Source organism: Lutjanus erythropterus, chromosome 3 (genome assembly GCF_056507025.1).
Source record: "Lutjanus erythropterus isolate fLutEry1 chromosome 3, fLutEry1.hap2, whole genome shotgun sequence".
Classification (NCBI taxonomy): Eukaryota; Metazoa; Chordata; class Actinopteri; order Lutjaniformes; family Lutjanidae; genus Lutjanus; species Lutjanus erythropterus.
This window is the reverse complement of record NC_139319.1, coordinates 1,432,374-1,576,552: the sequence shown is the minus strand read 5'-3', so window position 1 is coordinate 1,576,552 and position 144,179 is coordinate 1,432,374. Positions and strand designations below refer to the sequence as shown.

The following is a 144,179-nucleotide window of genomic DNA, read 5'->3' as shown; positions in this document are numbered from 1 at the left end:
TTTGAACCCGTGTATAAAATTAGGCAGAAGTTATCCATGTTGAGTGACTGAACTTTTGCCACCTGTTTGTTTTCTCTTTATTTTCTACCTTTTGTACTGAAGTGCCTGTCAGATGTTTGAAAAGCTTCGGTCTGCAGCTCCTCAGGCACCTTTCAGATGTTAGATTGAAGTCAGATCTGACTGTAACTTTCTGAACCGACGACCCGACATCGACACCCTCTGTACTCTGTGGTTTGTGATTTATTATTTTTTTTCAGCTGTGGTGAGAATTTCTCTCTCAGACTCTCTTTTCTTTATTCATCATGATTTCTGTCACCTTTCATGTGAACAACTGAGGTCAAACCTATGAATGTTCCAGGAGAGACGGTCTGAAATATTAAAACAATCTCCTCTGTGTCCCTCTCCAACTTTAAACAGATTAAGAGGATAACCCAGCACTTACAGTCTTACATTTTACTGTCATGTCCCTTTCTCTTGTCTCCTGTCTCATGTTGATATCCCTCACGTACATCCCTGTTTCTCTCCTCCTCCTCCTCCTCCTCGTCTCTGCACTGTCCTCCAGGGTTGACCAGGGGAGCCTTTAATACAATCAGTGCCAGTGAGGAGCCATAATTTCATTCTCTGTCTCTCTGTTGGTGGGTAGATGAGAATAAAAGGGGGCGTTGCACCTGGAGAATACATAATGGATCAGAGAGCGTAGGTTAAAAATAGCTGAGGACAAGACGGGAGGGAGGAAGGGAGGGAGGACACATGACTCTGTCCTCCTCCAGCAGAGAGGCCTGTGGTTTACATTTGAACTTCGTGTTGCTCTGGGAGCCAAGCGGAGCGGATGATGGGGTTTCTTTTTTTTTCCTCTTTGGAAGACACCACTTTGAACCCAGCGCTGGCTTCTTCGATAAGACGCTGCGGCGCTGCAGATTGAAGTCAGATGTGCGGCGCAGTTGGCGGTTCTTCCTCTGTCATTCAGTTCAACCCCGATGAATAAGAGGCTTCAGTGTTTTATAACGAGCAGAGGATGTGGACTGAAGTGTTCTTCGAAAGCTGAGATCTTCACAAACCCAGAATTGAACTCTGTCTCCAAGTGTGTGAGGACAGAAGAAGACAACTAAGACTAAAAGACATTCATATACATCACATTTATTCTTGGAACAAATTGGAACAAATCATGTTCTACCAAAAATGAGAAAAAAAATATTATTACTACTGTGCTATTATAAATATATTTTTAAATATATTTTTATGAAAATGTTGGCCCTTTAAAGTTGTCAGTTCAATTTTTGGAGGAGGAGCTGCATGTCAGCTTCAGCTACTTGTGTAGGTTCGTAGCAAAAGTCACAGTTCAGATTGTATCATGTTTTTGAGTCACAGATCGGATCATTTTTTGGATCAGCAAGAAAAGAAATGCAATCAAAGTTAAATTATTTTAAAAATGTACTTGGCTTTGATCTCTCTGTTTCTGTAGTTATCACCATAGTAATATAATATAATAATAATAATAATAATAATATTAAAATACATATGTAAATAATACTATACCATATTCTTAGAATCACAGTCGCAGTCAGACAGTTACAGAGCTGCTCCGGTGAGCTGAGAGGAGCTGTGTGTGTGTGTGTGTGTGTGTGTGTGTGTGTGTGTGTGTGTGTGTGTGTGTGTGTGTGTGTGTGTGTGTGTGTGTAAGTATCACAATCTTATGATCAGTTTCTATGACGACAGCATAGTTACAGCAGTGAAAATGTCAGAAGTCATGGTCGGGGTTAACATCAGGTGATGTAAGAGATTTTAAATCAGTGTCTCTTCACAGAAGTGAGCTGCAGAGTAAAACACAGCAGCATCTGTCCTGTCTTTAAATATAACTCTGTATTGAGTTTTCGGGTATTATTACTTATATAAAAGCTGAGTTGAAATACTGGCTTCTCTGACAACAGTTTCCACTCCAGTGCGGAGCATCTGTTTTTGCCCGTTACATGTTTAATTTAAGTTAAAGTTAATCACCAGATGAGTCATTAGAAATCATTAATAATCTTTTAGAGGGAGCAGATGTTTATAACAGATAAACTGAGCAAAGTGTTAATATCCCAGACAATAGAAGTGAACAGTGACCAGTTTTCAAACAAACCCCACACTGCTTCCATACTGCTTGTCTGGTGTAATCCTAGTCTGCTAAAGCCCCGATATGCCAAGTTGACTTGAAAGATGTCATTTACACCATGTTTTTATCCTGAATCTTCACTGTAGGTCTTTAGCTCGGAGCCACGTTCACATTTATATTCACTTCCATTGTTTGGGAGATTCTGCAACACTGTTTTCCTGTGAAACTCCAGCAGTGTTTTGTGGATTAAAGACTAAACTTGACCTCCAACCAGCATGAGGAGGAGCAGAAAATGACTGAATGTTTGGGTGAAGTATCCCTTGACGACGTGTCCCACCACAGCAGGATGTCTTTTGTCTTACCTCTCTACCTGTAGGACAGTCAGTCTTTACACCGATGGTTCATGTCACGACTGCATGATTCCAAAAACTTTGAGAAGTCTGCAGTCCTGACTAACCTGCAGTCTGTGTTGTCCTCATTAGCCTGCTCTGGGATCAGCATACATTCACATTTAGATGAGTTTCAACCATCGCCAAAGGCTGGAGATTGGAGAGCGTCCCAGCGATGAAGGAAAAATCCCACGTCCTGCCTGCCAGCAACCAGAACTAACAGTCGATGCAGAAATCAGATTCTTCTTTTTTGCCTTTTTTCTTTAATAAATCTCCGCAGACCAAACTGAGTCCAAGAATTACACTTGGCACATTCAAGATGGGCTGGAAAGGTTTCAGCCGTAAACCGTAAGCTTTCAGTCAATCTGACAGACCTCCCAAATCATCCAAATCTCAGACCACCACCCCCCTGCCTCTCCCCGCTCTTAAGGAACGGTTAACTCCTGGGTTTTGAGTTTTTTTTTTCTCTGTGTGAGAGCTCAAAGCATTCATCTTTCTGGCTCGTAACAAAAACAGGACGGAGCTGTGTAACTGGAGAAAAGAGAGCCGCGGTCATTGAAGCTTCTCCGCGAGGCCAAAATGAGAAACAAATGGCTGCTTCTCTGTTAGCCATCGCTGCTGGCTCACGTCCCGGACTCCTCGTCCTCTGGAGGCTGGCGTCTGTTCTCTTCAGCAGCACGAAAAAAAAGACACCAGCATCAGCATAAAGAAAAGAAAAGACGGATGCTCTACCGTTCACAAGGTATCACATCACGAGTTTGCTCTGCCTTATCAGGTAGGAGTCATCTCATCTGCTTCAGGTCCTGCCAAGATGAAGAAGGGAGTGATTTTTAGTTTTGGACAAATTAAAATGTCATGATGATGATGGTGGTAGTCGAAAAGTCGCTTAAGTTTTTAAAATTCATCCTGATGTAAACATGGCTGCCTGCACAAAACTTTACACCGCGCCATCAAACAGTTGTATCTCAATAAAAAACAAAAGTGTCAACCTCACAGTGGCGCTAGACGAAACAAGGTCACCAAATTCAGTATGATTAATATATAAATCCTCTGAAGGACGTTTTACTGTTTCTGTGCAGAGACAACTGAACCTCCTCTTTTCTGTCTGTTACATCCTGTGACGTCTTTTACATCATATTTGTCTTATTGTTATTGTTGTTAAGTTGTTTTTGTCTTGCAGTGTCTGTTGTCGTCTTTCATCTCGTTGCATCTTTTATGTTATTTTGTCTCATTAATTATTGTATGTTTTTGTTGTGAATTCGTTTTCATCTTATGTCTTTTAGGCAATTTTTGTCTCATGTACTGTTACATTTTGTTTTGTTACACCTTTTACATGGTTTGATCTTGTTACATCTTTTCTGACTTGGGACATCACTTTTTGTCTTGTTACATATTTTTTGTTTTATTGCATTATTTTTCATCTTACGTCTTTTTTGTCATATTACATAATTTTCTTCTTGTTACTTCTTTTGCATAATGGTGATAAAATATTTTGTTACATCTCTGTTGTCTTGTTACACATGTAATGTGGTTTGGTCTTGTTACATCTTTTAGTCATTTTCATCTTGTTTTATTGTGTTGGCAAAACAATAATGGTTGATAATTCCTCTCAAATCCCTTAAAACTGATAATAGCAATGAGCCTGTTTTGAAAATGTAAGGAGTAGAAAGTAAAGTTAAATGTGTTCAACTGTAGGGAGTAAAAGAATTAAGTTGTCAGGAAAAGCAAAGTACAGATACCTGACTTGATTATATCTACTTAAGTACAGTAAGAAAGTATTTGTACTTAGTTACCACCCATCTCTAGGTGCTGGTTGTGGATTCGGAGGCCAAGCGGTGGAATCCGGTTCAGATCGATTCCCTGACTGACACGAGAGGTGATCGGGTCTGACGATCAGAGGGCTTATTACGGAGTCGCTGTTGGCAGACTGAGGAGTAAAGCTGATTTGTGGGGCTGCAGGTACCGTCTGGTGGATCTCTAAGGGTCAGAGGTCAGTGTGTCACGCTGTCATGAAAGGTGTGTGACTCAGACAGATTACAACATGCTCTTAAGCTTTCCCATTGTCATCCAGATAAAATAAGTCATTCCAAAGAAGGAAGGTTGATTTGTGAAGTATTAAAAGGTCGTGTAGAACAGGAAACCTGAACAACAAACCTTTGAGGGAAAAGGAAGCGGACTGAGAGTCATGAAGAGGCGACAGTTCGTGCTTCCAGCTTTTCCTGGCCACATTTCCTCCCTGGACGGCTGAATGAAACGGTTCCAGCTCCGGCAGATAAGAGACTTCGGCGGAGAGGGTGTGTTCGCTTCGTGCCCGCTTCGTGCCCGCTGTGTGTCTCTGGCAGCAACATCACAGCCAAATGTCCTCATTTCATTGGAACCCAGCAGAGGGGAGGAGTCGAGGGGTGATGCACGCTGCCTCAGGGTTTATCAATCAGGTGGTGCCGCGGGTGTTTCCATCACCCGAGATTACCCGACCTACTTCAGCTGCGTGTTTTAAGACCATAGCTGGATGAGAGCAAGGCGGGGGGGGGCTTCTGTACTCTCGCTAAGAGCGTCCCCTCGCCTTGAACTTTGACCTTTAAAGACGAGAATCTCTCGACAGCCGGCCGGTAAACAAACACGTAAAGGTGCTTACGCTCCTCTGGGTTCTATTTGTAGTTCTAACAGTCATTCAGTCATTGAGCTCAGCTGCTCCTGACGGTCAGTGACGGCAGCTGTTGGTCAGGGGACGTCTTCCACCGTGATGGATGTTTCCGTCCATAAATGTATCACAAATTTTACCCAAATTTTGCGTAATTTGGCAAAAGAAAATGTGAATAAATGCTTATTTCTCACTTTCTCACACCTGACTTGTCACATACAGAAGGTTGATCAGTGATCCTACACTAAAGCACATGACACTGTAGTTGCCCCTCCAGCGTACCTGTTTTTAAAGGAATAGTTCACCCACATTTATTAGCTAATTCATTAGCTACTCACCCACATGCCATTGAAGGTCGGGTTTATTTTTTTAGTCCACAAAACACTGCTTACTGAGAGTGAGATCTCCAGTGCAGTCACACGATGGTGTGACACTGTATAATGTGTGTATAGACACACACACACACACACACACGCTGCGCCCACGCTCACGTCGTGTCACCGCCTGAAGCAGCAGAGGGATTCAGCTCACATGCAACATGAGATGATTCTCGCCGCCGAGGGTTTCATTTTAATAATGCAGAACAGACGCAATCGTCTCATCAGACATGCAGAGCGACTCGCAGGCTTCCTGCGGGGACTCCTCTGTGTTGGGTCTGGATTTGTGTTTGCTTTTGTTCTTGAGAGGGGGAGCTGGGAACAAGGTGTGGTCAATACACACTGAGTGAACTGTACAAGGACAAGATGATGTGTGAGACCAAAATTATCAGTTTTTCTAGAAACTCCCCAAATATAGTAAAGATCAGGACACGTCCACACAAGGGTGGATATCTATTTCACTACTGGGGGCACAATAAACAGACAAATTTCTCAAGAGCAATTCCCGAAGGAGACACCAAAAGTGCTGCACAAATCACCGTTTTATGCATATAGAGGAAACAAGTATTACTACTATAAACTGGATGATTGATAAGGGTTATAACAGCACCTGAAATTTTTTAAAGTAATTATATCATTTCATGTATCAGAGTCTCATACAACACAAGCAAGGATCCAGTCCAGAGAGAACAAGACCAGTAAGTGTCATGAGGCAAAGACAAACTCTGAGAGGACGTAGGGTCCTACAGGCAGTGCAAGAAACAACACACAGAGTGCATAAGATGCCCTGGACTTTTTTTTATAACGGTTATCTTGTGTAGTCAATCAAGTGCAAAGGTGTTCATGAAAAGAGCTGGGTCTTCACTTTTCTCTTAAATACTGAGAGGGACTCCACCAATCGAACATGGTTTGGTAGCTCATTCCACCATTGGGGAGCCACAAACTAGATAGTCCAGCTAGCGACGTTGGGTCCTGTTGTTGTGGTTGAATGAGGCGTCTTTCTTTGACAGAGCGCAGCGAGCGGGAGGGAGCGTAGACCTGGATGAGGGAGTTCAGGTTGGCGGGAAGAGTTTTAGTTGCTGTTTTGTAGGCGAGTGTCAGGGTTTTGAACTTGATGTGGGCAGCGACTGGGAGCCAGTGGAGCGAACAGCAGGGTGACACGTTGCCACGTTCTGGATCATCTGTAGGGGTTTGGATGTGAATGTGGCGAGGCCTGCTGGTAAGGAGCTGCAGTAGTCATGGTGATTTGTTGTGCTGCATGCTCAGATAGGTAGGGTCGGATCTTCCTGATGCTGTACAGGGCAAATCGACACGAGGCCACGTGAACCCTGAAGGTTAGTTGGTTGACAATCATGACACTCAAGTTTCGGGCAGACCTTGTAGGTGTGAGCTGCGTGGAATCGAGCTGGATACTGACTTCTTGTTGCACAGAGGGACAGACTGGGATGACAAGGAGCTCAGTCTTGGAGAGGTTGAGTTGAAGGTGGCGTTCTCTCATCCATGTCGAGATATCAGTGAGGCGTGACGAGATGCGAGCAGATGGTCCTCTGGAGGGAATGACAGGAAGAGCCGGGTGTCATCGGCATAGCAATTTTAAAACCATGGGGGTGGACTATTGTGCCGAGTGAGGTGGTTGACACTGAGAAAAGAAGAGGGCCGAGCACTGACCCCTGAGAAGTGTTTCAGATCAGTGTCTCTCAAGCTTTTTTTTCTGGTGACCCACTTTTTAAAAATGACAAAACAACCGAATCCACAATAGACCTTGTAGGTAAGTCTTAAGACTTCATTTAAATCTTAAGACTTAATTTGTGCATAAATTAATATTCCTGTTATCTTGACTAGAGCTGCAAAGACTCACTGATTTTAAAATTAATCACCAACTATTTTGATAATCAATTCATCTGAGTCATTTTTTTTAACAAAAAAAGTCACAATTGTCTGATTTCAGCATCTTAAATTAAACACTGATCAATATTTTTCACTATTTTATAGACCAGACAACTGATTGATTAATCGACAGATCAATCAGAAATGAAAATGATCCTTCTTCACAGCCGTAATCTTGATGCATGTTATTTTAAACATATACACAGTAAATACTTAATAAGAAATAAATGCATTTATGTTGAATTAACAGGACATCTCATTGTTTTTATTTTCTCATAATGAAAACAGTATAGAATACTTTAGAAGACTGAATTATAAGAATATAATTATAATACTACTAGATTTCTTCCATAGTCTTTTGTTTATTTGGCGACCCAAATAAAATCTCCTGTGACCCACCTGTCGGTCCCAACCCAGTGTTTGGGAATGACTTATTAGACTACGTAGGTTATTGTATGATCAAACAGCAATACCAAGAATTGCCAGTAGGTGGCAGTCTAAAAGAAGAAGATTTCAGTATGAATTTGCCTTTAAATTAGACTTTTCTGTTACGTTTATGTGTCATAAACTTACTATTTTAACATAGTGTTTGTCTTTTTATGAATTAAGTCTTCATTTATTTGCAAAATTATACACAAAATTACATAATGGCTGCAATTTTACTTGCAATAAGAAAAAAGCATAGATTAATTATGATTAATTAATTAATTATTGATACATTAATTATGTATCAAAGTTAATCTTAAATATTATATTGCATAAATATTACTGTTACCATTGACAGAATAATGTATTTCAGAATTTAAAAACTCATCTAATATCTTCGTCTTCAGCTGCAGCGTCGCAACACAACTGAACCAGGAGAATTTGATGATACACCTGAAAACTTCTGGTTTTATCAGACAGAAACAAGACAAACACTAAATCAGCTCCTCTCCCGCCGCTCCTGTAATCACTGCCATGTGCTGCACAGAGGTCAGAGGTCGCAGCGAACTTAACACGCTACGCTCACGGCTTCTCATTATCCAGAGAGGTCAGCGCAGCCGTGTGGGAGAGAAAGGTCTGTTTTATCCCAGAGGATTGTGGGTAAAGACGGAGAAACAGAGTCAGATCGTGGCGGAGTGGAAACTGGAAAGAAGTAATCTTTTTGTAAAAGTTGTTGGTAAAAAGGTCAAAGGTCAACCTGCAGAGTGAGTCTGTCCTGTCACACACACACACACACACACACACAGCTTTTTCACGAGGTTAGGAGGTCAAACTCTGCATTCCTCAGCAGCAGTTTTAAACACACACACACACACACACACACACACACACACACACACACACACACACACACAGTTTGACATGAACTCACTAGATCAGAGGAGACTGACTGCTAGAAATGATTTTTAATTACATACTATTTTAACAGTCTGATAAATATTTGCAAAATAAAAATGCAGTTTGTATTTTCATAATCGTAGTCATTTTTTTCAGCTTCTGCAAAGGTTGCTTTTTATTTTTGTTTTATTTTACTTTATGCCCGTGTGTCTTTTGCTGTTGTCACTCCGTCCTGCCATCCTTTATTTTTTCTGCAACAGATGTTGTTTTCAGGGCCGCTCCCTGATAGTCGACAATTCAAATCGTCAGTCAGAGCTCATGTAGTCGACTGAGGTTCTTATAGTTGAGCAGACGTTTTTTTTTTCTCTTTGTCAGTCAGTGTGCATCACAGCTACAGGATAAAACAGATAGAAGCTTGTCAAAATACACAGGAAGAAAATTTCAATGAGGAATTAAAGGGAATCATAAATATATTTTTATATTTGCTGGTGCACTTTTAAAAAATATCCCATGCGCTGTTGACTGATGAGAGAAGATAAAGCAGTGGTTGTTTTATATCTGCATCATTGTACACAGATCAATGCAACAGTATGGTAGAGTGTGTGTCGCCTGTACTGAGACAATCAGTCCTCTGCAGCAGCCACCGGTTTGAGTCCCACCTGTAGCCCTTTGCTTTGTGTCATCACCTCTTTCCTGTCTGCTCTTCAGCTGTCCTGTCAAAATAAAGGCAAAAAGCCTGAAAAATACCCTTAAAAATACAATTTTAACTAGTAAAACACTCATAAACATAACAGTTCTTAGTGTCATGTTTTACTGTTCTTATTTCTTTTACTGTGTCTTATTGCTTTTTCTATGTTTTAGTGTCTTTGCTTGTGTCTTGTTTTACTTCAGCCTTAGTTAACTCCTGTTTGGCCCTCTGTTGTTATTTTTCCATGGTATCCATACTTTGTCTGTCAAAGCACCTTGTAAACTCTGTTTTTAAAGGTGCTATATAAATAAAGTTATTATTATTATTATTATTATTATTATTATTATTATTATTATTATTATTATTATTATTATTATTATTATTATTATACAGGCTCATATAGGAATTTTGTCTGGTGCACTGCAAAAAAAAAATCATCAAATATTCCTATAGGACAGCCAGATCTGATTCAACTAAAGAAAATCATAGTTTTCTTTACTTATTTACAATTTTATTGTTTGCTGCTGGGTGTGAGGTGATTGGGCTGAAAGTCAAACTCAAGGGAAAATAATAATAATAATGGTCACGTCATGTCACAGAGACTAATGCAGAATTTAACATGAAGTAAAAAAAAAAATGTAGCTTTAACTAAAAACAGTGATAGCATCTTATCAAATACACAAGGTATCATATTCTATAAAAATGTAGAAATCCATTAAACATTGTGTGCATTTTAGCATATATTTAATATAAAGTATAAACAGTCCAGTGTTCATGGAGGAGTGTGTGATCTCCTTCAGGTTCTTCTTGAGTCAAAACAAAAAGTCTTCATCTGATCAGAAGAACATGAGATAACATGTTGAGCTCTGCAGCTCCACATGGTTCTGTTTAAACACACACACACACACACACACACACACACACACACATACACACACACAGGAGGATGGAGGATCACACAAACATGGCTGGAAATCCAAACAACAGCTTGTTTGGAGGAGCTCCATCACTTCCTGTTAACAACTCTGTCTCTTTGAAATCCCCTCAGACCCCCTGATCCTCCTCTGCATCCCCCCCAACACACACACATACATACACACACACACCGAGACCCCCAACACCCCACTCTGCTGGAAACTAAAGCTGAGGGACGTGTGTATGTGTGTGTGAGTGTGTGTGTGTGTGTGTGGGAAAGTCCACCAAAGCTCCGCCAACTCCTCACTAATCCTCCAGAGTCTCCCACAGCTCAGGAGTGTGTGTTCTCGTGTGTTTCTCTTTGTGTGTGTGTGTGTGTGTGTGTGTGTGTGTGTGTGTGTGTGTGTGTGTGTGTGTGTGTGTGTGTGTGTGTGTGTGTGTGTGTGAAGTTGAAGCGAGGGTCCCACACTGTGATCGAGCCCACCCATATCTCATGTTTTCTTGTTTCTGCCCGGCTGCTCACTCGCTCCTCAGAAGGAAATCCCACCTCTCGCCCTCCTCCTGACCGACCAATCACATGACTCAGTTTGCTGGAACTTGGTGCTTGAACAGATGATATAAGGTCCTAATAATGGACAAATCTCTCTGAATTGTGGTCTAATATTTTGTTGACAGTGTCCAAAGCTTGATGATCGTAGCAGCAAAAGTAGAAGAAGAACATAAACAGCATGGATGTGCAGCACTGAGTAAAGTTGCACTTTAATATAAAAGATACAGTTCATTATCATCACTAATGAACACAGCACTGACCCCTTTCAAAATAAAGGTCTGATAATGGTTTAATGGTAAGCAAAATGCAAATGACTGGAAGGCCACATGAAACCTCTCAGTGGGCTCCATTGGGCCCCAGTTCTGGTCCAAACAGTCCCTTCAGGAAGTTGCACACACACAAATTCAAAACAATCTCCATAAATTCTACACAATCCTGCATTTTTGTCCAAGTTTCTGCAACTTTTCCATAACTTTGACCAGTCATCGTAGTTTCCTGTGAGTTACACCAATCACAGCGCAAATGCCATGTAATGTACCTCTCAATGAACTGACTCTGTTTTGGTTTTTTTTGTTTTTTTTTTCTTATTGCACTTTTATATGTTAGAATTTTGTGCTTTTGTTTTGACTTTTTGGTAAGGTTACTCTGAACAAAGTGTGGCTTTATTCTCAACAAGTTGCCTTTAATTTTTAATGAATCCTGCACAAAAAGCAACTTTTTTTTGCAATTTTTTAATTGGAAAAATGCTAATAAAACATTGCAACATGCATCACAAGTTTTTAGAAAAGCTGCCATCAAATCAGGCACTTTAGGCTGCAACAATCCCCAAAAACGCCTGCAAGATCCTGGAGGGACTGAGTAAAGATCCTTCTAAAGAACTTACAGAGTATTCAGCTCTGTGAGCATGTTAACATGGAGTATATAAAAAAAAAAAAGTGTGAAGAACATTAGCTGTGTGTGTCCCCTGACCCCCGCCTGAAACACTCTGTCTGAGAGACCCAGGGGCTCCGGCTGCAGCGTGACTCTGAGGGGCTGCGGCTTGACTCTGAGGGGCTGTGGCGTGCGAGCAGCCTTGCTGTGTCCCGGCTGCTGTGGATTTCAGGGACTGCACCGTGAGCAGCCTGGCTCTGTGTTCAGGCTGTGGCCGGACTGCGGTGCCGTCTGACCTGCAGATCTGCAGCTGAACACCAATGTTTTCATGTTACAGAACATCATCTTCTTCTTCTGCTGTTCAATTCCAGTGGCTCTCTGCTTCTTCTTCGAGCGACAGATTTTTGTCAGATGATCCGTCACAGAGTCCTCTACCGTCTGGCAGATGATGGAATATCTCTTCAGTGGCGGGGAAAGAGTTAAGGGCAAAAATCCCTGCAGATTCAGCACCATGGACAGAGCCTGCAGTCACTGAACTAACAACTGCAGGGAGAGTGTGAACGTTTGGAGCAGTGGGCCTCGGAGCAACAGGACATATATCAGACTATTTGGGATTTTAGAATAATGCATCGATGCGACAGTAGAGCACCACAGAATTATGATTTATTTCTTCAAAAATAGGTTGTTTTATGACAAAAACTGCAGACAGTCACAACAACAAAGCAGATGTGGGAGCACAGTAATGTCTAAAGGTAAGAATGAGTTCACATCTCAGTGTGTGAGTGTGTGCAGGTCTGACCACACACACACACACACACACACACACACACACACACACACCTCTGGCCTGCTGGTGTCAGTATTCTCACTGACACGTTCCATTCTGTGGGATCATACAGCTCTGGTCGTCTTTGTCTCAGCAGCTTCAGCCGTGATAACGGTCCTCAGAGGAGGCTTCACACAGAGAGCTGCCATCTGTGGAGAGCAGGACGCTGCCAAAGCAAACACACACACACACACACACACACACACACACACACACACACACCAGAACAGGCTGAAAAATACCTTCAACACACACACACACACACACACCGGTTATACAAGTACAATCATGTAAAAAAAACTTTTTCTGGGAGGCCCCATCACAGAGTTGGTTAAAAAAAAAGTGGATAAATTACTGATAAAAGACAGAACAATATGATGAATATAAGTAATAGTATAAAACAAAGTAAAAAAAAAAGTATTTACAAATGATATACAATAATGACGTGAACAAGCTCATAACAAGGACCAAAAAATATAGAAGCAGCAAAGTTTGCTAATTGGACATTAATGCACAGATTGAATTGTACTTGTATGTCAGGTGTGTGTCTGTGTGTGTGTATTGAATGTTGTACACAGTTTTTGATTAAACATTGTTCGTGGATTTATTGCACTTGTATGAGATTTATTTACTTAATAGTTTTATATCCTGGAGGAAAAAATTGTTGGTCAGTGGTGAGAGTTCTGTATCTCCTACCAGAGGACAGGAAGGACAACAGGCTGCTGTGAACTGTCCTTTATGACTTATAATACTTTGATAAGACAAGATCTGATCAGATCAGATAGATAAGATAAAAAACATATGGCTGTATGGACAGATGGATGCATTGCAGTGGATTAAGAGAAAAAATTGAAATGATATTTCCTTGTGAATGGATAATCTGCTGGACAAACCCCGAGATTTTAAAGTTCTGGACAGAATCCTGCTGAGTCAGGATGATCACCTTTAAGACAGAGAGTTACACTCAATAATTCATAAGAACTGACTGATTACAGCTACTCTAATTACTGTAATTAAGTCGTGTTTTGAGTGCTTGTACTTTTATAAGCATTTTTACGAGTCTATAATTTTACTTGCACTTAAATATGCATTCAATTGATTCAGTTAAATTCAATTAATATAGAAACCTTTCATCTGCATTTTTATGGCTGCAGCTAATGATTATTTTCATTATCAAGTAATCTGCTGATTATTTTAAAGATTAATCAATTGCTGTATAAAATGTTATAGATGTACATCACTTTGGATCAAAGCATCTGCTAAATGAAATGGTAAATAAAATGTTGAAATATTGTTCAAAATGCTCTTCACACTTTCCAACTCGTTCTTCTGTCCAACTAACAACTAAAAACTTCTTCATTTACTGTCAGAAATGACAAAGAAAAGCAGCAAATCCTCACATTTAAGAAGCTGCAACTAACAAATGTTAGCAAATTATTTCAAAAGGGAAACTAATTTTCTTTTCTTTCTATTAATCACTGCAGCCTGAATTTAGACTTGACGAGGCAACTCGTTATCCCAAACACAAAAAGCCAAAGTTATTCTGAAAATACACACTGACAAGACAAAAAGTGACGTAACAAGACAAACAAAACATGACAAGATGAAAACTGCTTGAAAGAGATTAAAAAGATGTAACATGACAAAAATGAAATAACAAAGTAAAGACGTAACAGGAAAACTGTGTTAAAGACACATCAAGATGAAAAAGATGTCAGAACAAAGAAAGATCAAAAAATATGACAAATTAAAACAACAAGACAAAAACAGACAGAAAGTGACTCTTTGCATAGAAACAGTCAGTTCAGAGGACAACTTTTTACTTTTATACTTTGAGGACATTTCAGACCTTTTTCACTTTTACACTGTAAAAAAAAGTGTAAGTTGAGAGAACTTAAAATTTCAATGTCAATGTACTGCAACAGAGTTTTGAGTTTCGAGCCCAAATCAAATTCTTATGTTTTGAAATAAACTTTAAAAAGTTTTGCTGACCTGTAATATTTAGTTGAGATAATTTACTTTTCTTCTTTAGATAAACTTGAATAAATAAATAAATGGTTACATGAGCTTTGAACCTGATTTGTCTTTGATTTTTTTAAGTGCCTGAAAAATTAAATAGTTTTAATTGAAAATATTAAAATTTTAACATTTACTTTCACTTCAAAGACTTTACTCAATATTTTTCTTAAATACAATGTTTTGAGTTTCTAAAATTCAAAGCTTTAAGTTTATCTAAAGAAGAAAAATTATCAGTAGTCGGTAAAACCTTTTCAAAACTCAAGAATTTGGGTCAGGTTCAGAACTCAAAAATCTATTGCAGCATGTTGCGTTAAAATTTTGACCTTTTCATTTTTACAGTAAAATAGATGCAGTAGAGATTTTGAATCAGTCTTTTGTTTTACACATTTATCTGTTCTTCTACTTGAGAACAGTATGCACAGACTTTTACTGCGTCTGTAAACAAATGGATTTAAGTACAATCTTTACACTGACTCATAGTAACCTTCGTTACAAACCGCAGTGAAGCAGCATCATAGTCGTGTTAAAGCGGGTCAGATGACCCGGGTCGCTCTGTTCACACTGACTGTCAACTCAGGTTTCTTCTGTCTTGTTGCATCAGTCTGACAGAGTACAGAGCGTCCTGCTCTCCCATGATGCTGCAGGACAGTTTAGATCAAACCATCTAGGCAAGTGTGTGTGTGTCTGCACTGTTGCACACACACACACACACACACACACACACACACACACACACACACACACATTCCAGTGTTGTGTGTTGTTCATTCATGCTGCAGTACGAGCTGCTGACTGTCTGTTCAAGTCCTTCACACCATCAGGCCTCCAAATATCAAGATATCACAGCCTGACAGGAGTGTGTGTGTGTGTGTGTGTGTGTGTGTGTGTGTGTGTGTGTGTGTGTGTGTGTGTGTGTGTGTGTGGACGCTGTTATGGACCAACAGCTACCCCTGCTGACAGACACGAGTCACTGCTGTTGGTGTCTTCAGCCTGCTGTACCCATAATGCCACAGGGTGTGATGCTTGTGTCAGTGTGTGTGTGTCTGTGTGAGTCAGCATCAGTCAGACAGGAACATATTTCACACTTTGACTTGAATCTGTGATGATGGCTGAGAGGAAACAACAGCTGCTGCAGCAAAACACAAACACATTTAAATTTCACTGAAAGACCCAAAACACGTGAATCATAAATCTATTTTATTACTCTGTTTTATTAATTTAAAGAGTCAGTTCACCCAAATTAAAAACATTTTCTCACTTATTTGTTTATGTGTCGAGGTTTCAAGGCTTAGTATGAATTTATGATTTTGGTGAAATGAGCCTTTATTTTATCAGGATCGTCAGTGTGTGTCCAAACAATAAAAACAAAACAACAGTTTTACAGAAGCGAGATTAATGGGTTAGTGAGGTATATTGGGTCTGAAGTCACAGTTTTCATGAAGGTGTCTCTCTTTTAACCTGGCTAGATCACCATGGTAACTGATGCTAGATCACCATGGTAACTGATGCTGAACTCATCACCTGGTCAGGAGCAGGCTATGTTCTGAGTTTCAGGTTTTTCTAACAAACTTCTTTATGAGTAATATAGATTATAAACTGAGGGAAGACATGAAAAATGAAAAATTGCTGAGCTGTATGTTCGTAATAACAAAGCTGAATAATGTAGAAATGTAACATAATGTAATGTAACAGCAATAAGTAATATATAAAATGTGAAAAATTTTACACGCTATTTTGGATGTTAGTAAAGCTAGTAGGGATGGGCTGCATGGGGAAGTTAGTCTTTAAATCTTGTCTTATAAGAAGGAGAAATGGGAAAACGAGAAATTTATTAGGAAATCAATAATACATGAATAAAAACTAGTTTATTAAAATATTTTGTTGCATTTTCTATTGTATCAAATATATAATATATTTTATATAAAATTATATTTGTATAATATATGATATTATTGTGGAGTCTCTCAGTATCTTTATTACTTTTCCTGAACAGATGAACGACACTTTCAGAGACGCTTCTTCAGTGTCACATATAAAAACAAACGGGCACGTAAAGAATTTACAGGGGGAAAAAAGTGCGGTTACACGAAATAAACCCGAAACATAATATAAGCCTGACATAATTTTAATTATAGACAATCTTTTAAAATACTTTTAACTGTGAAAATAATTTTAATTTCCACATTTCAGTCAGGCACCTACAGGCGGCTCCGAGCTGTCAAACAGCGGGGGCCTTACGGGTCCTTCTTGCCCTGAGCCGCTGCGCCAGCCTCCTGACATAACCCGACCACCGGAGAAAAAACCGATAAATTCACCCGAAATCTTCGTCGAACCAAGCGGACTCCGGAGTGATGATGGGCGGGAAGAGCAGCGCGATCGCCGCGGGGGTGTGCGGCGCTCTGTTCGTCGGTTACTGCATCTACTTCGACAGGAAAAGACGGAGTGACCCCAACTTCAAGAACAGGCTGCGGGAACGTGAGTGTTGACCTCTTCTTCCTCGTCTTCCTCACCTTCATCAGGCCCAGTTTCTCGGACACGGTCCGGTGTGGTTAGATTCGGTTTAACCTGCCGGTTCAGTCAGGCTGTCGCAGTGTTCGCTTGTCTGAAAGGCTCTGTAGTCCCGGTACAATCCGTTTTGACTTGTTTGATGAGGCTCTCACGCCGAATTCCGTTCAGTTATCATACTTTTTAATGTCATCTCTTTAAATTACAAATTAACACATGTTACGGAGCATATTTAAGAGCTGGCACGAGTCCTCCAGGTCTTTGGCTTAATTCGGCTTATAGTCGACCAACCAGGCAGCACCAGTTAAAGGACAGTGCCACATTTTTTAAGCCATTCCCATACTCAAAACGAGTTCAGCTCATCTCATTCCTTTCCCAGTATATACTTAAAAACTATAGTCCTGGGTGTTGAATGAATGTGTGTTCAGACTATTTAAAGAAATATTAATACACCTGAGTGTTGCAGTATTGTGTCTTGTGATACTGTTTCAAATTGCAATAAGTCACCTTGCTCACAATATCTTGTAATTTATGAATCATAACCACTGTATTGCAAAATGATAATTCACATGGCCCTTGTTGAAAGCAAACTGTGCAGTTACACACTGTCACAGTTAGCCTTGCTTAAGAGAACCTCAGCAGACCAGCGACAGAGACTCATTCATGAAGCTGTTACACAACGACACAGTCAGCTGGGCTGCAGCCAGAAGGAGATGAAGGTGTTTAGAGTGAATGGTGACACATCAGTCTTCTGTAGTCCGTTAACTTTACTCACAGCCTCCAGTTCCTGAACTAGTTTCTACTTCTGTTGTTCTGACCGTAAAAAACAAAAAGTAGACCAATAATAAATGAATGAATGAATGATTTTTTATTACTGTGTCATGCACAAGAGGGTTTACAAGACACCATTATTCAGAAGAACAGACCAGAAACCAGAGAAGAGACATAAATTACAATTAATGTTGAACAAATAAATCATCCTCATGTTTTTTTCCTCCAAACTTCAGAAAAAAGTTAGCCAACTTAGAAACTGTCATCATCAGTGTACCAGAACATATCAATATTCTTAACTCATTGTAATGAAGGACAGTACAGAAGAAAATGTGATTCTTTCTCAGCTTCTTCTAAATCACCCAATTCACACAACCTGTCGTCCTCCTGGGTGTTTTTAAATCTGCCAGCTTCAAGGTTCAGAGGAAGGATTCCTGTTCTCAGTTGTGCAACTAAAGACCTCTGACTCCTTGTTCATTTTGCAGTAACATCAGATTCAGGACATAATTGTGTTTGACTTGAATATATGTTTGTAATTTTGGTTTTAACAAAGTGTCATTTAACCATTTTGCCTGAAATCAAGCAAGTATCTTTCTTCTAATTGCATAGATGCTGCATGTTAAATTATTACTGTACATATATTGTAAGTCAGCTTCTTCAAAGATGTAATGAATCTCTTTAACCTGTAGAGAATTGTGCAATTTACTCCAAAGAAAAATCTTCTTATTAACCCTGTTCTGTTTTAAGATTCCACAGTCTGATCATTTAACATTTTCACCTTATTAAACCAGGAATCTAACCCAGGTGTGTGTTGGTGCGTTGACCTGACGGAGGTGTGTGTTGGTGTGTTTACCTGACGGAGGCGTGTGTTGGTGCGTTGACCTGACGGAGGTGTGTGTTGGTGCGTTGACCTGACAGAGGTGTGTGTTGGTGTGTTGACCTGACGGAGGTGTGTGTTGGTGTGTTTACCTGACGGAGGCGTGTGTTGGTGCGTTGACCTGACGGAGGTGTGTGTTGGTGCGTTTACCTGACGGAGGCGTGTGTTGGTGCGTTTACCTGACGGAGGCGTGTGTTGGTGCGTTTACCTGACGGAGGCGTGTGTTGGTGCGTTGACCTGACGGAGGCGTGTGTTGGTGCGTTGACCTGACGGAGGTGTGTGTTGGTGCGTTTACCTGACGGAGGCGTGTGTTGGTGCGTTGACCTGACGGAGGCGTGTGTTGGTGCGTTGACCTGACGGAGGCGTGTGTTGGTGTGTTTACCTGACAGAGGTGTGTGTTGGTGCGTTGACCTGACGGAGGTGTGTGTTGGTGTGTGTGTTGGTGCGTTGACCTGACGGAGGCGTGTGTTGGTGTGTGTGTTGGTGCGTTGACCTGACGGAGGCGTGTGTTGGTGTGTTTACCTGACGGAGGCGTGTGTTGGTGTGTTTACCTGACGGAGGCGTGTGTTGGTGTGTGTGTTGGTGCGTTGACCTGACGGAGGCGTGTGTTGGTGTGTGTGTTGGTGTGTTTCATGTAGTGACAGTGATGCTGGTAATGTGACTCTGACTGACTGTGTGTGATGTTTTGTGTTTTTGTTGCAGGGAGGAGAAAGCAGAAAGCAGCCAAGGAGAGGGCAGGCCTGGCAAAGGTGAGCACAGTCTGTCTCTGGTATCTGTGGTGCTAAAGGGACAGTTCACCCCACAATCAAAAATACATACAGTTTCTCCTGGCTTGTGCTGTTTATTCATCTGGATGTTTTGGTGTGAGTTGCAGAGTTTTTGAGGTTTCTGCCTCCTCTCTAATAAAAAAATAATAATTAAATCACTCAGCTTGTGGCTGACACATGACAAAATAAGTGAAAAAACAACAGCTAGAACCTTTCATGTCACAATACGACAGAATATTGATTTTTGTTCTGACTCCACAGATTTACATGAACAGTTTTAAAATGTGTGACTGAGGTTGTGACATTGTGTTATTAGTTCTGACTGAGTCACAGAGTAAAAAAGAAAACATAAAAACCAGAGAGAAGAGTTGTCATGTCCGCTCGGTGTCGTTTGTGGTGCAGCTCCCAGACCTGAAGGATGCTGAAGCCGTGCAGAAGTTCTTCCTGGAGGAGATCCAGCTGGGGGAGGAGCTGCTGGCTCAGGGTAACGCCTCCACACACCAACACAGTCTCATCTTCATTCATGAGGTTCTATTGGTTCTCGGTGTGATTCCAGTTCCATCAAAGTTCTTTCTGTGGAGTGTCTAAGTGTCTTTGTGTCTCTGTTTGGCTCCACAGGAGACTACGAGAAAGGTGTGGACCACCTGACCAACGCCATCGCCGTGTGTGGTCAGCCTCAGCAGCTGCTGCAGGTGCTGCAGCAGACGCTGCCGCCTCCCGTCTTCCAGATGCTGCTCACCAAACTGCCCAGCATCAGCCAGGTAAACAACAAAAACACTAACACTGAAAATGAAAACAAAACAGAAGACAAGATTTCATTCAGCTAACACCTCCCAAACTGGTCCAGAATCAGCTGGATGTCCCAGAGTTTCCCTGAACCGGGCTCTGTACTGTGAAGCAGGTTGAATATATTCATAACGTCTCCATGATGTTTTCTTTTTAAACACAGTTAAGTTACAGACGTGGATGCAGAGACGAAGACCAAGCAATGATATGATCGTCACAGTGTTTCACTGTGGATGTTTGCCAGTTCGGTAGACGAGACGTCACCCGACCTTATCTGGAGCATCACCTGCTCTGGAGCAGGTTGGGCGTTCAGAATAAGTTACCACGGTGATCACAGTTGTTCTGATTTTGATACCAGTATTGGAAAAAAGCTCAGATATTTCCCAAAATGCAGCATCAGGCATCATCAAGTACGAGTCTGGGCAACAATCTGATCTGATCCAAACCACGTAAAGCATTGGCCCAGAAACTCTGCTGCCACCCAGCAGCGTCCCGTACACCGGATCTTATGGTCAGAGAAACGCCAGCTTTACCTCATCATCCAGCTGCGTTGCACCGTCTGCATTACTGTGGTAAAAAGAAGGTCTTTGGAGTCTGTGTCACAAAGAGGAATAATCAGGTTGACTGTGTATTTCCCAGCGGTAGTTTCTTCAGGAGTGACGGCAGCAGAATTAAGGCTGACAGTACTAACCTGACTGACTGACCATCATTATCATGAGTCCCTGGTTTGTACGTATATTTTACATAATCTCTGTGATTGAACTGAAATAACAGGCGCTGTTATTCTAATCTTGGTTTGATTGAACTCTTGTTACTAAGATTTTTTAAATACACTGGGATTATTTAGGTACTTGGTATCAATATGAAAACATCAGGTATTGGAATTGTCGAGAAAACCCCGGTGGAATACTGACACACACACACACACACACACACACACAGTCCACAATCTGCTCACTTCCACTTTATTCCTTCCTGTGTTGTTTTGTGCTGCAGCGGATCGTGAGTGCACAGAGTCTGAGCGAGGACGATATAGAATGAGAGGATAGAGAGGAAACGACCCCCCCCCCCCCCCCCCTCTTCTTCCTCCTCTTCCTCACGCGGACTTCCTCCATCGCGACCTGACAACGCCTCGGCCTCCATCACTCCGGCCGACGTCCATCACTTCCCTTCAAGGCGTCCTAAAGGGAATTAGTTTTTTTATTCCTGGTGTATCCATGACAGTAGTGTTTGTTTGTTTTTTTTACTTAAATTACCCGTTTTGGGGTATTCAGAGTATCTCGATCATGACGGCCAGAGAACCACCAGAGCCCGCCCCCCCTCCACCATCAGTAGATATGTATTAACTGGACTGGGTGAAGCTTTCAGGGTGGTGAAGCAGGTTTACACTGTCTGTTATTATGATATCAGTAGTAGAAAGTTACAGGAATCTTCTCCGCTCGGATGCTTCATGAAGTATTTATTGTTTTGTTATCAGTTGTCTTTCTGTTCGGTCTAGACTCAGAAACACTTTTTAAAAAGTGATGAAATGTTTTGTTCATTTTAAAGAGGACAACCCTCTTTAGGAAAAAAATAAAAAATGTGAACAAACTATGAAGATGTGTTGAGTTTCTTTTTAAAAGCAGATCAACAGGTGAAGATCCAACATGGCCGCCTCTTCACTGAGACCATTTAGTGTTTTATCTGGTGTCATTGATAATTCCTGAGGCAGCAACATCAACAATATAATGATGATAGTTGATTTGGAATATCTAAGTCAGGGGTGCTCAAACGTTTTCCCTTGGAAAAACTGAAACTTTACTGAAACACACACCTGTTGTATTGTTAAGATGTAAAATAGCAACTTTTAGTCGATGTGTCGGTGAGTAGATAATAAAAGAATTTTCATTTCTGGGTGAACTATCCCTTTAATCAGGTTTACTGTAAGTGATATGATGTGAGCGCAGCATCAGTGAAACAGCTCGACGAAGGAAGTAGATCATTAACTCTCATCTGTGGTAAACATGAAGCTAAAGTCAGGAAAGGTTAGCGTAGCTTAGCATAAAGACCTGAGGCAGGGGGGACAGTTAGCCTGCGTCTGTCTAAAGTTTAAACACGAACCAACTGAAGCTCAGTGAGACGTCTGGTTTGTTTCATCTGTACACAAACAGAACAGCTGTGGTAGATCTGAACATGATGGTTGATTATTTTCTTGATTAATCGATTCATAGTTGTTTTCAAATGTCAGAAAATGTTGATCGGTGTCTCCAAAAGTCCAAGACGACGTCCTCAAGTGTTTTACTCACAACACAAATTCAGTTTACTGTCAATGAAAAGAAACCAGAAAATATTCACATTTAAGAAGCTGAAATCTGAGAATTTAGACTTTTTAAAAATAATAATAATAAAATTACTCTAATTGATTATTAAAATAATTGCAGATTAATCTAATAATAAATAGCTGCAGCTCTAATCTGTTGTGTTTAAATAAATGTTTGATGCAGATGAAACTCAAACACAACTTGGTTTATGATGTTTGTGTTCAGAAACTACACATAAACACATGGACACCAAAATAAAGAGAACATAAGACATTTTATTTAAGGTCACAATTTATTTTACAGTGCAATAAGATGTAAGAAGCCATATTCAGTATCAAATAAAACAAAAACTAGGAATAATATAGAACCTTATTAACTGTTATTAGAGGGTAATTAAGGACATGTTATAACAAGATGTGAACCAAATCTACCAAGTAAAACCCCAAATCATAGATTCTAATACTGTAGAACTGCAAACTTTACGTCTTATTAGTTTACTGCAAAATAAAGTGTGATCTAATTTAATAACAAGAATATAATCTGAGACAACAGAGTGATACAAAGTTATTCACTGTGTGATTCACCTCTTTTAGTTTTTTAACATGTTTTTATTTAACTTCGTCTTGTTCTTTTGTTGTAGTAGAGGAGTTAAGCTCCTCTTGGACCTGATGGTTTTACAGACAGGACGTTCAGACCGTCTGACAGCAGCAGCTTTGTTGCTCAGATCAGTAGAATCCAGTTTCTGAAAGTGAACAGTTCAGAAAAAGTCCTCAAACACATTTATTTACAGCTGATCAGATATGGACAGTCTTCTTTGTCTTCGGTTTCTTCTTCAGTCCTTTCTTTTTAGTCTTTTTCATCGGATCCACCATCTCTCCTTTGAACGATGTGGAGCTTTTGGTCGTTGACCTCTGCTGGTTTCCGGAGAACTTCTTCGGAGACTTGAAACCTCCCCGGCCGCCTCCTCTCTCTGGCCCCGGACCCTTCGTAGGGCCCTTTGCAGGGCCCCTGCCGGCCCTCCCTACGGCTCCTTTGCCGTCTGTCTTTTTCTTCTGTTTCTCCTTCGTCATCGACCTCTTCACCCGGATGGACCTGCCCTCCAGTTTGGTGCCGTCCAGTTCCAACGCCAGCTGCACCGAGTCGGCGCTCTGTGACAGGAAGACAAACAGGTACAAAAACATCAACTCTCACATTTATATGTAATAACTTTCAACTAATTATATCCACACACAACACAAAGAAATAAAATCCAGCTAGAAAACTTTGTGTGTAGATCTCTGTAACCTCTGAACCCATCGACTGTTAAGTGACGACAATTTAGTCTCTGAGGACGACGACCATTATTCTGTGGCTTGTTTATAGTCCAACTGGCAATTTTCGAGGAGACAAATTAAACCTGCATGCAACCAAAGCCTGTTCAAATAATAACTGACCAAAGCTACTCTGACATAAACACAAACCAGAACTCTTCAGAGACCAAAATCTCCTCCATTTGTTCACAGATTCTGCTCTGGTATGTAAATAACAGTTTATGGAAATGAATCTCTGTTACTGTACAACACGATAAACTAGAATGACCTCTAGTCAAGCTGCAGTTTCAATCCGTGTCTTTCCTGTCATCTATGTAGTGATCTGTTCTCTTATGACTCTGGTCTGTGGAACAGCCTGAAGGCAGCAGAGAATCTTTAGTCTGGCTTTTAATTAAACTTAACTCATTTATTGACTGTTTGTTTTACTCTGTTTCATGTTGATATATCATTCAGTGTTCTGTTTTTACTGACTGTTCTTCTTATTTCAGTGCTTTCAGAATAAGATGACTCATTTTCAAGATTTCCATCCTGTGATTCTGAGAAAACAAAGAGTGCCTTTAAATTAGTCTAAGTTGAACAATTCAGGTCCAGTGTCTGTGCTGCTACATGTGGGCCTGATACAGCTGAGGTTAAAGGTCACCGATCACTGAGGCAGCAGGATTTGAGTCATCGTACTTCAAACAGGACGTAGCCGAATCCTTTCCCCAGTCCAGTGTTCTGGTCTCGGACCAGTCGCACGGCCTCGACTGCGCCGCACTCCTCAAAGTGTCGCCGAAAAGCCAGTTCGTTTATCTCTAAACACAGAAAACACACACACACACACACACACACACACACACACACACACACACACACACACACACACACACACACACACACACACACACACACAAGTTTAACTTCAACACAACATGACAAACACTGACTCTCAACATGAACTCTGCAGACTCAGACTCACCGAACGAAAGATTCCCCACAAATATGGAGCGTTTGTGATCGTGCTGCAAGACAACATCATCAAATGTGTTAAAATCTTCCAAAAACTCATCTCAGCAGATTTTAAATTGATCAGCAGATGATTGGAGACTCACTGACGAGCTGTCGGTCACTCTGTCCACTCGGATGTGGAAGTCTTTCTCTATCTCCATGCCGTTCCTGTCAGCAGACACAAACAGAAGAACAGTTTGGTGATGATTAAATTCACTGAGTGACTGAGTGTTTGTGTAAATCACTTAACGATGTCCGACCTCTCCAACGCCTTCACGACTCCCTCCTCGTCTTTAAACACCACGTAGGCGTTGATGTTCTGCTTTTTGGGATGAACTTTGCGTCTGTGGAGTAAAAAGAAGCTCATTTATACAAAGAGAAGATGACGATTCCACGCAGATTTTAATATTTGAGACAACTGGTTTCATCGATTTTACAGAAACTTACTGAATAACTGCGACTTTACGGGACATGGAGGGATCCTCTCTGACCTGCGGGACACAAACACATCATGTGACCGATGGAGGAGATCAGCAGGAGACGTTACAGCCACTGAAAACTTGGCTTGAAATAGTAAAAATGCATATTTAGTTTCACATTAAGCAATATCCTGAATTATTCAAAAACTGCTCATTTCTGAAGAGTGTGTGGGCGTCTCAGCTCATGTTTGATTGACAGCTGCCTCAGGAGAAAATAAGTAACATCCTGCTGTAGACACCGGCTGCTGCAAAACATTTTCTAGCACCTAAACAAAGGACCACCTAAAAAAAAATCATCATCAGTTTAAACGTACACTATATTTAGAACACCTTCACTGCTTTACTTTGCTGTCTGGCGACGTTTTCCAACGACAAACTGCGCTCTCTTTACAACCACCATGGACTCCACGGACAAAAAAATGTCTTTTTATCTCGCAGGACATTAAGAGAGTTGTAGGAGTTTGTGTTTGTTAGTTTGTGTTTTAACATGTTTGTTTGGGTCTGAACTCATGTTACTTGCTGCAGATCGAGGCAGCGGTCGACCCCGCGGGGGACAATGACATTTTTTTTCTATGGAGCAGAGGCTCTAATGACCACTAGATGGCGCTGCTACAGAACCAAGGACGTGCAACAGAATCAAGCAGTGTATTTTTACCACAGAGCGAAACCGGATGGACTCGATGGATCCTTTATCCTTGAAGAGTTTCTGAAGAGTCTGAAAAACAAAGAAAGAAAGAATTTTCTCTCCAATAAATAACTGAACAATCCTGGAATAAACAGAGTGATGAAGCTGGTATTAAATCACATGAACACTCAGAGGAACATGTTCTCTGTTCTGTCTGTACCTTCTTGGTGCAGCCGATGGGCAGGTTGCCCACAAACACCGTCCTTTTCCTCTTTATGGCCTCTTCCTCCTTTCTGGCTCTCAGCTTCTGCCTCTTCATCACCCACTGCTCCACATCGTTCTCTCCACCAGGCTCCGGCGCTTTCCTCTTCTTTGCCTTCGTCACGTGTGTCTCCTGCTCGTCCTCGTCGGCGTTCTGTAAACTGAGCTCCCTGAAAGCAGCGGACAGAGAAGAAGAGAAAAATGAGAGGTAAAAGGAGGAAAAAGGACAGAACGAGGAGGTTAGAGAGACAGAAGAAGAAGTGAAAGCTGACTCCTGTATGTCTCTGTGGATACATTTATTAACTGTTACAGATCGTAAGATTTGAATGTCATCTATTTTAAATTTTATAAGTTAACTCAAAATCTTACAAAGTGACCAAAAGTACATTTCTAATCTTTTTTTATTTGAGTATTTTCTAGTAAATTTACCACTTTAATCTCTGAGAATATCCTTTTTTCTCATAAAAATAAATATTTTTTGGAAATTTACCATTTTTATCCCAGACAATATCCAAGTTTTATTCTCATACGTTTAAAACTTTAATATCAGAATATTCTTCCAGCTCCATTTTTTTTTTTACTTATTGACTATAATACAGCATTGTAATGATGCTTTGTGTATAAATGGCCACAGACCACTGGAGGTCCCTGGACCCTTGTTTGAGAACCACCTAAACACAGTAACATCTGATTTAATGTTTAATTAAGAAGTGATTTTGAGTACATGTGCAATATGTATATAAATACATAATTTATCACTCTTGTAATGGTCTGGAAAAGCTTGAAAATGCTTGAAAAGTTTTTTTTTAAACTCCACCTGTTTTCCAGATTCTGTTCGGCTTTTGATTTCTCTTTAGGTGGCTTCTTCTTCTTCTTCTGACCTTTGACCTCTGCAGTTTCCTTCTGCTGCTCCTTGACTTCTGTGCTTTTCTGAACAGGCTGCACAATGACAAAGAAACAATCACACAGGACGTGTCGAAGGATGAGTTGGGTGATATTCAATATTTTTCTAAAAATAGTATCAAACACACACACTTTGTTTCCTCCTGTTTGTTTCATAAAAACTATATTGAGCAGCTGTTTTACGAAACTACTGGGGTCGGGGAAATTCAACGACGTAATGGATGTCATCGCAGTGAACTGCTGCGCTGAGGAAAACATGGATTCATGGATATTTTCTGACTATTTTATCAGATGTGTATGAGAGAGCAAATGGCTTAAATCAGGGGTGTCAAACATACGGCCTGCAGACCAGATCCAGCCCGTCAAAGGGTCTAATCTGCCCCACTGGATGACTTTGCAAAGTGTGAAAGTTGCAGAAAAGTCATTAGTTCTAATTTTTCAATAAAACCTGATTTTTTTGCTGAAACTGCACCCTGTCAATGTTAGACTGGTTGTTTTGAAAACAGCTGTTTGGCGCCGCCCTACAAATTAGTGAACCTTTATTAAAAGTATGTATCTGTGTGTGGTTTACCTTGGGTGCAGGCTGAAACAGAAGAGGTGCAGCTGGTGCAGCGGTGCTGAATAAAGCCGACAGTGACGATCCAGAGGCTGCAGAATTCTTCTGGAACAAACTTCCTGACACCTGACCAACCATGTAGTCAGCTGACTGTTGTCCCTGCGACGCCTCTCCACTGAGGACAGAGACAGGGAAGTGAGGAAGGTGCAGAAGAGCAGCTCTAAGGTGTGACGAGCACTTCTGTCCCACTGTTATAGATGCTAAACTGAAGAGGGCGACATCATTACTTTTTCATTACAGCTCTTTTTAAAATAAATATTTTTTGTGATTTTTTTCAGTAGTAAAGCTGAAAATAAAGTAAGAAGTAAAGGACTGCTGACTGGAATCAAACCCACGGTGGCTGCAGGGGACTCGCAGCCTCAGTACATGGGATGAACACTCCACCAGCTGAACCACAGGAGTGCCCTAAATGAATGTGTGTTTAACCAGACGCCTAAATCAGTTGAACTGGAGGCAAGAATCACCTCCATCACATAACTTGTGGCAGCCATTTTTATCTCATGTAGACAGATTAAATCTGAGCTCCCTCTTTTAAAGCATTTATTTTATTGTATTTTTGTCCAAAATCTTTATTTAACTATAGTTATCTTGTTTGCGTTTATTATAACCATTAAGATTAATATGGTTGTAGTACAAATAATACATTTAATAATTTTGTGCAAAAATTCCACTGTGCAAAAATACTGTGTGCAATAATAACACAGCTGTGTAATATTCTGCTGTACACCGGCATCAATACTGCATTTAAACAGTACACTTCCTCGAATATTGTTATTTAGACGAATCTAATATATCTAATAAAATACATAGTATTTCTGATTATCTCTGTTTATGTATATTTTTCTTGTTCTGCCTGTTGTCTGAAATAACGCTGTTGATGCACTGTTACTGTTTTAAAAACGGCGTTTAACCAAATCATCACAGAGTACGTTTGAAACTGATGTCCAAAAAGGAAAGAAAATACGAATTATATACAAACAGGACACACAGCTTCTCAACTGCAAGCTGTCCTAAATTAATATTTGGTCACATAAATGAAGCAGTTTATCTTCATTCACTTTAAGTTAAAGAATAAAAATGTGTAAACAAACCTCTGCTCACGCTTCTTCTTCATTGTTTCTTCCAGATGTTCCCAGGCGTCACTCGCAGGCTGACTTCCGGTTTGTTCTATATGTTAGAGTGAGTAATCTAACAGATTTACTGCACCATTTATACGAATTTATACGAATTACACTCCAATAACAAGATAGTTACAGCACGTTCACACGTTTTCCTCTCAGCACACAGACGTCCTGTCGTGAATTATTTCCCACAGCAACACGATCACAGCGAAACAAAGGTTCCGCTTAGTTTTCCTCGATAAACGTTGATTTGACCACCGAGCTGAACACTTCCGGTCTGTGATGGTGAGAATTACACAGACTCAAATAAAGAGCGAGTAAAAACGAATAACATGATGTATATTTATCATCAGTTTTAAATTGAAATGTTTAGTGAGAAATTAGTGCAACGTTGAAATGTGTCCCCTCCGGTGAACCTCAGACGTGAGATGTTTTGGTTTGGAAGCTAACGTTAGCTTAGCTAAGAGGCTAAAATACTCAAGAAGCTACATCTTAAACCTCAGAGGTAATTATTTATTTCACTTAATTATATATCTTAGTTATTCTTTTTCATCTCAGTTATTATTTTAAACGTTTTTCTCTGTTGGGAGATTTGTTAATTATAGAATACGTTTAGCTAACGTCATGTTGTAATGATATTAGCTTGAATATCTTCTCATATTAACCCAGCAAATGTTATATGACGTTAGTCTATCGTAGCTAAATAAGCATATGTAGCTTAATTTATATTTTAATAAATGTTTATTTTATTTAGAAGGTATAATCGTAGGTGGTTTAGTGCAGACTGAATACAGCATGACTCCACACAAATTGCAGCAGAAACTCTGTCAACTGTTACAATCTCTTAAATATGACTTTTATAACACATCAAAACTCTTACGAAATCCAAGTGGGGGAAATTATGTAAAGATTCCACAGTTTCCTGTTGCCGCCCATGTTACAGAAATGTTTTATCTATTGTCTTCTTCTCTGATGTTCTTACAAAGGCTTCAGTGTCCACAGTGAACCAGAAACTGTGGTTTAAGTGACTATTAAAGTAATCAATGTAAGGAAAATGTTTCACCTTTTTTCATCATCGTCAACATGTATGTTGATTACCAATATGTATGCTGACAAAATGTCTCTTTCCAAATATCATGACCCAGTTACTCATGATGTTTCATGTAGGAACTACTTTCATTCAGTGGTAGAGTCTACTATAGTAGTAGGAAAAAACTGACTGCCCAAAGGAATTTCTTTTTTTTCTTCTTCTTCTTCTTTTTTTTTTTAACAAATTCCTGTCTGCTAGTACCTCTGGTATAAGGCTGAATAATTAATCTTAATATTATAGAAATCACAATATCCAAAGTCTTTGAAGGTAAAAATGTGTCACAGCATACGATTATAATGAAGCATTGTCGTGCTACAAAGATGCTTCGGCCAACAGATCATATTCTACACATGTACTAGAAACACGTCATCATTTTTTAAAATGTATTAATTTATTTATACATTAAATTTATCCTTTATTTAACCAAGAAGGTGACACAGATAAAATGTCTCTTAACAAATTCTATGTACAAGTAAAACGTCTGCAAATTTGATATGAAATCATATTTTGTTAAAATTTCACATGATGACAATATGAATTTGACTTTTTATTCAATGTATTCAAAGCCTGCTCATAAAGTTTTTGTACAGACTGTGGACCTATTTTTGAGGTCTGTCCTGTAACATCTTTCATCATGTATTTATCTGTCAATCATTTTCTCCACTAATGGATTAGTTGTTTGGTCCATAAAATGTCAGAAAATGTTGATCAGTGTTTCCTAAAGTCTAAGATGACATCCACTGATGTCTTGTTTTGTCCATAACTCAAAGATACTTTAAACTCATGCAATACTGTTAACAGTTAATGGTTTCTAGAGAACTGAATGCTGGTTTCCACGTTGTCTGCGGTTCTCCCTGATCTCGGGTTTTCTTTCCTCAGCAGGAGGCTTCGATGGGAGTTGACCAGATGGAGCCAGAGGTGCCGGAGGACGCGGTGGGCAGGCGAGTGTCCTGTGGCGAGGAGCGGGCCACGGTGCGGTACGTCGGTCTGGTGCCACCGACAGAAGGTAAGACCCATAGTGTCAGATTTCACTCTTTCCCTAACAAGTTGCTGGATCAGTTTTTTCCACTAAGTCAGAAAAATATCTTCAGACACGTTGTGTTTCTTTGCCAATTAATGAAGAAATAATAAAATTCTATATTTGTAAAAAAAGTTTTCCCCCAACAAGAGAAAATACATCTCGTCAAATTACTTTAATTATAAGCACATTTTAAAAATAACACAAGTTGACCAAGTTCAAAGTTCACCCCCAGTAAGAAGGGAAAAGAGGGAGAGAAAAACCGACGGACTCAATATCTGAGCAGGAATCAGCTCTGCATTGTTATAATAAAAATATCTTTATTTATATAGCACCTTCAAAAACAGAGTTTACAAAGAAGAGCAGGAAACCCCAGAGGCAACAACAACAGAAGGTCAAACAGGAGCAAGATAAAGTTCACCTAAAATTAAAGTAAAACTAAGACACTAAAACACAGTGAAACAATACAAACAACAGTAAAATAGATAAGAAGAGGAAAACAGGAATAACATGACAATAAGAATAAATGAAAGTAGAGGAAGGAAATTTCACTTCACATTTCAGTTTTACTGTTCTTAAACCGCTGTCACATCTTCAATCATTCTCTTAAAACAACATCATTATTTACAAAATCTAGACCAAGTTATTACCATGTTTTTCCAAAATTCATGAAAAAATTGTGCACAACAGTTTAGTTACATACCTAAATAACAAGTTACTTTATAAGTACCGCTATGGATTTCATGAAAAGTCTCTCTACCTCTTGACAGTTACAGCCTCACACAACAAAGATTTCACAGTTGGAGTATTTACTGATTTGTCAAAAGCTCTCGATCCTGTTTTGTTCGTTGTGTTCAGGGCTGTGGCTCGGAGTCGAGTGGGATGATCCAGAGAGAGGGAAACATGACGGCAGCCATGACGGTGTCCGGTATTTTACATGCAGGTAATTCTCAGCAGTTACTGTCAGTTTTGAAAGTTATTCTGCCCTCACTTAAGTTCCAGTCTTTCTGTGTGGTTCATTATTAAAGCTCAGAGGAGCCTCAGTGAATAAAGAGGGAGTTCAGAGTTCGAGTAGTTTTGGATTTTACTGTTTTTTCCCAGAGTCAGAAATTAAGAGTCATTTGGATGGACTTTTTTATGTATTTGTTGTAGTCTGAAATTATGTAAAACACAATAATTCAACTAAATTCCAGGAACTCAGAGAAACTAAGCAAAGTAAACTAATGGGGGGGGGGGGGGGGGCTTTATCTGAGGGAACCACAGTGTCAGACTCTGAATAATCTCTGCTCTGTGTGATTCCGGTGAGGATGTCAAGCCCAAAACACTTTTGGAACACATGGGCATTTTCTGAATCAAAATGAGCAGTTTTTCTGTCGTGTGTGACCAGTCTGAAACAAATAACAGAAACAGTGTCCCTGATGGTTTTGTCTCCACCCTCAGACACCCTAAAGGAGGCTCCTTCATCCGTCCGGCGAAGGCGAATTTCGGGGTGGACTACCTGACCGCGGTGCAACAGGTGTACCTGATCGACTCAGAGGAGGTGCTGAGTGACGAGATCTCCATCTCCTGCAAGAAGCTCAAATGGGCTGGAATCAAGGAGCGCAGGTACGACGCTCGTCATCCTCAGATGGTTTGATTTTAAATCCTGTTCACCCTTTTTCTGTATGTGTTACTGGAGAGGAGATATTTCTGATTAAACAATCCTTCTTATTTGACATCCTGTCAGTTTTGAGACTCTTCCATCGGTGCTGCTGAGTAAATCTGAAGTGAATGGGCCCGGAGCTGACGGAGAAATCAGGAAAACAACACCAAGTATCTTTTTTACAGACCTCTGACACGTTACTACATCGGAGGACCTTCCTTGTTCCGTTTATTCTGTCTTGAATTTGTGATACTGGTTCACTGTCAGTGAACATATGAACCACATGTGATGAAGATCAGGATGTTGTAGACAGTTGGCCTCATGCAAGGGCAGGTTTGTTCTTTTCACCCAAAAATGATGTCTGACTTCTCTCCAGTATAATGGAACTAATGGCTCAAGTCCTGTGGTGCTCAAAGCACCAAATAAATACATTAAAAAAATTCATAACCACCGTCTCTTTACAGAAATCATGTAGTGGTTACTCAAGATAACCCACACACCTTGATGTGAGCAGTTTCATGTAGGAACTACTTTCTTTCTAGCAGAAAGGAAGTAGTTTTTGTTGTTGTTGTCAGTGTGATTGTGAGCTCAGTGACTCCTCAACAGCAGTGATCAGACGTGCAGTGGTTGGATCTGAGTGGGACTCTGCTGTCCTGCTGGGAGGACGTGGCTGCTGTCACCCAACAGCTGGACCAGCTGGAGGGACTGGAGCTCAGGTAAAGAGCCGTGTGTGTGTGTGTGTGCGCGTGTGTCTGTGTGTGTGTGTGTGTGTGTCTGTGTGTGTGCGTGTGTCTGTGTGTCTGTGTGTGTCTGTGTGTGTGTGTGTGTGTGTCTGTGTGTGCGCGTGTGTCTGTGTGTGTGTGTGTGTGTGTCTGTGTGTGTGCGTGTGTCTGTGTGTGTCTGTGTGTGTGTGCATGTGTCTTTCTTTCCTTCCTCTGAACACTTCATCCTGTTTTATTTTTTCAGTGACAACAGACTGCGTTTGCCCTCTGACGTCTCTGCTCACTGTCAGGCGTTCTGCCGACTCAGAGTCCTCACACTCAACAGGTGTGAGCTCACCTGGTCGCAGGTACACACGTCTGTACAGAAACTCACACAACGTAACACACAGTCTGTCTCACCATCAGGATCTTCACTGTCAGAGGAAACATTTATTTAGAAGAGTTTTGAACTGGTTATGAAACGGTCTCAGTTTATTACTGATGCTTCTACGTGAGCTAACGAGACCATCAGCCAGACGAGTGGATATTTCTATAAAGTTATTCTTAATGTCGGTCAACGGGGTGAATTTACATTTTACCAAACAAAGTTACAGTGAGTGATACATTAGCCAGTGAAAAAGATTTTTATTTAGATCATTTTACTTTTGATGTTTTATTTTATGATTATTATGGTGGAAACATGACCACTTTTGTCCACAGGAGGCTCCAAAATCAACAAAATATAAAAGGTCCTTGTAGAAGCTTTAAAGCATATTTATTTCTGTATTTTTGTTGGTGCTCTATATAAAGCATTTTTTTTATATAAATAAAAAAGAGTAAGAAAGCATTTATACAGAAGCATAAATATTCATATTACCAGTATTTATACATATTTTATATTAATTATACTGAGTTTTTATATTGAATATATCAATATGTATTATAAAGTATTAAAATCAAAAATCAAGATAGAATCTGTATATAGAAAGAAATATTAATATTCCAAATATTTCTAAATATTTAGCATTTAATTATATCTGTTTCATTTGACATAATGAAATGCAGTGTAATATTTATTAGTAGTATTTTGGAATATTTTGTATTTAAACATTTGTATGTATTTTGATATTAATATATATATATATATATATATATATATATATATATATATATATATTTCTGTATTTTTTAAACAAAATTAAAAAGATAAATGATATCACATCTATAATGATATATATCATAAATGATCAATTTAAAAAATAAACCTTTACAGATTGTCTAAATGTAAAACAAAATTTACTTTTTATGTAGCTCATATTTGATTGTAATTGGTTGTGAAATGTAAAGTTTATAGTTTTTTTCCAGAGAAAAGCAGATCTCCTGGTTGAATATATTTGTTCACACATACATGTTTCTGTTTTCTTCCGTGTGTTCGTGTGTTTTGTTGTGTCTGTGTTTCTGAACGGTTTCTCTCTGCTGCTCTGTGCTCAGATCCTGGACTGCGCCCCCATGTGGCCACAGCTGGAGGATCTTTATGTGGAAGAAAACAACATCACAGAGCTGCAGAGGTGACGCTGCTTCCTGTCTCCTTCAGTCTAAAGTGACGTTCAGACCGTGGACACTTTGTGTGACTTGTCTCTTTGGTGTGTTTGATGCTCTAAAGGCCTGACGGAGTCCTGCAGTCCCTGAAGAGTCTCAATCTGTCCTGTAATCCTTTAGTGCAGGACAGTGTCCTCAGCATAGCTGCTCTGCCCAGGTACAGTCCACAGCAACACAGTGACACAAGACTGAAAATTAATCAGTTTAATATTTTAAAAGGTCCACATCTGATTTTTATTCACAGGCAGACGTCTGGGTCTGTAACAAAACTACAACAATAACAGAACATTTCTCATCAATACACTTTCAATGTCAAGATAGTCAACACAACTTAGACTTAGTGGGAGAAAAGGGGATTCAGGAGCTGACAGCAAATTCTCATATGAAGCAACAAAGTCACCATGACAACAATGTCAGCAATAGAGCAATGAACCACATTAAAACCATCTTTACCTGAGGACATGATGGCTGGGAATGATCTTAAGCTGTGCTGCATATTCAGTGCCACTAACAATTTATTGACCAGCAGAAAATTGATTTAAAAATTTATAACCTCACATCACTTCTTCACAACAGATTGTATTCATAACATCAGCTGTGGGCAGGGTCTGGACTGGTCTGTTCAGTCCAGTTTCACTACGAAGACACACTGTTGGAACACGTCCACAATGTGTCTCTGCATCGTCTCGCTGAAATGAGCAGGGACGTCTCTAAAAAAGACGTCGTCTCGATGGCAGCATATGTCGCTTCAAAACCTGTATGAACCTTTCAGCATTAATGAGGCCTTCTCAGACGTGACAGTTACCCATGATGCCATGGGCACAGAGACACCTCCACTAAGACTGAAATAAACTGTTTGTTGTTTGATTGCAGACTGGAGCAGCTGAACTTGTCCAAGACCGGACTGTCTGACCTGCGATTTGATGACGCTGCTCCTGGTAAAACGAACTCTTACCGTGTTTAACATTCAAACATGTGACTCTGCTGCTTGACATTCAGTCCTCAGTTAATGTTTACACTGACCGTGTTAATAAACCAAAACCTCATAATTTTTGGTGTGAAAGTGCAGCTGTTGATGATCCAGCTGTGAATGCTGAATCTTTTCTCTGTAGGACGTCAGACAGCCATGTTCCCCGCACTGAAGAATCTCCACCTGGACCACAACAACATCACTGAGGTCAGTGTCTGTTTCTGCTCACATACAAACACAATCAGCAGGTCAAAAAGATGACTGATTTTATTTTTCTTGAAGTCTGTTCATTTTAATTAATTTTTTCAAAGTCCATTAACTTATGTTTTAGTGTCAAAATGCAGTTTTCTTGAGCCCCTCTAAAAACAATTTCCCATGTGACCTGATGCAGGTTTCTGCATGATGACGCTGCTACATATATTAGCTTTATTAGAGAACCTATGACACGTCTGAGTGGGCGTTTCCATCTGAAAAACACAGATAAGAAAACAGATGGAGTCGCCCTTTAAGTTAAATCAGAGTCTGTATCAGTTTAATCCTGCTCCTCTGTGTATCGTCCTCCCGTCTGTCTCTCTGTCTCAGTGGTCCGTGGTGGACGAGTTGGCCAAGTTGCCCAGTTTGGTTCGGCTGTCATGTCGCAGTAACCGACTGGTGAGCAGTGATGGAAACCCCAGAACAGCCAATCAGCTGCTCATCGCCAAACTGGGACGACTGGCCTTCCTCAACGGCTGTGAGGTGAGTGAACCTTTGTGTTTTCCTTTTTCCTAACTTCAGGGACACATTAAAGGGACAGTCCGCTCCAAAATCAGAATCAAAATTGTGGCGTTGGGGAGCATGAACCTTATTTTTAGCTTTTAAAAGAGGTTGTGCCAGAAAAAGTTTAGGAACCACTGACCTAAGTGTTTGAGTGTGGCGTGCTGAACCTGACCCGTTGCCACGGTTTCCATCAGATACACCCTGAGGACAGGAGGGGGGCGGAGCTCGACTACATCAAGATGTTCGGAGAGGAGTGGCTAAAGGCAGGTGGGAGGAGTCAGCCCAGCAGCCAGTTCGCCTGTCAGCACCCTCGATACCTGAGCCTCATCGACAGTAAGCCACGCCCACAACACTGTCAGCCCACAGAGAAGCTGATTGGCCAACAATTTAAAGCCGCAACAAGGAACTTAATTTATTGATTTGAGTTGAGTTTTTGACAACCTGTAGCACCATTTGCACTGATTAATTGATTACCAAATTAAACACCAACGATTTTGCTAATTGATTAATTGATTTTTAGAAAATCTACTTTCTACTCCTGTATGACACTAAACAGTGATGAACATTTTTCACCATTTTCTGACATTTTATAGACCAAAGGACTAATCAATTAACATGCTAACACCAAATTCAACAAAAAAAATCTACAAAATAAACATTAAAACAATATAAAGAAAAACATGACAAACTTCACAGCTTTCCAGTTTGATGTCGGGTCACAGACAGCTGGTATTTATCCATCACTGAGTCTGAACCCTTACCAGCAGGCGCTCGTTAAGAAAATTAAGGATTTGAAATCCACATGTTGTCATCAAAAATAAACTTTTTATCCTGTCAGCTCTTCTGTCCTCGGAGGCTGGGGGCCGATGTAGAGATTTGTGCTGCTTCTCTGACAAGGTCTCTGTCAGTTTGGGGCCAGAAGTCGCAGAACCAGAATCAAATAGCAATTTTTGTAAAAGGAAAATGTGTGGTAACATCATTCTGATGAGGTACTGTAGTGCTGCCGGGATGACCTGGACTGAAAATCTTGTTCTTCAGATGAAAGAAAACATGTTTGTTTGAGTCAGACCTCAACAAATGTTGCATCATTGTGATTTTATTTACGTTTTTCATTAAAGATGAAAATTGTAATACAAAAATGATCATTCCCACTTATCATATCATGTATCACAGTCACAGTTTCAGTCAAAATAGCCACAATATGACTTTTAGTAAATACATTCAACGCTTAAAAATAAAACACATCAGGTTTACAAATGTCCCGCCCCTGAGAACAAGAACAGATTATGAAGCTTCTTTCATTAAAGAAATATCAGCAACTGCCTGACCAATGAGAATTTGGTTGGACAAGAGCATAACGTCCAGCTGTGAATGTTTTCTGAGAGAGGAAATACAGAGACGGTGTGTTTAGGTGAGAAACACTGAATGTAAAACAAGCTCCACCGGACACCTTTAATTATTAATATGTTGTCAATATGTTTTTCATGCAGAAGATAATTTCATTCTTTGGAGATGTGACCTGCTCTGGCTAAAATAGACCCCCAATGCTTAAAGATAAAAAAAAGAGCACTCAGTGGGTAGTTCAGGGAGCGTGGGAGAGTGGAGTATCTCCAAGCAAATACAGTTTCTTTATTTTATGTATTCATCTGCTGGAGGTTCTTGTTTGTTTTTGTCTATAAATAACAAAAAATATGAAAACTTGTTTCTCTTCTGCCTGAACACAAACTTTTAAAGTCACTGCCCGTTACATTAATCAAGTTTATTATTATTATTATTATTATTATTATTATTATTATTGTTATTATTATTACTATTGTTATTTAGATGTCTCGTCTCCTTGAAGTGATGATGATGATGTTGATGTTGATGGTGAAGATGAAGTTATCCTGTGTTTCAGAGTACGGAGCTCCAGAGGAGGGCGAGCTGAAGAAGCCGGAGCCGTTTGCCCTGAAAAATCAGCTGTTAAGTTAGTCCCACCTCTCTCTGCTCTCTGATTGGCTGATATATACAGTCCATGAATAAACACACTGTGGTTCCAGCAGATGTCCCGTCACTGATCTTGTCCTCGTCTCTCCTCCCCAGAGATCACGTTTGTGTTTCCCGATGACCCTAGGAGGAAGCCGATCGAGAAGAAACTTCCAGGTAAAGCAGCAGAAAAATCAGCTGAGGAGCTTCAGTGTTCTTCGTCTCTCTGAGCTTTTCAAACTCAGTCGAGTTGAGCCTCATGCGTTCTGTTCTGCAGCCTCCATGGTGGTTCAGAAGGTGAAGGGGCTCCTGTACAGACTGCTGAAGGTTCCTGCTGCAGAACTGAAGCTCACCTACACCAGCCTCAAGGTGAGACGTGTTCCTGCTGTGAACCGTGAGGAGAGTGTTTCCACTGCAGCCTCACAGCAGCAGCGCCGAGCCGTTCTGCTGTGGTTCTGCCTGGTATCAGAGCTGAGCGATGGCGGCCTCCTCCTCTCAGCTGAATCCAAGTTCTTGCCAATTCAAGTCAGTATTATGAGCTCCTCTCTTTGCAGATGGTGGGGACGGAGTTTGAGATCGACAGCGACCTGAAAACTCTTCAGTTTTACTCCATAGAGGACGGAGACCAGGTGTTGGTCCGCTGGTCCTGACCCGGACCAGGAGGTGAAGAACCGGTCCCCAGCAGAGACGGAACAGAACAGAAGTTGTGTGATTGACTGAGCTGGAGCTGCAGACTCACACTGAGAGGTGGATCAATTCAACATGACTCAGACTGGATTCTGACAGAAATGAAACCACACACACACACACACACACACACACACACACACACACACACAGAACATCACTGATACATGTGTTCGCTCTGCTGCAGCAGTGAAATCTGCAGCTGCAACAACAAATACACACATTTAATAAACAACAACAAACTGAGGCTTCACACTTCCTGAATTCTGCTGTTTAATCTGTGGAAACAGGAAGTGCCTCGTTAGCATTTCAGTTTAAATTAACAGGTACAACCTTTAACGGGATACACTCTGAGACATAAGGGTTCCAAAAGGGTTCTTCCTGAAGGGCTGAGGTCCTACCCGGAAAAATTTGCTTCTGAAGAACCCTTTTTGGAAGAAAAGGTTCGTTGTGAGTTCTTTGTAACACTAAGGGTTCCACTTAGAACCCTTTTCATCCAAAGAACCCTTTTGGTGGAAGAAAGAGCTCTTCTTTTTTTATTTAAGACCACAGAGAACTCTTACATAAAGGATCTCAGTAGAACCCCCTGGGTAGGTTCCACATAAAACCCCTGGAATATCAAAAAGTTCTTGTTAGAACCCTCTGATTGCATTCTAGATAGATCCTTTGAATATAAAAAGGTTCTCAGTTGAACTTCATTAGTGTGTTCTAGATAAATCCCTTGGAATATAAAAGGTTCTTGTTAGAACCCCCTGGGCAGGTTTTTGTTTGCACCCTTAAAAGGTGGAACGGTTCTGGAAAGATGTCTCAGAGAGGAACCATCACACCTCAGAAGGGTTCTCTGTAGAACCTCTCGTAGGGGGTTCTGGGTGAAACTTTTCACAGATGGTTTTAGATATAACCATTTATGTTGGATTCTGGAAGGAACTCTTTGAAATGGGTTCTAAGTGGAACCTGTAGCAGGAGCCAAAATGGGTTCTCCAGTGGGGACAAGCCAAATAACCCTGTATGGTTCTAGTCGGCACTTTTATTCCTAAGAGTTTAGTTTGTTTGTTTTTTTAGTCTGTTTGTTTGAGGTTCTTCTCCACAGTCAGTGTGTCAGCTACAGTAGATGGAGGCAGTTTGGAGAACCAGCAGGAGAACCAGTGTAGGAACGTAATCAGTGTTCTGCTGTGAACAGGGTCTGCAGAAACACGTATTTTAGACACCTACAAAAATCAATATCAGTTTAAGTGTTCACCATATTTAGAATATTTTCACCACTTTCTGTCAGACAGACTTTTCCTGTCACATATCAGTCTGTCCTTCCAGACATGCGGATACAGACAGAGGACGTCACCTGTTTTATTAAAAGACTGATGAAAATCTGATTAAAAAACAATAAAATAAATCTTAAATGTTCGAGGCACATGTTCAGGAGCTTGTTTGTGTTTTTTCTTCAGTTTCTGTCGTCAGAAGATGAGCCGTGTCTCTCTGTGAATAACGCTGTTAATCAATCTTTCTTTTTGATAAAAGTACCGATTAATAAAACTGAACTGATAATTGTTTTATAATTCTTCAGATGGAGGAAGACAGTTTGTCTCTGAGGTGCGATCTGTCCTCAGTCAGCGTTGTTTGAATAATCATCAAATCAAATCTGTAGATTTGACCTCAGTTATTCATCTATCGAGTGTTTGAACACTTTGACCACTAGAGGGCAGCAGGACATTATTTTTCAGTCTGTGTTTGATCACACTGTCCGTGAAGGACTCATTAACTGCACCGTAAACATATTATAAATGTATATACATCATACATCGTTCCTCCAAAAATCTTAAAAATACCAAACTGAGCAGTAGCTGCTCTGAAAAGAAGTAAATGTAGAGTGTGTTCATGCAAGACCGGTAGTTCTGGTGGGAACCAAAACCTGGTCCTGGTCCTTTTTACAGTTTGGGTTCAGCTTCCACAGTGAAAATGTCTTAATGAGGACGGTGCAAAGTGTCAGTTCTATAGGCACTTCTATAATTTAATTTAAAATGAATTTTCAGGTGATTATACAAGAATTTATATAAGAACTGTTGTGTTTGATTCGTCTCTTTTTAGGTCTGTTTTGTCTCACTTCGTCTTTTACGTCATTTTCTTCTTGTAAGGTCTTGATACGGTACATCTTTTCAATGTGGTTACGTCTTTTACATCGCTTTTGTCTTGTTTTGTCTTAAAACAATTTGTAACGTCATTTTCGTCTTGAAAACTCTTTTGCATTGCTTTTGTCTTGTTAAATAGTTTGATACATCTTTTGCATGATTTTCCTGTTATTAAGTCTTGTTACGTCATATTCATCTTGTTATGTCTTGTTAGGAAACAGGAAACGTCTCTGTTCATTCAGGATCCTTCAAGAACTCATTTAGGAAATTTAAAACAGAATTTATCAATCAGTAGATCACAGTACATATGGAGAATTCTTTATTCTATTTAGATTTTTGTCCATATCGTTTTATCATGACAAATATACATTTTATTAACAAGTCAATAAATATAACTAGCTAGCTTAGCAGAGTTACTAGCTGGGAATAAAAAGACAAAAATATCAACTTCCAGGTTTTCTGTTACAGAATATGACATTTTTTCTGAAAATGAACAAGATAGTGAAATATTTCATGAAATTAATGTTTGATTTAAAAGCCCAAAACTTTCCACAGACACTGAAACTGAATCAGATTCTTACAGGATACATCTGGTGTTAATCTGGACATTATTTATCAGAGGTGGGACCAAGTCACTGTTTTGCAGGTCACAAGTAAATCATCCTCAAGTCAAGTTAGTTCTTCATGGTTCTCTGCTGTCTGATTGGTTCAAACAAACTGGATCCGTTAGTTGATTCAGGAAATGAATTAATTTGTTGATTCACTTTTTAAATAACAGACTTTTTAATCTTTGTTCTTGAGGGAAGGTATCAAATATTTTTAAGTGAAAAGGCTCAAGTTCAAGTCAAGTCACAAGTTGTTCAAGTCAGTAGGAACCAATGGGCTTGGAGCTGAGACCTACAGACAGGAAGTCCGACAGTACTGAGAGACAGACGCACGTGTGTCCAAATACTTGTTGAACATTATAATGTTGTTTGAATCCACTGACCTGTGAATCCAAGATGGCTGCAGCTACAGTCTGCCATGATGGAGCCAAAAAAGAGGGTGAGTGTTTGATATTCGAGTATTCCTTTATTCCTTTACAAGTTAGGGGGATTTAATGGTAGAAGTTAAATATATGTATAATTATGTTTTCATACGTGTACAATCACCTGATAATAAGAATTGTGTTTTCATTACGTCAGAAAGAGCCGTGTGTGTGTGTGTGTGTGTGTGTGTGTGTGTGTGTGTGTGTGTGTGTGTGTGTGTGTGAGAGAGAGAGAGAGAGAGAGAGAGCCACAGTAGGTTCTCCTACACACCTGTAAGGAGAGAGTGAGGGGAGGTGTTCGCAGTCTGCGACCTCGCCACCAGATGCCGCTAAATCCTACACACTGGTCCTTCGAGAAGATGATGTAGAAACAAGAACCCACGGTGTGTCAAAGTACACAGCTTTGAGGAACTTTGCGTCTTTTAGGTCATTTTCATCATATTACATCATATTCATATAATGTCCCTTACATCGTTTTCATCTTCTTGCATTTTTTATGTAATTTTCGTTTTGTTACATCTTGTTGTGTCGTATTCACGCTACATCTCGTCGTATTTGTTACATCTTTTTAGATTGTTTTTGTCTTATCTCTTTTACATAATTTTCGTCTGAGTGTTGGTATGTCGTTTTCGTCTTGTTACGTCTTTTTACGTTGTTTTTGTGTTGCATTAAAACTAAAGTAAAAGTCTGTTTTGAAAAAGTAAGGAGTTGAAAGTACATGTAAATGTGGTGAGTAACAGTGAAATCTACTTAAGTACAGTAACAAAGTATTTGTACTTGTACTTATTTGTACTTGATTACACTGTTACTGATTTTTACTGTCTCTTTATTCTCAGGATGTTTTCATGTTTGTTGTTGAGTCCACTGAACCTGTGAATCCAAGATGGCTGCAGCTGCCGTCCTCCATGATGGAGCCGACTGAGACGGTGAGTGTTTGATACTCGAGACACAGTTTCAACTCACAGCTGAGATCCACTGTACTCAGAACTCCAGTGGAAAAGAAAAACACACAACCTCTGACAAGGAAGAATGGAATGGAAGGGTCACAAACACACATGATGTCACAGCAAAATGGCGGCACATACCCACATTTACATATTAGCACTACTGCATAGATCATAACTGTCACTCCACAATGAGCTGAATAGTTTTAAAATGTGTTTTTACGATGTTTTCAAACTACTTGTCTAGATGAAACTAACATTTAAACGTCTGCACACTAGATAACACGAGTGTTCGTCACGTTTGAAGGCGCCTGCATTTGTAAAGTTTTTGCAAATCCTGAATTTGACTCATTTACTGTCAGGAGAATATCAGAATTAAATCTGCAAACTATTTTTCTCTCAGTCAGTCGGTCTTTCTAAAAACATCTGCACTTCAACCAGAAATCTGACCAGTTTCAGATACCAACAGCTGATCTGCTGTAAGCACTAAAATAAAATTTAAGGAATAAAATGAAGACATTAAAACTCAGCTGGAGGAAAACACAGATGCTTTTAGTCGTATTTAGAAAAATTAGACTGATTAAAGAGGTAAACATCAGTGATGGTAAAACTATTTGTAATATCTGTGAATGAAGTTTCAACCAAATGAAACAAAAACTTCTCCATAAACAGACGAACCGTGATTTTATCGCAGATTAATCTTTTCGTCTGCAGTATTATTGATTAAATAATTTAATCAAATGTGAGATTTAATTTCTTATTTGTGCATAAAAAATGCACCATTGCTGATAAAATGAAAACTAAAACTTTCAGGATACTACAATTAGCCTCATAAACTTCAAAATAAAATTGCACTTTAGCTTTTGATTTTTATCAGAAACAATTCCACTAAATCATTTCACATAATTTCATTTAACTTCGTCGTTACAGACGTCCTTATTAGAGGATCAGAAACATGAAAAAAAAAAGACAATTTCTGTGAAAACGGTTGTTTGTTTCTTTACTTTTATTTTTGATGAGAACAGACTTCCATCAGTGAACAAACAACAAATCGTCACTGCACAAGTCTTCAATGTAAAAATGATGTTTACATACAGGAGCTGCAACCCAACACACATGAACTGCACACACCTTCACAGTAATCATCATCATCATCATCATCATCATCATCATCATCATCATCATCATCATCATCAGGTAGATCTCAGGCACAATCAGAGAATATCGTCTGCATATCAGTAATTATTTACAAGTTCATATAAAAAATACACTGTGAGTCTGAGCACAAACAACAGAATACAACTTTTCTTTTTTTCTTTCTTTTTCTTTTTTTTTTTTTTTAAAGCCCTTATTAACCTGTGAACACCAGCCAGGATCAGTCGCTGGATGGAAGCGGTTAGTGATCCAACTGTTCAAAACACTGAGGACACGTCAGCTCATGGAGGGAGAAAAAAAAACATCTAATCATATCAGATAGGATATATAGAATAATATCAGCTTTATTTTACCAGTGAAGAACTTCATTTATTACACATAAAATATGTCATTTAATCAGATTATACTTTTTTTCAGCCCTTATTTAGCTTCATTAATATCTCATTTGACTTTTATTCACCTCGTCATGAATTAAACCAGATAAAAAGACCTCTGACTGTTTAAAAAAACTGGACTGTCAGATAAAGTTTCTGTCAGTTAAAGACAGAATCTCCTGTATTTCACTGAGAACTTATTGCAGTAAGTTAGCATCAGTTAGCATCTTTCTGTAGCCTGGGAATTGGACCAATCAGTGAGCTCCTGTTTCTTTCTTTTTGCTCAGGCAGATACGTCTGGCCCCGCCCTCCCTTCCAGACAGATTTCTAGACGCCGTGTTGGCCGCTTTGGCTCGTTGCTGTGTTACATCACGTCGCCGCCGTATCGGACAAGTCGAGACTGACCTGTGAGTAAATGCATGTAAACACTGCAGCTGCGTTTTTTCTGGATAAAAAGCACTAGAATGTTTTAGTGAGCAGTGAATTATATTCAAGGATTAATGATCTACATGGAGAAAGTTTTCCTTTTTTTTTCCTGATTTGCTCCACATAGATCATACACTGGTAAAATCTGATGGACAGTAAAATGTGACCAAAGCTCTTCACCTTTTGGCTCAAAAAGTCGCCTGCTGCTCAGTGAACCAACGACTAATAATCACATAACAATCGTGGATGGAAACAGGCGTTTACACAAAAAAATTTTCTGTTGCTGATTTACTCAAAATTCTGTTAAAATTTATGATTTATTTGGATGGAAATGCAGCTTGTGTGTCTACAGTTGTAAATCAAAAGTTTCATTATGATACAATATTATATCAATTCTTTGGACAACAACATGATAGAGTCTTTTTTAAAATATCATTTTGATTCATGTGTCCATGTCAACTCAGAAAAAGCAACTAAATTATAAGTTAGTAATTTTATGACTGAACTCTTCCAGACATTTGTGACACAGACATGGAATGGGAATTTCAAAATAAAGGCGTATCTTAAAGATGACGATATAGATCGGTATTTTCATTTTGCATCAATCATATTGGATTGTTGAATCCATATGTTGATCCGGATCAAAGTATCGTTACACTCCTACTACTGCGATTGTCTGTCACTGTCTGATTTCTGACGGATCACAGACGCTCACGAGGAATAAGTGAAACATCTCGTCAAGTCAAGAAATCATTTTAAACTGCAGCATAATGATGAATTAAAACAAAAACTAATTTTCAGAAACCTTTAAAGCGTATTTTTTATATATCAAACATTTTTGAGGGTTTTCAAATCCCTCTTCCCTCAAGTATCTGATTGTTTTCGCAGTTATCTTTCAGACCACATCTATAAGAAATCAATAAGGAACAACTACAGAGTTTCACTTTTAAAATACAATAAAAACACAACGTGGAGTTCATTGATCAGTACCTTTTCAAACGATTATCATCTGGTCAGTCAAAGTGTTTTTAGTTTACCTGCCGTCTTTATAAAAATCCCTGTACGTCAGAGTTAGTGTCGCCGTTTTCTCACTTTGGAATGAAACTCTTCAGCCAGGAGTCAGATTACAAACACATGAGAAAGTTCAACAGCTCGAGGAGGACAGTTAATGATCTCACTGGTGGACCTGAAGTGTGACATCATAAATACAGTGAGGTCTGAACTGTTTTCAAAGGCCAAAAACACAGAAAATGATCTTAGAAATGTTCAATTCAAGTAAGAAAAATTAAAAAAACACCAAAATTCAGTTAAGTGTGTTTTGTTTGTTTTTTTTTTCTTCTCCCAGCAGCAGCAGCAGCGTCACCGTCGCTCTGCAGACCTCACAGGCTCCTCTCCTCACATTGGCCGTCGGCGGCGTCCGGGCAGCGGCAGGTGAACCCGCCGAGCCGCGGCAGACACAGGTGAGAGCAACCGCCGTTGTTGGCGCAGTAGTTATAGGCTGACAGGAGAGAGAGAAAGGGAACAGTGTCAGTACGTTTTTAATAATTTTAATTTAGTGAATCAAATCATCTGTCAGGAAGCTGCAGAACTTCATGAGCCTGAAGAGAAGGTTGAATGAAGCTTGACGTAACGAGACAGAGAAAGACGTATGAAGATGGAACAAGACAACAAGACAAAAAAGACATAACAAAACATAAAAGATGTAACATGACATAATGAGACCAAAAAGATCTAACAGGTGTGAATCTTAAGGCCCTGGGTTTAGTTTAACCCTCGGCTAACAAAGTGTGTGTGAAAAGAGGCTACGTTATCTCAGGTTTAACTGAGAATATGCAGTGTGAAAAGCTCTTCAGAGGCTGAACCATTTCATTAAATGTCACCAAAAAGCTGCAGCTTTCACATGAAGCTTCACAAATACAGGCTGAAGCTGGATTTACATTTGATGCAGAGTGTTAACAGCTGTAGGTTCCTCTTTCATACATGATCAGAACATATTGTTCTTTAACTGTAACACAGAAACTTCTCTCATTCACTTTGTCATTCAGAGTTAAGGTGGCCTGCGCACACACACACACACACGCGCACACACACACACACACACACACACGCGCACACGCGCACACACACACACACACACACACACACACACACGGGGACGACTGCTGTGTTATCGCTGTCTTCATGCATGTTGAGTTTCATGTCTTGTGTAAATTCAGGGAAACTTGCTGGAGGTAAAACCAGAACCAGAGTTTTCTTCAGCTGAAGTTTAACAGCAGCTTCTAGACTGATTTATCTGAAAGTAACGCCTCTCGTCTCGTCTCGTCTCGTCTCGTGTCTGTCGTCTACATTCATGTGTTCGTTAACAGATGTGACGACAGAGTGAAGTGATACCTGAACACGATGCCAAGTGCAACAGAAAGGTTTAGTGAGTCTGCAGCTTCAGGAAGTGGACTGGAACCCGTTACTGTCACTTACAAACCAGCAGGTGGACGCAGACAGCTGTATAGTTCAGGGCTCGGAGCCAGATGTGAGTCTCCATATCCACAGCTGGCTCCCCCGAGGTCCCTTCACCACACAGTTCCCACGCTTTTATCCGTCCTCGTACTATACGAGTCTGGAATCAATTACTACGGTCACGGAGTACATCTGTTCTCCCACTACAGTAAAACGCTCTGAGTCCTGTTCTCTGTACGAGGACGACTCCGTTAGCTTCATTCAATACCTGATGACGTTACAGTCTGGACTGTTCACTTCCTCTCCACGGTCAGCGTGTTACCTACGGTACATGGAGGTGGACAGTTTGGAGAACCGGTGTAGGAAGCAAAGCAATGTTCTGCTGTGGACAGGGTCAGCAGCAACACCACAGTATCAGTTTAATATTTAGAATATTTTCACCACTTTAACTTGCTGTCAGACTTTTCTGACAGGAAATATGAACTAAATATCGCTCTCTTCAAAGCCACCAAACTCCTTTGAGAAAGTCAGTGATTCTACCTTCTACTGCTGCCTCGATCTGTTAGTTTGTTTTACGGTAGTCTCACATAGCCAGACGTCTCTCCACAGCGCTGGAGAAAGGTCTGGCTCCACGCTAAGCCCAGGATGGTGAAGGAATAGTGTTAAGAGGGAACTTGTTTTGGTGGAACATTTGCACGTTGGGAGGCCTGCTGTGGCATTAAAATGACTACAAAGAAAAGCTGACAGCTGTTAGCTTGTTTACGTTTGAACCGTTAGCATCTCAGGCGCTAATTTGCCATTTTCAGCGTGTAGGTTGCAGCTCGAAGGTTTCTCTTGTTCGTTCCCAGAGACTTTGAAGTCGCAGATCGCGGACGGCGTGATGCTGCTTGAAACAAGAACCAATGGCAGACTTATATCTGCAGTGTGCATGTGGTGAGACTAGTTTTAGGACTGTCCCTGACTAAGCTCTTTTGCAATTCAGATTTGGAGATTCAGTACACAGCTTCATTTTTTTCAGTTCTGTATCAGCCTATATGAAAATGTTTTACCAGTAAGACTTGTGTCTTAATGTCTTTCTTTGTCACCTGTGATGTGAAAATAACAGATTTTCGCAGTCAGAGAAAGTAAAAGTGTGTCTCCTCCTGTGTTTCAGGTATAAAATCAGCGCCTCTCTCTCCAGCCGCCATCACCTGACCTGCACACTCTGCGCTCCCTCATGTCGTGAATTAAGGGTTCATTTCAACCAAACCAGAGCTGGTGATTGTTGGAATGGTGGAAAGATGAACCGAGGAGTTTTTGGTGAGTTTGATTTTGTTTCTGTCGAGTTTGAATGAAGCTGATGATGATGATGTTAAAATTACAGTTTAACATTAGAGCCTTGCGAGAGCAATAAATCAGCTGTTTCTGGTTAAAACAAATGTCTCTTCCTCTTTAAAAATCTCTCTGACTGTAGTGATCCTTTCTATAATGTTGTCAGACACTAACAAGAACAATCTGAGCCTGTCAGAGACTAAAACAGTCGTCAGCTGCGCTCCGTTTCTATCACTCTTCTCTGCTTCCATCACAGTTAGTTTGGTGGTTTGTGGTGATTTAGAGACTTGGTTTGTAAAGTTTACAGCCTGTCATGCTGTTTGCATTGATCTGTGTACAATGATGCAGATGTGTTTACCAGCCACTCGTTTATCTTCTCTCTTTAGTTAACAGACACAACATGTTGTCACTGGTATTTTTTACTAAGTGGACCAGTTAACATAAAAATATACTTATGTATAATTCTTCATTTAAATCTACCTGTGCATTTTTTTTAGCTTCTGTCTGTTTTATCCTGTTACTTTAATGCGCACTGACTGCTCGACTGAAGACTCTCAGCTGACTGAGGCGTCTCCGACTGATGACTTTCAGGAGGCAGTCCTGGTTTGTTTGTGTTACTGTGTGAGATCACAAAAGTCACATAATAACACAAACTAACTAACTAACAGATCTAGGCAGTGATAGACCAGCGACTCCCGTGTTCTGTCAGGTAAAATTACTGATTTTTCCTATGGAGTTTGGTTGGTTTGAAAAGTGATATCTGTCTTTTATAACAGTAATTTTCTAACACTTCAACCGATATTGATTTCCTTAAGTGTGTGAAATACATTTTGCAGCTGACCCCGTCTGAACGGGTGTAGTGTTGACCTCCATCTACTGTAGGTAATACACTGATTATTGATAAGTACCTCATACGATCACACTTCAAATAACCGAACTATCCCTTTAAACCCAAACCTGCAAAAAGCATTGACCATATGCTTCCAGTCTTTATGCTAAGCTATGCTAACCATATCCTGACTCCAGCTCTGCACTCGTTCTGATCTTCTCTCTCTAAAACTATATTTTTAAACTTCACAAAGTTCTTAAAACGTCTTATGCTTCCTTGTGTCCTTTTTTGATTTCCTTGCCTCCTTCACTGTCCTCTGACTGAGCTGATGTTAATTATTGCAGTTGTACCTTGTGGACACTTTGTGGGCGTCGGGGTGATGCCGTACAGCCGCGAGCGTTTCTGTGGCAGAAACTCTTGGGTCTCTTTCTCTGAGTGACGGTCCACGGCGACCACCGCCTCCCTGAAAAATAAACACATGACGCAAATGTTTTAGCAGAGACCACACAGGGACGTCTCACCGTCAGATTAACGCTGTGGATAAAACACACTTAAAGACTTTCATGTGACAGCTTCAGTCAAACAACGGAGCCAAAGATAGCAGCGTTTACAAGACTGTTTATTTCACATCCACTCAGACTCTCGGCCGTTAATGGACTGACGTCTGTGCAGAGTTTTGGTTTAGTTGTGACTTGAATAGTTTTTAATCAGTCAGTTCAGGTTCGTTGTGTAACAAACCTGTACATTTTCTACAGTTCAAACAACTCCAACAGAGTGAGACGTCCTTCTAGAAACTCATTCTAGTCTCGTAAATATGTCATTTATAACATCAAAGATCTTATTAAGAAATCCGACTCTGTCCGAGTCTTAAAAAATTCTGAAAACGCTGATGTTGCCACACTTATTGCTAGCATGTTCATCTATAACTCCATATGAAAGAAGAAAAACATGAACTTTAAACCCTAAAAATATACAAAATGAAATGTGTATGTTACCTCCTCCAGTCGGTGTAGTAAAGGTTCCGTCCATAGGAGATGAGAGCGAACGGATACTGGATCCCTGCAGCGATCTGCCTCCTCAGCCGGCGGTGGGGATCCATGCACTCCACCTTACGAGTACCTGCAGAACATTAACCAATCAGTGACTGAGGAAACACCTGACCAGTGATGGACTAACATCAGGATCAGGTCTGAAGGACGATGGTTGATCAGACTGGTGGTTCTGGTTCCTGTCAGGTGTGTCTCACCTGCGTCGGCCCAACACAGCTGCTGGTTGTCGGAGTCAAAGGTCAGACCGTTGGGAAGTCCCAGGTCGTCTTTCACCAGGACGGTTCGATCCGTCCCATCCATGTTGGACATCTCGATTTTAGGCCCGTCTCTGTTCCAGTCTGCCCAGTACAGCCGTCTGCACAAACAGGACAAAACCAGTTTCACCAAACTTCTACTGCCAGCGCTCGTATCATCATTACTGCTGTTTGAGTTCAGTGAGACTACTTAAAGAGATCGTGTTGCGTTGAAACGTCTAAACGTTGCCTCAGACCGTTTGGTACTGACCCGTACGCCGAGTTGGTGACGATGGGACGGGGGTTGACCAGGTCGGTGTCAAACAGGACTCGGCGGTGGCTGCCGTCCAGCTTGGAGACCTCCACCGTGTCTCGCATGGAGTCAGTCCAGAAGAGGAGACGGGACACGTGGTCGACGGCGATGCCTTCAGGACTCTGGAGATCTGAGGACAGACGGTACAGACACAGTTCAGACGTCACCCGTTGCTTTATTGATAACCGTGCTGAAGTCTCCATTTTGGTATTATGGGGTTGCTCTTATGATGAGAGCGTGGAGCTGGTGGGTGACGTTTCTGAAAACATTTTAGAACAAAAACCTTGATCCATATTTGATCAGCACGGACTAGTTTTACAGCTTGATGTGCGTTTGGTGAGCACTGTGTGGACTCACTGAGACTGACCGCTCAACCACAAAGTAGCCCCGCCCTAAATCACACCCTGCTTTATGGTGTATTTTACTCTTAAAGGGACCGAGTGCGGACAGGTCAGGTGTTTTCTGGTGTGGTGGAGTCTGTTGTACCTGTGGTGATGACCGGGCTGATGTCTCCTCCACTCAGAGCTGCCCTGCTGATCGCCGGTCCGGTGATGTCGGTCCAGTAAACCATCTTGTCCACACAGTCGTAGGCCACACCGATCACCACGCGGTCCTGAGAGGAGGACGACAAAAGGAGACAGACTGTTTCATTCATCCGCAGACGCTTTCAAAGACTCTTTTGTCTCAGCGACCCGCCGGGCTCGAAGACGCCGACACTGACGCAGTGCTGCAGAACATTAACGCTGCTGTATGACTGATGGCCTCTGAAGAAAAGAGTTCTGATGCTGAGATCTGCTACAGAACAATCAGAGGACTGTTTGAGCCAGAAACACTCAGAAGTGGTTTAACTACATTCATGAAGAACACTGACTGTGTGTGTACGTTCTGCAGATCTACACATATGTGAACCAAATGTCGTCAACGGAAAAAACTCTCCAGAGTCGACATATTTCAGCTGGTCGTCACTGCATTTGGATTTGTGGTTCTGCTTAAAGGATCATTTATGTCACAATGTCTTTTGTATTTTCTCTTAATTCTCTGTTCAGAGAAAAAATAAAAGAAGTTGACTCCAGATGTACCAGATGTTCATATTAGTCTGCTCTGACCCACTGATCATAAACTGGAGGGGGTGTGGCCAATTATTTGTTATTAGCATAAGTAACGCAAAACACCATATGAGGGCAGGCGCTGTTTTTATCAAATGGTTGATGGTAAAGTAAAATTAATTAAAAGCATTTTGTCAGTTTGTTTTTTTTACCATCTGATCTTTTATTTAAAATATTCAGTAAACAAATTTATTTATTAAATTATAAACTGATTTATTTTTGACTTGTCTGAATGAATGATGTTAGTTTATGGGCTCCATCGACGTCTTTAAATTTGTTTTGCCTGACCAACTATCTAAAACCTCTAAAGTACAGAGGATAAGATGGTAGAATAATTACAACATAGATAAAAGCAGCAAATAGATGTGGGAAGATTTGTATAACATGAACTTCAACTGTGAAACACTGAATATTTTTGGATTATTGCAGAGCTACAGATGGACAGATTTTAATTAGGGATGAGAACAATAAATGGATGATTTCCATCACAGGCTCTGTAATGCTGTCAGAATATTATGTATCATGATGCTGTGGAAATAAAGCTTTGAGGGGAAAAAACAAATAATTTGGTATTGTTTAATAAAAGCAAAATGTTCATGTCTTCTTTTAATAGCGATTCATTGATTAGTTGCTTGTTAACGTTACCAATGACTGATTAAGGAAATCCTAATTTTAATTGCAATTATATCTAATGCTTAGTAAGTAATTAGCAAAGTAACAGTAATAGTTTAATTACTCTTGTTATAAATATTTAAATAGTCTTTAAACTTGTTTCTTTGTGTTGGACAAACAATTAGTGGCCTGTGAAAACTCTCTTATCTTGGTAAGAGTGCTCCTCTCGTAAAATTTTAAGAAAATATTAGTGAGTCCCAGAAATAAAAAAAAAATGAAGAAAAATGTGGATACAAACAAAAATAAGACAGATTTTGTTTGTAAATGGTTTCCTGCAAGAGGCCCAGTGAGTTCCCAAAATCTCAGTCGGACAGAAATATTGGCAAAAACTAAAAACCAGACCCAGTTTCTTGTAGGATTATCCTTCAACATGACGATCAGATTCCAGTAGAGCTTCACAGTTAAAGGAACAGTCCAACATTTAGTAAGAACATAGTGCAGAGGTTTTCAAAGTGAGAGTGAGTCACTCAGTGAACCTAAGTGAAAAATATTAAGTTATGAAAAAGGAGATCACATACAAGAGCCTAAATGTGTGTGATCTGGTTACAAAGACAGTTTGATTCTGGAAAATCAATAAAATTCCTCAGACACTAACAAATGTCCATCGACGTCTTGTTTGTCCAACAGTAATATTATGTTATCTCGGCTCAGTTGTCATGTTTATGGGATCAAGTAAAATCATTATGATCCCAAAGATATCAGGAATGAACCTAAGCGGGTAAACTTCAGGGGAGGGAGGGCCGTGGTTTTCCAAGCTTTGTCTGACAGGAGGCCAACAGTGTCCGACTTTAAAGACTCCCTGATAAAGATGAAAAGATGGATATCAGTTTCATCTCTGTGTCTTCAGTATATAGACAGGTCCACGACACGTTTATCCTGGCTTTGAACAATGACAGGAAGCAGGAGCAGACTGCTAGATTAGCTCCATCAAAGGCTGGTTGGTCTAACTGCAGGTACACAGTACTACAGGACACGCCCCCCTGAAACGCTCGCAGTTAGCTTACGTTTAGCCAACAAAGCAAAAACATAGCAAGGAGATCATGGTGGAGACTGGGCTCTGTGTCCCGTCTGATACTGTTACTGTTAACGTGTCTTCTTTAGATTTGGTTCAGACTTGATGAAGTGCTTAGGGGTGGGAATCTCCGAGTACATCATCTCGATCAAAATGCATCAATCCTAAGCTTTTAGCCAGGGGATGCTGACTGGACTGCATTTATCTGCCGCTGTTTATGTTCAGCCATCCTCAACAAAACTCAACAAGTAGTATCATTTAGGAGTAAACATGATGTACATGTTACATTTAAGGGTGGGAATCTTGTTGTCAGCCTTTTTATTTCAAAAAGTTAACTGCATTAATTCTCTGCCACACTGTGAGCTCTGAGGAAAGACCAGCATGCAGAGCTGGTGCAGAGTTTTAGAGGATGTCATGTCTTACGGGGATGTGCAGCAGAGGTGTGGCCTCCTCCTTTTTCATGTTGTATCCGTCCAGAGGGACGCGTTCGATCTTCCCGCTCTGAGCGAACAGCAGCTGTGCTCCCGGAGCGGCGGGGTGAACGTCGGGCCGCGGTGTGGGACCCACCGGAGGACGAGTCACCGTCTGGTCGATACCTGCACGAGAGAGATGTGGACGATGATCCTGTGTCCCTGCAGGACAAACGGTAAAAGAAGAGTGTCATCGGTCAAGAATCAAGCTGACTCACACAGAGGGGTGCTGCCGGGTCCGGTGCGGGTGTTGGGGATCTCCTGGCCGTTGGCGTCCACACACCAGCACTGTCCGATGCTGGTGTGGCACTGCGTGGGCTGGTAGGCGCCATGTTCATCGCACTGAGGGACGTACTGACCGACGGCCGGCCGAGGACGGAAGAAAGCGAATATACCGGAGCCGGAGGAAGCAGACTGGGCGCTCTCTCTGTGACGCTCACACGCAGTCTTCTCTCGCTCTGAGAACACAAAAAACAGTCAGAGTGAGACTTCGTTAACAACACGGAGAGTTCTTCACTACAGACATTATATGAGTGGACAGACATGGATGTAAACTGGTTGGTGGAGACAAACAGCTGTGAGGCAGTGATTCTTTATACGACCACTGTCAGCTGACTTCTCACTCTTCTTTACCGTCCACTAGGGACCACAACAGATCAACAACCGCTTCAGTTTGACATCTTGTTTCAGCCCAGAACAACAGAACTTTACAAATCTCCGCAGGTTGCATCTGACAGCTGTGGTGGCATTGCAGCAGGTGCTTCACTATGTGTTGCTTGGTGGGATCTGCACTCTGACCTCTGCTAGTTTTATTTGTTTCCTCTCTGTTCACAATGTACTAAAATCAAAGAATATTTTATACATAATAAAGAAATAATGTGTATTATCATAAATAAAAGTTAACAGAAATATAAATCTATCAAACTAAAATCATTCTGCTTCTGTCAGGTCTGATGTTGTTTGACTTCATTTTTCTTGTGAGCAGACAGATTTTTGTACGTGGCAGATAAACGTGTGTGTGTGTGTGTGTGTGTGTGTGTGTGTGTGTGTGTGTGTGTGTGTGTGTGTGTGTGTGTGTGAGAGAGAGAGAGAGAGAGAGAGAGAGAGAGAGCGAGCTGTGGAAAGAACCACAGATTAAAGACGAGCAGGAGGCTCTTCATCTCTGCGGTCACATCTAGGGGCCACAGTGACATCTGGAAGAGCCTCTTCACACTCTTATCCTCAAGGCTATCAGCGAGACGCGCCGCAGAGCAGCCATAACAGTCTGACAGACGGCAGCGTGTCCTCGCAGCACCAAACAATCAGAAAAACCACAAAACAACAAGAAGACCCCTGAGAGACGGAGACAGAGGGGTGAAGATCAAAGACGGAGCGTCCAGACAAAAAAAGGAAACAGACAGTAGGAGACGACGCTGTGACACGTTTTGGCAGGGGACAAAAAGATTACGGCTTTCAGAGGCCAGGCGGGTCATAAAAAGGACGAAAATATGACAAAACTTTGGTGCGGAGGAGTGAACTGTAATTAGCTCTGAGCTCCTGACACCTGGAATCACTGAAGGAGGCTGCAGATCTGGGACGACGCCAAACCACAAACACACACACACACAAGAACACACAACAACAAACCAGGAAGAGAAAAACAAACACAAAGAAGAAGACACCACTGTGAGCTACGCCTGCTATCAGCCAATCAGGTGTCTGCGTGATAAATATGACACATCAGGTCAGAAGGAAGACGAACTGAGGCGAACAGTAGAAACTGTTCAAGGTTTAAACTCAGTGGTTCTTGTATTGAAGGAAAGCTGCTTGGAATTGTAATCAGATTACTTTCATGATAAATTGCTAATTGACTTAATTACTTTTTATATAAAGAAATAAAATAAGTCAGATATTTACTGAGCCCGATTGTACAGGAGGTTAATGATTATAATCACTAATTGATTAACTGCGAAATAAGAGTTTAAATGATTAAGTTTGTATTAAGTGATGATTGATCAATAGTCTAGCACTGGCACTGATCCTCATTTAACTTTTTTTGTCTGGCAAAGCCATTTATTGGATAAAGAAACTTAAAATTAAACTTAAAAAAAAAAAGATGAATAATGATTTTTTCAGTGATTAATCGATTAATTCATTGTTAGCAACTATCAGTTAAGGGAAACTTGCCACCCTTCTCTAGAATTCTATCAGAAGTTTGGTTGATAAAAGCACAATAACCTCTGATTTAATGTGGTGAAGAGGTGAAACAGTCATTTTGTGTATAAATTTGTTCTTTATTACAGCTTTATGGTGCTGGAAAATATTGAAAACAGCTTGAATTTGACTTTGGAAAAGGTGTACGAACCCTGAGACTGTGATTTTAGTTAATATGTAAATCTGATTTTGAGGACTTCAGACCCCCCATGCTCTTTCTGGCGCCCCCTTAAGAGGGGCCCGGACCCCGAGTTGGGAACCAAGGGTCTAATACATGTGTATTTGGAAGAAACCTTGTGTTCTTCCAACATCAGAGCTGATTAACATGTTTATTCATTTGGTAGATTTTGGTTCTTGTGTCGTGTGACAGTGATTCTTCTTCAGCTCCATGTTCCACCTCAGGACATGAAGACATCCACACACTGACACGCTCGACTGTGATTGGAAGCTCAGCTGTGTGTCCTCGTGTGTGTGTGTGTGTGTGTGTGTGTGTGTGTGTGTTGAGTCTGACATGACATCTGTTTACTGTCTGACCACCAACATCCTCCGCTGCTCTGCTGTCACCTCGTCTCTCCCTGCAGAGTGTAAACACACGTTTACACTCTGCTTCCATTTGTCTGTGAAATGTCACACCGTCACACCACAGTAACACTCTGAACCTGCTCTTACAGAGACGACAATTAGATCTTTGGTCACACTTTACAGTAGACAAATAAAATGGAACAAGCTGTAGTTTGTAAGGAATTAGATAAAAACTACAGATATGTTCAATACTAAACAGAATTTATCTCCTAATTAGACACTAAACAAAATTTCATGATAAAATGTTCTTTATAAGACAGTATTAGACCATTATTACACTTTATTACAGGGTAATTTGGGACGCAAAATTAAAAGTTTACAAAATAAAACATTTAAAAACATCTGTGGCATAATGAGTCGGCACTGGGCCCCAGCGCAGGATTATCAAACCGGGCCGTATCGATCACAGTCAGATGTAAAGTAACGTAACTGAACATGAAATTGTCCATTAATCCTTATTTAAACTTAATTTTGAAATGTGACATAGATGTATGAGTCAATAAACTATACTCTTGTATATGTATGTTATTGTAATGTTGTTTATTTGCTGAATGACATCAAGTATGTGACATCATGACCTAAACACGTGGCAGCGACGGCTTCAGTACAATATGAAATGATAATGGACAGTCATGTAAAGCTCCCTGTACAGTGAATTATTGGAGGCTGGTGCACACGGGCCCTGATGAAGCCTCTAATTAAAGGTACCATGTTATTTCTGTTTTTTCTAAGTTGATATAAATTACAGCTTGTTATATTTTATTGGTGTGCTGTAAAATAAAAAGCAACCAGATCTTTAGAAACAGGGCCTTTACATGTTTCCACACATTCATGTTAAATCCCGTTTCATTTTTAAGAAAATCTGATTTATATGTTGTTGATGTTATTTCAGATCGGTGTCAGAGAGCGTTCAGGTTACCTACCTGAGGATGTTGGGCTGCAGTGGAAGCCGTCGCCGTGGAAACCAGGGCGGCACTGGCAGGTGTAGGAGCCCTGCGTGTTGGAGCAGACGGCGTCGCGGTGGCATCGCTCGTGCTGACACTCGTCCACGTCTGAACGGGAAGAAAAGAGACAAAAGATGAAGACGAACACGCCGACGCACCTGCAGGAACAAGTTCACCACCTCCACCCCCGCTACCCTCAGGTGAGGTCGTAACGCATCGACCGCCATCTTTGAGGTGCTTTGAGATGCAGTACCACTCATGGACACTAGGTGCCGACTCTAAAAGAATCTCAGAATCCAGAGAAATCCACTTGAGATGCCCCTTTAAGAGCGCGTACAAAGTCTCAACCACCCATTGCATTTACACCATGGAGCTGCAGTACAGTACGCCACAACAGCAGGGGGCAGTACAACAAACTGATTTCACCACCTCGAGCAGAAGCAGCTGCTGCTACTTTTGTCATAAGTTTCTTTTTTTTAATTAAAATATGTCTAGGAATTCACTTGAACATCAACATGGCTCTGCTCCTCAGAAGATGAACCAAATTCACATGTGAATGATCTTCCCTGCAGCGCCACCTGCAGGACAAACTCAGCTCCACTACAGGTTGAACTGTAAGAGCAGCTAAACCTGTCAGCTGGTGTTGAAGACAGTTTGTTCTCTGAGCTGGACAAACATTCTTCAGTTCAGACTCTCCTCAGACGATGAAAAGCAGAAAAAAAGGAGTGGGAGTTTGGGGGATGTATATATATATACATAAGAGATGAGCTGCACAGCTGTAAGGCAGGACTCGACATTTCCTGTCCAGGTGGAGACATTTCCTGTCCCCCAGGGGCCACAGTCCTCTCCTACAGTATGTTACACTGAAGACAGTCTGACAGTTCACATGGAAAACTGTGGTTCTGTAATGCTGCTGGTTCATGAGCAGGGATGGACGTTATTAGGATTTATTTATCGATACCACTTATCAGTGCTCTTATTGATACTACTGCCCTTAATTTGGTGCAAAAAGTAAGAAAATGACATGACAAGAAGTGAAGATATTGAACAGTTATTTTTCATTACTTTTTGGCACAAATTAGTTAAATTGTTTCCTGAGTTACTGCATTAAGCTGCATTGTTATTAAAGGGACAGTTCAGCTCAAAATCAAAATACATGGCCTGTAGTTCTGTTTATCCATCTTGATCATTTAAAAGTCAGCTGCAGAGTTTTGGAGATACAGCTGTAGAGATGTCTGACTTCTCTCCTACATAATAAGACTAGATGGAACATTTGAAAATTTTAGTATTTAGTTTAGTTTATTGTGCTCATGTTTTTTCACTCTGATTCAAATTTATACAAGTCATGGACAAAGTGAAAGTTTCCAGACGTCCTTGAAGAAAAACTAATCAGATGTTGCATTTGTTCTTCTGCACAAACACGTGAAAACAGACGTCCTTCAACATCGACTGCATCACCAGAGATTCTTATGTATCAGAGGACGAGTTGATACAGACACGAATCATAACAGTCCCCTCGACTCCAACTCACCCCGACACACACGGCCGTTACCCACAAACCCCGGCAGGCAGGAGCAGATGTAGGCGGAGCCTCCGGTGTAGCTGCACAGAGCTCGTTCAGGATCGTCGCAGTCATGAGTTCCTCTCTGACAGTGATCCACGGGACGGTTCTCCTCTGCAGGACGAGACATGGCACATATTAGACACACACCCTGTCCACAGGTTTACAGGGACAGACACACACCCTGTCCACAGGTTTACAGGGACAGACACACACCCTGTCCACATACTTCAGGTCTGTGTTATTTACTAATTTAGTTGTGACAGTTTTTTCAATTTTGACTTCTTTTTTTTTTTTTGCACTTTCAGGCCACCGTACAGATTTATCCTGCTTCACAGAGGCGGTTCAGGTTCAGCTCTGTGTTTTCACATTAATCACATCGTCTCACTGACTTCCAGCAGAGAACAGCTTCAGTTCATCTCTGCTGGAATGAGTCTCATTTACAGTCGGACAAAACCTTTTATTGTTTATGTCCTTTGGCGACTTTTAGAACATCTGTATGTACAAGGGACTCTTCAAACACAGTCTCAGACACACACAGGAACCACACACCCCGCCCACCCACACAGCTGTCAACACACACACACACACACACACACACACACACACACACACACACACACTGTAACGTACCGATGCAGGTCTTTCCATCACTGGCGAAGACGAAGCCGCTCAAACACTCGCAGCGGAACGTTCCGGGCTGATTAGTGCAGACGGCGTTGGACCCACAGACCTGAGGAGTCTCCCTGCACTCGTCAATATCTGCCAATAACACACCAACACAGAGATGAATGATTGATAGAGGCGACACGACCATAAAACTCAGTCATGAGTGTTCATGAACACATCATATAAATATGCAAACAGTCAGTAAAGTCAACAATAAGAGACAACAAAGATAAATCCTTGTCTGAAAATAAAAGATAATTTTGCTGAGATCTGGTTGTTCCTTTTACCCTCCATCACAGAAAATCTGACTGAAAGAACTTTATTAAATCAATGACCTCAAAAAGTAAACTGACCTGTTAAAAGTCTCCTACAGACTGTGAGCTTTAAGCAACCTTAGAAATGTGCTGCAAGCCACACTGTAGGACATGGACCTGATAAACTTGGGTACAACATCAGGTTTGAGGTATGCAGACTATACAATAGTAACACCCACTGAATCACAGGCTACAATGCAATCAATAAAACCATCAGCGTGCGTCGTGACACATCAGTCTACGCCGCGGGAAGAGATACAACAAAATGACGCTAAGCAGAAATCAATTCTTTGCGATAGTTGCATTTATGTGTCGGGGAAAAAAGAAGACGAGGAGTTTGTTCTAAGCGCTAGCAAAGACCGTCTCTCTCGCCAGTGTTGCGTCATTTCATGCTGCATTTCTATTGGTTGGTTAGTAAGACTGGGTTAAAAAAAAAAAAATCGATTAATCGATTTGAATCTAGTGTCTTTCTAGTGCGCTTTCAATTTTTAAAATTCCCAAAAAACAATCTTTTAATATGTCGTTTACCAGGTTTGGGGATTTTTCCTTGGAGAAATCAGAGGTTGTGTTACCTTGGCAGTAGCGTCCGTCTCCAGCGAAACCATTGGTGCATTCACAGGTGAACTGAAGGCCTTCACCTGGTCTGCACATGGCGTTGATGTCGCAGCCGTGTCTGCCGGTGAAACATGGGTTCTGCTCTGGAACGCCACCTGTGAGAAAAACATTCAAACGCCTGCAGGTTAAAAACTTCTCATCTGACACTCAAACATAACCAAATAAATAAAAAGCTCTCCAACATCTACTAAAAAGGTACCGTTGGGTACCGACACTGGTATCAGTTTAAATGTGAACGGTACCCGACTCTACCCAACAGTCCAAAACGCAAAAATACTCAGTTTACAGTGATGTGAAGCTGAACCCAGAGAATATTTGAAACGTCAGCTTCATAAATAACTTAAAGTTCCCATGAAACGGCCAGCAGATGTTTATTGATTACATGTTTCCTGTAAAACAGGCAGCTAGGGAGGGACTTATCAGATACTGACTGCCGTTTACAGTAGCTAGTAGCACTGTGTGTTACTCCCCCAACACCACCACACAGCTTAAGAGTATCACAGACGTAACACTCGGAGGACGAACGGTCCTGTTAACTGACTCTCTCTGGACTGAGAGTTCCCAACAAAACTTCCCCCGAAACCAATGGACAGTTTGATAACCAGAAATAGGAGGTGATTAGGTGGTTTTCTTGTTGGGTTTTGCTAACTGAGCAAATGAGAGTTAACTGTTAGCTTATTGTAGCAACAAGCAAGCTATCTGTCCATAAGGAAACTCTGAAAACCACCTTGGTAATGTACCCAGTCAGTCTCTGGGGCTGTTTGTGTTCCAGTGTCCAGTTTTGTTCAATGGAAGGCTAATAAGTCCATTTATGTTGTCCGCTTATGGCACCTAACAGCTAACAGTTACCATTTGCTACTTAAGGAACAAGTAAAGCTATCTGTTCATCAGGGAACTCTGTAAATTATCTAGTTCTGTATTCCCTGTTGGTCTCAGAAGGCTGTGTTTGGCCTTGGTACAGCCATGGTCACTAGGAGGCTGCTGAGCCCAGTTCTGAGTCACAGTCCCCTACTTAAACAACAAGTAAGCTGCTAAAGCTATCTATCCATAAAGAAACTGTCGGTCTCTGAGGCTGTGTTTGGTTCCGGTGACTAGTCATGTTCATTGAGAGGCTGCTAAGCCATGTTCTGTGGCCAGCTAATGGCAGTTAACACCTAACAGTTACCGTTAGCTATTTAAGCAACAAGTAGAGCTATCTATCCATCAGGAAACTCACACTTAAATATTTATTTTGACTTCATGAGAACTTTAACAGGTTTATTGATTATTTAAAGGAGAGTAGAATGACTCCACGGTAGAGACACCATGGAGTCAGTGGCCTCCTGTTCCCATCATGCAGCTGGTGTGTTGGGGCTCCATGTTTGAAGTTTCCTCCGGACCTCCGCCTCCTCACAGGAAACACGACCCAGATGTTCAACTTTCTGCAACAAACTGCAGCTGAATCGTGTTTGCTTGTGTAACTCTGAAGCCCCGAGCATCCAATCAACAGCCCCCACCTGCACTTTTACCTTTAACCCCGCCCCACTTTTTATTTTAAAAAAAAGAAAAGATTCTCCTGATGCCCTTCCCCCCTGTCTCCCTCCCTCCCTCCCTGCTGTGGACTGGAGGTTGGTATCTGAGTGGCCTCGGCCGCTGACCTTCATCCCCCGCCTGCCAACACTCTCACAGCCTCTCTGATTGCAGCTGAGGAAACAGAGCCGCGCTCAGATTACTGTTTATCTTCCTCTGATGTTCCACTGCAAACACCAGCGAGGCACTAAACTGTCGGAGGCGTGTTTCTGTGCATTCCTCTGGGTAATAACACATGTCTTTGTACTGCGACTGTCCCTGACAGACGACCAGGAGACGTGGACATGTCTTCTACAAGGACCCGAACAATCTGTCACGTTACCAAACCTGCACCGAGCAAATGATCTGTCTCATAATGTTGTCAATATATCAACACTTTTTCAATAACGTGCTTAAAATAACGTGGTACTAACATTTGATCGTATCAGAATGACCACATCTATTAAAAAAAAAAGACCTTACTGCTCATTTAAGACCTCTGTTCAGTTCAGTCTTTATTGCTCGATAAAATGCAACAAAGGACCGCAGACAGAAAACAAACCCCAAGGACTGATGGCCTCTGTACATTGGCCTCATGCTCTACATATAACAACATTTATAGTTTAATAAATAATACTGTGTGCTAAATATTTTAAATAAAAATCTAAAAAGAAATCTGAAGCTTTTCCTTTAAGCACTGATCAGTTAATCTCAGAACTCACTGTGGACCGAGCCGATCTTGTTGCTCATGGCGTAGCGGATCAGGTGGTTGTCAGGATCGAACATCACAAAGATCTGGTCCACGCTGAGCTGCTGGGTGGACGGCACCGCCCCAAGGGCCTCGTCGTGCGGGCAGCTCTGGAAGGTGATGGTCTGACGCCACTGGTAGCTTCTGGGATGGACGGCGCCGTCAGGGGTGGAGACAGTGTAGTCACGGCTGGAGGAGGAAGTGATCACTGGGAGGGGAAACAGAAGACAAACTTTAACATCCAGTGGGACAATGAATTTTTCTTTATTCATGTTTGTCTCAGCCATACGATACGAACACTCTGAGGTCACCTGAGAGTCATTTCCATCTTGTTTATGAACGGAACATTTCCATAGTGTTACCATGCTAGCATGCTAACTAACATTTACCAGGATTTAGCAAATCAAATCACAGCTGAAGGCTTCAGATGCTTTGGGTCACATCTCCAAAATCTTTTGCTCCATTTGTAGTAAATGTTAGTTCATTTAATTGTCCTTACGATTTCTGTCATAATGGTAGATCTCCTTGTACGGGTTGATCTGGACGGAGGATCCCCGCGCCACAGCAGGCAGATGTCCCTCCAGCTCGGTGCTCACCACCAGGTGGTCGTGTTCATCGATTCCTTTGAACTGCTGCTTGATGCTCAGACGCTCGTTTCCAGGCTGGAAGATCACCTCGGCCTGCCGGGAAAACACGCCGCCTGTGAGGATGTAGGAGAAAGACATGAGTCTCTGCACAGAGGTCTGCAAAATGTAACAAAATGCAGCAACAAGCAAGAAAGGCCCTGTGCTTCTATATTGATTACTGTGAAAACAGCTGTTACATTTAAATCAACACATTAACTTCTCTGTTTATTACTTCATGTGTGTTGAACCAATGAAAAATGCTGATGGTTAAAAATCAACCATCTAGCGCTAAGAGGTACTTTACACAACAATCAACACAAACACGTCCACTCACCAATGAGACTGAAGCCGTTCTCGTAGCCGGGCTGCTCCAGGGCGAAGGCCCAGCCGATGACTCCACCCAGGGAGGACAGCGGCTGCAGGGCGGGGCCCAGGCTGTCAGGGATGTTGCTGATGGCCACATAGGCCCGTCCGTCATTGGCTACCACATACGAGTGCAGGTCGAGGTTACTGAGCTCCACGGGAGAAGGTGAGCTCCCAACGAACACGCGACCATTCACCTTCCCGTTCATTCGCTGAGGTTTTCCTGGAGAACATAAAAAATATTGGTTTAGAAGTTCAGTCGTTCCACTAAAGCCGTGTTTCCACCATCCAGAATCCAGAAACTTTCCGTTCCCCAGGGACGGGGAAGCTTTGACGGAACTGATTGCATTTCCACCACAGACACCAGAGTCTAAATTAAGTTCCAAGGACATAATTTATTATTGGAAAGCACTTTCAAAGAGCACGGGAACTTTGGGGGTGGGGCTTGAGGCACTGAACAATTCTGATTGTCTGAGTACTTGCAACATTTTATTTTGGCCACCAGTTTTAAAAATCCACAGCCACAAACCAGTTTGTTGTTCACTGGGCATCAACATGGAGTTACAGAAGAAAACAGACAACAGATGGACCAATGACAAATGACTGACGTAGTTGTTGTATAGTCATGAGCAAAAAAGAGTACTTTTTTAAATTATTTTTGCAGGTCTTTAGACCACAGTGGAAAGGCAGACAACAACAGGCTGAAGGAGCCCTTTAGTTCCTTGAAAATAGTTCCCTGGGCTAAAAAGTTCCGGTTCTTTGAGTGGAAACGCAGCTTTACGGATCACCTGGTTAAAGTTACTGTTGTGATGTCAACAGACCTGTTTTGAGGCGGTAATAATGTCCTGCACGCTGACAAAAAACTAATGGTTTCTGATTTTTGAAGTTAAAGTCCGTCATTCATGGTTTAGCTCCTGTTGTTATAAAGTTGGCCAATTTTTCGTAGAGAGTATCAGTTTTTCCACACTACTAAAACATGAATTCTGTGTATTATGTTCGTATTCTAGGACAGGTACAAGGGTAATCTACTATTGTTGTTAACTGATAAATTAATATCACAATACTAAAATCGTGATCAATTCAAAACTAACAAGTACAGTTAGGAGATCCTGGTTCTGCCTTTGTGAAGAGCAGTTCTAAAGCTCACAATGTTGCATCCACCATCTTTAAATTCACATAAATTCAAGAAATCTTGCAACATTAAACTAAACACTTTGACAACAGAATAGCTTCTCACCTTCTGCGACACAGTCCTTCCCGTTTCCATAGAAACCAGGTCTACAGTGGCAGCAGTACCCGTTGCTGTAATCCCGACAGTCGGCGAAAGCTGAGCATTTGTGTCTGTTGTGGGCACACGTCTCCAAATTGTATGCAAATACTGTGAGAAGAACCAAAGAATGAACCAATCAGCTCAAAATTTTGATAAGATTACCCAAAAAACTTGCTCTTAATCTTCGAACACAAAAGTTTTGATCTTTTTGTGATTTACCATTTACATCAAGGTCTTCGTCTTCGTCCACCACGACGATCTGGGGTTGATGGGGCCGGGAATGGGGCGGCACCGGTTGGACTGGTTCACGGTTGGTGTACCGTGGATCAACTGGATCTCGGTCAGGGTACCTCGGCTCGACCGGGGAGTATCTGGGCTCACTGGTGTCAGGCTGCCTTGGTTGCAAAGGTTCAGAGACAGGGTATCTGGTCTCGGTTCGTTCAGGGTATCTCGGCTCAGACGGGGTCGGGTGCCCTGGTTGAGCCCTCTCAGGGTCAGTGTACGACTGTGTGACAGTGTCAGATTCGGGGTGTTCTGGTTCCAGCTGGCTTGGCTCTCCATAAACAGGCTTGACAGTTTGAGGTTCGCCGTATCCTGGTGTGACGGTGTCAGATTCGGGGTACCTGGGTTGGTACTCAGCGGGAGCCTCCGTTGGGACCTCCCGGTTTTCTTCCAGCACTACCTGAGGTTCAGAGGTTGAGAAGTCTACCTCCTGTTGCTCACCAGGTTGCCTTGGCAACACAGTCACGGGAGGTTGAGTGGCATCCTGCTCCTCAGGTTCGCTAAAGACCAATCCTGGTGTGATGGCAGCAAAGAATGGCGAGGAGCCGATCTCGTAAACCCACACTCCTTTTTGTCCTGAGGTTGTTTTTCTAATGGGACAGAGGAAGGAAGGAATGTCTGTCTTAATGAAAGGACACTGGCTAATCTTTAAAAGTGGATCGTCCCTCCCCATCACATCTATGTTCTTTACACTGATAACATTACACTCGCCGGAGACGTCCTGCCCGCTGTTTTTTGATATCTCCCCCTTGTGGTGATTTATTTTTTATCCCCAGTTTGGACACATGTTATCCCTGCTCCTGTTCAGACGGAGGCGCCTGAGTAGAACGAGTCATAAGTGAAACTAAATCTGACATGTTAGAGTGGTGATGACGACTTCACCTCACACTCTGAATGAAACAACCGATCACTGCAACTTTTACACAAATGTGTAAAAGTTTCTGTTCCTGCAATTTCCTGCATAAAAGACACCTAAAAACATTGTGAAATCCTGGAGGGGCTGACGAGGGCTGCACGATTTGGTAAAATAAATAAAATCCTGTTGTGATTATTCTGACTTAAATTGCGATTGCATCACAATTTTCATGTTCATGGAAAAAAAGACTATTAAAATTGTGATGATGTGATATTTATTAAGGTCTGATACCAAACAAACGTTTTCTTTCATCTGAAGAAGATTTTAAGTTCAGCTGATCTCTGCAGCATTTACAGAACCTCATTATGATGCTGTTTTCTCACATTTTTCTTTTTCAAACAATTGCGATTTTGTTCTGGTTCTACGATTTGGATATTGCCCATGGCCATATTGCGATTTTATTGGGATTGAATTGAACTGTGCAGCCCTACAGGACACAACAAAGAAGTTCACGTCGTGATGTGTTTAATGTCCACACAGGCCGCCTCTGTCTTGAGTCAAATCATTGTAAAAGTCGTAACATGTAAACAACTTTTTGCGTATCTTATATTTTCAAACACAAAACAAACATCAGCAGGTGTAAAACAAAGATATCAGATTCATACTCAGTCAGTTCCCTGATGGAGGGCTCTTCATCGGTGGTGGCCCGGAAGTACGTCCCTGATTTGGTGCCCCAGAACCAGCCCGACACCTCGCCTTCGTTGAAGCCAGCCTCCAGGAGCTTAGTCTCGCCCCCTACTGACGTGGAGACAAACTGCAGGCCGTCTCTGGGGTACAGGAGGATGGCGCAGGAGGACGACGCCATGAAGGCCACAACCAACTGGAAAGTGTTTCTCTGGAAGAACAAAAGGAGACGTCAAGCGTTAGTCTAGAACAAACTAGATCGAACTGTTAGGACATTTGTTGGGACAACAGCAGACCGACTCGTACCACCTGTACCTGAGCAGGCTGGCTGAGAGGACAGTCGAGGTCTGCATGGACACATCCCACCTACTCTCAGTGGAGTTTTAGACACTCCGTTCTGATCGGAGGTGAAGACACCCCAAGATTAAAACCAACAGGGCAAAAAACTCATTTATTCACATTTCTTATAACTGAATTAAAGGCGGTGCTGTAGTGATTCTGGAGAAATAAAAAGGACTAGATCAGCTGTCAGCAACCTTTACTATCAAAAGACTAAAAGAGAAAACGAAAAGTCTGTCTGGAGCAGCAACTGTTAAAGGGATAGTTCACACAAAAATGAAGTTTCAGTCATTACCTCCTCACCCTCATGCTGATTGAAGGCCAGGTTTAGTTTTTTAGTCCACAAAAAAAACTGCTGGAGTTTGACAGAAAAAAAGTGCTACAGAATCTCCCAAACAATGAAAGTGAATGGTGACTAGTTAAAAATCAACGGGGGGAAATAATGCCTCCATACTGCTCTTCTGGTGTAATCCAAGTCTCCTAAAGCCCCAACAGGCCAAGATGACTTGAAATATATTTGCACCATGATTTTAGTCTGAATCTTCACTGTAGATCTTTAGCTTGGAGCCACGATTATGTAAACGTGACGCCATACTGGGGCTGTTTTTATCATCCAGAGCTAGCCTACAGAGACTCGAGACTAGCAACCCGCAAAATTTAAAAGACAAGGTATCAATCTTCATTGAAGATTTTTTTTTTTTTTGATTTGATGTATACACTACATGTAAGAATCACTGTTGGCCTGCAATAATGATAAAAGGTTTTTAAAGTAGAAAAGTTATTTATTTCTATATTTTTTTGTTAAAGCCGCAGGGAGCCACTGGAGAGAGACAAAAGAACTGCATGTGGCCCCGGAGCCACAGGTTTCAGACCCCTGGACTGGAGGTACGTTCTGTTACTTTTATGATATCAGTTGGTTTGTATAGTTATTGATCTTCTCTTTAATCCTGGACTGGACTGTGATGATATTAGATTGTTGTTGTTCATGTCTGATGTGCTTTTAATGATTCTGTATGTTTCTGTGCTGAACCACAAATCACAATAAGAGCAGCATCCAAATCCAAATCCACAGAACCACACTGTAAAAATGAAAGTTCAGAAGTTCAGAAAACTCAAAACAAAAAGTTTTGATCCTGACACAGATTCTTAAGTTTTACCAACTACTGATATTTTGTTGTGAAAATTTCCTTTTTTACTTTAGATGAACTTAAAGCTTTGAATTGTAGAAACTCAAAATTTTAACATTGAATGAAGTTACTCAATATTTGGTTTAAATACAACGTTTTTCATATTTTAAATTAAAACCATTCAATTTTTCAGGCACTACAAAAAAATCGACTAATCGGCTTCACAGCTCACTGTGGACAATTTTTCATTTTATTTATTTATTTATTTAGTTTCTAAAACTTAAAGATTCATTTCTATTTACAGTGGGAAAGTAAATGATCTGAACTAAACATGTTAGCAAAACTTTTTAAAGTTTATTTCAAAAACTCAAAAATCTGTTGCCTTAAATTTTTTAAAAGTTTTCTCAACTTTTTTTTCAGTGCAGAACAAAATTTCAGTTTTTTGCAAAAGGGAAAATGAGGTACTGTAGAGCTGCAGAGACGTCCAGAACCAAAAACTTTGTTCTCCAGATGAAAGGAAACATGTTTGTTTAATTCAGACATCATTTTTCCACTGAACATTAAAACTGTGACGTAAAACTGATCATTTCCACTAATTGTATCAGAATTTCAGTCAAAATAATCGCAATATGTTTTTGTTTTTTTTACCAGATCAGAAGAAAACTGGAGGATTACAGAATTCTGACAAGAAGCAGAAAGTAAATGAATGTAGACGTTCTGACGTTCTGACGTTCTGACGTTCTGACACGTGTTTTAGCGGAGCAGCTGGAGAACTGTGTGTGTGGACGACAGTGAACAGGTCGTGACTCCGAGGCTGGAGGACGTGATGGCGCGACCACATGTTGGATCTGTGACTTATGATGAAAAATGAGGTGAAGTGAGACAGAAAAGAAATGAACGAGGGTCTCTGCAAACTCCATCATATCCAACTTTCACCAAAGAAAACATGAGGTCATTTATCTTCAAGTGGACTTTTACTTTTAGAGCAAACAGCATCTGGAGCGCAAAGAAATCATCCTGCAAATATGAAACACTTTATTCTGATGCTGATAAAAGTCCATTTTTATTTTATTTGATCTTTTTTTGAGCTGCTGGACAAACTTGTACCATCAAAAGTAAAAGTAGGAAACAATATGAATGCAGGACCATAATTCTTCAACCTTGCCTCTTTGTTTCTTTGTTTCTTTGTTTCTTTGTTTTACCTTCAGGTCTGTGCCGACTCTGCCTCTCTGGGACTCTTCTGGTGAACACCAGTGATAATTACAGGTTGATCCTCTGACATTAAACTGCAGCATGTGGCGACACATTTAGAGAACCAAACATTTCTGGGATATAAATCATGAATTGTCCTTCACATTTTTGAACTCAAGTTGCTCTCTTAATTAATACTGTGGACTTGCACACCCTTTGTCTTATAATTTACACATTCCCACAAAAGTTTGAGCAGCTCACTTCACTTGTTTAACTCATATTTGGACATATTGTTTCTACTTTTTTATTTTTCTGTATATTTTTTTTATGTTATTTCCATTTTTAAAATTTTCAATTTTTGACTCCCACCCAAAAAAAAACTAAAAAAAAAAACAAAAACTGAAGAGTTTCCCATCAGCTGACTTTGTTGCAGCATGTTAGCATCGTCAGGATGAGCAGCAGGAAGGAAACAAAGGCTACATCCACACTACTACGTTTCCATGCAGACGGACGTTTCAGGAAGAATTTCCATTCACAGACACCGGTCGTCCACCTGACTGTGTAAACAGGAAGCAGTCAACAGGACAAAAGTCATGTGACAGGGAAATGTGACTGATCCAGAATCCTCCCAGAGACATGAGCTGGTGTGGTGAAGACAGGAGCAGCAGGCTAACCAAAGCTAACAGCTAACAAACAGTAGTAAACTTTCAAACACTGGTGCATCACTTACACACACACACACACACACACACACACACACATTTATGACTTAAGAAATTTAATCCAGATGCATTAGTGGTTTTCTAGTTTGTCTCATTCAGGTAATAAATACAACGTCCATGCTAACTTCATAAATAGCCATTAGCTTCATTAGCCATGTTGTTGCAGCTCTCAGTGGCTCAAAACTGAATCAGTCTCAGTTTCTGCCAGTCCAGACTAAAACACAAACCCCAGAGTGTTAAAACTAAAACGGGGACTAGCAGCGTTTCCAGACATCTCTGTTTTATGTCGCAAAGTGTTAGTGTTTTAAAACAAAAACGTTGTAGCGTCGATGTAGCCAAAGTCTAGTTTTACCAAAAAAAAAAAAACAGAACACATAAAGACTTGAAATGTCTACAGTCTGAGTGGGACTGATCTCTAGTGGACAAACTATATCAAATATAAAAACTCGGGATGGAAACGATGAATTGATGATAGATCAATTGGCCGTTAAGCAGTCAAATAAAATTTAATCGACCCAATATCAAAGATCTATAAGTGTTTAATGTGTAGACTTTCATGTCTTTAAATGTTTCAGAAACTCTATATGTTGCTTTGATTGACAGAAAAAAAACAAAGCAATTTTAGCAATGAATCATTTCATTGATTACTGTTACCACTGATCGATTACAATTTGCAACCCAAATAAAAACACAGTCCCTCACCTTAGCGTCCAGTCCGTCTCCTCGTCCATTCGTCCCCTGGGCGGCCATGTTCTCCCAGGTGACCACGAGGGCGCTGGTTGGGTCCACCCCGTCGTCTCTGGGGAAGGCTCGCCTGACGTGCTCTGCGGCTCGGCTCAGGACGTCCGGGCTGCTGTCCTCTCTGAAGAAGACCTTCCCCTGTCCGTCGCTGTTGTCCAGGTCTCCCAGCAGGGCGGCGATCATTTTGAAACTGGCGGGCATCTTCCCCAGGTACTCGACCTCAGACGGAGGCTCGGCGACAGACACAAATCCATTCGTGTTGATCTGGAACAGAAGGCAGATATGATTTGTTTATTAATGAGGGACCTACAGTTTGTTCTTTGTCCTCTAGATTCAGAACCAAGACAAACCAAAATAAGCAGAAAGTTGTTTACCTGCATGGTTTGTGTCACTTTTGAAAGAATCAGAATCGCTGCACATTAAAGCTGCAACTAATGATTATTGTCATAGTCGATTATTTTCTCGATTAATGTTGATCATTGTTTCCCAAAGTCCAAGATGACGTCCTCACATGTCTTGAATTTTTGAGAATTTTTACTTTTTTGCTCAAAAATTACTCAAATCGATTAATGGATTTTCAAAATAGTTGGCAATTAATTTAATCGTCGATTAATAATCGATTAATGGTTGCAGCTGTGATTTTAAGTGCTGTAGGCACTGAGTAATAGAAGTTTGAACAGTGAGACAGAAGGTTTGCAAACAGATTCCTGCAGATGATTAGATGGAAAACACAAAGGAACCGCAGCATTTAGGCTGAACAAGCTTGAAAAAATATCTGATCAGAATTATTTTGACTGATATTACGTCTGCGATATGATTTGCGACGTTAGCAGGAATGCTAATTTTGACATCATTATTCTCATTTTCATTTAAAACAGATCATTATGGTGATTTTTGCAGGGATCTGTGCCAAACGAAGATGTTTTATTATTGACTGCTGGAGGCCGTCATCCGGTCGCCTCTGCTCCACGTCCTGTTTTTGGATTGGCTGAGAGTTAGCAGAGTCAGGCGCTGCCAAGACGGTGACAGCCGCCATTTTGATAACAAGATATCACCAATTTCTACATGCTAACTTGAGTTATGACAGATTGTGACATTTGTTTACCGACGTGATAGGAGTAAATATTTTACTGGGTTGGGTTGGTCGCCAATATTTAGGTGGTGGACTTTCCTACACAGTTTGACTGATTATTGATCTGCTGGGAGTGTGGACCAGCCTTGACCATGAAGAAAGGGACATAATCCACATGTGATTTGTTCTTTTCTTTTAAAAATCTGAATGTTTGAGAGAGGACAGGACAGAGGACGGTTCGTCAGCTGGGTTTGTTCCTGATCCTGCAGCTCTGCTCGCTTTGTCGCCCACAGGAATTCCTCACAACAACCTCCCGTTCACTCTGAAAGAAAAGGATCTTTTTAACCTCATTAACTCAAATCCGCCTCACAGTGAACTGCAGCAGAGACGCCTCGGTTCCTGTTTGAGCCCAGAACACCGTGAACTGTGGCCATGAAGTGTGGAGACTAAACAGCTTCAGTTGACGTCTCAATGAGAACTCAGCTGCTTCAGTTTCTCCAGAATCTCACAAAGTTCACACGAGAAATTTCTTTTTCTAAAACAATTTTCTGTCATTTCTCTCAAACAATATGAGAACAGCGCCTGTAATCTCAAGACTGGAGACACATCTCAGTCCTCACTTTCATTCAAAAGCATGAACTTGTGGAATGTGTACGCTATATTTAGAATATTTTCCCTGCTTTACCTGACCATCAGACAGCTTCTTCTGACGGGAAACTGCTGTTTTACGAGCCAAATATCCTTCTCTCCAAAGCCACAAGACTCCTTGGACAAAAACAGTCATTTAACCCTGCAGAACACAGGACACTGTTCTACCGCCTCATACAACCCCGCTTCAAAAAATATGAACTGTCCCTTTAAGAATTAAAAGATAATTAAGAATAATAAAAGAAGATTAAGTAAAAACACAAAGGGTCAACCCAACAATAATCAAAATACAGCTACAGTATCATTAACAAAGTAGGCATATATAAAATATTAAATCTTTAATTTATCTGCTGATTTCTTTCTTTATTAACTGTTTAGTTTTGTCAAAATTCTCATCACACTTTCCAAGAAGAGAAGAAGACGTCTTTAATTGTTTTTCTTTAAACGGGCTTAAAAACAACAGTTTCAGTTTTTTTCAGTGATATGAAAGAGAAAAAAGCAGCAAATCTTCACATCTGAGACGCTGCAACTGCATGAAAAGAATGAAGCGATTATCAAACAGTTCCAGGTTCATTTTCATGTTGATTGAACACAATATCAATCTGTGAACAGAAAACAGAGAAAAAGAGAAATAAGCCAAACAAACGTTGACACACGGCGTCGTAGTTCAGAGGATGATTGTCGACGTGACACAAAGGAGCTGATGATAATGTGACTGTGAGTTCATGAATGTGATGAAGAGTCTTTGTTCAGCCGACGCCCACAGACACACACAATGAAAGACATAACACACACACACACACACACACACACACACACACACACACACACTAAGAGGCATTAAAGGTTGTGTGTTCTGAGTTTGTCACACCACAGAAACACGTCACTTCATATTGTGTGATATTTCACTCCAGTGAAGTTTAATTTCAATCTGCAATATTAATCTGTTTTTACGTTTCCTCTTCTTTAAACTGTTTCCTGTTCGAGTTTTGGAGGTACTGCATAGAAAGTCCGAGGAACAAGGGGTCAGCAGGGGCCCGCGGTCTGAGGCCCCCCTGCTGCCGGGCTTGATAAAGGAGCAATTCGTTCAAACGAGACACCAAAGGCTGCAGTTTAACCCTGAGGGCTGCTCTCAGGTCAGTTCTGCTGACTGTGAAAATGACATCGTTAGCAACATGCTAATAGAGTTAAAACAGGTCCGTAATGACGTCCTGCGAGGTGGACACGTCTGTCTCCAGCTGGATTTATGCTTGTCATAAAACATTAGAACTCTTTTTGAATCAAAGGACAACAGCTGATGCACGATCAGTAATCAGTTCTGTAGTGATGGATGAAGTTGGACGGTTTGGTCACGTCACTGATCTTACTACCATCATCGACAACATTATCCTGAATCCAGATTTCATCATTTTTGGACCAACTCGCTCTACGATCTGCCTCCTGCGTTGACCTTTGCTGGTCTGCAGCAGGTTGCCAGGTTTGTGTGCAGTGCACCAGAAAAATTAAAACAAAACAAAAACGCTTCCAAGTCAAGTCCTTTCAGGTCCTCTGTCTCAAGTCTCAAGTCATGACCACCAAGTCAAAGTCCAGTCCAGTCTTTTTTCAGTGTTAGTCCTTAAATTTGCAGCATAATGCTGACTGGTGTCACATGACCTCTGTTAATATCCCATCAGCCAGTGCACTCATCCACACTGAGCAACATACAGGCTCATGTTATACATTATTTACTGAAGGATTGTGGGACTGTGTTTCCCAGAATTCCACACATATCCAGCTGGTTAATGTGTAGCTGCGGACCAGGAGGCCTTTCAGTTCAGACAACCAGCCATCAGACTGAGGACAGACCGGACAGGAGACGCCGGAGACGGATCACCAAACGACTGAAAATACCACGAGAACCAAGAGGACTGAAATCAGAACAGATGTGTCACGAAGCTCCACAGACACATCATGTCTGACTGCGTCGAAGCTAAATAAGAGAAAACATTTAACAAATTTATGAGCTTCTTCTGCTTCGGCTCCATAATACAGAAATACAATATTTCATATCAATCATATGCAGATGACACACAGTTATACATTTCTGTTTCCACCAGTAAACAATCAAGTGCATCACAGACATCAGATTGTCAAAAAAAACGTCTGTTAGTGGGACCAAAAGCTTTGAGGCGTCTTCATCTTCGGTGCAAAACTTCAGTGTGATTTTAGACGCTGTTCTGAACTTCCAGAAGCACATCTCTAATACTTCTAAGACACAAACGTCTCAGGATGTCTCTTGTCTCAGTCAGACTCTGAAAAGCTGGTTCACGCTTTTATTTCCAGCAGACTGGATCAGATTGCTGCCAGAATCAGAACTCACTGAAAACAGACCAGAGATCCCTGAGATCATCAAACCAACTTCTCCTCACTGCACCTAAAATCAGCTCGCAGGCTTTTCAGTCATTCTTCTTCTCCTCAACATGAACTACAGTCTGTTACAACAGCGTGACAAGTTATACCTGATAATATTATTGATCAGTTCAGATATTTCTGAAATCATCTTTAAAAACTAAAACTAAAACTAAAACTTAAACTCTGTGAATGTACTGTACAGCTTCTTATCACATTAATGTTAGCTAATGTTAGCTAGCAGGTTAGCTGTTCATGTTTATCCATATTTACATGACTGGGAGGAGTCTTGCTCTACTGTTGATGTCCAGCGTGATGACAGAGACGCTGGAAATGCAGATTTGTTTATTTGTTGTGTTGCATGTAGTTTAAAAACAGAACAGACCGAAATGTCTGTGGTATAATTCCTGCTCTGAAAACACTCGTCTAATCTTCATCAGGAAACATCTTTATCATTTAAACATGAAGTCAGGAGAGGAGAGTCATCCTCCATCCACTGTGAGCTGGTGTTTGTCTCCAGACATAAACTGTGTATCTTACAGTCATCCATCTCATCATGTCCCCATGTCCATTCAACCAGGCAGAGACACAACAGCTGTTCTGAGCAGAGACGCCTTCATGCAGCTAAAACCTCCTCATCTTTAACAGGTGAGAACATCATGTAGGAGGTAAGAAGAAATGTACAATGCCAGTTAACTCTAAGATGTTATGCAGCTGCCCCCTAGTCTGGGCTGCAGGCCCATCAGACAGCAGCCTCTCTCACCCAGAACAAATACCATAAAACTAACACAGTCTGTCCGTGTTTTGATATAGAAAACAAAAAGAAGGTTGAATGTAGGCTGTGACAGAATAAACTGGTTAAAGTTAGCCACGGTGTGTGGCAGCTGACGTCAGACGTGAACGACGCCGATTGCCTGCAGGTACAGTGATCCCTTTCAGTCTGAAAAGTTCAAGCATTTAGTCAGTAGTTGTCATGTTTTGTAGGACAACGTGTAGTGTTCATGTTGCAGAGTGCAAAGTGCGTTCAACTCCTACTGTTTGTTACATAGAGGGAAGCTTGACAAGAAAAATGTGGGGCTGTGATCGACAGGTTTAGATATGTTAACGAGAGACGGGTTTGGGTCTGTTTCTGACAGAATTTTGGCCTTTTTGGGTTCAACTTTTCAGGCCAGATAAAAGTTCTACTTCAGATGACTCTTAATACACACAGTATGTTTTCAGACAGTGTTTTTATAAAACTATATATTGTGCTCAATTTTAACTGCTTTCTGAGTGTTTTCTTAATGTTAGAGTTAGTTGACTAGTCTAAATTAAAGTTTGCATTTAATCGACATTAGTAACCAGGAACGTCTCTACTGTCTACTCACAAAAAGTAGTCGACTAGTCAACTAGTTGACATGTCGTGGGAGATATGTCATATTTTTTTTCACCCAATAACAATCATAAATTCTCATCTAAATGGTCTCAAACAGAGCAGGAGTCCTTCCTTCTCTAAGTAACTTAAATTCTGCTAAAACCACAGATGTACAGCCAGTCGACTATTCTGCGAAATCCCTTGTTCACTTTCTTATTCTGGATCAGTTCAGTGCTCTGAACTGATCTGATTCAAACAGCTGAGGCTGATGGGTATTGCAGTGTTTAGAGTCGTCCTGCTGCCTGTTGAGAAGCAGCAGATTTATCCCTAACCAGGAGGAAATGACTCTACCTGAGCAGAGGAGATGCAGGTACATCATAAATCTCTCCAGAGGTCAGAGGTCAGAGCCTCGGCACTCGGAGTCTGAGAGCAGATGAAATCGGAGCCGAGGAGGAAAGCCGTCCTGCTCCACTGCCTCTGTAAAGCCCCGGAGGGTCTCGGCAGAGACGTCTCTTCGAGGGGAGCTTTTGACCGCAGAGACTTCCTCCAGAGTAAACGCATGAATGGCAGCAGCATGTGGGTGAAAGGCCGGAGTCTGTGTTCTCCCAGCAGGTATCTGACTTCAGAGAAGACGCCTGCAGAGCTGAAGACACTCGAGCTCCATCACGCAGCAGACAGGAAATCTTTTGTCTCAGAAGAACAAGCTGACAACACTCATAAGTTAACAGGTTGAGCGAGACAGGACTGAATTTTCATTTTTGGGTGAACTGGTCCTTTAAGAAATACATGCTTCCCTTGACATAAACGCTATAGATGTGGTGTCCCCTTTTAAATTTCTATTCCAGCCCAGAATAACTGTTCTGTATGTCTGGTTCACATTAATCTAGTGGTGAAACTAATGATTATTTTCCTAGTATTTTCTCAATTAACTGATTAACAGTTGTTTGTTTTAAAATGTCAGAAAATGGTGAAAAATGCCAATCAGTGTTTCCCAAAGTTCAAGATGACGTCCTCAATGTCTTTAAATGAATTTTTTACATTTCTTTACTATTTATGTGATTGCTTTTGTCATTTTGTTTCGTTGGTCTTTTAAAGGGAATTCTGATGTTTTCTTCATGTGTTTCTCTGCTCCTGTAAAACTCTTTTTAACCGTCTCATGTCTGAATGCTAATATCTAAATAAACTTCCTTTCCTCGCCTGAAGTCTCTGCTGCATATTTGTGATAGTTTGAGCAGTAAATGGCCTGTTGTCAGTACATGTAATAATACATGTACTGTGTGAGGACCTGCAGCAGTGAGATCACATGTCCTCCTCTGTGGAAACTGACATCACACATGTCCGACCCCTGAGATCATCATTATCAGCGTGAGAACAGCGGAGGGAGGAAACACGCTGAGCGCTGCCATCTGGTTTTGGAGGACAGATGCATTGCATCTATACGTTCCAGATGTGTCGACCCTGCGAGGACGCTCCGCTTCCTGTCGAGGACGGGGCGTAGGACTGGAAAGCCCTTGGAGCGGCAGGCGGCGGCTGGAGACGAGCCAGCAGATCTGATATTACCGTCCAGTCTGCCTCGTTTTAGAACATGACGTCACTTTGAATGCAAAAGAAAGGCTGAAAAGTGCCACTGATAATTACTGAGGAACCACACAGTGACAGGATGTCACTCATTCTGAGGGGGGTGGGACTTAAAAGAGGGGGCGGGTTCTTTATGGACTGCAGACTCACAGCAACCAATTAGAGCCTCACACTGTGGGAAAATACAGCAGAGAAGACAAACAATAGTCCTCACTGAACCAAACACCAGAGTCTAATTTTAGACACCATGCCGCTGTTTTGATCGATGTGCTGCGGTCAAATCGTCGAGTCATGACCTGAGTGCTCACACCGCACACGTAAAAACACCCATCAGCCCCCAGCCAACATTCTGGCTATCGACAACGCAGCCGGGTACCGAAATCCGACTCCAACATGGCACCAGTTCTCATACGAGCGGCACCTGCCGGACTGAATCACTGCACAGATTAAAGTGTCTCATGTCAGTCCCACACCCCTGCTGCCATGCTATTGGTTGAAACAGTTTCCCTGTGATGTGGACGTTACAGACGAATCACCAAACTAACATTACAGTAACTTCCTCTACACGGTTCTGTCAGCAGGTAGCCTTCTGTTAGCTCCTAACTGCCTTAAACATGCCGAGAACGTCGAGCTCAACTGTCCAAAACGTCACAGACATGTTTGTGTGGTCACAGTGACCTTTGACCTCCAAATTCTAAATCAGTTCATCCCAGAGTCCAAGTGGAGGTTTGTACCAAGTTTGAAGAAATCCCATCAAAGCGTTCTTAAGATATTGTTAATGAGAACTCGACGGACAGAGAACCCAAGAACATGAGGCTCTTTATGCTACGATCATCCAGAACTTTGAAAGTCATGTTTAATGTCAAGAAAATAAATGGAAAGTTTGTGTCCATGTACACAAATCTGTTGATTAATTTGTGACCGTTTCTGCGTCTTGTTCACTTGTGTTTTGAGCTGATTCAGATCAAACCTGTAGAGGTGCAGGAGGAGGAGCAAAAACACTCCTGTACGCCGTCTTCTGCACTTTCAGTCAAAGGTTGAATAACAACGTTTCACTGCAACGATGTTCATCAAAAACTGATGAAGGTTGTTGTCTGGAAAAGTGCAGAAGACAGTGTGCAGGAAACTTTTGATAACTTTGGCCTCCCTTATCAGAAAATTATTCTCATCAGATTACAGTATCTTGTTCGCTACAGAAACTTGAATCGGTTTTCTCAGATCACTCTGTGGACCGCAGTGTTGGACGGAGGGATTCAGACCAAATAATATGGCAGCTCGTGGGGTAAAACCAACAGGAGCCGTATATTTCCTGTCCCGTCTGTGAACCGAACCCCAATGTTTAACTGATTTATCCTCCAGCAACAGACTGGTCAGAATGAAATGACCTGCACGATGTCCCGTCAACTTCCCGTAGAGACTCTGAGTGATCTGTGTGGTCTGAAGCTTGTTTTAACAGGGGGGATGGAAAACAAATGGTGAAGTGACTGAAACAGAGAAGAAAAAAAAAAACTGTCGGCGTGGATTCATCAGGGTGCTGACGAGGTTCAGCAGCTTGTACAAGCTCCGGACAAATCAGTCAAAAAGACAAAAATATTCTGTCGGTGATGTTTCTATGTTGAATGGCATCAGGTTCATTCTCTCTCAGAGCTTCTGGACCAAAAATTAACACCTCAGTTTTGTCCTGGTTGAGCTGTAGAACGTTCTCTGCCGTCCATGACTTTATGTCTAAGATACGGTTAAAAAGATCATCAATCGACCCCGAGTCATCAGGAGACACGGCGATGTACAGCTGTGTATCATCAGCGTAACTACGGAAACTGACGCCGTGCCTCATGATGACGTCTCCGAGATTAAAAAGTGTCAGACCTAAAATTGAGTTTTGGGAGACGCCACAGTTCATTTGATCGCTTTCTGAGGAACATTCATTCATGCTGACATAAAATTCTCTGTCAGAAAAATAAGATTCAAACCAGTTCAAGACAACCAGACTGTGACGTTTATCCAAAAGAACTGAGTGGACGCAGTGGTTGCTCGTATTTTTCAAAACTATGTGGAACATCATAAAACCACTAAACTGATTCAAACCAGAATTTGTCTGTAGATGTTAATCACTAAATTATTTCACTTAAAAGGAGGTGTAACCATGGCAAATAGTTTACAATAATAAGAACATCTTCATCTGAAAAGCTGTAAACTGTTTTGTAGAAGGATGTGGTGACGGACTCTAAGAGGCAGGAGGCGGGTTTTAATTAATAAATAACTTTACAGAGAATCTCAGCATCAATCAGGACAAACTGCTCCACTGTTTCCTCACAGGAAAACAGGGAAGTTTTTAGAGCTGGTTGTTGAACTGCTGGATCATTTCAGATACCTAAACTTTACATATCAGTGAGTGACTGGATACCCGACGGGATTGGTTCCTTAGGTTTATGATGTCATAAATCCAGCCTGAATGAATCTGTGGTTTTGAGATTTGTCTTCTAACACATGAAAAACACCACATGGACACATTAACAAGGTTGAAAACAGGATTCTCACAGGAGGCGTCTTTCAGACAGTATTACTGTGATCACAAAGCTCATTATCATTACGTGTTAGCATCACGTGTTAGCATCAGGATAACAGACTGAGCACTGATCAGTTCCTCCAGGAAGTTGTGATGCCGCAACAGTTAACACAAATTCAACCAATCCCTGTGATTTCTGCACGACTTCGCAATTTTTTCCAGTCAACACAACTTTTTTTTGCAAATGTAACCAATAATCATAACTTCCTGCAGTTCCACCAATCATAGCAGTCCCTCATGCAAACATCATACATGTATGTTTCAATGAACTGACTCAACTTTTTTTTGTTTGTTTGTTTTGTTTTTTAAATTTTGTGACAGATACAGAAAAGAACGCAAAGTTTGTTCATTTATCAAGCTTCTTTACACTTATATAGATTATATATTCTATAATTTTATGCTTTTTTTTTAGTTTGAGCCACAAAAAGATTTTCCTTTCTTGTGAAATTCCACTCAAGTGCACTCCTTCATTTACAAATAAAGCAGATTTTGTTGGAATTTTTGTCATTTCAAGTCTTTTAGGTGAGGTTACTCTTAAGACTCAGAACAAACTGCTGTTTTATTCTCACCGGAACAAAATTTTAACCGACCTTTTACATTTTTTTGCAATTATTATGAACACCAACAACATCATTGCAAAAAAAACACCTTAAAACATCATAATGTGTGTTTAGAAAAGCTGCTGTGAAATCGCAAGGACGCAACAATCCTCGAAAAAGCTGACAAATTCATTATATATATTAATTTTAAAAAAAACTGATGCAGGAATTGTTAAAAAACAAACAAACAAACAAAAATGCGTCACAATTCAAGAGCATACATTTTTTTTCTCCCACCCCTCACTGGTAGAGAAGAGTATGAAGCAGCTACACACTGTGATAGATTAATGCACTTTTTAAGTTTCTATCTTCTGTTATTTTTATGGCTTTTTACAAAATTCAAGCCTGTTCACGTTTTCAAGCACAAATTCTAAATGTGTAAAACACTGAGATGGAAACTCAAAGAGCAGATTAACCTATAAGGGGCCCGCTGGGTTAAATCACTGTTGTTGGGCCCCTATTGTCCACCTACACCCCCCCCACACACACACACAGGAACCAGCCTGCTTCTACCTCTGCAGCCTACTGTGCAGCTCTCTGTGTGTCAGTTACATAAGTTTATGTAAAGGTAGGGTCCCTGAACGCACCACAACGTTCCAGGACGTCGACATTTTGTGCTGGAAAACATCCAGAGCAGCAAAATAATGAGAAAATAAGGAAATCCAGCTGCAGGACACACAGCAGCACACGCTGACAGTGATGACTGAAGGGGATTCACACAGTTTTTAGGAAACTGTTGCATATTATGACTTGAAGAAAGTCTCCATGTGAGCTGTTGACACAGAGACCTTCTACAGATCATCAGGTCAAACTGCAGGACGCGCGTCAGGAGACGTTCTTCTGTAGTCGGACAAATTTGCATTCAATCAAAGTAAAAACTGATAAGAATGACTCCGGAGCTTTTGGGGGCCTCCGGGGTGTCGGGGGCCCCTGAGGGCGTCGTGCCCGTTTGGTAAACCGATGAGTTTTCACTTCATTATTTTCTTCTTTCACGCCTCAACACGATGAAACAGAGTCGGACTGAACCGGATGAAACAACAACAGAAGTTCAGCGAGATGGAAACAGGAGCAGACGTGTTTCACACCAAGTGTAAATGCTCTGATCTGGATTAGCTGTCACATGACCTGAGGAATGCATTCACAGCGTGTGTGTGTGTGTGTGCGTGTGTGTGTGTGTGTCTGTGTGTGTGTGTGTGTGTGTGTGTCTGTGTGTGTGTGTGTGCGTGTGTGTGTCTGTGTGTGTGTGTGTGCGTGTGTGTGTCTGTGTGTGTGTTTGTGTGTGTGTGTGTCTGTGTGTGTGTTTGTGTGTGTGTCGGCTTGATGAAAGGCTTATCTGTGTTGGCTTTTAATTGACTCACATTCCAGTCTCTGTTCTGTTCACACATTCACAGACAATCCAGCAGTTCACCATGTAACTGGGTACATTTACTCAACTACTGCACCTAAGTACTCATCTGAAGTACTTGTACTGTATGTACTTGAATCTTTTCTCTTCATAAAACTTCCTGCTTCTATCCCAGAAGAAAATATCGCACTTTCTCTTTCACTACATTTACCTGACAGTTGTAGTTACTTTAAAAAAAGTTTTTTTCTTTCAGACAAAACAAATGAAAAGTTTATAAAATATGATCTTTACTTATAAATTTAAATACCCAGCAGTTCATAAAAGTACAGCTGAAATGATCAGTCCATTAATCAAATTAATTAGCCACTATTTTGATAATTGTTTGTCATTTTTCTTGTAAAAACATTTCATGATTCCTGCTTCATAAATGTGAAGATGTGCTGCTTTTCCTTTGAGTGACACTAATCATTTTAATGTATCTGTCACTGTAGATTAATAATTAATCAACTGGTTGTTTGGTCTAGAAAATATCAGTAAATGGTGAAAATGTCCTCAAAATGTCAGATAGATATTCAGTTTAGAGCAACAATTAATCAATTACTAAATGAATCGGTATTTTGATGATCAATTCATTATTTCAAGTTGTTTTTTAAGAAAAAAGTCTAAATTCTCTGATTTCAGCCTCTAAAATGTGACAATCTTCTGGTTTCTCTCACAGTAAACTGAATGTGTTTGAGTTTTGGACAAAACAAGACATCTGGGGACGTCATCTTGGACACTGGGAAACATTGATCGACATTTTCTATCATTTTATGGAGAAAACAACTCGATTGATTAGTGGAGAAAATGATCGATGGATTGATCAGTGATGAAAAACAGTTACATTTACAATTGTTACAGGAAAGACTTGAAAAATAGGTCCAAACATGTGGAGTCCACAGCGTACGTATGACAAGATTGAGACAGGATTAATCAATCAATTAATCGAGAAAATAATCAAAAGTTTGATCAACAATGAAAATAATCATTAGTTGCAGTCTGATACAAAATAGTTCAAAAAATTCTTCAACTTAAACAACTAAAACAGTAAAATCCTGCTTTCATGAGTCGTAATCATCTAATCATATCATGTATACTGCTGTAACGGTCATATTTTTCTGCTTTGAGTACTTTTACTCTTGTACTTTTTACAGTTTTAGTACTTTTACAGTTTACAGTCTGAATACTTCATCCTCCTCCTCCTCCTCCTCCTCCTCCTCCTCCTCCTCCGCTCACACACCAACACTTCAACGTGTCACCATGAGACCACAAATCAAACAATCAGAGTCAGAGAGCAGCAGGACACACACACACACACACACACACACACACACACACACACACGACTCTTATTTTGTAAACAGTTAGAAAATGCTTGGAGGTGATTAAGAACCAATAGAAAAGCTTATCAGGTGTCAACAAACAGAACAGAGACAAAGCGCTCAGAGGCTGCAGTGACGAGACGATTCACTTATCAAACAAACCAATCAGGCGTGAGACAAATTTACATCTGAAATAACTGAAATAGTTGAAATAGTCGAGGTGGCAGCACAAATACAATTAATAAGTTGCTGAAAGAAGCTGATGTTTGGTTGAAGTTTGAGTCAAATGAAACGTTCAGGGCTCCCAGTTCTTCTCCAAAGTCAAATTCAAGAACTTTTCAAGGATTTTCAAGGTTTTCCAGAACCTTACAGCCGTGATTGATGACAGATTTATATACATACACTCAAAGTGACTGTTTCACCTCTTCATCACATTAAAATCAGACATTATTGAACTTTAAAAAACACCAATTTATCTTGCATGACAGAATTCAGTCACGTTTCTGTAAGTGAACTTGGCATCTGAAACAATTAGTCGATTGATTGATATTACATCAGTCATTCAGCATTTAGATTATTGATTAATCATTTTCAGTCAGTGCTTATGTAAAAAGTTAAAAAGTCACGTATTGATGTAATTTTATGTGAATCAATGCCATTAATGTTCATTCCAGTAACATGTTGTGTATTGTATGTTAGCTGGGGACCCCTGGAGGACGAGCTGACCGCATCAGTAGAGACCCTTTAAATAAACATCAAATCATCGCCACAAATCTCAGTCGAGTTTGATTTGATATTGGTTGATATTGATTTCTGGGACAGCGATTTATTTTTGTCACATTTCATTTGGTTGAAAACTCTGAAAAAACTTTGAACAAACAGTCAAACTTTGTCGAAAGTTTTGCTGAAGAACGGAGAGGCGTTCAGGGACTTTTTTTTTCCCTCTGAAAAATGAACTCAGATCGATCAAGAAATGATCAGAATTGTCAGTGATTCATTAATAATTGATTAACATGCAATGAATCATTGCAGGTCTAATTTCTTTGAACATTTTATGATATTAATAAATTATCTGAGAAAAAAATAGTACTCGATAGTTGTAGCCCTGCAGAAATTAAGGCATAAATTCACTTTATTTAAGTATGATTTAATATAGTTTGATTTCTGAAATGTTGTTTTATTTTTTGTTGAAAACTGAACAAACAGTCACAAAGTCATTTAAACTTTAAACTGAAGAATTGAGTTTGGATTTTTTGTTTGATGTTATTTAACTTTGATGAATGAACCTCATGATTAAATCTGTCACAGTAAGAAAAAAAACAGCTGTTAAACTCACTTTAATTATTTCGAAAGTTTCGCTGAAGAACAGAGATGCGTTCAGGGACTTTTTCTTAAAAACTTACTCAAACCGATCAAGCGACTATCAGAATAGTTGGCGATTTAATTCGTTGGTAATAAGTTTGCAATTTAGTAACTGTTTAATCCATGATAAGTGATCGATTATTTTGCACATGTGACGGTATGAATGATTAACTGAAAAATGAATAATTGATAGCTGGAGCCCTGCAGACATGAATTCATGCAACACATTTTAATTTCGGTCATTTTACTTCCATTTGATTCTCTTTGATTTCTGAGATGTTGATTTATTTTTGTCCTATTTATTTTTTGTTAAAAACGTGTTGAAACTGAACAAACTTGTTTAAACTTTAAAAAAATTGGGGTTTTGCTCTGTTACACTGATTTTTAAGCTCTTATTTAACTTTGATGAATGAACCTCCAAATTAAATCTTTCACAGTTAAAAAGAAAGAAAGAAAGAAAGAAAGAAAGAAAGAAAGAAAGAAAGAAAGAAACATCTGGATGCTGAACTCACATAAACTTTGTCGAAAGTTTGGCTGTAGAAGAACAGAGATGCGTTCAGGGGCAGCTCTGCGGTGGAGTCGGAGCCGGGCTGCAGCTGCTGGTCTCCGGCTTCTTCTCCGAACTCGAACAGCTCCTGCAGCTCCAGAGCCCGGCTCCAAACAGCCAGGCTCAGCAGGCAGCAGCAGACCCACCAGCAGCTCCGGGACCCGGGACTCATGTTCTCTGTGCGGCGCTACAGACTCGGTCAGACCGGCGGTGTTCTCCAGTGAGGACGGCCGGGGAGGAGGCGAGGGCAGCGGGGCAGCGGGGCAGCGCACAGCGGCGGACTGAGGGAGACCGAGAGCCAGAGGGAGGGATGAATGGATGGAGGAACAGCGGGAGTCACAACGTGGGGGGTATTTAACTAACAACCACAAGACTTCCGGTAAAGTTTTTCAAAACAAAGGTCTCTTCAGGCGTCCCCTGTAGTTAGTATGGAAGACCAGGGTCAACTGCAACTCTTTAAACTCTCCTTCAAAACTCACAGATGACTTCAAATACACTGATCATCTTTTGATTATAAGAACATGTGCATTAAACCATACAATTAATATATTTTAACTAAAAAGGACAAAAATATAACATTACATTTAATGCAAGAAGTCAGAGTGTTACAGTTGCCCCATTGGAGGGGCAAAAAGATAACTTTAACCCACCGTATCTCAAAGAAAAGCCCACCTGAGAGTAATCACATTACTGCTGTAGTCTTTCATGATAAATATGTACTTCTTCAGACTCCTTTTCAAGCATGTAAACTTTTATTTTATGTTATTTTTTTTTAGAATTTCTTCAGTGAACGTTTTTGTTCTCTCTGTTTTCATCTCATTATTCTTAACATAATTTTGATGTTTTTATTGTTTGCTTTCTTTTTTACGTGTTAGAAATGAAAATCTATATATGTATATATTTATAATGTTACTTAAGATTTTTTTTTGTATGTGGCTCAAATTCTTTTAGATGTCAGGCATTGACTGCATTAAAAGCAAAAGTCCATTTCTATTTTTATTTATTTATTCACAGGTTTATTTGACAAGAACCACATATAAACATAAACTTCAATACTTGAATCACATTGTACAGAGATATAGCTACAAGCTCATTTTAATTTTTTAGTTTTAAAGGAAAAAGACGACTGTAAACTTGGTGGATCTTGAAGGGGTCACACAGCCGTTCCAAGTGAAGGGTCTGTTCTATTAGACTTGGCAAACTATTGTAATGGTAACTAATTTTTTAAAGTTATTTTAACTGAGTTAAAAGTAAATTTTAATTTATTTTCCAACAGAAAGTGCATCAACACAAAGAACCAAGGAGCTTACAACAGGCCGTGTGACTTGATAAAATCTTGCATGTTAGGTAGCAACATCTAAACTAGCATTAGTTGTTCATGTTCAGTTTTATACAGTAACAGAGACAAAACAAATTCTGTGACTGTAAATTTTCAATCATCTAAACTGTAGACAGAGAAGAAAAATACTGAACGTCCAAAAAGTAACTTTCTTGACTCAAAATCAGTTTTTTGTTGAAAACTTCTGCAGGGTGTGTTAGCCCCCTGTTACAATTGTTCCCAGTCTTCCCTCCCAAAAACTGGTGTTGATAGTTTCACAGACAGGTTTTTTCTATTTTCATCACAATGATTTATATCAAAAGTAATTTGTATGATGTAGCCCATATTTGTATTTGCTTTATGTTTTGGTTTTTAAGTTTCAGAGTTTAGTAGCTGTGTAGAAAAAGTGAAAGAAGCTTTTATTTTGGTACAAAAGTCTGACAGGAAGTCTTATTTTCAAAGGTGTTGAACTTTAAAAAATAACACTGCTGCAGATATTTTATGGTGCATCTTAAAACAAGAACTTGGCCCATATATTACAATACATCAGAATAAAAATATAATCCAATACAAGCCTTTACTGAAGAAATGATGAGTCTTCAGTGTCTTTGGTTTAGTTGGTGATCAACAGTTGATTCAGGACACTGTCACCATCTGGTGGACACAAAGTCTAACTGCACAATTTTCCTCACCTTTCTTTGTTTTTCATTTACATTTTCCTTCAATCCTTTTTCCTTTTCCTTCTCTTTCTTTTCTACCTTCCTGACCACTGGTGGGATGAATCTAACGAGGCCACCGGGGCTGGAGGTACATTTACTCTTGTTACAGTAACAAAGTCGTTCTTTGTGTGAACTTGTACTTTTTAAGTATGTTTAAAAACCAGTAGTATTACATAAGATATATTCTACATTGTTATATTTAATTTGCATCTGTGAGTGAGTGAAAGAAACAGGGACTTAAAACCTTTTTTCCTTGATTAATTATATAAACATACAGAGCAAAAGGCACTTTCCATCCAGTATCATCATAACAACAATTCTCTGGTTGAGCACGGAAAAAGAAAATAAAACTGTATATGTGGGATGATGTGTCTCAGACATGTTTGGTCCAGCTTATGAAAAAGACTGGAAGCTGGGGGAAATAGTTAGCATACTCAGGTAGGCTGTGGTGTTTAAACGATGCTCAGTTGGTACCAAGAGGCCCAAAGCGTGCCAAGAAAATATCCCCCACACCAAAACCAGCAGCAGCCTGAACCGTTGATACAAGGCAGGATGGATCCATGCTCTCATGTTGTTTACACCAAATTCTGACCAGACCATATGAATGTCACAGCACAAATCCAGACTCATCAGACCAGGCAACATTTTTCCAATCTTCTGTTGTCCAGTGTTGGTGATCCTGTATGAATTGTAGCCTCAGTTTCCTGTTCTTAGCTGACAGGAGGTCTACTGCTGCTGTAGCCCATCTGCTTCAAGATTCGACGTGTTGTGTGTTCAGAGATGGTCTTCTTCATACCTTGGCTTTAATGAGTGGTTATTTGAGTTACTGTTGCCTATTATCTCAAACCAGTCTGTCCATTGTCCTCAGGCCTCTGACATCAATGAAGTATTTTCACCCAGAGAACTGTCGCTCACTGGGTGTTTTCTCTTTTTCAGACCGTTCTCTGAGAACTCTAAAGATGGCTATGAGTGAAAATCCCAGTAGATCAGCAGTTTGTGAAATAATCAGACCAGCCTGTCTGACACCAACAACCATGACACGTTCAAAGTCACTTAAATCACCTTTCTTCCTCATTCTGATGCTTTGAATTTCAGTAAGCCATCTTGACCGTGTCTGCATGGCTAAATGCACTGAGTTGCTGCCATGTGATTGGTTGATTAGATATTTGCCTTAACAAGCTGTTGAACAGGTGTACCTAATGAAGTGGCCCATGAGTGTATGTTGAGGGGCTGTTTAGCCTAGCTTAGCACAAAGAGTGGAATCAAGGGGAGACTGCTAGCATGGTTCCTCATAAATGACGGGAAATGAGAGCTTCTGATTTCTACTGTGAAATATAATATATATTTATATACACTTATATATCTCATATGTTTATACTGTGACTTTGAGGTTTTCTTCGACAAACTTGAGAAGCTTATTGTGGCTAGCTGGTCAAGGAGTATGATTCCCACTTTGGGTGTGAGCAGTCCTGGGTTCAAGTCAACCCTCAACAAAAAGTGTTTGTGTAACACAACACTTTAAAAGAATCTGAAAAAAAAACCTACAAATTTCAGTCCTTCCACATAAAGCACAGGGCTAACTGACCCTTTGTTAAGCCCTGCCTCCAAATATAAACTGTCCATGCCTTGACGGGTCAGGACTGTTTTGGCAGCAAAAGGGGGACCGACACAATATTAGACAGGTGGTCATGATGTTATGCATGATCGGTGTATAGTCCTACGTGATGGAAAAATGTAGTGTATGTGATCTATATTATGTGTTATAAGTCTTTTTTTTTTTTTTTAAAGAGGAGGGGGGCTTTTTGTGTCTGTTTTGCCACGCCCTCAAGAAGGACAATTCATTGTGGGAGCATTTGATGTTTCTCTATAACTCTAGCTGTTTAGCCTAGCTTAGTACAAAGACTGGAGTCAGAGGAAAACTGCTAACATAGTTCTACCAGAGTGATGGACAAGGAGTGCTTCTGAGTTCTACTGTGAAATCTGACTCTTTGTTCAAATTCTCTGTGGCTCATTGGTCTAGGGGTATGATTCTCGCTTTGGGTATGAGAGGTTTTGGATTAAATCCTGGACAAGCTCTCAAACTAAATCATTTGTGCATCTCATCCCTCTGAATTTGGTAACAACGTGAAAAGTTTAAAAACCGGCTCTTCCTCCATTAAAAAGACTAGAGGGGATCCATCAGGCAGCTCATGGAGAAGACTGGAAGCTGCAGCAAATAGTTAACCAAGATTCACTGTAAATCTCAAAGACGTAAGTTTAAAGTGAGGGACTGCTGCAATGTATGCAGGACCATAAAACATCTGTATAGTATCTCAAGAAGCCGGTTAGCCTAGTTTAGCACAAAGGTTGGAAGCAGATGGAAACCATAGTTCCATCAAACTGATGGAAAAAAGAGCCCGACTTATACTGTGAATCAACAGTGATTAAATGTGTCTTTCTATCAATTCTTTCTGACAGAGCTGAACATCCTGTGAACCGTGACAGAAGCTGATTTTATACTTGCTAGAATGAAGTGAGGGACTGTGGCGATGCTTGCAAGACCCTGACACGACCCGAAAAATTAAGCTAAAATGTTTGCAAGGCACGTATATCTCCGGGAGCTGTTTAGCCTAGCTTAGCACAAAGACTGAAAGCAGAGGGAAACTGCTAGCATAGCTCCACAAAAATAATGGGAAACGAGAGAGAAATATATTAGATATATTTATATAATTTATATAATATAAAAGTGTAAGGAAAAATTAGCACTTCTAACATCTACAGTGAGTCAACAGTGCTTTAATCAGAGTGTTTGTTGGTTTGTTTGTTTGTTTGTTTGTTTGTTTGTTTGTTTGTTTTGAATTGGGGATCAGGACTTTGAGGTTCGCTGGTTTCGGGGTATGATTCTTACTTTGGGTATGAGAAGGCCATGGTTCAAATCCTGGATGAGCCTTTAAACAGAAGTGCTTCTTTGTATCAAGCCTAAAAATGACGGTGATTGTTATTAATAATTTTCAACATTTTCATTTTTTGGTAGAACATGATTTGTCCCAGTTCTCAGGAATGGAATAATTATATCTGTCAGATAAATGAAGAAGAGCAGAAAGTACAATATTTCCCCCTGAGGTGGAGCAGAGTGGGAACAGAAAGGAAATAAATAAAATCAAATAAAGTACAAGTACCTCAACATTGTACTTGAGTAAATGTTACTTTCCACCATGTACGCTTACATAACAGATTATGTAGGCTACATATGTACTATAACCTGCATCAACCATATAAATATACATATTCATAAACATACATGATGAATTAAAAGCTTAAGCAGGAAGTACAAGGTGTTTGTTTAACCTGACGATGGTCACAGACAGATATCTACGGCTTTCAAATGATTTCAGTATTTGGTTCAAATTGACGTCATCTGACAGCATGAGAGGAAAAATTAGAAGCGGAGTGGAGAATCAAAGTGGAGCTGCAGGAGTGTGTCTTTGTCGTCAGCGTGTGGAGATGAGCTGCACAGCATCCTCTATTATCTAACAAGCTGCTGCCTGTTATATAACGACGGGGAAGAAAAACTGCAGCGAGAGAAGAAGAAGAGGAGGAGGAGGAGGAGGAGGAGGAGGAGGAGGGGGCTATATTAAGGTTTGACTGATATCAGGGTCGATACTGGCCCTTCATTCATACTCCAGTCTGACAGGATCATATGGTGAGAAATCTCAGTTCTGCTCAGTATTGTTCTGTTAATGTGCAGAATCAGAACCAGGTTTGTAGCCAAGAAGGTTTTTACACACAAAGAACAAAAACAAACTGCAGCAGTTTGACTCCGTCCTTCATCATTTCTCTCTGTCCTCTCTCCTGTCTGCTCTTCAGCTGAATCCATCCAAGAAAAGGCAAAAAGCCCAAACAATAATCTTAAAAAAAAAAGAAAGCTCTGATAAATTATAATCTTCATTTTCACTACAATAACTCCTTACACTCCAGGATAAAGTGTTAAATTTATCAGATAAGGTTCTGTACATTTTACAATTCTTTTAGTGTGAAGTGACCAGCAATTCAGCATTTTTGATGGTGATTTGGACATTTCAGCTTTATAACTGGGAACTAATCATCAGTTTTGACAGGGGCATTTATACATTTTACATCAGGACATTTCAGCATTATAAAACACTGATATTCTGCACTGAAGTGAGTCTATTTCAATGTCATTGTTGCAATTAGAAGATTAATTTATGGCAAATAAGTTTATCATTGGTTGAACTTCAACATGTGGAGCAAATGTGTTCTTGCTGGCTACTGAAGGTGTTAATCTTAACAGTTTATGGTTTCAGTGGATTATAAATACAGGAAATTTAAGCAAGATTTTGATGCAAATCAGTTATTATTCATGAGACTTTACAGATGCTGACAATGAAAAATAGAGGAAAAAAATAAAATATGACTGATTATACTTTATGGATTATTACACTTATTAAAAAATAATCCTTTCATATTGAAATATCATTTGTATGGGATTTCTTTTTGCCCTCAGGATGAAGTTTTGTGGTGATTTAAGACATGTACTGTGTGTTGATCATTAGAACATTAATTCCTTTAATTTATCAATTCAGTCATTTGTTTTTTGAGTCATTCATTTATTTAAACAGAGGAAATATAAAAATAGGAACAGTGCAACAAGCTGCAACTGGTACAGCCCCATTTTTAACTCTTATTAATTATTTACTTATTAATTTGGTTCATTCACTCATTTATCTCCATTTATTTATTATTTCGTTAATTTGTTTTACGTCCTAAAAATACTCAAGGCAAAAAATAATCACATGTATCAGTTCAGCTGCCGTGAAACATGTTCATCTGTATCCACCAGTATCTGTCTGATACTGGCCAATAAGAACCAGTCGAAGCCGCCTGTATGATGCTGCTGTGACACTGTGTGTGTGTGTGTGTGTGTGTGTGTGTGTGTGTGTGGTGGGTGGGACCACAGATCCCAGTTTACCTCTCTCTCCTTCCAGATCCATCTTTCCACCTTCCTCTCCTCTCTGCAGCATCCCTCCTCCTGCTCAGCCAATCACCTGCTGGGGAGTCAGACCATGTGACCAACAGCCACCAATAGCTCCCCACCAGGCACCGGCAAAAAGAGGGGAGGTGCCTCTCCTCCTCCTCCTCTCTGTGAGTCAGACGGTGTGTCTGGAGGAGAGCTGATGGATGTGAAGGATCCGTCTAACGAGCTCCGACACGTTTCTTCCTCTTCTTCTTCTTCTCCACCCGCAGATCAGCGGCCGCTGCTCCATCTCTAACCCCCTGTCCCTCCCTCCCTCTCTCCCTCCTTCCTCTGCTGGGGACCACAGGGGGGATGAATGGGGAGGCGATGGAGGGAAACCCGGCACAGGAGCAGCAGCAGCAGCAGCAGCATGCCGGTAACGGCTCCCACCTCCCTCCCCCTCCCACCATCACGCCGGCCATCCCACCCTACGTGAAGCTGGGCCTGACCATCGCCTACACCATCTTCTACTCGCTGCTCTTTGCCTTCGTCTACGCCCAGCTCTGGCTGGTGCTGCGGTACCGACATAAACGCTTCAGCTACCAGACGGCCTTCCTGTTCCTGTGTCTGCTGTGGGCCGCCCTGCGTGCCCTCCTCTTCTCCTTCTACTTCAGAGACTGTGTGACCGCCAATGCACTCGGACCCTTTGCCTTCTGGCTGCTCTACTGCTTCCCCGTCTGCCTGCAGTTCTTCACGCTCAGCCTCATGAACCTCTACTGCGCACAGGTGAGGGGGGCGCTGCTACTGGTCAGGCTGGTGCTGCTGGAGGAGCTGCTGGTGGCATCGGTGTTCTTTAAAGAACAACATATCAGCTTCCCTCCCTGCTGCAGTGATGTAGGAGTGTACTCCAGGGTGTGTCGGTACACTGTGACATCACAGCTGGGCGTGGTTACAGGTGCAGCAGGGTTTACTTCTGACCACACCCATCGGTGATGCAACAGTCTTGAAACTTTGCGAAGCACCGTGTGTCAGCCTGGTGCTAACCAGAGGTGGTGTTAACCGAATATCGTAATTTTCACAGATTAAAACACCGAGGGCGATCTCGCATTATGAGTTATAGAGAAGTCAGGCCTGTTCAGGAGGATCATCACGGGAACTAACTTCAGGAAAAATATGGAAAGTAGTCTATGACGATAGAGGAGTTATTTTCTGATCCTGTTTGAACTGGGTTATGAATTTTGCTTACGATGCTGATCACGTTAAACAACAACTTTTCAAGTCAAGAAAGTCGTAGTTTGTCATAAAATTGTTTCAGCCAGAAGTCACGCAAGTGACGTCATGGTTTTCTTACTCCACAAGCTAACTGTAGCCGCTGAAGCTACCATGCCTGTGTGTTTTTGTACTGAGCCGTAGTCACGTGACCAACGGCTTCACAGCTGATAAAACACTTCAGGTGAGATAATGTTACAGAAGGTAGTGAGATTGGTGTTGAGGATGTATGTCGTGTGAGATGAGAGGTTTAGTTCACTGAGCAGTTTCACACAAAACTAAACTAAATTACAACAAACTCAGACTTTCTTTACTTTCTTCAAAATTATGTTTTAAATTGACAAACATCATATTTGTAGCTGGAGGCACAGTTCAAATGGAATAAAAAAAATAATTATTCTCTCACTACGTTCATATTTTTTCTGAATTTAGGTCCCATGGGGAGTTTGTCTGCCTGAAGCAGTAAAATCTTAAAATCAGCTCTAAAACTGACAGGTAACCAGTGAAGGATTTGTGTGTGTGAAGTCTGGCAGCAGCATTTTGTACCAGCTGCAGTCTCTGGATGTATTTGCCACAGGGGGTAATAATTATTGAAATCAAATTTTATATCTGCCAGACAGGACATGATATGTGATGCATCAGTGGTACCAGGCTTTGATGGACATACAGTTGGGTGTCATCTGCATAACAGTGGAAGTTGATGCCATGTCTATGAGGGTTGGGTGATTGAATGAATATATCACCCATCAGCAACGGGCTGAATCCATCGCCGGTTGATTTTTTTTTTTTGGTAGATTTTTGGGGGATATTTGTCATGATATTTTCGCTCTCATCCAGCGGCGCAGTACACACCCACTCACCTGAGGGTGAGGAGTGAGAGGAAAACAGCCTGCGTCAGCCTGAGTCAGACTTTTCACGTGGTGAATTAAGAATTTCATTCGACCAAATCAGAGTCAGTAATTGTTGGAAAAGTGGACAGACGAACAAAGATGGTTTTGGTGAATTTTACATATTTTTATGTCGAGTTTGAATGAAGTTTCATGAGGAGTTAACGAGCCAATTAAACTTGTCTTAGTTTGGTAAAAGAGAGAAATTTAATTTCAGAAGGTGAATGGTTATATTTCTCTGTTTAAAAATGAAAATAGGTGTGAGAATGTTTAATTTCTTGACTCTGTGAGTTTACTTTGTTTATTGAATGTAGTGAACATACGCAGTGTATTTAACATAGTGAATTTGTCGCTCGTGCACATCTCCGATAGATAGGCTAATGACGGTCACATAACATATCGCCCAATGCTAATGTCTATGCAGGATTGAGTTGTGTCAGTTGCAGCAAATGAGACACACACACCCTGCAGCGTCTGTTCATATCAGCTCCATACTGTCGGCACATTTCAAAGCATCCAGCAACAAATGAGAAGCCAAACTTTGTGAACGATAAGCAGCTTTCCCTTGATATGTCTGAATATTCCTCATCTACGTTCCATGAACATGGTGCATGATCACTGCTGTGTGTGTGTGCGTGTGTGCGTGTGTGTGTGTGTGTGTGTGTGTGTGTGTGTGTGTGTGTGCGAGAGAGAGAGCAGTGGGCGTGGTTGAGCAAAAGAGACAAAGAAAAATCACAGTGGCGGTGGCTGCACTCAGGACAGACAGGTGTTAATGATCAGAGGAGAGGGATCAAAGTTTAGCAGTAAAGTTGTCCAGTGGCAGTAAATGTACAATTTGCCCACAAATAAACGCTGCAGAAAAAGTTAAAGTTCCTGTGTGTTGTTTCTCAGAGTCTGTGGGATTAAACCGGAGCAGAGGGAGCTGATCTCAGACGCTGTAGCACTCTGCTTCACCTACATTACAACATGTGGATAAAATATGTTTCAGTGTCTTTAAACTGGACACCGGCCGTGCGTTTACGCACATTTTAGTCTGAATAAAGCTTCAGCTTGTCAGCATGTTCACACCCGTCTGGAAGTGAAACACGACTGACTGGTTCTGTAATATTTTTCTTTAAACTTAAAATGACCTTAATAAATATGATTGGCATTGTCAGAGACAGAATAAAACTTATTGAGCCAGAACAAACTGGCTCATACCCGACCCGTACCCGTCTGTCGGGTTCGGGGTGGGTAGCTGAAGATTTCGTAGAATCCATCAAGAAAAGGAAAAACTTTCAGAGTATTTGACCAACATAACCGTCCTCTACCACTGGTAAACAGCTTTCAGGAATTATACGATGAGAAGTTGAGATGAACAGGTTGGTTACAAACTTTCTTTGTTCTCCAAGAAGTTCTTTGTTTTGGTTGCCATTGGTGGTTTTGTTGTAAGAAGTTGGTTTCCAGTTGACCAATAAAAAACAGCACATGGTTCTCAAATGAGTAGATACTCGTGACTGACTTTACAGATGACGGTTGTTTTTACTGATTCTTCGCATTTATTTCCAAGACAAATGATGATTTTTGTTTGTGCCAATAGCACATTTTGTCAAAAGCCAAGTTTGGAGATCAATGTTCTGCTAAAGAACAGTTATGGACGGACTGAGCTGGGAATCAAACCACCAACCCTTCAGGTAATGGGCGACCTCTCTACCACCGAGCCACAGCCGCTCCTGTAGTCATTCAGCCAATCTGAGGGCCAAAGATAGAACGTCAATAGCAAGATTTGGACTGACAGCTAAGTCAGACATTGAGTCAGTCAGTTTTTTGGGCTGATCAGTGCAGCAGCTGCATCTCCTCTTCGCCCATTCATCCACTGCAGCTGCTGGACTCTAAAATAGATCAGAAAATAAAGACAGAAAAGAAATGAGCGTCTTCAACAGCTCTACATCACGTGTTCCAGAGAGCTGACGCAGGTTATTTTTCCGGCGTCGAATTTCCTCAATGAGGGCACCTTCAGTGAGAAAGGAGGGTCTGGTCAATGAAAGACGCTGCTGGATTGAAAAAAGCTGCAGACTGTTGGCATCTACCACCAAGATCATGGACAGTCCACAGCCTGGACTGTGCTGTTGTGGGTTCATCTCTAAATCTTTTGAACTGACGCTCTCATGTTGTCTGACCAAAGAAAGGAGGAAAGTTTACGGCTGCATCGTATTGTGGACTTGTTGTCCTGGTATTATTTTGCTGTGAGTATTTGGTGTAGTTGATAAATAACTAGTTAACCTCATTGTTAATTCCACCCACAGAGTTGTGATTGATCAATTGTTTCTCCAACTGAAACTGCCATTGAAGGACAAACACAAAATCTGTTTCAATCACTGAACAAACTGCAGCCAGGATAAAGAAGAATCTGTCATCTGTCTGTTCTTTCCTCTCCTTACAGGTTTACTTCAAGGCAAAGTCCAAGTATTCACCTGCACTGCTGAAGTACAGGTAACTTCTTCAACCAACTCTTTCTGTCTGAATAACCAGTCAAGACAGCAGATATTTGTGTTCAAAGAAAAAGTAGAAAGTGTACTTAAGTACAGTAAAGTCTCTCAAACTGTCCCCTGTCCCTTGTCCTCCAGACTCCCCCTGTACCTGGTCTTCTTGGGCGTCAGTCTTCTCTTCCTGGTGGTTAATCTGGTCTGTGCCCTGCTGGTCAAAATGACCGCCGCTGATGTCAAGACCATCGTCCTGGTGAGGGTCACCATCAACGACAGCCTGTTCGTCCTCTGCGCCGTCTCGCTGTCCGTCTGCCTGTACAAGGTCGCCAAGATGTCGCTGGCCAACATCTACCTGGAATCGAAGGTTAGTCGGCAAAATGACAGCCTCACGTGGCAGCGAGTGGAGACGCACAACCGACTGAAATTAATTCACGTGAACAGAGGAGGCAAAAGTCCACACATTCTTTACTGTAGTAGAAGTACAGATAGTTGTGTAAAAAAAGACTCTGGTAAAAGTAGAAGTACTGATTCAACTCGTTTACTGCAGTAAGAGTTCAGACTCTGAAATGTCCTCAGAGTATAAAAGAAAGTCCACTGCAGGACATTTCTACTGAAAGCTAACTGAAACTCACCTTTTCTCTGTCTGTTACTTGTTCAGTCTTGTTAGGGGTTTTTTCATCTTTTTATGTGTTTTTTGTATCATTATGTATTTTATGTCATTCTCGTCTTGTTATGTTGTGTCTTATCTTATGTTTTTTATGCACCATTGATGTCTTTTTTGTCATTTCTCATCCTGTTACGTCTTTTTCATTTTGTCTTATATGTCATCTTTTGTTATGTTTTTTTTCCATTGTTTTCCATACTGTTATGTCTTTTATGTAGATTTGTTTTTTTTATGGTTTTTACCTTGTTATTGTCCTGTTACGTCTTTTTTATCTACTGACGTCTTTTTTTGTGCTTTACATAGTTTCATCTTGTTATGTCATGAAAATAAATACTCAAGGAAAGTACAGATATCAGGTACTCAGTTACTTCTCACCTCTGAGAATGAATAATAATGAGTAACACCTGTGTGTGCAGGGGACGTCGGTGTGTCAGGTGACCCTGATTGGTATCATGGTGGTGTTACTGTACTCATCGCGGGCCTGTTACAACCTGGTGGTGCTCGCCCTCACCGACATCGAGACCATCAACTCCTTCGACTACGACTGGTACAACGTCTCCGACCAGGTGGGGGTGCCTGCAGGTCGTGTGGTGTTCAGTGTTTAAACAGAAGTCAGGAGTTTAAAAAGCATCTGACCTTTGACCTGCCTCTGTGTCTCCAGGCGGACTTGCGGTCGTCGCTGGGAGACGCTGGTTACATCGTGTTCGGGGTGATTCTGTTCGTCTGGGAGCTGCTGCCCACCTCGCTGGTCGTCTTCTTCTTTAGGGTCCGACGGCCACCTCAGGAAAGGGTCAGTCCTCCTGGCAGGGTCAGGTGACCTCTGACCTATGACACGCTTGCAGCTGGTTATTTCTTAAACATCACAATGTCAGTGTGTCGGTTGGTCGATTCACCATTTTGTTCCACACTGAAGTAACTCAACAAATACTGGATGGATATATCCTTAGCTTTGGGCTAAATGTTGACCGTGAGATAACTTCTCGCTCACACGATGCTCTCAGGTTAGCCTGTTTTGGTCCAGCTGTTTTTATTAATGATGACTCCTCGTCTCCACAGAGCACTGTGGGGATACCGAACCACGTTCTCTCCTCCAGAGGATATTTCTTTGACAACCCTCGACGGTACGACAGTGACGACGACCTGGCATGGAGCATCCCTCCCCAGAATGCATCAGCGAGGTACGAAACATGTCATGATTTCCCTGTGGTAGTATTTCTGAATTTCATTAAAGCTGCAACGATAAATATTTAGATGACTAAAAAAAATAAAACAGGGATGCTCCCATACTCAGTTGGCAGAGCGTTCGCCCCAGGTACTGAGGCTGTTGGTCCTCTGCAGCGGTCGCTGGTTTGATTCCCACCTGTGACCCATTTGCTGCATGTCTTGTTTTGTTTACAACTCAAAAATATTCAGCTGAAATCACTTTTTTTAATTAAAAAATTAGTCAAACCAATTAATTGATTATGAAAATAGTCTGTGATTTATTTAATAATTGATAAATCGCTTCAGCTCCAGTGACGACTGAAGCAGCTGACTGTCAAGTTTCTCGTCTCTCTCTCAGTCTGTCCTCTGACTGCTACGACTGGGGCAGCCGCCACAGCAGCTTCACTGTGCACACCAACAGCGACGAACAGCGCCTGACCACCACCGCCGCCGCCGCCGCCGCCACCGGAGAGCTCCACCCTTACCCATGATTCCTCTCTTCACTGTACAGCATCACTCTGCACTTTGACACCGATCAGTTATTGTGTTTCTTATTATCACAGTTTGTAAAGTCACAGTAGAGAATTTAGAGAAAATATCAGAATGTCCAGCAGGGTTCCCGCACGGTGAGTCGGGACGATCACATGATTTGATGTTTGATGTTCACGTGTCCCCTCAGGACAGTCTAACACACAACAACCCTCCAATAATACATCCAGAACTGGAGAACGTTTCAGGATTAATTAAAATACACGCAGGGACAGAAAGTCATGCTGTGTTCATGAAGAAGTTAAACGTTAATCACGCCTGAAAAGTTGAGCCCCTCGAAACCCTCGTTAGCATATTTCAGCCCGAACCCGATTACAGCCCAATATTTTTCTTAACAAGATTCCAAACAACAGGAGTTTCAGTGACAGGGACAATATATGCAGGGAACTGAAACTGGCAACAACTAAACTGGGGAGGAAAATGAAAGTAAATAAAAAATAATAAATATATTAATTATTACGGCCTGTGAAATATGTGAGAAATAAGACCCGACCCGACCCATCGGGTTCCAGCACATATCTGAAGCTCTAATTAATATTCAGGTCAGGTTTAAGGTTTGACTTTGATTAACTGTGCAAATTTTCAAGTGTGTCAGTTTCATAACACCCAGGTTTTTATCATTTATATGTGTGAAGTTGCTGTGGCGCCACCTACAGGTGAAATGCCATTAGTTGATGTCTGCATTTGTAAAATTAATTTGGTTTAAAGCTCAAAATGTGTTTAAGATGACTTTGTCAAAATAGTTACAAGAACTCAATGAAACATCTGTAATAACAAAATTCTGTAAATAAATTTAACAAACAGCTGAGATTAAATCCACCATAATATTACACGGTTAATCCTTAATTTTAATTTTATTTTATTTTGTTAAAGGACTGTTGCACTGTTTTTGTCTTGCAGCTCACTGCCAAAAACAATTTGGACATGCTGATGTCATGGCTACTACTTGTAGTTTTTAAAAGAAAGAAAGGAAGAAAGAAAAAGCTGTTAAAGGTGGAGGGACAGTTCACCTGGAATTAGGTGACACTTGGCTTGTGGTGATCAAGGCTCCAAAAAAATGTGTATGAAAAATGAGCAGTTTGTGTGTGAATAGTTTCATGTAGGAACAACTTTCTCTCTATTAGAAATAAAGTAGTTCCAGCAGATTTTACTGCAGTTCCTACACAGTGCTGCTTTGACTGCTAACAACAGCATGCTAACATGCCCACAATGAGCTAACATGCTAATGTTTAGCAGTTACAGGCTCATTCCAACACACTCGTGGCTGCGGAGAGTCACTTAAATAACAGTGATTAAGTTACTATTTAAGTGTATAAGTCATTTAAATCATGATAATCTTATAAACATTCATGAAATAGTGAGCTTATAAAAGAAATAATTAAAAAATTAAATAAAAAAAAACTCACTTCCATGCTTCTTTGGTCACATCTTTGTTTTGTTGAACATTTTTTCATTACGTCATCCCGTTACTTGTGCTCGAAAAACATCTTTCAAAAGGCAGTTTGAGGTAAATGAACTTATTATCGATCCTTGAAGATTATCGCACCTTTCACAGAACTAACGTTCGCAGCGTTTCCTCCATCCCAAACTCGCTGTTGGAGAGTTTTAGAACCCACTCACCCGTCAGGCTGACTGGTTTTGAACCCAACACGCCAACATGCAAACGGACTGAGTGTGTAGGAGGCCAGTTTGGGATTGAGCCATAATGTTTGACCATCTGACCAAAAGTCAGAGGATCACCAAAGTTATTACAGTTTATCCTGAGGGGAACATGAACGTCTGAATTTCATGGAAGCTGTCGAGGTCATCGGATGAACTGATGAACTGATGACACGACTGAAAATCCAGAACGGAAAATTTAAAAAGTATGTAAAACTACCAAAGTTACCTCAGTTCAAACACTGAAGTGTTTCTGATCCAGATGTTTTCCAGACTGACACGGTGTGGGAGCCCTGCTGCGGAGAACGTTCCTGTCTGTAGACGATGTTGTGATGAATGTTTTAGAGAATGTTTCTTGATCATCTGGGGAGTTTTTCATCTAGTATTACTCAGACAGACCAACAGAACGGCCACAAGTCTTCTTTTTGTTTGACATAATTATTCTCTTTTAGCTCCAGATGTTACTCTGACTTCTGAGATTTCTGGAGGCTGATGAGTGCGTTCACACTACCAGACAATCTGAGAGGTTAATAAAGATTCATTAAAGAGCAACTCTGGTATTTTTAAACCTGGGGCCTCTTTATAGAAAAAGAAATTCCTAAGTGCTTGTCCATTCTTAAGTTTCCAAGACAGGCAAAATCCTCTCTTCCTATTTCACTCGTGTCCGTGTCTCTTAACTTAGGAAACTGGCACTCGTCCCGTCAGGCCTGTATCAACCAAGACTGCCTGTATCCATGACAACGGCTGTCTCCCTTAACTTGTCACTGGTTAGATTGTGAGTGGACGAGAAAAGACGAGCGTTCAATTTTAGCTTTGATGAGTCAGAAGGATTAATGTGTTGGAGGAGAGCAAACACCTCCTTTCTAGGAAGTTCTTGCCAGTTATTGACCCATGAAAAGGATTTGGATGCAGAATTAATCATCTTGGCAGTCCACATTTACCTAATTTAGAGCATCAGTCATGATATTTTGGCTTCATGTTGTTCCCATCTTCATATTTTGAAGTTAGGACAGAGTCTGCCATCCTAATTTAAGTCATTATTCTTCTCAGCTAAATTCCTGTCCTAAAATAAGATTACATGTTTCTTTTATACCAAGAAATTCTAAATGTCATCTTAAACTAATATGAGATTGGATTTCAGACGTGTTTGTGATGAGGCCTCTGGGTCGTATTTATAACAGTTTTGGATCTAAATGACTAATGGTGGAAAATGTACTTGCTTTTAACTACGCGTTCACATACGCACCTCTGCACATCCCTACGCTTCATGGCTGCCTCGCGTATCCTGCGTCCATTTGGAGCGATGGTTGTGTGTGTCCTCAGAAATTAATGCTACACATACACAAATGCAGACGCGTGGTTAAACAGCAAGTATATCTCCGGCCTAAGAGGTTCAAAAAGTCTTAGAATTGATCCAGTAGATCGTCTCAGCTGTGGGTAAATCCGTCCATCAGAGTGCGTCCACTGAAAGTTGTTTTTTCGTTGACAGCCTCAGATTGTGCCAGAGATAAACCTTTATGTTAAAGACTAAGATGTTTTTTGTTTCACCAGAAACAAGCTGATGCATCGCGGCACCAGACTCCACTGACACAAACAGGACTTTTACCTCCCAGATCAGAGGAGTCGCTGCTCAGCTGCTGCTTCGGTCAGTTAGTTTACTTGTGTTGTCGTGTGGCTTTGGCTTTTTAAAGAGTTATTCTGGATCCAAACTAACATGTTGACCAACAATCTGAGCCTGTCAGGACAAAAACAAGCTCTTTTACAGACCCGCAAACTCATGAGAGGTGAAAAATGTGATGTGTTCATAATTTAATCCCCTGTAGGAGGTGTGGGTGCGTCTTCCCCTTCACAGGAAACATTTTGTGATTTTAACATGTAAACAAAATATTCTGGTGCATCTTCTGTTTGTGTTGTCTGCAGACATTACTACTTTTACCATAAGGTATTAAAGTAAAAGTAAAGTAAAAGGTACTTACAGTAAAAGTTAAGTTACTTTATCTAGTACTTTTACATTAGTACTTTACGTAGGGCTTTAAATGCAGGATTTTTACTTATAAGTAAGTATTTTTCAATTGTGGAATTGAGTACTTTTTCCATCACTGCAGGTCACAGAATCTGACAGGTCACCAAATATGCTGTAACACCGTCAAAAATACTGATGCAGTGGGAGTTTAGTTTAGCGTTAGCTGACGTGCTAACAAGCTGGGACGTTGTCCATTACAAACAGGTTGAAAAAGATTTGTTATGTTAGGACGCCCTGCAACTTGATTTAGCAGGTCAACATAACTAGTTAGCTAACGTTAAGTTAGTTAAACAGCAGATTATGAAGTTGGTCAGATGAGACCGACCAGTTTTTTGTGACTCTGTTTATTGTACACATCAGTGTTTGAGAGGGAAAAAAAAAAGATGACTGTGATTGGCCAAGATGTCTTCTCTTCAGATCTACATGTGAATGACATATTTTCATTCAAAACAGCAAGTTTCACTAAAAAGTGACCAGTTTGCAGGAATCATTTTAGTTGATGTACTTAATTACAGCCTGTTTTGAGTTGATCTACTGGACCAAAAACTTTTTGTACCTTTTAGTTATTTAGACCCAAAAATATGAAAAAAGAAATGCCAGAATTACCCTTTAATTCTAGTTTATACATTTTAATATTGATAAATTTGTTATGTTTTGAATTCCATCAAACATTTCCTGTCCTGAATAATGTTTGAAAAACTCCTCAAGTCATTTCTGGAGGTTTTTGACCATCGAAGTCTGTAAAACACACACACACACACACACACACACACACACACACACGCAGTTTGTTGATTTAAAATAATCAATATCCTGTAAATATCAGTAAGCAGACAGCTGAACACCTCAGTGTTGTTTTGATGTTCACCTCAGAATATTCTCATATTAACACATAATTTAATCCTGGGTTGAGTTTTAATTTGTCTCCTCGTTTTTGTTAAATTTCTTTTATTGTCATGAACTCGATTTTAAGACTCGACCCGTCGATTCATTTCTGTTCATGTGGACTTTGTTTTGCCGTGTTTCTGTACCGATGTCCGGGAAAAAAAGAAAAAGTTTAAAGTCTATATTTCTAACAGACGCAGGTTTTGTAAGTTCTTTGTACAGCAGCTGCAGAGTCTCGCTCAGATCATGGACTTTGCTTGTTGAGCTGTTTTGTGTTCGTGGTTTGTGCGTTCGTGACGTGTCGACACAAAAAGTAACTTGTCAATAAAATGACCTTCTGGTCTTCATCACAACAAACTCGTGTCGGATTCTTGATCACTTCATTTTAAGAGTCGATCAGTGGAGTTATTGATTAAAGGAACGATATGTCCTGATTTAGATTATGTGTCAGGAAAATTCCAGAAAAATGAACACGTCAGTAAACAAACAAATTCATTTTTTTTTGTGGTTTCACAGGTCTGAGTGTGTAAAGTTTATGATCAAAGAAAGTGTAGATAGATGTTAAAATTTATTTTATTTTATTTTTCTTCTCTTTTTTCCTGTTCTAATAATAAGAAAATTTCTAATTCTGTGTTGACACACCGATATTCTTATTTTGGGTATTATCCTGAGTGTACGGCTATAAGAACTATTTATTTGTACTTATTTATTTATTTTTAGTTATTTCACTTTATTTCATGTCAATATGTGAATGTACATGTACAGGAGGTTTATGGGATTATTCAGTTGAATAGATGAGTTATGTTTTTTGAACTGTTGCCTCCAAAACAAATGAAAATTAAAAAAAACAATTTTTAAAAACTCAGTCACAAAAAAAAGAAATATTTGACATATTAAATGCGTTTGGAGGAAAATAACTTCCAAAAAGCAAATGTAGAGCCGGAGGAGTTTAAATATCAAGTCCAGGTTAAATCAGAGCTTAAAGCGACATCTTATGGTTTATTTTAAAAAGTTCATATGCAGTATTTCACCGTTCACAGTGAAACAGAAAGACGCAGAGATGAGTTTGTGATTATTGTGAGCTAAATGAGACGGAGGATGAAATTCATTTTGTTTTGTCTGATTTAAGACTGGAGCTTTGACTGAACACTTTCTTTTTAAAGCATGGAACAAAAGAGAAAATTAACATTTGATTGATGAATTCTTTAGAAACCAGTTCTTTGGACGATGGATTATTTGTTTGTACGCTACAGTCTGAATGAATCCTCGTTTCTGATTGGCCGGCAGATGTCCATTAAAAACATTTAACATTTAACGTTCAGCCCAAGTTTTGTCACCGTTCTAAATTCATCTGCTACCCAACTTGTAGGAGATCAACCACGACTGCATTAAAGGGATAGTTCACCCCAAAATGAAAATTCAGTCATTATCTTCTCACCCTCAGGCTGATTAGAGGTCAGGTTTATTTTTTTTTTGTCCACAAAACTCTGCTGGAGTTTCACAGGAGATCAAAGCTGCAGAATCTCCCAAACAATGGAAGTGAATGGTGACCAGTTTTCAAAGATTAAACAAGAGAATAAAAACATAAAATCCCTCCATACTGTTCGTCTGGTGAAATCCAAGTCTCCTAAAGACCCAACACGCCAAGTTGACTAAAGAGCTTAGCCTGGAGACACACACTGTCTGAACTGTGTGTGTGTGTGTGTGTGTGTGTGTGTGTGTGTGTGTGTGTGTGGTGTGACTGTGTGCAAACGTACGTTGGGACTTTAGGAGACTTGGATTACAGCAGACAAACAAACCACCGCTGTAAATAACGAGGACGTCTTAAAGGACAAAGTGATGCTTAGTTAGTCATCATGCTGACATCAGTAAATATCTCTGCAACACAACACAGACGTCTGTGACACGACAAAACTGTTATTTTGTCACGCTTAGTTAACTTTTTAATGGTTTAAATTGAAATTCTGATGTTTTTTGAGTATTTTTCTTCATCAGTTGAAAAACCTGCTCAAGGTTTTGACCAAAGACCAAACAGAGTTCAGTGATGTCCAGAAATATTTATTCCTCTTTTCAAATAAATATACTCAACAGATACACACATCAACATGGTGCAACTATATATATTCTTAAAGATCTGAGAGCAAAAGAAAGAAGAAAACTTCAACCTGTGCTGCCTTTTACAAACTGTACAGATCTGGATTCAACATGAAGAACGTAAAGATCTGAAGCTGGGTGGGTTTTTTTTTTTTTTTTTTTTGGTCTTTTTCTTTTCCCAAAATAGCGATTTAGTTTTAAGGCTGACGAGTGGACTGTACAAGACGTCCAGCTGCTGGAGGGCATGCAAGGCTCAGAGGAAGGCATACACACATCTCACACACACACACACACACACACACACACACACACGCAGAGAACACACTCATCACACACACACTTTGTGCCTCAAATCATTTCTGTCACAAAGAAAAACAGAAAATAGACTTTTATACAAACTAAAAACTTATATTACAGTTTAAATTTGCTAAAGCAACTGAAAACCTGCTGGTGAAATGTAAGTTAAGCAACTTAATATTTTTATTTAAATTTCCCCTCTGTACAGACTCCCAGGCTCAGGTTGAAAACCTTTTTGTTATGATAAAAGTTTGACCACAGACAGTAGAGACAGTGGACGAAGCTCCCAGGAGCCTCTTATAAAGAACAAAACTGACTTACAATCAGTTTTAATCTTACGTATAAATAGTTATTTAGAAAAATTTGCTTTGACATGGAGATTATGTCATTTATAAGATGGTTATGACAGGTTACTACTGACTTCATAATTTACTTTTCTTCTTTAGATAAACTTGAATCTCTGAGTTTTACAAACTCCCAAAATTCAGTGTTTGTTGAACTGTTAACTCACACTGTACTTTATAAATTGTAAATAAAAGGTACTGATAAGATAGGAATGGGATAGTATTCTTATCTTTACATCAAACATGTGAAGTTTGTCTCTTTAAACTATTTATCTTTCTCATCTCTGCAGCACCGAGTCAAATTCCTGTGTACTTTGTACATATGGAAGATAAAGTGACTGATTGTTCATGTGACTTATCATTATCATTATTTGGCTGCTTGAAAATTAACTGGCTGGAAGTGAAAACATTAATTTACTTTACTGAGTTTACACAACTGCTTTTGAAATAGAAAATGTGAGTGGTATTTCAACAAAAGATTACAGGTTGGAAAAACCTTTTTAAGTTTATTTCAAAACTTTGACTTCAATACAAAACTGAAAACTTTAATGAGGAAATTTGCCTTGAAAATATGAGTTTTGTCAACTTTCTTTTTCCCACTGATGAAAGCCTCATATCTTATCTATATCTAGTCTGCTGGTTTTTCTGCTCAGAATCTTTTATGAATTAAACTCAGAAATAATCTTAAGACTGACTTCAAAGACAAATCTAAGATTTTTATATTTTTTTAAATGAAGCCTTGGGTTTGAAAAGTGACGCCTTAAAACCTGGATTCTTTCTGATGGCCAGCAGGGGCGACTGTGAGTCTGACTGTATGTAACGTAAGCGAGAACAGCTGAACAGACGAGACAAAACCAAACACCACTAAAGTCACAGTACGTCACCCAGCAGCTCCACGCTCCGATCAGTACGGAGCAAGAACAAGATGCCAAACTTAAGGCATCGAAACGGTCGTCTACAAACCAACGGGTGACGTCACAGTGGTTCTGTCCACTATTTCTACTGTCTGTGTGTTTGAGCGACTGAAGGAGAAGAACTCTGTAGAGAGAGGAAGGTCCTGGGAGACAAAACTCAGGGCTAAAAGAGCAACAAGAGTTTTCAAACTGTTATACAGATGATTTTAGATTAAAGCTGCTGTTGGTCAGTGTTTATACCGACTACAAAGAGTTTCTATGTCCTTATTTTTAATGTCGACCAAAGGGCCGAATTCTCTGTAAAATCAGATGAAATGAGTCTGTGTTTACATTTTTATTTAGATAAACGTATCTTTGACTTTACCTTTTGTGGTTCAGGCAGAGGAAACACAGGGGGCTCCAAAAATCAACACATTATTAAAGACCCTTGTAGTAACTTTAAAATCTCTTTTAACAGCACTGATGCCTCCTCAGCCCAAAAAGCAAGAAGGGCCGAGCAGAAGCTGAGAGTTTACTCCTAATATCACTTTATATATATTTGAAATAATAAATATACAGTATAGATGATCTATCAGACTAAATCTTATTCAAATATTTATACTGAACGACCAGAAAAGCCTAAACGTATCTGACAACTCATCAAAACATGAGTTTGTCTCCAAACTATACAGCTGAGTGAAAGATAAACACTTTCTGGGCATCACAAACAAACAAACAAACAAACAAATACATTAAAAAAATGTAGGCAACTTAAAATTCTTTGGTCCACTTCAGACTTTTACTGTCGAGCAAAAATAAATTTAAACTAAACGACTGTCACAATTCAACTAAATCCATAAGAACACCTCAGAAATGAGCCTGTCAGTGTTTCTCTCTACGGTTTATTCAAGCTGTGAAAGCTGAAGAGAACATGTTCCAGTCTGCAGCCACCAGGTGGCGTCAGACCAACTTCGCTTGTTTGACGTTGCTTATTGATTGTAACAGGTGTCACCATCAAGTTTTCTTTAAATCACCTGGTTTATCCTGATATTCACGTCTTATTCTGTGTTGTTTCAGGATTTTTCTCTCAAGATTAAACATCTTGTTAAAAATGAGAATCTGATGATATTCTGTATTTTTCTGAAAGTCAACAAAACCCATCATCATCAAAAACACCTTCATCCTCTGAGCTCCACTGTTCTGACTGACATGTTTATTCTGACTCAGTCTCACAAACACCACCCGGTACCATATCACAACACCAAATATGGATCAATCGGCCATTGAAAATAGTCCCCAACAAATGCACTACTTCCTCCAGTCTGATCAAAACTACAATCGAATCTCTTGGCACCTCACGATTCGATTTGACTCAGAGGGCGACGATGTTGACGCATCAACAGTTAAAGCTGATAACCTCGGGGTGGTGGTCTGACTGTATCCATCAGCACAGAGGTAGTTCATGTAGTAGATGTTCTTATCCGTTATGTTTCACCATCTAACTGGTTCTGTTTTAAGGACAGTGCAGCCCAGTCTCATGAAACTCTCACAGGTGATCCTAACGTTTTTTTCAGTTATCAACTTCTCTGCGCTGATTCATTAATTTTCAGGAGAGAATCGCAATTTAACTAAGAATCAACAACAGATGTGACGTGTAACTGGTCGGTTAAGCGATTAAACGATAGGAACCAATGATCTTAGAGTGAAACTTAGACAGTATTGAGAGACGGACCAACCTGTTGTTGGTTTGTGTCTCCACATGGGATTTGTTTTAATAAGAAAAATACAGAATAACACCAGACTTTCCTTTTAAACTGAATATTTTTTACAGTGTGCTGATCTCAGAGTAAATGCCTCACGTTTTTCCAACACCACCGGACAGGTCAACAACACCTCCACCCTCCTGCTGACCTGCCATCACACCTCGGAATCGAACAAGACGGGAGAAACTCAACTCGAGAACCTAATGCAAATACAGTTTCCTGTTTAAATAAATCTAATAAATCTGTCTCGATTAAAGTTGTGCTTTAAGACAAAACGGCTGAAGCAAGAAGACTGCTGGAGAAAACTAGGCGGCACTTTAACAAAACACACAGCAACAGCTAGACAGACAGAGAGAGAGACAGACAGACAGAGAGACAGAGAGACAGACAGACAGACAGACAGACAGACAGACAGACAGACAGACAGACGACCCATTCATCCAAACACACAAACAGAATTATTAGTTAGATTAGATCTGGAAAAGGAGCAAAATCTGCTACTGTATCAAGTTTATGGTTATTTAACTATGGAATCAAGTCATAGTCCATTATTTTATAGCTGCAACTGTTGATCTCTCTCACACACACACACACACACACACACACACACACACACACACACACACACACACACACACACACACCACCAAAGAGTTACAACTTTCCACACTGTATTAAAGTTCTTTGCTAAAACTGAATAATAGTTGAATAGAGTGTTTGGTTTAATCCAAATATTCTAGCCATCTTTTGTAGAAGTGTTGGAAGCAGCGTCCCTCATTTGTGCAGGAAGTTGACCTCATTTTGGTGGTTTTTGCACTCAGACAGGTAGTCGTCCACTAGCCACAGTGACGGATGAATCTCAGTCTGACTGTGCATTTCCACCGTCAGCTACACGTGTGAATCCACGTTCAGATGAGAAACTTTCAGCAGCTGCAGCAGCTTTCTTGATTCTCAGAAACGTTTTCTCGTCTCGAGTCATTTTGAAGAACTGTGCGTCTCCTGTGGGTCACGTGACTCGATGAGGATTCAGTCCAGTGAGCTGACAACTTTCATTTCAACTGTAAAACTTCCAGATGACTTCAAATCTGTGTCATAAAACTTATTCAAAAATATTCAAGGATCAAAAAGTTTGTTCATGCAACAAAAATGTATTTATTTATTTTTTTTCTGTGGCGACTTTGGGAGCTTTGGTTTGATTTTGAGTTTAGTTTGAACCGGTTTGTGAACGTTGTAATAACTACGTTTCCATGATGTTTTACATTTTACACATCGTGCAAAGACATTGTATTAATCAGATTAATTTGATTTATTGTACACCACAGGGTTTTACTGTTTATTAGAACAACCATCAGCTAACGCCATGACATCAGAGAGTCGAGCCTCGTGAAGGCGCCTCAGCAGAAATCAAGAGCACTTGGGACTAGTTTCAAAGACAAGGCTTAAGTCAGACTTAAGTGTTTGTTTAAGCTGTTTTAACTCAAAACAACTTGCACAGACTGATCTGAGCTTTATTGAAACTGAAGAAAGAATAATAATATTTTTATATAATTATTCTCATTTTCATAGAAAATATTAAAATGATTATGTTGTGATTTTTGTGTGAATCTGCACCAAATAAACATGTTTTTGTCTTTTGAGTATGACATGTAGGACAGGACGTCTCTGCTGCACCACATTATTTTATTTAAAGTGGCATTTTGACAAACATCTCAGCTCTAACAAAAACTGCACATCCTGCAAAACTGCAGGAGGCCATTTTTGGGATTTTGGTAACATTTTGATGAATCTCTCAGCCCTGTCGAGTGTGTTATGCCGTGAACGTTGTGAAAAGAATAAACACGTAATTACACAGGGAGGAGGACGAGGAAGCTTCCAACTTGCTTTAATCTCTCTTTTATTTATTTATTTATTATTATTATTTTTGTTTCTTTGTTTGGTTTTTCTGTGTTTGACTCTTGAATAATACGGAAACACCTTAGAGTCAGAAAATGTGGCTTGTTTTTCGTTTGAGGTGTACAGTACTCTGATGATACTATTGTTCTTTCTGTTTTAACTGGTTCTCAATGTTTAACTGACGTTGGTTTCTCTTATGTGTCATATTTCAAAAATATTAAACAAAAAAAAAACAAAAAACACACAGGACTTTCACAGAGGAGACCAAAGTTTGTTTCCAGTGTGAGACCAAGTTATTTTAACCTAAACAATGATTTCTTTATCATCACCATCACACTTAAATATCCTGCGACTGTAACAGGAAACCGACCATTTGAAGAACCAGTCATACTGCATTGAGCCAACATGTTGTTGCCCTGGAACATGAATAAAATTATAGCTCATCTCATCACTGAAATCCACGAGGAAACTTCTGCAGACGTTTCACTGAACGCCGCCTTCAAAGTGACGCAGGTCTACAAGAAATGGCCAACTGAAATCCACCGACACGTGGCTAATGATCACACACACACACACACACACACACACACACACACAGACACACAGACACACACACACACACACACACACACACACACACACCTTCTAGCGAGCGGACATAAATTAGGCCTGAGATGGTAAAGACGAGCAGATTGGTCCAGATCCTCAGGCTTTGAGTGACAAACTTCTTTGAAAACAAGATGAAAGAGGAAAAGAGAACTAAAAACAAACAGGCAGCAGCGTCCTGACGCCGCGGACGCACTTTTATCTGGACAGACAGGGTCCGTCCTCAGGGTTCCTGTGTCCTCACACAAGTTTTTTTCAGAAAGGGAGAGAAATGAGCAGTGAAGCGATTTAAGACCCCAACTGCTGCATCCATCGTCTGGTCCAACTGGTCGCTGTGACATCATCTGCAACATCACTACCTTCCAAACATCTGATTTGTTTCCTTCAGGTTGTTGCACGTCACGACCAACCTGCTGATTTTACAGGTCGACGCCGCCAAAGAGACCGAAACGTATTTAAATGAGAAAAGGTCGAAGTTCATCACTGGCTGACAAGTTTTACAGCAGAGAAAAAAAAAGTTTTCAAAACCTGGAAACTTTTCTGACGTAGGCGAGAGGAGGCAGAATAGTTAACATTCATGATCTACCCGACGGAGGAGGAGGAGGAGGAGGAGGAGGAGGAGGAGGAGGAGGAGGAGGAGGGAAAGAAAAGGAAGATTACTGGGAGAAGAGAGAGTGTTTGCTGTTTGCTGCTGATCCTGATGTCCATGAAGAAGTCCATCTTCTTCTTCTGGGCGAGGATTAGACAGACATTGCAGTTCTCTGAGGGCTGGCGCCTCCTACTGGCCAGGTGAAACATCACCATCTGTTACCTGTTCTCCTTCAACAGCAGCCGGAAGTTGTGGAGCTGATTTATACTGGTGGACAACCTGAAGGAGGGAGGGAGATTTCAGATTTTTGACTTAATTTAGATTATCACATATTTACATACTAATTATTTTCCTGGCAACTAATTAACCCGTGGAGCACAATTTAACCGGTGAGGTTAAACATCGTCTGAAAAGACGTTGAAGCTAATCGCTCTCAACAAACCAGTTATAGTTATAGTATAGTTATAGTCATAGCTCACAGAACACAGGAGTTGCTTATAGTTATATAAATATAATTAGAATTATTACAGCCCAATCTGACGTGGACAAAATAAACAGTAAAATAAATAGTGGACAGAACGGCTGTGAACGTACCTGCCGAAGCCGTTCAGTAAGGCCACGATCTCCTGTCGGGTCAGCTGGAAACCTTTGGAGGGGCTGTGCTCAGGGAGGTTCTGGATCTCCTTCTCAGAGAAGAGGATCTTCAGGGCCGTACCCAGACCCTGAGTCTGCAAACGGCACACAGGAGACACACGAGAACTGTCAGCGAGCTCAGCGAGGCAGCAGGACTACAGGTGCTGTACGGGGTACCTCCAGGGTTCTCCCAGGTCAATTTAAGACTTTTTTAATGTAGAATGAAATTTACCGCCAGCTTCACCACCGTACCAGCAAGATTTAACAAAATCTACACCCTAGAAAATAATTATTTTAAATACAAGTATTTGTATTTAGGAAACGATTATACAACTCACACTCGTGTTGCCTGGAATCGGCCTAACATCTTATTTAAAATACAACGTATTTTGGATTCTGCTGCCACTTTAAAAACGTTTAGCTTCTATTTCATCACTAAATAATTTTTTTAAAGAGTAAATGCAGAAGATGATTAGAGTTGAATATTATGAATATAACTAAATGTTTACAACAGCAGAGTAGGGCTGCAACTAAGGATTATTTCCATATCAAATCTACTCACATTTGGCACTTGACAGGTGTTAAATTCACTTTGTATTTGATGTTAATAAAAAAGAAACACAGATTAAAGCGGCTCACCTGCAGTTTCCCCCACAGTCGACATTTACTGCAGCCGACACAGTCCATGATCCTGGAGATGTTTTTAAAATGGAGGCGGAATTCCTCCTGAAGGATGAACGAGAGACGAGATTCAGTTTTTCACACAAACATCTGATATCAAATGTGTATTCTTATGTGTTTTATGACGATAAGACAGATAAAAAGAGTTAAATGTGGTGTCATTGATTTGTTAAAGGTTATGCTGCATTGATACACAAAAAGGTTTCTGGCTCATCTGCTTCATCGCTCATTAAAATGAGAGCAAACAAACTTCAGAATAAAAAAAAACCTGCTCTGTGGAAACCATGAAAACAAACCATGCTGGACTCGTCTCTCTGTGTGTGTGATAGAGTTCAGTTTCACCTTTAACGTTTTGGCTTCCATTTTGTGTCCGGCGAACATCGACTTCTCATCAAAGTGCATTGGGAAAGCTCTGGAAGACAGGAGGACACGTTAGTCTTCTAATAACAACTGAACCTACAAATGACCTGCAAAAAAGATGAGTCCAGTACAACTAACAGGCAGCACTTCAAAGTTTCCTGGATTCATAGTTGTGGTTGTGTTCCAGTCTTGAGTGTTTGACAGCACTTAATTTAACATCAAGTCCACAGATTGACTATGAAGAGATTATTTTTGTCCTTGTTCTTTGTTGATCTGACAGAAAAACAAACACTTAACTCAACTGTGAGTGCCAGGATTTGATATATTTTCAATTAAAGCAAGAGTTTAAACTTTGAATGTGTCTGATGTACACTGTGGAGGAGGCAGCAGAGGAAACGTCCGCAGCGTTTATCGTCTGTAAGGAGGTCAAAGGACACCTGAGACTCAGCTCTGCATGTCACACGTAAATTAATATCTATCAGATTCAGCTGTGAACATCTTAATGCTAACAGCAGCCGACACAGGAACCTTCCACAAAAGACCAGGAGGCTCTGAAGGAACTCACAGCGACCAGGGTCAAAGTTAAGTTTCTGTTTCAGTCAACTGTTTTAGAAATCTGTAGCTGCAAACCAGTTTGTTTTTTATTTACTGTGCTTCGACATATCAACGTGCAGCTACGGAAGAAAGCAGATGACTTACGGACTGACTGCCAAGTTGCTGCATAGTGGACTAAGTCTTCTAATCTTTGTGGGTCTTTAGATCCAGAAATGCAGACAAAAACAGGCTAAAGAAACCTTTTAGTTCTTTGAAAAGTAGGACTGCAGGTTCCAGATACTTTGGATGGAAATGCTTTTGCTAATATTTAGAATGTTAGCAAGCTAACTGTTAGCGTGTTACCAGTGCAGCGACTAAGGATTGTCTTTATTGGTTAAAGGTTCAGGAAAGTGATTTTCTAAGTTTCATTTCCAGGTCGTCTATACTGACATTTTAGGAACGAGGTCCCATAATTAACTATCTTTCCTGAACATGGCCAACCTCGTTAGTTGGCACCAGAAATGCTAATCAATTAAAATGTTTATCGATATTTGATTCGTGTACGATGCTGACACCTGACACTAGTCAGGGCTGCAGCCCCTCTCGCTCAGTGTGTTTGTCCAAAATCTGGATGTTATCAGTAAAGTCAGACAGGTGACGGCTCATTAAACTAAATTTAGGTTAATGTGCAACGTTCATAATGCACAGCATAAAGTGCGACACATTTATAATATGTTTCGGCAATTGTACACTGAGATTAATACACTCATTTCATTAGCCAGCACTTTTATATTATTTATTATTAATTATTTGTAATATTTGTCCAAACAGTGTAATTAAGTGACAAGTGTTTGGACCAGCGTCCAAGTTTTTGTCTGCCGGTGGCACAAAATGAGGAATTTGGTGGTGATACAACCAGTAGTTTACCAGTCTGGACCAACAAATCTATTTTCTAACTCAGCTGTAGTTGTTTTTTTTAAATGTTATAATTAAATTTGACTTTAGAAGACGAAGACAAATGAGCTCTTCTCACTTGATCTCGTTGAAGACCTGCAGCAGCAGCTCTTTGGTGGCTTCGTCCTGCTGCGTGTTTCCAGTGTACAGGTTGACGAAGGCTCGTTCGAAGTACGGGGCCACCTTGTAGAGCGCCCGCAGCTCGATCAGGTACAGGAAGTACAGGTTCTTCAGCCGCCGCGTGCCCTCGCCCTTCGTCTCTGCCATGTCAAATCGCCGCCGAAACTCCTGAACATTTGGGCCCCAGACTGAGCGGCCCCAACCCTCTGAGGAACCAAACAGCAACAGTTCAGTACATGATGATACGACACTCAACACTTTGATTTAGAGATTTCATAAACTTTAAACTAAACTCATATCCGGTCTAGTCTTGTATTAAGATGAGCTGGTCGTACCGTCCAGCAGGTACTCAGCACACAGGTGGATGTTGATGCTGCTGTGGAGACCTGAGATGAGTCGGTAGAAAACTCTCTTCTCTAAACACAAACCTGGAGACACACAGAGAGAGAGAGAGAGAGAGAGAGAGAGAGAGAGAGACAGACAGACAGAGAGAGAGAGAGAGAGAGAGAGAGAGAAAACAGTGAAGAGAGAGTTAATCACGACATGTTTTAATAATCAAAATAATGATTTAGTATTTCAAAACAGTCACCGTCACAAAATAATGAGAAACTCTCTCAAAATGACTTACATACCAAGTCTTTTTTTCCTTCATATCTGACAGACTACTTAAAATACACTAGTCATCAATACAAGAGTTTTGATATGAGAAACATATATGTGCACAAATTAATACTGCAGTTCATATATTTTCACCAGTAAGGACAAAACTGTCATGTTAAAATTCATGCAGGAAGTAATTTTACACTTACATATAAAACAAATACAAAAACACGAATATTGTTTACAATTTAGTATAATGTCATAATGTAGACTCCAGTGTTCCTGGTTCTATTTCAAATTAAATTAATGAATTAAAAATGGATGAAATGAACTTTAGTAAGTTTTTGGGAATGTGAACTAGTTCATTTTAATCTCTGTGAACTGAAGTTTGAGCTGCTACAACGATTCTAAATCTGAAGCGTTACCGCTGATTTCTGGAACAGCATTAGATAAAACCTTTGGTGGACATTTATAATTGTGTATGTTTTTATAGATATGTCTTGCAGTGACTTGTGTGAGTTTTATGTTTGTGGTCTGATATCACGCAGTCAGCTCGACTCCTTCCTGTGTCTTTACTCTTTTTACATGAGGATCAGAATGAAAATAAGGCTTATTAAGACTTTATCATGTCTGTAAATGTGTGATTTGATAAACTGAAGTTAAACTTGTCATCTCCAGCACACAGTTTCACTTCTCTCAGTGTGGTCTGATTTTATGCTTTTGTTTCTGACAGACATCATGTTAATCAGGCTGTACAGCAGGTGACTGACAGCTCTGTGTGGAAGCTTTTGGGCCTGTTTGTACCCAACAAACTGTTCTCTCTGAGCGGGTGGACCGTCTGCAGAAACACTGGAGGAGATACAGACAGACTGAGGCTGGTGAAGACGACCAGAAACATCATGTGTTGTCGTTGGATTAACACAAGGACGGAGACTTAAATTCAAAATGTTTTTAAATGTACAGCAGGAGCAGACTGATGACAAATCATGTTTTCTTTCAGATTGATGCAAATAAGCTCCTTGGTAACTAAAAGGTAAAGGATATGTCATAGAGTTAAAACATGAGGATTCATTTACCTTCGAGCCAGTTGTAGAAACCCTCTCCTGCAACGTGAGAAAACAGACAAAAGATCTTATCAGGATTTTTTTTTAAAAACAACGCAGCTAAAAATAAATTCAAGTGAAGACATTCAGTTCAGTTCAGTTTTACTCACCATCGTCGTCTCCTGAACACAGAAAGACAGAGAGAGAACAAAGCTCTGTTAGATCTGATCTATTAATAACACACACACACACACACACACACACACACACACACACACACACACACACACACACACACCTCTGCAACATCACAAACACAAACAGATAAACACACTCAGGAAAAGATGCAAAAACCAGAACATGTTGGAGCAGGAACACGAGGAGCTTCAGCTGCAGGTTCTTGTTAGTTATTTTATGACACAAAACAGTCTAAAAATTATTCATTTCATTTCATCACTATCACTACTTCTTTCTCAGAGCGTCTTCTCATTCAAGACCTTTTTACTACTTTCTGTTCATTTCAGAAGGTGAAGGTCTTTAAGAAAGTCAATGATAGAGTTTATTTTTCATTTCTCAAGCCTCTTTTTCTTCATATGATTTAATTCTTAAAAACAAAGCCATTTGATGCCGGGTAAAAATCCCTTTGCCACATCAGTACATTATGTCTTCATTTCCTGTAAGCTCTCGTGAGGCATTATGGGTAAAGATGCGGATTAGAGATATTTATGAACAGCTTCTCTTTCATGTCTCTGTTCTCAAGCTGAGGTAAAGAAAAGAAAAAGACAGATTTCACTTCCTCAGTGGTCTGTTCTTTCAACACTAAGATAAATACATGTGAAACCAGAGAAAGCCCATTTCACTTTGTACATAATTACAACTTTATGACTTACTATCATAATTATAATCAATTATTATAATTAAAACAAATCATAAACATGAGGGCCAAAAAACCCTTAGATGGTGGAGTTTTTTTTCAGTGCTTTCTTTTAAAGACTACCGACATGTTTCAGTTCTAAAAAGAAGTTCTCCTAAGTGAAATATTGTTCACACACAGCAGCTGGACGAGAAGTTCACAGTCAAACACCGGACTGATTAAATGATTAACTATCTGATCAAAGATCAACTGAACAAGATTCAGATTGTGACCAGATGTTTCTGTTATTGACTGCAGACACATTTCGGTACCAAACCCACTGACATGACGACAAAAATCTGAGTTTCAGATCCACTTCAGGTTTGTTGAAAGTGCAGCTGATCAAACTGTAAACTGAGCAGTTATTGATTTATTTATTTTTTTTCAGACTCACCTCTGCTCGGGGCCAGAGGGTTCAGAGGTCGGTACACTGATCTGGGCCTGTCAACCAGAAAAAAATAAAACAAATAAAGTTTTTTTTTATTAATGATCAATAATCATCACCAACAACTTTAAACTTTACAAATAAAAGAACACAGAACAGAATTCACTGTTTCCTGAATATTCATTTTATTTATGTCAAAAATCTATTTGATTCACCTGCAGTTTGTTTGAACACAAAGAATAAAAGTCAGACAGAAAGAACACATTAGGAAACAAACTCCTCTCAATAACCAACATTCATAATTTCCCAGATTTTGAGCAGCTCTTTGTTCTTCTGTGAATCTTATAAACAAAGACAGGATACAATATTCTCATATAGATGCTGATTATTAAGAATTTAAATGGTGATAACAAATATATCTAAAAATACACAGACACTCTTGAACTCTTACACTGCAACAGAACCTAGAGTCTCAAACTGTGGCACGTGTACCACTGGAGGAACGTGATTTCTCTCTAGTGGTACACACCGTAAGAAAATTTATTTTTTTAAATGAAATAAATTAATTAAAAAATATAATGCTATCAAAATACTACAAAATTTAAAATTAAAATGCACAAAATACGAATGAGGTCACTGAGATGGTATTTAAAGTAAGTTTCGTCTCTCGTGTATTTTTGTTTTAATATCAGCCTGCTACATAGTCACATCGACTGTGTGTGTGTGTGTGTGTGTGTGTGTGTGTGTGTGTGTGTGTGTGCGTGCGTGCGTGCGTGTGTGTGTGTGTATAGTAAGCAGAGGTAAAATGAAGAGACTGAAAATGAAAGGTTCAGAAACACTGCAGTTGTGGCTTTAAACAGGAACTATCATGAAGAGAAGTGCGACTCTGGATTATTTTCAGCCGCTGTGTTGGAAATGAAGTGAACAAGCAGACGTGTTAGCAGCTACTGAAGTGCAAAATCCACAGCAGCTGCTGGCAACAAACGGTGCAAAACAGTAACGTGGTAGTTGGAGAGCTCAATATTTTCTGAGGTGGTACGTTGTGTGATTTATATTGTGATGATGTTTAAATGTTCACTGTTGTTCAAGGCTACATTCAAGACAAAGGATGCATTTAATTGCAGTTAATGAACTGTTGAGATGATTCTTTCCCTCAGAAAACAATCAGTCAGCTTCCTCGGATCAAATACTATCTGGAAGCATCATGTAGTCATGGTGTGAGTTATGACTGTACTGAAGGTCCACCTCAGTAATTGTGTGCGACAACAGTTTTTTTCACAAAAATCAGCTGTTTTAAAAATGCTTAACACCAACAAATATGGACTGAAGCAGAGTACTGAACTGGATAAAAACATGTACATTTTGGAAATAATTACCTCTATTTTTTTTCCAATAAGTTGTGATTTTTGAACTTTACAATACTCTGGAGTTTCTGAAAATGTTTGAGTTGGAAAGAATCCTACACAACCACCGCTGGAATCTACGTCCACAAATATTATAACTGTAAAAATATTAGTGTAGCCTCATCTTTATCTGCAACTGAGCAGAAATACCAGATTTATACAGAGAGAAGAGACACGCAATGTCAGTGTTATGAACAAAGCTTGTCTGAGTGTGTGTGTGTGTGTGTGTGTGTGTGTGTGTGTGTGTGTGTGTGTGTGTGTGTGTGTGTGTGTGTGTGTGTGTGTTTTGTCTCACTTGAAGCAGTTTTCCTCATAGATGCTGTTCCAGACTCTCCAGGCTGAAGGACCCTTATATCCAGTGAATCGCTCCGGATTCAGGAGCAGATCTACGTAGTCTGCATCTGGAGAGGTTTCATCTAACACACACACACACACACACACACACACACACACACACACACAGAACAGTCTTTAATGGACTGAAAACACTGTCACATTAAAAAAAAAATAATATCACAATATTTTTAACATGATATTGAAACATTATTGTAGGAGTGACTATTGGTTTGTGATTTGAGGTTTGAGTTTTGTGATCAATAATCATCAGTAATGTGAACATAATGACTAACTGGGTAAAACAACTACAACCGTCTGGTCAGTTCAGAAGATGACATCACTTTACTGAAATGCAGCCTTAAAAACCAGGAGAAGACGACACTGATGACACATCACCATCTAATGATATCTAGGCTCATATCACAATATTGATTGATATTATCAATATATTGTGCTGCAGATGAACGTGTTGGACAGACAGAGAAAATTCTCACCATCAAGCTCACAGAAGTGGTCCTGAGCATCGTCGTGTCTCGCCCAGTCAGCGAACGCCTCTTTACTCTGGTTACTGAAACAGGAAATAAAATGAACTTAAGTAATCACAGAACAGAAACTCATCAAGAACCAAAAAACACAAACTCTGTGCGGTACTTTCTTTCATTGTTGGTGATTTTACGTTTAAACAAGTGAAGTCAAAGTGTCTCTTGTCACATGGCAGTTAAAGAAAAGTTTCCCTGTACAAAGAAACTCTTCATTTTTCCTTCCAGAATGAGTGTCGTGTAACAAGGAAACACAAATAGAAAGAGAAGAAAAATATAAAGACAGGCTGCAAGAAAAATATAAATATCAAAGATTACAAGGACTCAAACTGCGTTTTTCCAATTAAACATTTCATTAAACTTCTAAAACTTAAAATGATTAGAATAAGAAAACAAAAAAAACCACCAAGAAATTAGTAGCTCATCTTTTACACTTTCTAGGACTAAAACATAAATTAATTAAATATCGAAGTCAGAATATTAATCACAAACTTTGTTCCGTAATTAACAGAGTCTGAACGAGCTGTAAGAGGTTAAATGTTTAGTCTGTAACTGTTGGTTTTTTTACAGCCTTTATAACTGGTGCCGGCAAATTTATTCAGTGACACAATGGAGCTTAAAAAAAGTGGTGAATTCCTCGTTTCTGAAAGAAATCTGGAAGTCTGTATCTATGAAAAATAGGTAAATATAAAAAAATATAAAAAAATATTTAAAAAATATTAAAATAAAGAAATATGTTCAAAAATATATGTTGAGAGGGATGTTAAAGGTATAATCTGCACCATTTTCCAGATAACAACAATGTAAACTCATAATACATAATCTCTCACCACTTATGACCCAGTAGAAATGTGAAGTGGTGTCTGTTTCTGCAGAGAACCTGCAGCTCTCTGTCTGTTCTTCTTTAGTTTTTTCTCAGAACTTTTAATCAACCCAAAACGTTAGGTGACGTCCTGATGCATTCAGGAACAGCTCGGATAAATCCCACTGACTCTATCTGTAAAGACATACGTGTAATAAAAAACAAATATGTTCTGTGATATGACATACGTGTCATATGTGAGACTGTGTGACTGTACAAAGTGGATGAAAGTCAAGACTCCTGAAGTCTTGTTCTTCATCCTGGTTTGTTCGCCCTGAAGTCATTTTTAGATTTTTGAGTGAGCGAGTTGAGCAGGTTTTTAGTCCCAAGTGTGTAGTTTAATGACGAGGCCTGAGGCGACTCATCAAGGTAATCTGCTTCATCAATCAAAGAAATATGTCCACCTGCATAATGTGAATCGGAGCATCACAGAGGATGGTCAAAGGAAAAAAACAAACAAACAAACAAACAAATGCCTGTGATCATCTGAAGTGTGGAAGTATATTAGACAGAGACCAAACAATGTGGTGCTGTGCAACACAACAGTACAACTGTCCTGCACAAACACTTCAAGTGAAAGAACCGGAGCGTTTTGTGAAGACAGCAGCAATAAAAAAGAAATATTAGGATTATTAAGATGCTGATTGTGTTTCTGCTACAGCAGGGACACACAGAGAAGCTCCAGCAACCAAGTTAATCTCCTAGACTGGTCACACAGAGCTCCCTGCAAATGAATGAAAACACACTGATATTCTACTATAAATGATATAAATTATATGTATGATATAAATGATGCAAATATGCATCCCAGGCTTTCTGTCTCTTTTCATTTGTCTCTGAGCTGTGATGAAATAACAAAAATCATTATATTTATTAGAATCACTGCTGTTGGTGGTTGTATTTTTTGAAATTCCATACTTATTCCTCATGTTTGTCAGAGAGAGAGAAGCAGAGCAGACAGGCAGGAGGGAAACTCCTCCTCCTCACTCACCATCAAACAAGGCGATGGTCCACTTTTTATCCAGAAACACATAAAAAGCTTTGAATTTACAAGAAAGATCAGCTCTACGTGTGTCGCCAGGGTTAGTAGCAACCACTTAAAATTGCTCTTCTAAGTGCTTTAAAAGTAACTTTACACCATCTGCAGGTATTAACTGCATATTACTCCACTGAAGAAAAAAAAAAATCAATTTCTTTCCCTGTTGAAGTCAAACGCTTCAGTTCAGGGAAAAGTTAAAGTGATTAAATTCATCTATTGTCAGACAAACCCTTTGAATCTGACGTCAGGTATCTTTTCCAGTGTGGTATCTGACAAATAATGTATTAAACTGGATATTAAACAGGGTGGAGATTAGATTAAAATATGCAGCTACTATCATTTTTCTAATGTGCTTTATGTGTCTCTTTCAGGGGGATTTTAAGGGAGTATCACAATATTATTTTTTGTGATACTGTACTGATTCTCAAAAACGCTGTATTGTGATGTCATGATACAAGCTAAGATCTGTGGCTGTTTGTGTTGTTGTTTTGTTTAAACCCCAACCAGTAGACAGCAGTGCTGTTATCTACTTCACTGTACTGACTACATAAAAAAAGAAACATTTTTTAACTCAGATTTTATGTATATGGTCTTATCTTCTCTATACTATGACAGTTTCCCTAAAATTTAGTTAAATTAAAAATAAATATCAATATATCACCTCGCTTACAGTATGGCAGTATACTGAATCATACATTTTTTATATTTATTTTGGGTAAATTAATTGCTATATTGCTAAAATTTTCAGAATAATCAATAAATTACTCCATACATTAATCGACTAATAGAAAAAAAGAATTTAATTAATTAGGTGCTGCCCTAATTATAGCTCCTCTGTGGTTTGAATCTTCCTCTAAGAGTCTCTAACTCCGTCTGAACCTGTGATGACCCTCCACATTTTCCGTGACAGCGGTGCAGTGAAGGTCAGTCTGCTGCTGAACGGTGGGAAACAAGCAGCAGCTGCAGCTCAGACGCTGGTCAATGTTTGACTGCTTACTATCAGCTGCTGGAGCTGCTTTGCATTGTGAGTAAATGAGCTGCTGCAGCTGACAGACAGATAAAACACACAGGAGGAGAAGGAGGAGGAGGACGGTGGTGTCACCTCAGGGTGCTGTTGATGGCGCCCAGTTCTTTGGCCTGTTCGCACTCCGTCATGTCCGACATCGTGTTGGCTGCCTGGGAGTACTGGAGAAACAGAGAGATGGAGGGAGACGTCAGTAACAGAAGTATTACAGCTCTACATGTCATGAAATATTTTAATCTCCACTTTATAACTTTATTTTGTTGATTTTAAAGGCACCAGTGGACAAAAGTGGTCGTGTTCCCACCATCACAAAACATAACATCAAAATAAAATTACAGAAACGAAAATCTCATCCAGCTTTTTTTAAACTGGCTAACGTTCTTTGATACTATACCTCAAAAAATATTAATATTGATATTCAATTCCATTTCAATCACTCAGACTTACAAGGTGCGTCACACAATAAAATCTATAAATCAGTGGTAGACGTCAGGACAATTTATATACAAACTGTCAACAACCCAAAAATATTCAGTTTACTGTGAGAGAGGAGTAAAGAAACCAAAAAATATTCTCATTTGAGAAGCTGAAATCAGAGAATTTTGACATTTCATTAAGAAAAAGACACAAAAATATGAATCAATTATCAAAATAGTTGCCGATTAGTTGAATAGTTGAGAACTAGTGATCGACATATGTGATCGATAATTGTTTCAGCTCTACTTCAAAGTTTTGTATTCAGTGTAAACACTGTCAGTCACTGTCACAAACTTTAAACAGACACTTTTCAAGCTGTATAAAGTATAGATTTCAGGTGAAACACTGATTTAAAGTCTGTGCAGAGCAATAATAAATATGAGTTCTGAGTTGGGCTGCATGATATGGTTAAAAAAAACGTCATGTTGCAATTATTTTGACTGTAATTGTGACTTGTGATACGTGGGAATTAGTGGGAATTATCCTTTTTGCATTACAAATAATCATCCTTACCTGGAAAAAAAACACAACCTATTAAAATCACGATGATGCAACATTTGGGGTTTGTAACCAACAAACATGTTTTCTTCTGTCTGAGGAACTAGATTTTTAGGTCAGGACATCTCTGCAGCTCTACACTACCTCATTATGAGGCTGTTTTCTCACGCTGACTACACGACTAACCTGCAGGATTTGTAAACTCCTGCAGTCTGACACGTTCCTCACTCACTGCTGAGGTTGCACATTCATGTTCTCTTTACTCCCCCCTCTGTTCTAACAGTAAGTGTTTCCCGGCTGACGGTCAGTGAAACAGATTCGACCTTGACTGAGACGAGTGCAGATGTTCAAACACTTTCAGGTCATTACAAGACAAACATCAGGCTGCGAGCCAACCGTGGCAAACACTCAGTCCTCGGTCCTCTACATGGAAACTGTCCGAGGAGATAAGCTGAGTGGTCCGAGAGTTTACAGTGTGTGTGTGTTTATTGAATCAGACAGAAAGCGCTGGAACAAATGCAGCTGGTCCTGAACTCCATTAAATAAAGAGGAGTTTGTTGTCAGGTATAAAATCAGGCTGCGTTTACAGTTCAGCTTTTCAGCTGTTTAATTAAAAGGGTCATGTGATGTTCTGCTCTGTACTTTAAAACCGACACTAAAAGCTGAATGTGTGTATCACTGCCTGATAGATCTCCTTCCTGTGTCACAGAGCTCCATTAAAAACATCAGTGAGCCACATTGTTGGACTGCTGACATGTTCCTTTATCACCATGAACACACACGCTGTAGTTTGTTTTGACTCAGTCCCACACACACACACCGTCCTGCTGCTTCACACACTCACTGGAGCAGTGTTTCACAAACTTTGTACCAGGGGACCCACTTTATAAAAATGCCATAACATTGCTTCCCAGTTCACAACAGGCCTTATCAATAAATTCTGGGAAGAGTTCACTCGTGCATAAATGAACATCCCTAATCATTTTTACTGCCATTTCCACGTCATCTTATATTATCTTATCAACATGAAATTTTCAGAATTTCTTCCATTGTTTTTTATTTATTTGGGGACCCAGATAAAATCTCTTGGTAAAAATGGCAATATGGCTGAAATATAATATCTTGGTATTTTTAGGTTATTCTGGCATATATGCTATACAGTATAATGATTTTACAGACCATGATACATTGCTGTAGATTAAACTAGCCAACAGTAGCTAAAATAAGCTCAACCTTAAACATCTACATCAGAAAAAATGCAACATACACATTAATGCAGCAGTAATATTAAATTAAAAACATCAGATATAATATTGAAACACCAACATCATTCATGACAACAGTCATCTTCTTCACTCTCACCTTGTTGTAGTTTCCAGACTTGATGCCCACCGGGATCTTACTCTGTGAAACACAACCAGGATCAACAAACAAACAAACAAAAAAAAAAAAAACAACAGGAGACAAATTAATTTAAACAGAAAAATAAAAGAACCCTAAATCATCCTTTTGTAAATGGTACAAAAAGTGTTTGCGGCGTAGATCCAAAGTAATTCACAGTTAATAAATTATTTAAATGTACAGGTTACATTATTATTATTATAAATTAGGTGTGGTTGTGGTTGACCTCTGACCTCTGGACAGGGCTCCACATGACAGTCTTTGATGGCACAATGTCCGTCATCAGGCCAGAAGGGACACGGTCGCTTCAAGTTCACCTGAAGAAAAGACAAAAGAAAGTGGAGTCGTGAGGTTTTAGTGATCGAACACAGGTAGGTTTAAAATTTAATCACATTAACATTTAAGTCAGGTTCATCTAAACCAACTTCAACCACCTGATTACTGCTCAAATATATATTATGACTTTTGTCAAAGCAAGTAGGATCTCATAAGAGACTCTGTCAGGTTAAACATCATCAAGAACAAAATAAAATGACTGAAATATCAGCTCATGAAGAATAATACTAATAATCAGACAAACTGAAGTGTGTTTGAAACATGCTGTTAGTGCTGCCAATCGCTTTAAGTTATTAACAAATCAAAATGGAGATTTCTAGAAAATAATGGGACCTGGAGGAACAGGAAAATTAACAAATATATATATTATGAAATGTTGTTGAACCTGGGAAATAAAAGGATGACCAAGGAAAAGCTGTAGAATCAAGTAGATACATACACCTCTTTGTTTTGAGGAAGCTGCACATTTTGTTAAAACAGTTGTATCCTCAAACAGAGCAGTTATCAGGAAACCAATCAGGCGTGAGCGGTAGGCAGCTGTGAGGAAGAATCGCCCACGTGGTTTTAAGGATGGAGGTAGGATTCAGTCTGACCCTGTGTCCTTTACTAACATGTTTTTCTTCAACATGTCATGTTAGCATTAATGTCACAGAACAGCTGAGGCTGTCAGATTCAGAGTCATCCTTTGTTTAACTGAAGAGGTTCACAAATGTTAGATTTGACCTGCTCATGACACTGAAAGGAAAAATCATTAAAGTCATAGGGAGGGCTGCACAATTACTCTATTAATTAATTAATATTATCTAAATCGCAATATGGCCAAGTGCAATATCCAAATCACAGAACCCTGCAATTTTTTGATTAAGGAAAAATTACAAGAGAACCGTATTATAATGAAGTACAGTAGAGCTGCAGATATGTTGATGAACAAATCTTGTTCTTCAGATGAAAGAAAACATCTTAACAAATGTCACATCGTGATTTGATTATTTTTTTCACTGAAAATGAAAATTGTGACGCAAAAACAATAATTCCCACTAATCGTATCGCGTATTACAATTTCTGTCAAAATACTCGCAATATGACTTCTTTTTTTTTTTTACCACATTACATCAGGATTCATCTAGGTAATGATTATATTCACCATAGATTATTTTCTCAATTAATCAATTGGTTATTTGGTCCATAAAGTGTCAGAAAATGGTGTAAAATGTCTATCAGCATTTCCCAGAGCCCAAGACAACGTCCTCAAATGTCCCAGTCCAGAAACATTCAGCTTACTGTCATAAAGAAGCAAAGAAACCAGGAAATATTCACATTTAAAAACCTGAAATCAGAGAATTTCAAATATTTTTCTTAAAAATTACTCAAAATGATTGATCAATTATCAAAACAGTTGGTGATTAATTTAATAATCGATTAATCTTTGCAGCTCCAGATTCAAGACAAAGAACATCTAAACCAAACTTCAGCTCATCATATCAGCGTTTTCAGCTTCGCACCTTTTAAACTCTGAATGCGGTCAGATGTGATGCTAACGTTAACGTTAGCATCACAACGTTAACGTTAGCATCACATCTGCTGTTATGAATGAATAAAACTCAACTTTTCAACATTGAATATTAATATTAATATTAATAATGTTGAGTATAACACTAAGTGTTATACTCAACGTGTAGAAGATTTTCTGCTCAAACCTAAATCTGGAAGGATCTTAACAACAAACAACTTGATTACTGATCTGATTCTCTTCTTGTACAAACAGTGTGTTTGTGATTATGTTTGGACCACAAAGATAAACAAAAACAACACAATTTAGCCACTGACTCCGTCCAGAGCTTAAAACACCCCAGACTGTAACTTTAACAAAACAGAATAAAAAACGTTTTTTAAACTTTCAGACTGGTTTGATATAATGTTGCTGGCTTCAGCCACCTATGCAAACATCAGTGCAGCCTTTTATTAGAGCAGAAGGTGATATCAGCGGCACACAGACCACAAATGCAAAAACAGGGTTTAAAAAGTTGAACATTAAATGACACCAGAGGCTCCAACACCAGCTGAACACTGTAGTTAAAGAATTAACTGAAAACGTCCTTCTGTCACTGCATCTGTTCGTTGACTGCAGCTGCATCTGTTGCAAAAATATTTCACAATATTTGATAAACACCTCGGCCATCCTTCCTGTTATGTAACAGCTATTCTACACAAGGAAAAAAACGGCTACATGTGACTGAGCACTGAAACTGCTGGATTGTTTTATCTGGCGTTTGCTTTCTCTCCACAAAGTGCACAGCGAAGCATCTACACAGACAGGTTTTTTGTTTAAAATTAGCAGGAACCTGAATGTCAGGGAGTGTCCTGTCTAAGTGCTGTTTAGAGCAGCCACGGCTGTCACTGCAACTACCTGCAGAAACTCTGAGTCAGGAAAACTTGAGGAGAGACATGTTGGTATTCAGGAGGTCAAACACATGAGAATTAACAATGAAAAAGCCCTGTACCTTAAAACAGTTACATATTGTTTACTTAAAAACAGTGGAAAAACTGTGGTCAGTTAGGAATAAAAGAAGAAACTTATAATTTAAGAGGGTTGTGGAAACATGCAAAGTGAGAACCAATGTAAAATACAGATGTGTTTCAGTTTTAGGTGTTAAACTATGGAACGGACTTTGTGCAGCTCTCTGCTGAGTTTCAAAAAAGCCTTGAAATGTTAAGTAATTAAGGGTTAAAGTGTAAAATTATTAGTATGTATATATAATTTAGAGGAAACTTTATTTTTTACTCTCTCTCGTTTTTGTTTGCTGATATTTTGTGTTATCTTATACAAAAATCGACCAACAGGTTTTTTTCCCCAGTGTGCACACAAATCTTTTACTAACTGCAGTAGCACACATGGCGTCTACATGCTGAAATGTCCATGTGGTCTGGTTTATGTCGGCCAAACAAAAAGAGTTTTAAAGATTTGCATATCTGAACATAAAGCTGCAATACAGAGAGAAAAAGTGGATTATGCTATTGCTTGACATTATGCACGGGTGAACCACGGCTCTGCAGCATCATTAACGTTCTGTGGAACTGAAAAAATCTCTCAGAGAGGTGGTGACATCGTTAAGTCACTGCATCACAGAGAGGCATGTTGGATTCACATATTAAACACAGTGGAGCTCTTTGGCCTTAATGAAGAATTGAACTTGTCTTATTTCCTGTAAACTGTCTAACTTAGGGATTCCTATTTCTGCACTTCTGTGCTCTTATCTTTAGAGAGTAACTTTGAGAGAAGTCTGTGTTCCTGTTACCACGTCTCTGTACTGGTGTTAGCCTTCAGGTATTAAGAAATAATAGATGATTGTTGATTAGATGGTGCTGGACTCATCCAATGGACTTGAAAATCAGTCTAACCAATTGACCCTTTGCTAAGCCCCACCCTCCTTAGTTACTGTTGCTATACCTTCCCAACACATTTTAAAACAAGAACCCTGTGAAAGTGTTTATGTAAAGTTAGCTAACAGCTGCGGTCATGATATAACATTAATGCTAACAGACTGAGGCTAAAGCTAGCTTACATCTCAGCTAACATTGGTCAGATGGTGAAATACAGCAGGTATATCTACATGATAGATGACAGAAATACACTCATTAACGTGGGAAAAGGAAGAGCAGGGACTCGATTAGTGCAGCGGACCTTGAGACGGGTCACCCAGCCAGACCAGCTGGACCACGATCACCACAGGAAGAGAGCCGGGACATGAGTTAGACCTGAGACTGTGAGCCAGAGAAAGATGCATCTTTGATTCTTCATCAGCCCACATCCTCCTCCTCAAACCCCCACAGAACAAATGCAGATACAGTGGGATCTAACAAGTTTGTCTGGAGGTAAAGTTACTGCCGCTAGTAAGCTGGTGTTTACCAGACACGCTAACGTTTGCAGCTAATTAAGACAGATTTTAATCCATTCAACACGTGTGTTCTTGTGTTTCATGTTTTTTGAAAGACAACAAAAAAAGACGCCACCGTCCAGACTCATGGAACACAGAGTATTGTTCTTCTCAGAGCCTCCTGCACACCTTCAACATGGAGAGAAATGGAAAGCTTGACAGCTCTAGTTACTGTTGCTTACCAATGATTGGACAGTTGCTGTTTGGAGGCGGGGCTTAACAAAGTGTCAAATGTGTGAAATAATTAATTTTTACCTAAAATAAACTATGCAGTCGTTATTGTACTGTAGTATACATTAGTGTATGTTAATTATACAAACTACAGTAATTTAAAACAGCTGTACTTTATTTTGAAACAGTCATAAAATTCAGTAAATAGTAAAGAAAGAAAATTAAAAGTTGGAAGTGATGAAAGACAGCAGGGAACTTGATGCTGACGGAAACATCTGTTTTACAGACTGTATGTAAAAAACAACACATTTTTGAAGAAGTAGATGAACTGATCACACATCCAGATGTGATTGTTGTTCTTGCTAAAAGAAGAAAGTGATGATCACTGCAGTTAACAGAAGACAACGAGCAGCAAACACGTCCACTAACACACAGTGAATAGTGAAGAAGATGAATCTGATCCTGCTTTCAGGATGACTGACTCTGATTTTCAGGCCTTTATGTTTTTTTAATGTATAAAGATCTGGAAGGTAATTCATAGGTGAGTCATACTGTGTTCACAGTGAGGCAGCATCTCTTACTCTGTAGTATCTGAAGTAGTCTGTCTCTGTCAGCTTCTTGATTCGAGGGTAAATCTTGAAGTTGTTGAAGACGTCGATGCTTTCGACGTCACAGAAGCAGTCATCCAGGACTCCTGTCAGCTGAAGCAGAGCAGAGACGAACAGATGTCATCACATTCTGATCACGAAGCATTTACACCTTGCATTAACATGTTCTCCCTTATCTGGATAACATTTCAGAACACAGATCACATTTTAATACCAGCTGTTTATGTAGTGTATGTTATAGACGGGCTGCAGAGATGATGACCCTTTTAAAACCGGTACAGGTGTGAATGTTTCATGCTTGCTGGAAATACCAGAGATGATTTCATCAGCAAGATTTTTAGGAAGTAGACATCATATGACATATACTGTGTTAGAGTTTTTAAACAGATGTTTTAACTCAGCAAGCCTGGATAGAGTGTTTTGTATTAATCCTACACCCACATCAACACAGGGTGAATAACTGATATATAAATCATGGTGAGAGTCCTACTTTAGGTTAATTAGCGTGCAACAATGACATAGATTCAGCTAGAGCTGCAACTAATCATTATTTTCATTGTCAATTAATCTGTTGATTATTTTCTCAATTAACTGATTAATTGTTTGTCCTACAAAATGTCAGAGAATGGTCAAGAAATATTAATCCGTTGTTTGTTGTTTCCCAAACCCTGAGATGACGTCTCCAAAAAAATGTTTTGTTTTTCACACAACCGAAAGGTACTGTCAAAAATAAGTAAAGAAATCAGACAATATTTGCATTTAAGAAGCTGGAATCCGAGAATTTAGATTTGTTTTTCTTAAATAAAATACACAGACTGATTAACTGATTATCAAAAGAGTTGGTAATTCATTTAATAATCGATTCATAATTGATTAATCTAGATTGAGCTGAGAATTGGCTCAATAATTGTCATGATGAGCAATGAGAAAACATTTTCCTGATCTCCAGTTTGCATCTTTTGACTGAATATTGGCCGATAAGGACCTGGGCATCCCCAGATCTGTTCATAACTCAGGCTGCTCCACCAGTGAGGCATCACTTCCACCTTTTCACACCATGAGACTAACAAACGAAAGACCCAAACATCCAGCAAACAGACAGATCGCTGTCTGCCTGCACTTCCATACATAATACATCCACCACCACTGTGAGGGGACGTACGGTGTACTGTTACCTGAACCCTACAGGTCAGATTCAGACCTCCACCTGATCAAAACAAACAAACCTTCAACTTCAGCTGCTCACAGGTTAAACTGAGACTAATGATGTTCCACCTTCAGAGGAGCCAAACAAGCAGAAACCACTAAATCTGACAACGTCAATGGGTTCAGCAAACAGAGGAGGGCATTAAAGGCGGAGGGGTGGTGTTAACACCACCAGGCTGCAGTGAGGAGGCTTGTTAATTAACTCTACCTGCTGACACAGTGGCAGGTAACCAACCATCATCTGGAGTCTTAACTCAGTGGACACACCTGGTTTATCCGACTTAAAAAAACAGTGTCAGGTGTCTGCTGGTCGGCTCTGAATACAAACACTGCACTGAGTATTTTTATAACCTCAGTGTCTTTACGGAGTTTTGTGCTTGTCAACAGGCGTCCACAGGTAAATTAAGGTGGCAACTGACGATTACTTTCATTAATAATTACAGGTGGGAGAAATAATTCTTAGATGCATCACGATATTCTCTTGAAAGATTCTGAATCATTGCAGCAAGTGATTCTGATCACCTGTAACAATTCTGTAATGTTTGTTTTTGTGATGCATGTTCTTTATGGTCAACTGAATGGTGAAACATGACATAAACATGTGTCATGTTTACATCATGTTACGTTCTAAACATGTTTACTCCTTCAGTTTTGGTGAGAATGGCTGAGCGTGAGAAACTGCAGATGGATATGATCTGACTGGGACGCCCTGGCTTTAAAATATTAACTTTGGATGTATCAAGATGCATCCATAATGGTTTAATAATCAAATCAGAGCTCGCTGAATCAAAAACAAATTGAATCATGAGGTGCCAAGAGATTTACACCCCTATTTTTAATTAAATTGATGATGATTTTCTCAAAAAAACAGATTCATTGTTTGATCTATAAAGTGCCAGCCCTTGTTAACGTATTAAAAATGTGTTGTTTTCTCCGACCAACAGTCAAAACCCCAAATATATTCAGTTTGCTGTCATAGAATGGATTAAGTGATCCAGAAAATATAACATTTTGAGAAAGAATTGTATTCTTTTTGCTCAAAAAAGACCCGATTGCTTATCTGAATAATAAAACCTTCCATGAATGAACATCTTACAACACAACACCTATTGTGTCACTGAGTAATAATTCAAAGCCTGTTCAAAGCTTTGTTATCCTACATGTCTCATTTGGTTTTTTTAATTTGCATTCAAACAAATCTGCTGCTCACCTTCAAAATAAAATACTGGATGACCAGGTGTAATGTGTAAAATCAATATTTTATCAATTCTATATTTTATGCAATATTTGTCAATATCAAAGTCTGCCACAATACATTTTGAATTTAAGTCAATTCAGGGGTCTGCGATCGATATCAGACAATAACTAAACAATTAAATTATTATTTCACAATTTCATGACTCAATTCTTCCAGACATTTGTGACACAGATATTTCAAAATAAAGGTGTATCTTAAAGATGATGATAAAGATCCTGAAGTGTATCAAGTCCAGTTTTTCTGCCAAACTAAATTGTATGTTTCTTGTCAACACTTCATCTTACAGGTCTATAACTTCCTAATAATTTCCAATGACGTTGCCAGGTGGAAAATAAAAGGTAACTGCCAGACATGGACTTTAAGAGCCAGTTTAAGGTGTTACATCAACTCTGCACCAGTCCTAAGTTAGCTGGATATTTGCTCATGCTTAGATCACGGCTGCTATTTTTGTTTATTTTATTAAAGACAGAAAGCAGAAGCACTTTAAGTTAAAAGAAGAACTAATTTATATGAACAAAAAAATGCTGTTCTCATCAGATTTATTACTTAATAAAAGACATTTTTGCCAATATAAAATGTGTCTTTGCTTTTTAATATCATGATAAATATTGTATCATGGACTTTTTAACTGTGACATTATTGTACCTTGAGTTTTCGGTATTGATACCTAATAAGAGCCAAGTTCACACAACTACCAAAAAATAATTTAAAAATTATATAAAAGTACATGAGGCACTACTCTTTTTATACCTACTTAAAAAAGCATTTTCCATACAAACAAACCCAGTGTTAAAATAAGCATTTTAAATCAAATATCAGACTGATGTGACCAAACATATGGAGCCAGATTTTGGTACTCGATGAGTGGAAGGAGCTAAAACATCAAAGTCCTGATATGGTCCTTTCCTCTTCTGCTTATTTAAACATTTTTTTAAGATTCTGCAGAGAGTCTGAATTTTGTCTCCGGCTGCTGACAGACAGAAACACCTGGAAAATCTCAGTAAGGTAAAACACACATCACATGAACTGAACCACAGCTGACCTCAGAGTGCAGCAGTCCACCGAATGCCAGGAAGGGCAGGAGGAGGCAAATTTCTCTCAGCATGCTGTTGTTGGTCTGTACTTCTGTCTGTTTTTTATCTTCCTTCAAATTAAAACTTCCTCTCAGTGAACTTGGTGCCCATACTGTGGAGTATCACAGCAGCAGCAGCTCTGTCTGTGGCTGAGCTGTCCCTTCAGACCTACAGTCCCATGCCCGCCCGGGGCCACGCCTCCAAACATCCAGCTGTCAAACTTAACCCCGCCCCTCCGCCGGTGCCCCCCCCAAGTTTGTAGTCCTCTTCCAGGTCAGGTGCCTTTGAGAGTGCTTATTATTTGCGTCGCAAGGGACTACAACTCCCACGAGAGGGCAAGAGGCGGGAGATCTGCTACAGCCAATCACAGAACACCACGCTTTGCTACTCGGTGGTGGAAATAACATGATAATCTGTGTCTGAGTTTAATACGTATAAGTTTACTGTATTTCGTAATTAATTAAGGAAGCCAGCAGTGAGATGTTTTAAATAATTGAATCATGCGGTCATGTGATATATTTTAATCAGATTAGAGAGGAAAATTAAATCTTAAACTAATAAGCCTCGCTTGAACGGTTTTTCATAGATAAATAAAAAGAAATTAGAAAATAAAATAAAAACAACAGTTATTTAGCCATTTGTCGACTACGTGTTTTGTTTCTGGGATAAATATAAAGACACATTTTCATTTTATAACTGCCAGAAAAAAAAGGAATTTTAAAAAAGAGCAATAATGTGACTTTAACACAGACACAAGTTATTGCTAGCAGCTAGCATCACACACGGTGACGTCAAATTAAGGGTCGTGTCGAGAAGAGAACCCTTGATTTAAGAAACTCTCGCGAGATTTGTGTTGGTTGTTTCACCACTGTGTATGTTACATAAGCTAATGATGTTTTTGTAATAGGAAACTAAAGTGGTTAAATTCTGTGTGGGTTTGAGGAGAGAAAACACCTGGTTAGGTTACGACAGGATTAAGGTTCTGGTTGAAATGATCACTCTCGCGAGACTTTGCGCGTCTTTGGGTTTCCCGTCTACATAGAATGCAAAATAAAATGACAGTAGAAAGTACTAGAAGATTTCCTGAATAGTAACTAATGTCGTGTCGTACTGTCTCTTTTAAAGCTTCACACAGACTTATCACAGCTGTCCTAACATGGCGGTGTGACCTGAAGGCTGTGTTGAGGGGACCTACCTGGCAGAAGCAGCTCTGGTCCTGGCTGTCGGAGTCTCTGCTCGGATGTTGCTCGCTGTGCTGCGTTTGGGGTTTGATGTTGTTTTGTTGAAACCAGCCCAGGACAAAGTTTCCGAAGAACCAGGCCAGGAGCAGAACACCGAGCGCTTGTAAAGTTACTCTCCACATCCCTCACGGTGCCGGTGCCGCTCCGCTCTCGGGGAAATAAAAACGACGGAGAAACGGGAAGACTTCTGTCGGCTGGTAGCTACGGCAACGTTAGCTCCAGGCTAGCTAAAGTTAGCATCCGCAGGCTAACAGCGGCTGAAAAAAAACAGAGCGGGGCGGAGAACTAAGCAGTCCGGTGTCTGAAGACCTTCACGCGGACATTTAGACCTCTAACTCCCCTAAAACAACCGGGGTCATTGCTTTAACATTGTGCACGACACGAGAAGTTTACTGTCCACCAGCTTCCTCTCCTCAGTATCAAGTTAGCGAAACAGAAATGAGAAGCAGTTCCGGTTTTATTTTTCAAAATAAAATACCGTGACCTTTTTTGTATATATAGGTAGTTAAAGCCACATGTTTTAAAGGGACAGTTCACCTTCAAATCAAAAATACACATTGTCAGATAAAAGTTCATTGTCTATTTTAAACTGTTCAGGGTGGAGATTGCAAAGTTTTTTTTTGTTTGATTGTTTTTTAGAATGTGTTTTCAGGCCAGTGGGACTAGGATGGAACAAGATGGCACCCGATTTGTGGTGCTCAAAGCACCAAACAACAATAATAATAATAATTCGTCATTTGTAATTGGACATTTTCATTTAGGCTAATTTTGTCATCTGTCAGAGTGTAGCCAATTTAAGTCCTGCCCTGCATCATTATAAGATCATAATATTATAAGATTTTCAAATATTTTACACACAAGTTATTAATTGTAAAAGTTATGAGTATCTGTAAGCCTCAAAATATGTAATGGAGTTAAAAGTTCAACATTTTCCTCTGAAAATATTTATTATGTGATTTAAATGTGCATTTTGTGTTTAATTGTTGAGACAAAGAAGATTTTCAATAAATAAAGTTTTTCTATTCAATTCTATCATAAAAGTACCCCTACAGTTTACCTAAGTGCAGTGCTTTGGTAAATATACTTTCTGTCCCTGATGTATAAAGTTGTCATGAACATTAAGTGTTTGGGGAGACCTTAATCGTATTGAACTAATTATTTTAATGGGACAGTTCACCCCAAAATCTTTTTTTTTTTTTTTTTTTTAACAAAACGAGACATTTTGAAACATCACTGTGGACTTAAGGACATTGAACAGAACATATTTCAGTCTTCTGATGTTTTACACATCAATCAAGAGAGTAATCAGCAGATGAATCAAAAATGTGTGTGTGCATTGAGAGGCACAAGAAACTGGATACAAGTTCCTTGTATGTGCGCACACACTTGGCTGATACAGCTGATTGTGATTCTGAAAACAATCTTTGGTTGGAGCCCTAATAATCGTTAATATAATCTGGAGTTTCAATGCAGCATTAAATAAGTACACACGAGCAAATTCCTCGGAGAGTTTTGAAAATGTCTGATTTATTTTGAAACTGGGATCTTCCTCTGTATGTTGCGCTGGGTGTGTTTCCCCCCTGTGGCCACCAGAGGTCAGCATTACAGCACACATCACGGGGAGGAGAGTTTCAACTTCCCCGTCAGATTTAACAACGACCATAGAAAAAAGGAGCAAATACAAGAATTTCATGACAGAGTTCAAACATCGACAAGAGATTTTTGCAAGACTTCAGAAACGGAAAGGTGCTGCTGTTGTTTGAATGGTCTTTTAAAGAAAATTGTATGCAAACTGCAGAAGAAGTCACACAGCAGAATAAAATCATAAAAAAATCTCCCTAAAGATATAAACTTATACAAATGCATGCAACTATAGTCAGGTCTAAATGTGCAGGAGGAAACAAACCCTCCCAAACAGACCTGCAGCAGGAGGTGGAGCAACTGTGGAGGGAGCAGAGCTTCAGCGTCACACTCCAGAAATGAAACTTAAACTGTGACAGAGAGCCGACACAGATCTGTGTGTTTCTGTCTGAGGAAATATTAGACTGAGTACAGCTCAAATACTGGTGAGTGCAGCTGATAATATTTACTGACTTTCAACAACCAGCATTAAAACAAAACTTACATCTGTAACTAACAGGAAATCACTCTTTATTGTGTAATGACGCACGTCAGATGGACTGTTCAGGTCAGTTAAACATGCCTGGAGGTTTCAAAATGATGTTTCTCAATATTCTAGTTATTATGGTCTGATACTTTTTCATAGAAATCTCTGTATGAATGTCTTTTAATATTCTTGACAACATTCATCCGGTTGACTTCATACTTCGGGCTGCATTGCTGAAGAAGTACAGCAACAAACCTGCTGCAGTTTTGCCCGATGGTGGCGTTACAACAACAAACTCCAGACAAAACTCATTAACTTAATTAATTAAGTTTTGTGTATTCAAGTTAATTAGACTTTTAATTTGTAACATTTATTTTTACAACTCTTCAGAAATTATAAACATGATGAGTTTTTCTAACGTCTGACTTGAAATGAGTCAAATAAACTGTACAAAGTTCATCAACTCACTAAACTCAAAAAAATCTTAAGAGAAAATTTAAAAGTAAATCAGATTTGTTTGTAATGTTTGTTTTTGTCAGTGTGACTGAAGAGTGATTAAATACTTAAGTACAACTAAATTAATATTAAGTTTGTTTGACAGAAAAAGTTTGTTTTGGATCATTAAAAAAATTACCTCAGCTTGTCTTTTCAAATTAAGCCAACTTAAAGTTTTAAGGCACCCTGGACACTAACTTTCCAAGTTAAAACAACTAGTTTATTTTTACACTGCCTTGATCGATTTCCCACCATTTTGAATTTTGTACAAGTCTATTGTTTTGCTAAACCTACAAATTTTGAGCAATCATCACCAAATTTGGTAATAAAATACCAAAAATAAATAAGTTCATTAATTTACAAAATCAAATTTCCTGAATGCCTTGTGCTGTTGCAAACACATTTGGTGCATGTGTATGATGTCTCAGTGACCACTTGGTGCCATTTGGCCAATAGGTGGCGCTGTAACGGCATCATCTAACTAGGTAGGAAGCTCTGTATATATGTATGTATTTGTGTATGATTGTCTTTCACATATCTCAAGAAACGTTCATCTGATCAACGTCACTCTTGGTGTGTCTTTCTGAGGACCCAGGGGAGTGCTGTGTCACGTGTGAAGTCCATCACCAGGGGGCAATCAGCCCCTTCCACATGGGAAGTGTAAAGGTTTTTATACAAATGATAAATACGTGTAAAACTAATTATAATACTTTGTATTTTGTCCTCAGGGTGTAGATATGTCTGCTGCCAGCAGTCTGCTGTTTGGTGATCAGTTCCTGTGCTCCATCTGTCTGGATGTCTTCACTGATCCTGTCACTACACCATGTGGACACAACTTCTGCAAAAACTGCATCACTAAAAACTGGAATATTAATTACAGGTGCCAGTGTCCCATGTGTAAAGAGACTTTTACTAGAAGGCCTGATTTGAAGGTTAACACACTGTTGTGTCAGATGGTTGCTCAGTTCAGACAGTCAGCTCAGCTGAACACCCGCAGCAGAAACTCAGTGAAACAAATGTCCAAACCAGGAGAAGTTCCCTGTGACGTCTGCACTGGATCCAAACTGAAGGCCCTGAAGTCCTGCCTGGTGTGTCTGGTCTCCTACTGTGAGACTCACCTGGAGCCTCATCTGACAGTGTCAGGCCTGAAAAGACATCAGCTGATCGACCCTGTGGAGAACCTGGAGGGCAGGATGTGTACGAAGCACGATAAACCTCTGGAGCTGTTCTGTAAGACTGACCAGACGTGTGTCTGTACACACTGTCCAGCTTTAGACCACAAGACACATGAGTTTGTTCCTCTGAAAGAAGAATATGAAGAAAAGAAGGCAGAGCTGGGGAAGACAGAGGCTGAAATTCAGGAGATAATGCAGAAGAAACGACAGAAGATTCAGGAGATCAAACACTCAGTGAAGCTCAGTAAGGAAAACGCGTACATGGAGACAGCAGAAGGCGTTCAGGTCTTCGCTTCCCTGAAGGCATCTATTGAGAGATGTCTGAATGAACTTGTCGGTGGAATCCAGAAGAGGCAAAGAACAACAGAAAAACAGGCTGAAGGGTTCATCAAGGAGCTGGAACGGGAAATCGCTGAGCTGAAGAAGAGAAAGACCGAGCTGGAACAGCTCTCACACTCTACAGACCATCTCCATCTTATCCAAAGCTTCCCTTCCCTGAAAGATGTCCCCCCCACCAAGGACTGGTCACAAGTCAGCGTCCCACCAGTATCATATGAGGGGACTGTGGTGGAAGCTTTGGTTCAGCTGGAAGAGACATTCAGTAAAGAGATGAAGAAGCTCCTCGCTGAGTCTGAGCTGAAGCGGGTCAAGAAGTATGCAGTGGATGTGACTCTTGATCCTCTTACAGCACATCCTGAACTCATCCTGTCTGCTCATGGGAAAAGAGTGAACCACAGCGATGTTACGAAGAATCTCCCAAACAACCCAGAGAGATTTTCTCATTATAATTTTGTTTTAGGAAAGGAGAGTTTCTCTTCAGGCAGATTTTACTTTGAGGTTCAGGTTAAAGGGAAGACTAAATGGAATTTAGGGGTGGCCAGAGAATCAATCGACAGGAAGGGAGAAATCACAATGAGACCTCGAGATGGTTACTGGACTGTATGGTTGAGAAATGGAAATGAGTACAAAGCTCTTGATGACCCTTCAGTCCGTCTCTCTCTGAAGTCTCAGCCTGAGAAGGTGGGGGTTTTTGTGGATTATAGGGAGGGTCTGGTCTCCTTTTATGACACAGATGCTGCAGATCTGATCTACTCCTTTACTGGCTGCTCCTTCACTGAGAAACTCTACCCATTCTTCAGTCCATGTAGGAATGATGGTGGTAAAAACTCTGCACCTCTGATCATCTGTCCTGTCAATCAAACTGCCTGATCTCTTTTATCTTCAGCAGTTGATTGAACAATGAAGTGTTACCAACAGTTTGTATACTTATGAAATGAATCTTTATGTGTTCACAGTGTAAATATACCAAAGTGTTCATACAATATTGACGCAGCAGGATCCCAGGATCCTGGTCTCCTGGGAGAAATACCTGTTTGTTTAACTCATCCAACCACGCCACCTCCTCCATGTGTGGCCTCTCTTGCTCTTTATACTAAGTCACCTGACATGTTTTTTGTGGGAGGGATTGGCCAATCACCTGCACACATGCTTCTAAAGTTGTGTTATTTGTATGTGGAACGGAGGCAGCGTGCTGAATATACATGTTCAGTGGTAATGTACAGTGTTGCTTGTTTTCCTGTGAATTTTATCAGTTATTTCTTTATCACTGGTGCTCCGGGGTTTAATATTTCACTCAGTATATCATATAGCATTGGGGTTAGACTATGAGTACAGTATTTGTTAGTGTAAATTGTGTTTTTTTATTTGAAGGCTTTTTAAAAAGAAAAAAATATATTTGTGTACCTATATCTGTGATGTAATGATATGTTGATATTGTTTTTGGTGTCTAAGTTGCAGGGATATGGATGTAATTGTTCAGATATACAGTTTAAAGTCTTACTTACTTGGTGTGGAAGTTTTTTGGCTGTGAGGATACAAAACATCCTCATACCTAAACAACAGGACAGGTTGACTGACATAAATGACTCTTGGAGAATACAGACAGGTGTACTTACCTAAAACACATTACATGATGTTTAACATATTGTGAAACCAAACAAGAGAGAATAGTCTGTGCAACTGAAATTTTCATAAAGATATTGTTTATGTTTTAACCTTTTACTTCTTTGACTTTTTATTCTGTCATTATTTTATCATCGATGTTTTATGTGAAGTATTTTGGATGGCTGTGTGGTTCATGTTTGAATATCATAATTCCCAGATAACATTGGTTAAAAAGGTTTCCATGATGAGCTGATTTAAATAAGTAAAGTGTAAGTGTGAAATGAATGAAAACTTTGTAATAAGTGACACTTCTCTAATGTTCAGTATCACTGCAGTAAAATCCTGTGCACAGAAACAATGTGTTTGTAGGTGTGTTTTATTTTGAAAGTGGAGTGTTGTCCCACAGGTTTTCAGAAGCTGGATTTGTTTCCCTCCTGTGGCCACTAGAGGTCAGCATGACAGTTCACATCAGAGGGAGGAGCGTTTGTTAAAGGCATGAAGAAACTTCAACATCTCATTTAGTAACAACTACAGGAAATAAGTAAATATGAACTGAACATGAAACAGTTGCAACAATCAAACAAGAATTCATTCACGTTTTCTGTTGCTCAAAATTTGGTCAAAATTTGTGATTCATTTGATATAAACACGGCTACTGAAGCACTGACAAAAATTTATATTTATATACTTATTAAATTGCTTTATATGTTAAATCCACAGTACACCAGACAAAGTTTTTACTGCAATA

The 144,179-nt window shown here is 40.0% G+C and overlaps 7 protein-coding genes across 8 annotated transcripts; 4 read left to right on the top strand and 3 right to left on the bottom strand.

Moving 5' to 3' along the window:
* The first annotated feature begins 16,804 nt into the window (after positions 1-16,804).
* On the top strand, positions 16,805-21,876 carry tomm20b (translocase of outer mitochondrial membrane 20b). Its single transcript, XM_084714603.1, has 5 exons — positions 16,805-17,052; positions 19,433-19,479; positions 19,900-19,981; positions 20,116-20,258; positions 21,280-21,876. The coding sequence occupies exons 1-5, from the start codon at positions 16,929-16,931 to the stop codon at positions 21,322-21,324; spliced, it is 441 nt and encodes a 146-aa protein (XP_084570729.1). The 5' UTR covers positions 16,805-16,928; the 3' UTR covers positions 21,325-21,876.
* A 1,180-nt stretch (positions 21,877-23,056) lies between these two features.
* On the bottom strand, positions 23,057-29,046 carry rbm34 (RNA binding motif protein 34). Its single transcript, XM_084714601.1, has 11 exons — positions 28,856-29,046; positions 27,720-27,879; positions 27,063-27,184; positions 26,205-26,415; positions 26,015-26,074; positions 25,328-25,371; positions 25,141-25,224; positions 24,985-25,048; positions 24,852-24,894; positions 24,569-24,687; positions 23,057-23,731 (listed from the first exon to the last, which is right to left on the bottom strand). The coding sequence occupies exons 1-11, from the start codon at positions 28,876-28,878 to the stop codon at positions 23,378-23,380; spliced, it is 1,284 nt and encodes a 427-aa protein (XP_084570727.1). The 5' UTR covers positions 28,879-29,046; the 3' UTR covers positions 23,057-23,377.
* Positions 29,047-29,182: 136 nt separating this feature from the next.
* tbce (tubulin folding cofactor E) lies at positions 29,183-39,478 on the top strand. Its single transcript, XM_084714602.1, has 17 exons — positions 29,183-29,390; positions 30,855-30,981; positions 31,852-31,936; positions 32,434-32,598; positions 32,720-32,805; positions 33,252-33,351; positions 33,602-33,704; positions 34,828-34,904; positions 35,000-35,092; positions 35,809-35,873; positions 36,048-36,112; positions 36,488-36,640; positions 36,856-36,994; positions 38,559-38,627; positions 38,744-38,803; positions 38,904-38,995; positions 39,181-39,478. The coding sequence occupies exons 2-17, from the start codon at positions 30,867-30,869 to the stop codon at positions 39,274-39,276; spliced, it is 1,563 nt and encodes a 520-aa protein (XP_084570728.1). The 5' UTR covers positions 29,183-29,390; positions 30,855-30,866; the 3' UTR covers positions 39,277-39,478.
* A 6,362-nt stretch (positions 39,479-45,840) lies between these two features.
* Positions 45,841-87,320, bottom strand: LOC146329346 (nidogen-1-like). The gene is made up of 20 exons (XM_084714600.1): positions 86,972-87,320; positions 72,148-72,450; positions 68,048-68,277; positions 66,464-67,116; positions 66,212-66,352; positions 64,946-65,197; positions 64,485-64,685; positions 63,960-64,193; positions 61,647-61,784; positions 60,725-60,853; positions 60,062-60,205; positions 58,510-58,638; positions 55,030-55,269; positions 54,765-54,937; positions 52,038-52,164; positions 51,510-51,681; positions 51,203-51,360; positions 50,952-51,075; positions 50,307-50,419; positions 45,841-46,860 (listed from the first exon to the last, which is right to left on the bottom strand). Exons 1-20 carry the CDS (start codon positions 87,176-87,178, stop codon positions 46,742-46,744), a joined length of 3,987 nt encoding a protein of 1,328 aa, XP_084570726.1. The 5' UTR covers positions 87,179-87,320; the 3' UTR covers positions 45,841-46,741.
* Positions 87,321-94,111: 6,791 nt separating this feature from the next.
* On the top strand, positions 94,112-102,750 carry gpr137bb (G protein-coupled receptor 137Bb). The gene is made up of 7 exons (XM_084714599.1): positions 94,112-94,783; positions 98,576-98,625; positions 98,760-98,982; positions 99,699-99,848; positions 99,944-100,072; positions 100,339-100,460; positions 100,844-102,750. Exons 1-7 carry the CDS (start codon positions 94,370-94,372, stop codon positions 100,974-100,976), a joined length of 1,221 nt encoding a protein of 406 aa, XP_084570725.1. The 5' UTR covers positions 94,112-94,369; the 3' UTR covers positions 100,977-102,750.
* Positions 102,751-114,104: 11,354 nt separating this feature from the next.
* Positions 114,105-138,645, bottom strand: ero1b (endoplasmic reticulum oxidoreductase 1 beta). Of its 2 annotated transcripts, none has more exons than XM_084714595.1 (16): positions 137,665-138,645; positions 132,906-133,025; positions 128,116-128,199; positions 127,844-127,885; positions 125,585-125,667; positions 122,537-122,610; positions 122,002-122,122; positions 120,313-120,359; positions 119,176-119,187; positions 119,039-119,065; positions 117,698-117,790; positions 117,322-117,568; positions 115,737-115,806; positions 115,353-115,439; positions 114,675-114,808; positions 114,105-114,359 (listed from the first exon to the last, which is right to left on the bottom strand). In XM_084714595.1, the coding sequence occupies exons 1-16, from the start codon at positions 137,830-137,832 to the stop codon at positions 114,299-114,301; spliced, it is 1,470 nt and encodes a 489-aa protein (XP_084570721.1). In that variant the 5' UTR covers positions 137,833-138,645; the 3' UTR covers positions 114,105-114,298. The 2 variants fall into 2 exon arrangements, with proteins under 2 accessions (XP_084570721.1, XP_084570720.1); XM_084714594.1 differs by lacking the exon at positions 137,665-138,645 and adding an exon at positions 136,439-136,597.
* Positions 138,646-140,890: 2,245 nt separating this feature from the next.
* LOC146329343 (E3 ubiquitin-protein ligase TRIM21-like) lies at positions 140,891-142,818 on the top strand. The gene has a single exon (XM_084714574.1). It carries the CDS (start codon positions 141,050-141,052, stop codon positions 142,694-142,696), a length of 1,647 nt encoding a protein of 548 aa, XP_084570700.1. The 5' UTR covers positions 140,891-141,049; the 3' UTR covers positions 142,697-142,818.
* The last annotated feature ends 1,361 nt before the right edge of the window (positions 142,819-144,179 follow it).

Excerpts from the sequence above, each read along its gene's own strand:
- rbm34 (XM_084714601.1), bottom strand. The coding sequence starts at position 28,878 with ATGAAGAAGAAGCGTGAGCAGAG. Across the intron at positions 24,895-24,984 it reads GAGTGACCGACAGCTCGTCA|CACGATCACAAACGCTCCAT; the intron begins GTGAGTCTCCAA and ends GTTGTCTTGCAG. Across the intron at positions 24,688-24,851 it reads TGTGGGGAATCTTTCGTTCG|AGATAAACGAACTGGCTTTT; the intron begins GTGAGTCTGAGT and ends TTCTGTGTTTAG.
- LOC146329346 (XM_084714600.1), bottom strand. The coding sequence starts at position 87,178 with ATGAGTCCCGGGTCCCGGAGCTGCTGGTGGGTCTGCTGCTGCCTGCTG. Across the intron at positions 67,117-68,047 it reads TCCATCAGGGAACTGACTGA|AAAAACAACCTCAGGACAAA; the intron begins GTATGAATCTGA and ends CTGTCCCATTAG. Across the intron at positions 61,785-63,959 it reads CAAGATCGGCTCGGTCCACA|GTGGCGTTCCAGAGCAGAAC; the intron begins GTGAGTTCTGAG and ends TTTTTCTCACAG.
- tomm20b (XM_084714603.1), top strand. The coding sequence starts at position 16,929 with ATGATGGGCGGGAAGAGCAGCGCGATCGCCGCGGGGGTGTGCGGCGCT. Across the intron at positions 19,982-20,115 it reads GGAGGAGCTGCTGGCTCAGG|GAGACTACGAGAAAGGTGTG; the intron begins GTAACGCCTCCA and ends TTGGCTCCACAG. Across the intron at positions 20,259-21,279 it reads AACTGCCCAGCATCAGCCAG|CGGATCGTGAGTGCACAGAG; the intron begins GTAAACAACAAA and ends TTTGTGCTGCAG.
- ero1b (XM_084714595.1), bottom strand. The coding sequence starts at position 137,832 with ATGTGGAGAGTAACTTTACAAGCGCTCGGTGTTCTGCTCCTGGCCTGG. Across the intron at positions 125,668-127,843 it reads AGTCTGGAAACTACAACAAG|TACTCCCAGGCAGCCAACAC; the intron begins GTGAGAGTGAAG and ends CTGTTTCTCCAG. Across the intron at positions 120,360-122,001 it reads TATGAGGAAAACTGCTTCAA|GCCCAGATCAGTGTACCGAC; the intron begins GTGAGACAAAAC and ends TCTGGTTGACAG.
- LOC146329343 (XM_084714574.1), top strand. The coding sequence starts at position 141,050 with ATGTCTGCTGCCAGCAGTCTGCTGTTTGGTGATCAGTTCCTGTGCTCC.
- tbce (XM_084714602.1), top strand. The coding sequence starts at position 30,867 with ATGGGAGTTGACCAGATGGAGCCAGAGGTGCCGGAGGACGCGGTGGGC. Across the intron at positions 32,806-33,251 it reads AATCAGGAAAACAACACCAA|ACGTGCAGTGGTTGGATCTG; the intron begins GTATCTTTTTTA and ends AGCAGTGATCAG. Across the intron at positions 34,905-34,999 it reads AACATCACAGAGCTGCAGAG|GCCTGACGGAGTCCTGCAGT; the intron begins GTGACGCTGCTT and ends GATGCTCTAAAG.
- gpr137bb (XM_084714599.1), top strand. The coding sequence starts at position 94,370 with ATGAATGGGGAGGCGATGGAGGGAAACCCGGCACAGGAGCAGCAGCAG. Across the intron at positions 94,784-98,575 it reads TGAACCTCTACTGCGCACAG|GTTTACTTCAAGGCAAAGTC; the intron begins GTGAGGGGGGCG and ends CTCTCCTTACAG. Across the intron at positions 98,626-98,759 it reads CCTGCACTGCTGAAGTACAG|ACTCCCCCTGTACCTGGTCT; the intron begins GTAACTTCTTCA and ends CTTGTCCTCCAG.